Raw genomic sequence first — 144,179 nt, forward strand, 5'->3', positions numbered from 1 at the left:
TCCATATGAAATTAGTTCAAGCTTTGTTCCATCCCCTTCCAATATAAATGAGAAATCCAATTCGGATGTGGAAATAAATTGTGATGAAGAAGTTTCACAAAGCTTGGAAAATATTTCTGATCAAATACAAGAAGACAATAGCAACAATTTTGGAGAAAGAGCCACCTTGAAATCTGAAAGCTACTTTGAGGTAAATTCAGAAAATCAAATTGGAAATCAGCAAATGCAAACAACTGTACAAATTTCTGAATCTTTCCATGATGAACAAATACCGAAATCAGAGCAGCAAAGCAATCTTCTTCAAAAGAGCATGAGCACACAAAGGAATGATCTGGAATCTGAAATTTGCAATGATCAAGCCTTCATTCCTGTTCATAATCATAATTCTCTTTTTAGTTCACAAGTTGGAATTCAAAATTACTCAAATTCCATAATTCTGGCCAATCCTTGTGAAAGAGAAATTATTTCAAAACGATCCTAATTGTGCTGTAACATTAGTTGTACAAATAATGATTTCATTTTATTTTTGTTTCCTCACTTATTTTGTATAAAATCAGATTTATTTTCAGATTTTATTTTTCAGATTTTTGATACATTACACTGGCATATTGAGCACTTTACTATCAAACATTCAATTGATGCATTGCCCTGTTGGAAAATTGAAATTTTATATTGTAATCAAGAGTATCAAAAGCTATTTCAATTTCAATCAATGCTAATGTTTTATCAAAAGCTTATATCTTCTCAAAGGCAATATCAAGAAGAGAATGTATTTTTAGAAATCTGACAACAATCTAATTTAATTAATAATTATTTATTTCATTTGAAAGATTTCCATCCATTTTTCATTAATTCATTTGAAAAATATTTGGAAACTTTTCCTTCATGGAAGATTGTTAATAGCTTAACATTTACACATAACACTAAAAGTTTCTTCGAGGCCTTTGAATATAAAAGCTCATATCCACAATCTCGCATGTTATCTCTTCCTTTGAACATTTCCCAATCCTTAATAGAAATCCATCCAGATTTCTATGATCCAATTGGTATTCAATTAGAAAGGAAATTTCAAGAGAAAGAGATTTTTATTAAATTGCTAACAATAACTGCGCATTCTACTTACAGATTTAATTTTTTTAGTTCAATAAGATTTCTATTTTTATTACTAACATTTAAACTGTACACATACGCAGGAATAAAAATGAGAGAATGGTTACACTGGAAATATGACTATACCTAGTTATTTCATGTATATGGTTAGAATAGGAGTAGAATTAATTTAGTTAGTTTGTTTTATGTAGTTAATTTATTTTTAATAGTTCTGAAGATTAAAAATAAAGGAAGCAATTAGCCCTTCTCATATCATATACATGTTCAAGGAAATATTTGCCTCTCATCAGAAAATTTCTAATTCTTCCTTCCCATTTTTTAAATCAAAATCTCTTGCAGCAATAACTCTACCCATGAATACATCTCTGCCTATTTCGAATAATGTATTGATAGAATATGCACCTGGCACACATCTAAATCTGTGTTGATATTTTTCACAATTAGTGGCTTTATCCCATTCGGTCCTTTAGTTTATTATCTGATGTTGTAAAACGCATCATATTTATTTACTAAAGGCATTATTGAACAGTCACTATAACAATACAGATTTTTCTCAAGATTAATTCGGAATGAGCAGAGGTAATAAATTGTTGTTTCAATTCAAAAGGGAAGACTATTTTCATATTTAATTCCAGTAAATTTCAGATTTTCTGAACATGAATATACAGATTTTATTTAGGCTAATTGCACACTCTGATTTAGAATAAATAATAAGATGATGTTGAACGAAGTCAGAATTTTGATAAATCCAAGGAAAGATTTGAAGATTTGTGAGGTAAGATCTGCAGAAAATTTCCTTCCAGGTACGCATTTACAAGTTCATTCTCATCTATTATTACTTTCTATTTTTCTTAGTTTATTTTTTATTCTTGTTCTGTTTTAATTGCAGGTTTTCATTTGTTTTCAAAAAATTGAAGTAAGCAGCAAACCCATTTCAAATTTGCAACAGGTTCAGGGAAATTTTATTTTGTGATTCATTAGAATTTGAACATTTTTAACTTTGTTTTCAACCATCAGAAAACCCAATTGAAATTTCAAGCAATATCATAACATTCAACTTGATTTTCGTATTGCTAATGCTTCAGTGAAAATGTTTGCAATATTCTCAGCCCGCTCATCTTCGTCAATCACATCATCCACTTCACTACCATTTGTAGCAAAATATTTCATTGGAAGTAGCTTTTAACATTTTTTGATAACAAATTGTTTAATAAAAGATCTCCGATGTATTACCTCGATCATATGTCATATCGCATTTCGCATATCAGAGGTTTGCAGTTGAAGTATATTTCTATTATCGTGAATTGCCTTTACCGATATTGCGATGACCACATAATTCCGGATCTGATATGAAATTCAAATCAAGTTTATAAAATATCGCGTCCATCAATCACAATAAAAGTAGAGGCTTAATTTTAAAGGGCCGATGTTTCGGATCCGATATGTTACTAAATTTTCATCATAAAATTATCGGATCCACTCTTCATCGCATATCGGTGCATCGAGAATTGTTACTTCATGTGCTTAAGATCGCTGATCGCCAATTAGACATGTCATCCATCGCATCACCAATATCGCAATCGCTTCATCGCATTTATATTTATGCTCACATCACATCTCCGACTTTGCGATGTGCGATGTGCAATGTGGGAAGCACAATGCAAATATGCCCTGATCCCCAATATAACATTTCTTCAATGATGCGATCACTCCATTTCATCGCACATCTTCTCATTGCATGCTTTCACGTTGGCAATTTTCCATTGCAACCTCCGATGTGATAGCTTCCAATGCATGCCTCTAAGCCATTAACATTTAATCAATATATGGCATAGCAACAAAGGTGAAGTCTTGCAAATTAAACTTAAAGCATGGTGAAGAAACATGTGATGTGAATCATCCGATACGGTGATGTGTTATTTTAAAAGCAAGCTTGGGTAACCACTATGGTAAGAAAGTTGTTAATGACAAATTTGTAGCATATTCAAATCATTTTGATTTCTCATATATTTTAATTTTAAATATATAATTCCATAATTAAAAAAGAAATTCAAGACCTCTCTATCTTTACATTTAAGTTTTATTATTTTGGATTTGGTCTTGATTCTGGACAATTTATAAAATCATGGAATTTATATGAAACTTATAATATTTTGAGAAACAGTCATTACTGCAAATTTTCATTCTCATTTCTGATGCATTTGTTTTCCTTTGAATAATAAGCATTCCATTTTTATTTTATTGCTTGCTTTAGTTTAGATAAAATAAATAATGATTTTAGGTTATAGGATTTTGGTTAGTTTGACTTCTTCAACTTTTTAATATTAATTAAAATAAGAAGTCAGCTAGTTTGGAGAAACTGATACCTTTCAGGTAAGATCAAAAGCAATTATCCAATGGTAAGATTCATGTACCCACTTTCATTAATTTCCATTTTGTTAGTTTAGTTTCAGTTTTGTTTTTCTGATATATAAATCTGTTTTGCAGCTCTTCATAAAAGCTTCCAATCCTCCGCCAGATCATATTTTTGAAGTCCATACTCTTCTCCTGGCTTAATTTCAAGAAGCAGCAATAATCCTCATTAAAACAACTACACCAGGAAGTTTCAGAACCTTTAGCTTGTTTCTCTAAGCATTCTTTTTATTAGAAAATGATTAAGTTGATGCTTTGAAACAAAAAGATTGATATCAAACAAAAAGTTTTCATTGTGGCTGAATTTTATCGTCACTGCTATCCAAAAAGCCTAAAACACTTACAACCCTGCAAGGTATGATTTTTCTAAAATCTCGACATAAGAAGGATTGATTACACGATTATTTTCTTTCTTCATATTGTTGAGACCTTGGTATAAACATTCTTGTTTGAGTTTATCTTGCGAGACTTGGATTTTCCTTTCACTTTTCAATTTTATCATTTTTGTTTGCTGATTTCTTTTCTCATTTTAGCATAAGAATTCTTTTTCCTTTGGTTTTCAGTTTTGAGTTTGGTGACTTTGCCATGACTTATATGGAAGGCCTTTTTGTTACCTAACTATGGTTGGCATACACAAAGAAAAAATTGTTAATAGTCACCTATTAGCTTTTTCTTTAAAATCTCTTAGCAAAATTTGATTTTCTTATTATAAAAGTAGACATTAATTAAGGAAGAGATTACCAATTTAGAAAAATTGGCAAAGTATCATAAAATCTGGAGAAATTTCTTTTTCGTCAAAATTGTGATCATTTTGAGATTTCAATATTTTATTAAGATCTTTCAAAATTCTATTATCAGTCAAGAAAAGTTATTTTTAACAAAGTAAAGACACTTTACAGCAAAGCACCTTTAACTCTGAAATTGTCATTCTTAACTCTTAAGGAGTCAATGATTCTCCCTGTCCCAAAAAGTCTTATTTTTCTAGAGTGTGATCCAGAAATATATTTAAACTTAAAAGATAAGAGGTCTCATCATGAGCCTACTTACCATGATCATAGGGGAAAAATAGGCTGACATTACCAACACTGCTAAACATATCAGGGTAATGACTTATGATTGCAAACAATTATAAGACAAGGGGTCTCATGACGAGCCAACTTGTTCAATCCAATTATAACCAGTGAATGGCATTGTCAACTATCTGGCTACCAAACCAGGACAATGGCTTTTAAGAATTTTAAAAAAAAAAAAAAAAAAAGAAGAAGAAGAAGAAGAAAGAAAGAAACATATATAAATGGATTTATCTCTAGGTCAATAATTCTTGAAGAGATGGGATTCTGAATCATTGAGGATTAAAAGGTAACCTTGTCGAGACTATAGATGTTTGCTGGCAGCAGTGGCTCTACCTGTGACAAATGAGTATATTTTAAAAGCTAAGTTGCAAAGTGACCTCTGCTTTATCTCTACAACTAATTAAAGACTAATATAGAGTTTTGAAATATTTTGATTTATGAGAAATTTTAAGAAAAATTACAGTTAGATGATTCTTGCTTTTATGCAGATTAATGAACCTAGTCAAGCATGTCAAGGATAATTCTCTCTTCTTTAATTATTTTTACTTTAATTTTAGGAAAATCTTATTCATATCAAATAGAGATAACTAGTTCTTCTCCCGTGTGTTGCCATTGTTGTGGTAAAAACACAACCCCCCATTATTGATGTCTTCACTTCAATATAATGGGGACCCTTTCTATAAATTTTTTTGGCTAAGCACCTTTTAAGATTTTTATTTTATTTGATTATCCTATGTAATTGTTAATTTTTCATTTTTTTTGGATTCTTGTTTTGATTGCTTTGTTAAAATCAATTTTTTATAAGCTTCCCATTGACACTTGTTTCGCCTCATTTGGTCAACTGGTTTGAAAATGGTACTCCTTTGAAGTCCCATCATTTATCTAGTCTGGGTTAAAAATGTTATTTTTATTATTTTTATTTATTTTCGGAGTGGCTGTAGTTTAGAAAACTTCATAACTAAACTAAACATCATTAAAAAAACAAAAAAAAAAGCTGATACTTGATATTAAATTTTAAGATTAATTAAATTAATTGTTATAATAAATATAATTAATTTAATTAAAATTTAATATATATATAATAAAAAAAAATTATACGATTGCTACATCGCATCGCAGATTTCAATCGCAACATTATTAACGAAACTCAATAATCCCATTTTTACGATCTTCCGATTTGCGAGAGTTCAAAAGATATTAACCCAAGTCTTCAAAAACCATGTAATTTGTTTTTCTTTGAAATTTCATTCACGTAGGAATAAATATGATAGTAGTTAGTTAGAGTTTAAAGGAATAAATATGATAGTAGTTAGTTAGAGTTTAAAATAAAATAAGTTTTGATATTTAATAATTAATTTCAAATTAACTAATATATAATTTAATTGATTTAATTAAAATAAAATAAATTATTATTTAGATTAAGTCAAATTAATAAGTAGTTTATTAATTAATTAAGTTTAATTTATAATTAATAATTAAATTAGAGTTAATTAGAATTCTAAGTTAGGATTAGATTTTTAATTAAAGTTTGGATTTTATAGCCCCCAAGACCCAGAACACGAAAACACTTATTAAAAAAAAAAAAAAAACGTTTCTCGCAGAAAATAAATTTCTCACAAACTTTCTTCTTGCAAAGTCTTATTGCAAATTCTTAGAAGTCTTAACATTTGAAAACTCAAAATGCGATATGCGATAAGGCCAAATGCGACGGGTACAAAAAATTTAATACAAAGTTTTTCACCCCTTATGCCTCCCACACCTCCACCTCACTCACCCTCATGTCACCCTCACCTCACACTCCACTTTCCATATCCCTCCATAATCTCACGTGGATAAATTAATGGGTTTGGGTTGATTCCAATGGTTTGTTTTATTGATTTTGGATTTGGATTGATTTCAATGGTTTGTTAATTAATTTTAATATTTTAGTATTATAATAATTATAATATTAATTATAATTAATATTATAATTAAAATATAATTAATTCTAGTTAATTCAAATCAGTAAGTTGGTCAGCTCACATACTTGACATCTCAACCATAACCTTATTTATCACTGTTGGCTCTCTCTTTTGTAAATCAAGTCCTGATGATGAGTCTTGGTCTAGACTCGAAACGTCGACAAAGCAAAGATGAAAACTGTGGAATATCCGAGTGAAAATACTAAAAAACCTAATCACAAAAATCTACAATCCAATATTAATTATAATTTTAATATAGTTTTAATTATAATATTAATTATATTTAAATTAACTTCTTCAATTCATTTATATATTCATTTAATTTTGTAACTTAATTAGATGATAATTAATTAGGATTAATTGTATATATTAGTTAGTTAATAATTAATTTAGAATTAATTATTAGATAATTAGAATCTAATTTAGGATTAAATTTCTAATTAAAAATTCTGATTTTTAGCCCAGCAACAGAATTTCCAGATTTAGGCCAGATTTGACTCATCAACTTTGGAAGCTCATAGAGTGAGTTGTACTTGGCCAAATGAGGCCCAAGACGGCTCATTGGAAAGATAAAATCAAGGAGAGCATTTCTGAGGAGGTTTCTTTAATAGATTTGGTCATTAATTGGATCAAAAATCATGCAGAAGATCAAGCTCCGAATTTCTAAAACAAAATCAATTCTCTAAGTTATTTTCTGCATTTTCATTTAACTTAAGCCTCTTCTAATTGCATATTTGCTCATCAATAATATCCTTGGCCAATCAAACCATCCCAGGCATCAACAAAGAGTTTATATTTTATTTTCAATTATTTAAATAGAATTTGATTGGATTTGTTTTAAATGCCAGAAATGGTATTTTGATTTTATTGTTACATTTTAATTCATTTTGATTTCTTTTTGCAGGAAAACAGTAGAAGATATATGGAGAAAAAGATCTCAATCAATGAGAATGCTCCAGAAATTAAAGATGGGAATTTGGAGCAAATAAAATTGGATTGGGTAGATTTCTCTTCAAGAAACTTTCATCTCAAGAATTCCTTTGCAAAAAATTATAAATAGCAGATTGCAGAATGGAACAAGGGCTGCTCTCCTCTATAATTCTGGAATTCTAAAAGCACTTTTGTAATAGGGATTTAGAGTTGTAGGTGGGAAGAGTGGAATCTCAGATCTAGAGATTATTGAGGTTTTTCTTTTACATCCCGAGTTATGTATAATGAACAGAGTTTGCACTATTGTAGCTTTGCTTTTGAAAGCAGAAGCCTAGGCATTGTAAAGGACTATTAGGGATCAGAGCTGGAGAAATGGATTTAATAAACTGATATTTCGAATACTATTGTTTTAAATGCTGGTTTCATTTTATGATAACAGGAATGATGTCAATTTGCTTACATATTTGTGCACTTTTGTCAGTATGGGTAATTTGCTTCTATTTTATGTTGTTATTTATCTCTGCTCTTATGGGCCGAACTCTGATTTCTGAGTAACTATTTACTCACAAATCTATCTTTTAATATTGGATGAATAGATAGTGATATGTTGTGAACTTCTTCCGCATATTATTGTTTAATTATTCAAGTTACTGATTAAATGATCAATACCATTTTGTGAACTACTTCTTGAGTGTTGTTGATTGATTATTTTAGTTAAAGGGTCTCAATAGGATGTGTTTGGTATCCATAATGTCAGTTAATTGAACTACTTCATTAACTTGATATTCATTATAAACGACACATTTCAATCTCAATATTTTAAATACCTGCTCTTGGTTAGGTTAGATCTATATCTGCCTAATTGAGATAGGATTAGGATAGTTTCTTTTGCTTGCATCTTAGAACAAGTTTGCATTTAGAGTAAATTTTACATTCTTTTAAGTCCTCTTCCCAAAGAGGCAAACTTTAGTAGTGGATTGGCTGAGCCCTAAATCAGCTTAAGGATCACTTTCTTGCCTGATCAGCAAGAAGGACGATCTGATGTCTCTTTTCCATTGGTGAATGAAAGTCATATTTTAAAGCCATTGGAGATTGAGAGAAGGTAATTGGACCTAGTTGAACCAGTCGGAACCACCATTCCAAACGGAAAAGGAGCTGCTAACCAAGGTCCGGACCGGGTGGTCTCCCCCATGTTGTTGCAGTGATTTTCAAGGCTTCAACACCTATGTACATGAAAATGAATTTATAAAGCTGAGCATGGGAAAGCCCGCCTCAAATAGATCATGAAAATATTATGAAGATAATGTATTGTATTGTATCTTATTACAGGTCACTTTCGAGTTCGAAAAACCTCGGATCCTCATAATAAAGCATTTCACTCGACATCAAAAGATTTATGACCTCATGCTTTAGGGGGCAACTGTTATAGACATATTTGGGCACTGCAACCCCAATCATATATGTCCATAAACCAAGGGCTTCTAAGTCCCTAAAAGTGTTGTTTCATACCCTAAATGAGCAAGGTTAGCTGATTACATCATCTCCTAGAAGTTCTCCATGAAAAACTACTCAAAACTGGTCAAAGCAGGACCATACAGATTGCCCAGTGCTAAGGGTGTGATGCATCTCACCTGCCACATGCAAAAAGTGCAATGCATACTGGAAAGCCCTTCTGTAGGGTGCGACGAGCGAGAGTAGACAAATGGCACAAGCAATTTTCTAGGTGGAGACCCTAAGAATATTCTAGAAGCTACTCATTTGACACTTGCCTCTCTGAATTCGCCCAAGGATGAGTAAGAGATCATGAAATCTCCAAGTGGAACCAAGAACTATCAGAGAGATGTCACTAATCAAAATCCCGGAAGCTAACTCACCCCCTTGCAAACATCTATATATGGATCCCTCATCCCAGAGATCCAAAGGCTGGAATTTTGTAATTTGCAAGGAAGTGCTATTGGTTTCTCTTTGAAGACATTGTTGGGTGATCTTGCTTTGAATGAATTGAAGAGGGCTTTCATGCTGGGAGGATGGTGCTGGGTCAGACCAAGTGGTTGTAATCCTCTCTTCTATTACTTCTATTAATAAATCTATTTGAGTTTTCCTCCATATTCTTGTATATCTCTGAATATTGTGTTGATATATGCATTTGTATGGTTAATATATATCTGATCCTATGTTGTTTACGGTGATAGATCTCTATGCTTTGATGGTATTATGCTGCTTTGACTCTACAGGTGCTCTTTGAAGCAGGACAAGTAAGGAAGGAGTGGTGAGATTTTGTCAAAGGGGAAAGGAAACAAGCAAGGAGCCAAGCGAAAGACTGAGGTTGGTACTCTCTACTTCTTTCTCATCTATTTCTCATAAAGGAAAACACAAGTGACTCTAGTTTGTTTGTTTCTAAGATAGCTACCCATATTAGTGGGACTAGTAGTTCTGAATAGACACTAGTTTTCCCGATAATAGAGGGGCATAAGTGTTGGAGGCACTGGTGCCCCCCTACGGATAGCCATAACTTTGCTGAGTATATGGCGAATGATGTGAAATAGTTCCAACAATACAGTAAGTGGTGTGAGATTCCCCCAGTGCATTTTCACGACCAGGCCGAGGGAGGTCTAGTATAATGGTATAGACATAACCAGATTGAGCATAAATCAAGTCATATCTCAGAGCAGTCTGGAGAGCCTCTTCCTCTGTTTGAGGAAAGTGAGACTCAATATTTTTGGCAATGGGAAATTAAAGGCTCCTAAGGAACCAATTGAGGTAGACACAGTCTTCGAAGGGCGGGGCATGACATGTGTGCTGGTTGTTGAGATGGCTATTATTCATATGTGCCAGGCTACTTACGAGTAGCCCGTGATGCTTGTAACATGCAAACGCTCAAAGAGATATGCTCTGAGATGAGAGGGGGAAGACTGGGGAAAGTAACCAACAATGAGGAATCTTTGTAGACTCATAGTGAAACACTAGCGGGAGGAGTGGTAGACTACTTATCAGACATCAACAAGATAATGGACACAAGGGAGGTCATTGATGCTGGCTCGTAGTATGTCAACTGATCAATGGTGATGATCTTCCCTTCATGGGGGGAGCACATCTTGAGGAAAACCATAGATGTAATGGATGACATGGCATAAGTGTAACTACGACCAAAGAGAATATTGTAATCGAGAGGGGCATAAATAACTCAATGTCTACATGGGAAGACTTGCCCATAAGAGTCACTGGACAATTATGATACATGCCAAGAGGCTGGGAGGAGTGACCATCCCAAGCACGTAAAGTGATGGTGGATGGGGATAGTTTAGGTGACTTAATTTGTTTCCAAATGGGAACGGACATCACATAGGTGGATGCACCTTTGTCAATAATGCATCAGGAGATGATTGAATTACAGAATTAGACTAGTATCTGGAAAGAAATGGATGAAGGTAATGGGGGATGTTCTGATGTATACCCTGGAAAGACAATCAAATAATCGTCGGAAGGATCTACTATGCCCAAAGCAGTTATTAGAGCTTTCTTTTGAGATGGGAATGACTAGAGGACTTCTAGCATCGACATGGTAGTGGGGGATTGCACAAAGTCATCTACTATACTGTATGTATGGGCAGCTCAGTTAGAAGTTGCGTTATGGCGTAAAGGTCCCTTTGGGATCTTGGGAATTGCCTCACTTTAGGTTGAGGGATATATAACTGACCATTTGTTGTCGTAAGAGTCTCGATAGATGCTTTGGTTTTGGACACAGTGGCGGACGAAGTCGATGGCTTGTCATATTGATGCGACCAAGTTTTCAAGTTGATGTCGGAGGTATTGACCTCATCAGAACTCATCATGAGGATCTGGTAGTCACCAGGACCAGAAGGTTAGGGGGGATGGGTTGCTTGACCTGGCTGAGGTTGAGCAACATAATATCCTTGCTGGGGGAAAGGATTTGTAAGCACTACCGGTTGAGATGGCGCAAGATTCTGATGTAATTACTGGATGGGTGGTTGACCTCTAGAAGCTGCTTGAGCTTCCCACATTTGGTGCATCTGGGATAAGAGAGGACACTCATGTGTATAATGGCCATGTACACCACAACATGCACAAGGCTTGTTCATACAAATAGCCTTTTTCTGCTTGGGCTGACTGCCCTGTTGCTGGTTGTTGGTGTTAGGCTAGTTCCCCTGGGGTTCACTAGGTTGGTTACCTTGATTACCCTGATTACCTTTGTTATCCTTCCCCTTATTATTTTTCTTCGAACTTTTGGGATTTGTTGCACTTTGTTGTGAGAAAACTTGACCTTGAGGGGGCAGTGGCTGCTGGGGCTAAGGATGCATGGGAGGCTGTAGCACTAATATTTGAGGGGCTGGAGCTTTCAAATGTGCATAGGGTTAAGATGGTGGAGGGGAAACAGTTTGGTAGATAGGTTGTGCATTGGCTGGCTCTAAAAACATGTTGCTAGCAGGAGGGGCATAAGTGTTGGAGGAACTGGTGCCCCCCTACGGATAGCCATAACTTTGTTGAGTATATGGCGAAGGATGTGAAATAACTCTAATGATACTGTCAGTAGTGTGAGATTCCCCTAGTGCATTAGCACCACCAGGACGAGGGAGGTCTGGTATAATGATATAGACATAACCAGATTGAGCATAAATCAAGTCATATATCAGAGTAGTCTGGAGAGCCTCTTCTTCTGTTTGAGGAAAGTGAGACACGATATCTTTGGCAATGGGTGATAAAAGGATCGTAAGAAACCAATCGAGGTAGACACAGTCTTCGAAGGGTGGGGCACGATATGTGTGCTGGCTGTTGAGATGGATGTTATTAAGATGTACCAGACTACTTGCAAGCAGCCCGTGATGGTTGTAACATGCAAACACTCAAAGAGATATGCTCTGAGATGAGAGGGGGAGGACCAGGGAAAGTACCCAAAAATGAGGAATCTTTGTAGACTCCTGGTGAAACACTGGTGGGAGGAGTGGCAGACTGCTTATCGGACATCGGAGAGATAATGGACTTAGGGGAGGTCATCGATGCTGACTTGTAGTATGTCATCTGATCGATGGTGATGATCTTCCCTTGATGGGGGAAGCACATCTTGCGGAAAACCACAAATGTAATGACTGGCATGGCATAAGTGTAACTATGACCCAAGAGAATATTGTAATCGAGAGGGGCATCAATAACACCAATGTCTACATGGAAAATATTTCCCATAAGAGTCACTAGACAATTACAATACATGCCAAGAGGCTAGGAGGAGTGACCATCCCAAGCATGGAATCTGATGGTGGATGGGGATATTTCAGGTGACTTAAGTTGTTTCCAAATGGAAGCAGACATCACATAAGTGGATGCACCTTCATCAATAATGCATCGGGAGATGATGCCATTATAGACTAAGAATGGTATATGGAAAGAAACAAATGAAGGTAATGGGGGATGTTCTGATGTATCAACTGGGAAGAAAATCAAATGATCGTTGGAAGGATCTACTGTGCCCAAAGTAGTTAGTAGAGCTTTCTTTTGAGATGGGCACGAATGGAGGACTTCCAGTATCGACATGGTAGTGGGGGATTGTGTCAAGTTGTCTACTATACTGTATGTATGGGCAACTTGGTTGGAAGTCACGTTATGGCATAATGGTCCCTTTGGTATCTTGGGAATTGCCTCAACTTTAGGTTGAGGGATATGTAACAAACGATTTGGTGTCATAAGAGGCTCAATAGATGCTTTGGTTTTTGACTTAGTGGCGGACGAAGTCAATGGCTTTTCATATTGATGTGACCGAGTTTGCAAGTTGATGTCGAAGGTACTGACCTCATCAGAATTCATCTGAGGATTTGGTAGTCACCAAGACCAGAAGTTTGGGGGGAATGGGCTGCTTGACCTGGCTAAGGTTGAGCAGCAAAAAATCCTTGCCGGGGGAAGGGATTTGTAAGCACTGCCAGTTGAGATGGTACATGATTCTGATGTAATTGCTGGATGGACGGTTGACCTCTAGAAGCTGCTTGACCTTCCCACATTTGGCGCATATAGGGTAAGAGAGGACACTCATGTGTATAATGGCCATTTACACCACACCATGCACAAGGCTTGTCCAGACGAATTGCCTTGTTTTGCTTGGGCTGACTGCCCTGTTGCTGGTCGTTGGTGTTAGGCTGGTTCCCCTAAGGTTCACTAGGTTGGTTACCTTGATTACCCTGGTTACCTTTGTTATCCTTATCCTTATTCTTTTTCTTCAAACTTTGGGGATTGGTCGCACTTTTTTGTGCAAAAACTTGACCCTGAGGGGGTGGTTGTTGCTGGGGATGAGGATTCATGGGAGGGTGCAACGCTAATATTTGAGGGGCTGGAGCACTCGAACTTGCATAGGGATAATATGGTGGAGGGGTAACGGTTTGGTAGACAAGTTGTGCATTGGTTGGCCTTGAAAACATGTTGCTAGAATTAGGGGCATAAGTGTTGGAGGAACTGGTGCCCCCTGCAGATAGCCATAAATTTACTGAGTATATGGCGAAGGATCTGAAATAGGTCCAACGATACTGTCAGCGGCGTGAGATTCGCTTGGTGCATTAGGACCACCAGGACAAGGGAGGTCTGGTATAATGGTATAGACATAACCAGATTGAGCATAAATCAAGTCATATCTTAGAGCAGTCTCGAGAGCCTCTTCCTCTGTTTGAGGAAAGTGAGATACGATATCTTTGGCAATGGGCAATAAAAGGCTCCCAAGAAACCAATTGAGGTAGACACGGTCTTCGAAGGGCAGGGCATGCCATGTGTTCCTCCTTCTACACCATTATTGAACATGATCGGAAAGATGAGTGGCAGAGGACTGACGAAATGTGGTTAAGATCTCCGTACCAGTGTCGTATCAGAGAGGTATCTAGAAATATGAGAGGAATGCTTTAGCTAGAGTCACGAAAATGGAATGAGAGGTGGTGGGCTAGTCTACATACCACTTTGCAACATCTCCAATGAGAATGTATTGGAACAACTGAAGACGAATGGAGTCATCGGTGATGGAATTGGATGAACACTACACATGGAAGGAGTGGATGTGATTGGTGGGGTCCTCTCCAGAATTACCCTTAAACTTTGGGATGTGGGAGGTGAGCTTAGTCGGCATAGCTGGCCAACCAGCATCGTGATGTATAGGGTCATTTATCAACTAGCTAAAATATAGGAGACTTAACCCATTCATGAAAGGTAGTAGAGGAGCTGCTGGAGTGGTTTCGAAAATGGTTCTGCTAGATGTGACTACCGGGGTAGCATTGGAGCCAACACCAGGTTGGGTTCCTACACCAGCAATGGGTCTAGACATGGTGATGGTATGCGGTGAAGGAGGCTCAGAATCAGATGAGGAATCAAATGAACCAGAAGAGGAGTCGATATGGGGACTCGGGGGACTATGAACTTGAACCCTATGGGGAGGAGTAATATGCCCAAGCGGAAACTGGGGATGAAGGCCTAAGAGTCTCTACAATAAACGCCCTGGTGGCACAATGGTTATAAGACACAAGTGACATGGAAATGGTGAAGGAAGATCAGCAAGATGTTTTTGTCTCTGAGTGGGGAGATAAATTAATTAAGTTAAGTCTTGGATTGACAGTGTAAACTGAGCACCCTTCACTTAAGGTGTGCTTGTGTGTTTATTAATTAAGCCTTGATCGTGTTTGAAAAAAGAAAAAATATTGCTGAAATAAACTGAAATTAAAAATAGAAAATGATCAGTAAATCAATTAACTAAACCCCACCCAAATTGGGCTTGCAAACAATGTGCTAGTTGGTAACAAAATCAACTGAAAACACATTACAAGGGCCAATAGATCTAAGTGTCAGTGTGACTGGGATCAAATGACACGATGCTGCTGGAAAGTGGTGCAGCAACAACAAAAAACCAGGGGAGAAAATTGCTGCAAAAAGATAGGGAGATGGGTGTGAAACCTAGGGAAAATAGTGGTACCCTAAGGTGAATGACCAAACAAGGTTTAAAATGAAACTTTGGATGGAAACAACCTATCTTTGAAGATCTAAAACAAGAAGGTAGAGATATGGAAAATATGGTTGAAAGCGCTGCAGAAACTCAGACTTCTTACTCAACTAAACGCCTCCTATAAAGGTGGAAGCATACTAGAAGCCCTAAGGGGCTAAATTAAGCTTCAATGAGAAAAATAGAGTAGATCAAGGCCTAAGAAGGATAGGAAAGTGGTCAACCAACCCAACAGACAACTCTCGATAAAACCCAGAAACAAATCTGAAAAAATTCCCAGAAACCCTAAAAATTGCAGGTACTGACCTGATTCTTAGGAGATGACACTTTTTGGGCTAGAAGGTGTGCTTTGAACCTCCATATCACAATTTTGGGGGGAAAAATGTGATTTATTCTCGATTCCTGTTGGGCAAGTCTCGAAATTTTTTTTGTCTCTGTCGCAGCTAGTTCTTGTGACCTGCGGAAAAGACCAGAGAACTTACAGAAGTTAGAATTTTGACTAATATAGGATTAGAATGCTAGTAAACAACATTAAGAGACTGAAAAAAGAAGAAACCCTAAGCTGAAAACTGAAGTTCACCCAGGATTTTGGATCAAAAGTAAAAACCCAGTGGAGTCAACAATTTTTATAGTGTTTTCTTCTCATATGCGTATGAAAAGAAATCACCTAAGACTGTGGATGACAAACAATATTAACAATATAAATGGTTGCTAAACATTGTAGATCTACAAAAAATGATAGAAACAAAACCTACCAAAGCCCTGATCTATGCCATGATCATAGTTAAACAACAAAATGAAATAGTAATAAATTTGGGTAACTCTAATAATCCAATGGAAACCAGATATATAAAGAATATATTTTATTAAACAACACCTGTGAAGGGAACAAATAAATGTTACCAGTACCCCTCTATGGGATGGGTTCATGGCTATCCTCAAATCTCTTCAGCTTTTATAGAGTCTCTCTCCTCTATAATGTGTAAACCCAACAAATAAATTTTTTGAGCTCAATGAGAACTCAAATGGAAAAGAAAATGGTGAGCGACAATGATAATAATCAAAGCTGCAACAGTGAGTGTAACAATAAAAATAATCGAAAGTGAATAATGAATGGAAATCAATTCTATTTATAACAAAATATTAGGTTATCCTTGAATAATGAGCAATAAAAAAATATTATTAACCCCATTTGTTGGCTTAGTGGGTCCTGACCCAGGTTCGGAGTTAGTTTTGCCAAACAAATCCCTACACTACTGGCCATTTTGGCATCAACCCACGAAACACGGACTGAAGTCTCACCCGAAGCAGTATGGGGGGATGCTAGAACCAAGTTTCCACACCGAGAGATTAGTTTAATGTCATTTTATTCCCTAAGCCTACCTTCACGCAGATCAATAAGCCCCTTGGGCTTATCAATATAACTTCCCTTAATCAGATTCAATACCTCCATGATCATTCACGATTGTCTTTTGCGGACCCTAAACATGTGAACAACCACTTACACGCCTCTGTTATTACCCTTAATCCCGTATTTACCTAGATCAACTTAGTTGTTCGATAACTTTAACATGCAACAAGATACTCTTCACGTAAACAATTATTGTTACTTGCATCCATATAACAGTATAAACCATGTAAAATCACGCATCAATACAGTGTTAATTCATAAACCCATCATTCATCATAACATAATAGCACATTCATTCATAACATAAGGAAATATATAAACATGGGAATTGCTGGAATAATCTCTTTATTAATACTTTAGTTCCGCTTACAGACTCAAGACTTCCCTGCGCACTCAGCTGCAGGGGTCCGTGCACTTAGATGCGAACTCTACTCTAGGCCTCTACGCACACAGTTGCAGAGCCTCTCTTCTACTATAAGACTTCTTCATTCTTTCTTCTATTGGCCCATTACATTCATCTTCATCATTGATATCTACTTTCTTAGACTCTCTAAGACTCTCCTTTTTATACAATCCCATGGTCTGTAGACCATGGGTGGATCTACAAAAGACGACATAACTTACATAAAAGAAGGTTAAAACCCTTTATGACACTTTACTATCTACACACTCCGCAACCACAACTTGCGGAGACTTTACATTCTTTACAACAAAACTTGGGCTTTTCCCCAAAATTGACCCTAGGGGACCCTGTCCCAATAGGCCCCCAACATAAATATCGTGACTCACCCTAGAGTCACTTTACTGGAGTGGAGATCTTACTACAGAGACCTCCCAACTTACTAGTGCCACTGCTACCTTAGCCGCACTCTGCGTGGCTGCCTGTTTGATCTGCTCCAACAGTTGCTCTATTGCTGGTCCTACACTGTCTTCCTTGATCTTCTGCTACGTTCTCTGTAGGCTTGCCAAATTCTCCTCAATGGTGGTGGAGATAACATAGGCCTCATCTAGCCAAGGCCCCAATTTGGCCTTGAGGACCACTTCTTTCCTTTGCACTGCCTCCACCTGTTTGAGCAATTTTTTTGCCTCATTCAGCTTGGCCAACTGCTATGCTCTAGCGAGGGTGCGCCCCGTCACTCTTGCTTCATTATACCGCTGCTACAATTCACGGGCTTCTATGTTTAACCTCTGTATATTAGGATCCTCGTGTAGTGCCGTGACTACTCCCATGGATTTCTCGAAAGCTGCAGTGCAATCCACCACTGCGACATCCACTTCTGCGACTCCATCCTTCACAGTGGCTTTGCGCTATTCTCTAACCTCTAGTGAAGTTGAAGCCTGTGAATTCAACTCTAGCTCTGTAATTTTCAGGTTTAGTTCAAACTGAACCTTGGCCACTTCCATCTTTGCATCATGCACACCTGCAACTAACTTCCCGATCTTTGCCTCCACCAGCGCTTCCTCCAGGATATGCAGTTCAAGGGTTGTTCTTCATGCCTCGGCCAGCGCAGCTGTGGTTTATTCGTTTTGCACCTGAAATTTCTTCCATGCTTCCAGTGCTGCAGATTTCTCCACAAACATATGTTTGTTGTTGACTTTGTACTCGCTGATCATGCTCAACGTGCACTGCTCCTAGGCCTTAACTTCTGCTATCACACTTGCTTGCAGTGTGTGAAGGAACTCACTAGGGAGCGCGGCCAGGTTGAGGACAATATTCTTCAAGGAGTTGACAATAGCCTTGTCAACGGCCGCCTCCACGCTCAAAGCTCCATCAGGCAGCGTGACTGCTTGAGAGATCCATTGAGCGAACCATCTCTGCTGCTTGAGTGGTCCCCGGTGCCAAACTGGTTGATGCAACGATGCTCTGTCCTGTAGCTACCTGGAGTCTAGTCATTTGGATCTACCCCTCACGCAGACTTGCCTGGATGGTGATCATTGCCTGCTTTTACTGCTGCTCAAAATGCTACGGAAATTTTGTTGTTGTATCCCATACCTTATCTCCAATATCATCCAAATCACCCTCTGTTAAGGTAATTGGATCTAGCGACGACTTGGTGGCTTTCGACTTCTTTCGCTGTCCTTCCTTTTCCTTCTCCCTGTACCACTTCACTCGGAAGGGAGTTCTCTCTTGCTGATCTCTGCTACCCTACTCTGGCTGATCTTCTTCCTCTGTTTGGGGCGAAGGAGACTTTTGACTTCTTTCAGAGCCGCACTCTTCCTGCTCTTCCTGTTCTTTCGTAATGTGGTCCGCTTCTATGCGGGCCTTCTCCTTAGCCTCTTTCTTCCTCTTTTCAGCTAACTGATGAACCTTCTACTTGGCCACTTCATTTTTCTATTTCTCTACGGACTTGCTAGTCCTGACATCCACATCCGATGCAAAATGCCACTTTGTTGGATAATGCTTGATGACCTCTGCAATAGCGTAATCTGTAGCCAGGTAGGGTAAGTCAAACCATTTCTACTTGGGGTCCTTTCGTGCCCGGATGTAAACATGGTGGAATTCCACTTTTAACTTCGTGTATCCCAAGAGTTGCTCAAACACGGTTGGTGACAACCACGACTTCTGGTTGATGGCCATGCGAATGCTTGCCTCCATCAGTACCCAAAATAATTTTCTCTCTGTGACCCGTGCAACATATTTTGTGGCCCAGAGAGATGCGAACTTTGCTACTTCTGGTAAATCCTTCTCCACAGGAGAAAATTGGCTGTCCTTCGGTAAATCCCACGAAACCAGCACAATTGAGAGAAACAACCATGAATAGTGAAAGGTCTTACTATCGTTCTGTGCCTCTTTGTAGTTCGCGAGGAACTCACTACACAGGGAGCGCACTCATTTGAACTGTATTCCCTCCATGTACTAAGCTACCAATGAAAACATAGGTGCTGGCACCTCGTCCGTGTGGCACTTTCACATGACTTTGATAGCCAGAATTTGGGTGGAAATCTTGACCGCGGGGTCAGTGATGCTGGTAATTGAATACCCGCCCAACTTTTTGACAAGTTTAAACTTGTCCTTCATCTTCTCAGTGAGGTCACGCTCGCTCGTCTTTCCTCCAGATGCCTTGGGAAAATTCAATCCTAAATGGGGTAATAATGTGATCCGATGGATCAACATATCAGTGTGATAGGGATTGGCTCATTCAGCGATAAGAACATGTCATGCACCAGGCAACAACTGCTTAATGACAATCAAGTTTATATTTGAGTGATGATAGTGCGACACCCATAACAGGTTCAACAACCCTGACTTGTTGACTCCGTGAATCCATTCCACCGGCTCCAAGGCGATGACACCAGAATCCTTGTAGAAAACCCTCTGCATGAAGGTGTCAGTAGAAAGGTGGGGAACTACTCATGGTCTACCAAATCCCAGTCTTCGAGCTTCAAGTGCGGGACCCACGCCAAGCGTGAACCTTCAAAGGTGATGTTCTCCGGCATCAAGGGTGTGTTGAGGGAGAACTGTCTGGCATTTGGGTCCTTCGAGATCTTCACCTTGCCCTTGCGTAGAGAGATATACTCTAATAGCTTAGAAATAGGGTCAACCCCCTCAATTTCAATATCTTCTGTGCCCTCCTCTGCCTCCAGATCTACCACCTTCCCCTTCTCCTTCATAATCATATGTTCCTTTCTCTAAGCCTGTGTAGCTACATACTTTCTTGATGACTCACGCACTGACATCGACTTCTTTTGTTTCTCCTTCTTTAGCTTGGGGACCTCTTGTTAATGTAGACTTTGGCCTAGGTGACCTTGGCACCTTAGGCACTGTTGCTGGAACCTCCATACTCACAACCTCTGGAGCAGCTCCCTCAGAGGATATAGTCTCTCCAGTGGTTGCAGTTTCTGTGGGACCTGGTCCTAACATGATGTCGCAGATAATATTTCTGTCTAACTCGGGATACTGATCAAACATGGGGCTTGCGAGCAAATCCTCAAAGAACTCATAGTTCATGCACAATAGACAACACAACTCAGGAATTCTCAAAATGCAAAGTGTTTGTCGCTCGATGACCACACGTATTTAATAGGCAAATTCAAATTCAAATTTGACCGTTCCCCCCAAAATACATCCATAAATGCTATATTGGCGACATATTTCCAAATATTTCACTCTTAAATTCAACTTTAAATGCCTTAAATTCTGGCCGCCTACTCCCTTAACCGTCTCCTGGTAGTCAAATCATGAACAATGATGGTAACGGTCACTTTCTGGCTGTGCTACGTGGTCTCCCCCCATAGCACAACTCCCTTCACGCTTCTTCTAGTACTGTGACCCTCATGTTTCGCATAGAGCCCCCGTCGCGCAACTCTACACACCGGGCAGTGTAGTTTATAGTCCCATGCCTCCTTGCAGCTGCTTGAAGTGCTAATACTGTGCTACCATTATGCAGTCATTGGGTCGGATCCTCAATGTATGGATTCAATCAGTTTCCATTTACTTTTCACGGAAATGGATCTCCATTCAATTTCACGAGCTGAACTGCTCCACCATCGGTAATCTCTTTGATGACATATGACCCCAACTAGTGCATATGAAAATTTCCTGGAAACTTATCAAACATATTGTCATATAATAAAACTAAATCATTTACCTTGAAGGTGCACAGTTTGATGTGGCGATTGTGCCATGCCTTTTTCATTCCTTCTGAACTTGCTGATGGAATCTAGCCAAAAGTCTATCTTCCTCGAGCTCTTCTATCTACACAAGCCATTCTTCTAAGGCTCTGTGGTCCACCATCCCTGTAAATGCCGCTATGCGTAGACTAGGCATGATATACTCCATAGGCATCACGACCTCTATGCCATAGACAAACCTAAAAGGCGTCTGACCAGTAAGCTTTTTACAAGTAGTTCTACAAGCCCACAACACAGCTGGTACATGCACATCCCAATTATTCCTCTGCGTATTACAAACCTTTTTCAACACATTCTCCAATATCTTATTAAATGCCTCAACTGTCCCATTTTCTTGATGATGATATGGCATACTCTTCTGGTGATAAACCTGGAATTCGTCTGTTAGCTCACTAATTGTTTCATTGAGGAAATGCATACGACGATCACTCATCAAAATCTTTGGGCTACAAAACCTGATCAACACATATTCAAATAAGAAATTTTCTGTTGTTGCCCTTGTATAGTACTTCATGGGATGTGCCTCTGCCCATCAGGTCAAATACTCGGTCACGGTGATGATATACCCCGCACCCATCTTCTTCCTTAGAGGCTGAATTGGTCCTACAAAATCAATTGTCCATTTCTCGAATGGCTGCAATGATACCTATGGATTCAAAGGTATCTCATCCCTCCATGATGGCCTGTTGGTTCTCTGACATGCATCACATGCCCTACAATATGCTTTGGAATCCCTATGCAATGTTGGCCACCATAACCCAGTGCGTAAAATCTTCTGCACTGTTTCTTTCCTTGCATAATGGCCTCCTGCATCTCCTCCATGAGCTTCAGCAAGGATACTGTTTCGTTCAAAATTAGGCACATAACATCGCAGTATTTTGTCTGATCCCATCTTATACAAATGGCTTGCTATAATAGAAAAGTCTATTGTGTGCACCACTAATTCCTTCTTCTGTTGACTAGTGTATCATTCTGGAGTCGTTCCTATAACCAGGAAGTGGATAATGTCTACAAAATGATTTTCAGCTACACGCACCACAAAGAGCTGTGCGTCAGAAACCCTTCTTCTAAATTGATAGGCTCCTCTCCTGTTTCAATGCGCAATAGATGATCTGGCCCTGCATTCAATCGCTTTGACTTCACAATTACTTTGAAATCGTACCCTTGAAACAACAACAACCATCTACATATTTCCCCCCCAACATAGGCTTGTTGACTAGGTACTTTAATGCAGAATGGTCTGTATACATCTTAAAGTGTCTACCTAGTAGGTAATGTCTGAACTTCTGGAGCGTGTACACCATAGCCAATCCTTCGCGCTCTGTCGTTGAATAATTATTTTCAGCCTTAGACAACTTCCTACTCGCAAATTCTATAGGGTGATCTAATTCCCCTTCACCGACCTATGTCAGCAATGCTCCCAACGCAATATGTGAAGCATCCACATGCACATGAAATTCCTTCTTCCAATCCAGGAAGACTAGGATCGGCGCGATGACCATTTTTCCTTCAATACTCCAAAATCCGTTGACATTCGTCATCCCAACAGAATGTAGCATTCTTCTTTAGTAGCTTTTCCATCGGCGCGGTAATCTGGGCATAACTCTTGATGAAATTCTGATAGTATCCAGTATGACCCAGTGCTGCGCGTATCTATTTAACACTTCTTGGCACCTCCAAATTAATTATAACCATGATATTATATGTGTCCACCATTAATCCTTGTCTACACTCTACATGACCCAACAAGATTCTAAAAGGGATGTAAAACAAACATTTCTTGAAGTTTAGCGCGATCTGATACCTTCAGTACGTGTCTAACATCAAGTGCAAACTAGCTACATGGCACATTACCAGTCCAAACATTGTCCAATCATCAACGTATACCTCCAAAAATTTGTGAATGAACTCTTTGAATTCTGCAATGACTACACTCGAGAAGATTGCTGACACAATCTTAAGTCCAAAAGGCATTACCATATATTGAAAGAATCCCCATTCAGTCACGAAGGTAGTCTTACACCTGTCTTCTGGCGCGATCTTTATTAGATGGTATCTAGAGAATCCATTAGTGAAGGAATAGGCCTCCTGCCCGCCAGCGTTATCCAATACTTCATCTGTGAACAAAGTTGGAAAAGGATCATGAATGCAAGCATCATTCAGCTTCCTGAGATCTACGCAAATCTTGATTTCACCCTTTTGCTTCTTTTCCTGAACTACCATTGGACTCACCCAATCAGATTCATCCACTGGTTCAATAATACCTGCTGCCAACATCTTTTCCAACTCCAAGCGCACCTTTTCCTTGTACTTAGGATTAAGGCGATATGGCCTTTAATTAACAGGATTTGTGTCTCGTTTCAAAGTTATTTTCATCTCTCCTAAATCACCTATGATACCTTTTAAGTCCAAAAACTTTGTGGGAAAAAAATACTAATATTCGCGGAGCAAATCAGCGACCTTTTCCACTGTGGCATCATCCCAGTAGTCCTCAATATTCACAAACTTCAGCTCTGCTTCTGTGCGAATATTCACCTGTCTAGTCTTTAGTGGCGTGGTGATATATGGATTCTCTATTTGTGGTCCCTCAACATCGCGCTGGCCCTCTGCCTCTGGGATGTTAATGTTCCTAGGATCCTCATCTTCTTCTTCAATAGTCACATTGTAGCACTCCAGTGCATGGCGCAGCTGGGTGGTCCAATCTGGTTGAATCAAATCCAAGGGATCCTGCAGTATTCTGAAGATCGCTTCCTTGAACTCCTGCAACACTTCATTGATGCATTCGAATCCATCCTCAAAGATGAATGTCATAAAAGAATCCCTGTCTCAAAACATCCCACTCTTCAGTGCCATGGCGAAGCTCTATTTCCAAGTACCAATTCATTGGTATTACATCCAAAGTATGACAAAATACATGTACCCACTCAGGTTGTGGCTCTGCTCCATAAACATTAGTCCATTTAGCTAAATGATTGCGTGGATCACTCCTTCCATCATATTTATCTCTTAGTCGCACTTTTAGGCAACCAAACTACAACCTCATCATTCTTCTGTAGTCACACCATCCATCAAAACTTTTTTGTGCATACCCCACCATCTTGCGGGTGTAGCGCGCAGTGCCAAATCCAAGGCTTGGAAGCGATGCTTCTCTGGTACTTCCCTTTCAAATGCATCCAAAAATTTATCTACGTCAGTTAGATTATCATAATAAGGCAAACTCCTTACCTCTAATGATACACAGTGTAGCGATTTAGTCATCATGTTACAACGCAATGTAGATACTTCATGCAACCTATTCTACCGGTGCTCTAGCTCTTCATCTAAATCTGATGTAAAAGAACTTTGGCGGTCCTATGTGATGCATCCATCTGCTGTCGGATTCACCCAATCTTTGTCTCACGTTGTTATTTTGTAGATCTGGTCCAAATCATCGTCACTTTCGTAATCGCGGACTGACTCAGTATAATGCGGTCCTTCTACAGGGTCCAAAGGTACTACTACACGGAGCGATTTCCTCTCAAATGACATTATTTGCTTCTTCAAATTGATCATCCTATTCATGTCAATAGCCTAATCGATCCCAAGGAGCATGGGGTATGGATTGCTATCATCCACAATCTCTATCACTTCAAAATCGGCCAATGTGATCATGCCTTCAATGTCTACTGTCACTCTCTGCAATCTTCCCATGGGGATAATCTTTTGTTGACTTTCCATCCTCATTTGAATCAGAGACCACTACAGTGCATGTCTCCCCATTCTTTCCCATGTCTGTTTAGGCAAAACATTCGCATCCAACCCAAGATCTAGAATAACTTGGTCCATTTCATATTCACCTATTTGCGCAGTGAGCCTCATCTCATGCCCAGTTCTTGCCTTATGCTTACCAAATTTTTCTGACTATGCGAGGTCATTCAGGAGCATTTTCTTTACCGACACATTTATTTATCAACTCCTGTAATCCTTTCACGACCTTGCTATCACATAGAAGCTTCATATGGGTCTCTAAGCACGTAGTAAGCATGGAGGGGTCCATTTCTTCAAACAACTAATCCTAACTTCTTGAGGTGAAGGCCTCAGCGAAGCTTTTCTTCACTTCCATGAATGTTCCTTTCGAGTGTTGCAAATCAAACCCGACCTCTTTTTTTGAAGCCTTGCGGACCCACTCGCCTTCTGTAGGTTGCTTTCCTTTCTCTTTTCCAGTCGTCATTCCACTTCTTATCATGATATTCAAATTAGGATCCTCTTTACGGGGTTCAAACCTCATCATCATCTGCAGGTTCTGGGTAGGCTACTGAGACTACACCCTCTTCTCCTGTATTTTAGCTATTAATACAAGGTAGTCTTCTATTGCATGGTCAAAATGAGTACAGTATCAGCACGACAGGTGTGTAAGGATCGTACACTTTCGTGTGTAGTGTCCTAGCACTCCACAATTGTAGCAAATAAATTTCCTTCGACCTCTCGCAGGTCCTCCTCTACCTCGGTCTTGTCCACGCCCCTGATATCCTCTGCACGCTCCCCCAGCACCTTGATCCAAAGGCTGAGTTTTTTTTTCCATTCAATACATGGGAATTATTTCCATCATTAGCTCATAGCTACGACAATTACGCTTATCGTGGTCCACCGATTTACAAAAGTTGCAGAAGAGATGTTGTGGTGTTTGCACAAATTTCTGTAGTAAGTGACAATTGCCTGTTACATTTTTTCCAGCTACTTGAAAAATAGCACACCACAGTGTGGACCCTGTACTCGACCCTTCTTGAGCTTCTGGCCTTAGAGGCATCAACCCTACTCCTGCAACATAATTCACGAAGATAGGGCAGTGATATTTATCATGCCCCTGACTCTTACATTTCAGACACCAAACTTCTTCATGCACCTCTGGCTGAGCTGCTCTATCTTTCTTTAGACTTTGGAACTCTAGGCAAAGATTCTGCAACTCCGCATGAATCTGTTGAACTCCCAAAGCAACATCTTGAATCGGTGTCTCATGCAATCTCATCGCAATCTCTAGGGCTTCCGCCTGGGTCCCAATCTTTTGCTGTGATAAAGCAACCCTTAGGTGAGGCAAGAGTGAAGCTACAAACCATTCATGGTGTTGTCCATCCGTAAGATTCATGTTAGCTTCACGGATCTGGCATTTCAATCTTTGATCCAGTTCCTAGGGTGTTTCGCCAGGCCTCATCATGATTTCCTTGAATCCAACGACTGATTGCGATTTAGATTTGGGCCTATTGAATTCCTTATTCAACGCAGTTTGAATGTCTACTAACGGAGCCATCAGGTTATCGGTATAATACTTAATGTACCATGTTAGCACACAATCTTATAGAGCAGTAACCAATGTTGCTTTCTTCATCTAATCATCTTTAATATTTTGGGTTGTCCACACGGCCTTTGTAATGAACCAGAACTGGCTTGGGTCCTCATTTCCCAAGCCCTTGAAAATGGGAAATTTTACTGTATTCGCCATATTGAATGGTGGTGGAGGTGGCGGCGGTGTGGGCGAAGGTGTATGATGTGGAGGTGAAGATGGAGGTGGTGTGGACGGATGGGGTATTCGCGAATTGGACAACACTCTGCGGTGAAGCCTGTGCTACTCCTTCGTCGTCACTCAAAGGAGGCTCAATCCTCCTATGACATGATCAAGCTAGTGATCAACAATGCGAGTGATCTTATCTTCAGAGGCTTCCAATCTCCACACTAACTCTAGGGTCCACTGTTCTTTTGTTAGGTGCAAATTTCTGTTTTCTTGTGTCGCGAATTCGTGAATATTTCTATCTAACCACTCCTCAATTTCCTTCTTAGTTGGATTCCAGTGATGCGACATCACACATCTCATTATGTAGATCCTGATCCCAACAACAGAACCATTTGTTGGCTTAGTGGGTCTTGACCTAGGTTCAAAGTTAGTTTTGCTAAACAAATCCCTACACTATTGGCCCTTTCGGCATCAACCCATGGAGCACAGACTAAAGTCTCACTCAAAGTAGTATGGGGGGATGCTGGAACCAAGTTTCTGCACCCAAAGATTAGTGTAATGTCATTTTATGCCCTAAACATGCCTTCACGCAGATCGATAAGCCCCTAAGGATTATTGATATAACTTCCCTTAATTAGATTCTATACCTCCGTAATTGTTCACGACTGTCTTTCACAGACCCTAAACAGGTGAATCAACCACTTACATGCCTCTATGATTACCCTTAATCCAATATTTACCCAGATCGGCCTAGGTGTTCAATAAGTTTAACATGCAATAAGATACTCCTCGTGTAAATGGTTATTATTACTTGCATCCATATAACAATATAAATCATGTAAAATCGCGCATAAATATAGTATTAATTCATAAAACCATCATTCATCATAACATAATAGCACATTCATTCATAACAGAAGGAAATAGATAAACACAGGAATTGCTGGAATAATCTCTTTATTAATACTTCAGTTCTGCTTACAGACTCAAGATTTCCCTGCGCACTCAGCTGCAAGGGTCCGCGCACTCAACTGTGGACTCTACTTTAGGCCTCTGCGCACACAGCTGCAGAGCCTCTCTTCTACTCCAAGAATTCTTCTCTCTTTCTTCTACTGACTCATTACATTCATCTTCATCATTGATATCTACTTTCTTAGACTCTCAAAGATTCTCCTTTTTATACAATCCCAGGGTCCGCGAACCATGGGTGGATCTACAAAAGCCGACATAACTTATATAAAAGAAGGGTAAAACCCTTTATGACACTTTACTATCTACGCACTCCATGACCACAACTTGCAGAGACTTTACATTCTTTACAACAAAACTTGGGCTTTTTGCCCCAAAACTTGGGCTTTTGCCCCAAAATTGACCTTGTCCCAACAAATAAAAATTTATAGAGTCCCTCTCCTCTATAATGTGTAAACCCAACAAATAAAATTTTTGATCTCAATGAGAACTCAAATGGAAAATAAAATGGTGAGTGACAGTGATAATAATTAGAGCTGCAACAATGAGTGCAACAATAAAAATAATCAAACATGAATAATGAATGGAAAACCCTCCTATTTATAACAAAATATATGGTTATCCTCGAATAATGAGAAATAATAAAATATTATTAACCCCATTCTATAAATAACCATTTGGAATATTTTATTATATTTGGTTAGAGGGAAAAAGTATTTAAACTTTTATTTATAAATAATAAATAAATAAATGATTTGTTTATCATCTCAAGAAATATGGTTAAGGAATAATGAACAAATAATGATTTATTTAATTATTCCTAAGGGATTTAGTCAAACTTGAAAATGAATAATACTTAATTATTCATAGAGAAAATAAGATAATTAATAATTTATCTGTTTATTTTTCATAACTGGGTCAAATATGACAAGGAATATTAATTAAACAATGGTTTAATTAATTATTCCTAGAAGATAATTAAATAAATAGTGATTTATTTAATTATTCTTCATGGGTTTAATTATAATTTTCTTAACAAATGTGGTTTATTAAGTAATTTCTCACTGTGAAAGCAATTTTACTATGGTAAAATTGGCTTTACATGGTGTACTTCGATCCATCTAGTAAATTAAGGCTAGATGATCAATTTTTTGTGATAATAGAAGGACATGATTGAGGTAGTGTTGGAAGATAACAAGCTTAAGGAATTCATAGAAAAAGATATTCTTAAGCCTCCAACGGATCAATATCTGGCAAAGTGGAATGTGTTGCAAAAGCAAGAAGGATTATCCTAGAATGAGTTCGAGATCATATTGTCTCAAACCTCCACGGTAAGGAGACTCCATATGTGATGTGGAAGGCATTGACAAACCTGCATCAAAACAACAGTGGCCATAGGAAGCTGGCACTGAAGGACAAGCTCAGAAAAATTAAGATGGAGAAGGGAGACACATACTAAAGTAATTGACCAAGTTCACCTAATGTCAGGATGAGTTTGGAAGTGTCAATGTTACAATTTCTAAAGACGATATGGTCAACCTAGTATTTCTAGGCCTTCCTAAGAGCTAGCACATCTACCAGGACACAGTTAATGGGAGGGAGAAGCATCCAGAGTGGGAGTGTTTGTGGTATGACTAGGTGTAAGAAGAGATTTAGTGGAACACGAGAGATGGATCCTCATCCAAGCATGATGAAGAGGAGAACTGTGGCTTATATGGAAAGGCGAAGAAAGGGAAAGGGAAGTCATCTGATTCCAAATTAGATTCTAGCTAGGGCGGTAAGAAGGACATGTTGAAGACTAATTGTTTTCATTTTCATGAGCTGGGACACTATGCCATGAAGTGTCTGCAGAAGAAGGCTTACAAGAAGCCCTCAATAGGAGTAGTAGGTGAAGCTCTTGCTGCATAGTTCGAGCTGGATTTCACCCTCATCGCTTACATGATGACATCAGTGATTGGTAGTATGTGGTATCTGGATAGTGCAACCTCATTACATATGACCGACAATAAATAATTCTTCAGTGACTTGGAGGAGAAGGATCTCTAGATGCACATAAAAATGGGAGATGATGGGAGGTATAACGCGACCAAAATCAACATTGTTACCTTTTAGAGGGAGTCTGGTTCTCCTCTCACATTAAAAGATGTCATGTATGTTCTGGGTTTGAAGAATAATTTGGTTTTAGTTTCCATGTTGGAGGACCATGACTACGATGTGATATTTAGAAAGGGAAAGGATTTCCTTCGTCACATAGCCTTAGGACAAGTGAAGCAGATCAGGGTTCAAGTGAAGAACCTCTACAAATTGGATGTAGAAGATTGTGTTTCTTTGAGCACAAAAGTAGAGAAGGTGTAGAGTCGAGACATCAGTGAGTTGTGGCATAGAATATTGGGTCACTTGCACCATGGAGCTTTGAAGATCATGCAACAAATTTCTACAAGAATTCCCAAGGGTATACTAGAATAGGGAGACACATGAAAAGGGTGTACATTCGGGAAGTACACCACATCTACCTTTCTTGATAAGGATAGTCGAGTGTAAGTAATCCTTGAAAGAGTTCATTCAGATGTGTGTGGACCATTCTCGAAAATCTCCATGGCCAAACACAAGTACTATGTAATATTTGTAGATGATTTTTCTCAAAGTGCTGGACTTTCTTCATGCATAAGAGAGATCAGACGCTTGCTAAATTTTGTGAATTTAAAGCACTTGTTGAGAAAGATACTGATAGGAAAGTTAAATATCTCAGGAGCGATAATGGTGGAGAATATGTGTCGAATGAATTCAAGAAATTCTATGCATCAAAAGGCATTCGACGGGAGTTAATAGCACCCCATAACCCACAACAGAATGGGGTGGCTGAAAGGAAGAAAACAAGTATTGTGGGAGCTACATGGGCAATGTTACATGATTAGGGCCTACCGTTACAGTTGTGAGCTAAAGCATGCAACATAGTTGTATATGTGTAGAACAAGAGTCCTCATCAAATTCTCAGGATGATTACACAAGAAGAAGTTTTTTCAAGTAAGAAACCAGATGTGGCACACTTTAAGATCTTTGGTTCATCAGTCTACTATCATATTACCAAGGATACAAGGAAAAATATAGAACCAACAACGAAGTTGGGCATATTTGTGGGGTACATTGATACACCTCACAACTATCGGGTGTACCTGCCATCTCATAGGATGACAGTGGTTCATAGAGATGTGAAGCTCGATGAAGATAATTCCATGAGATGTTTACTTAAGAGGGAGCTTCAGTTGCATGGAGAAGAGGAGATTTTAGCTCCAAAGGAAAAACCTCAGGATGATGTGGAGAAGCCACATGTAGTGGAGCAGAGAGTGGAAGCACCCACTCATGCAGATATTTCCAGAGATGGAAGGAAGCACACTAGAGAGGCTGAAAGATTGACGCATGATTTTAGAGAAAATGTGAGAGCACCCACATCACGGCATAGGCAGAGGAGGAGGTCACTAGATCAGTACATTGGCTACATGTCTCTAATGAGTGAGAGTGTAGAGATTGAGCCATCCTCATTCAAGGAAGTAGTGCAGAAACCAGTATGGGTTGATGCCATGGTTGAGGAGTATGACTCCATTATCAGAAACAATGTTTGGGAAGTGGTCCCAATACTAGTAGACAAGTCAGTGGTGAGTTCTAGATGGATTTACAAGGTAATGCAAGTAAAAAATGGGAGTGTGGAGAAAAAAAAGGCTAGACTTGTGGCCAGAGGGTTCTCTTAGTTGGAGGGAATTGATTACGAGGAGACCTTTTCTCCAATAGCAAGGAAATAGTCAATCATATCTATTCTAGCACTTTCAGCACAGATTGGATGGAAGATACATCAGATAGATGTGAATACGACATTCCTCAACGGTGTGATTGAGGAAGAGGTGTATATTAAGTAGCCAAAAGTATTTGAGACATTAAACAGGGAGTTGCATGTGTGCAGACTCAAGCAAGCACTGTATGGATTGAAAGAAGCACCTCGTGCTTGGTACATCAGGTTTGACAACTACTTCACCAGATTGGGCTTCACCAAAAGTGAAGAAAATGCAAACCTTTACCATATTGTGGTTGAAGGTAAATTGTTGATTATAGTATTATATGTCAATGATTTGATTCTAACAGGTGACGAGAAGCTGGTAAAATATTGAAAAGAGGATCTTGCAAGAGAATTTGAGGTGAACGACCTCGGGCTCATGCATTATTTCCTATGGAAGTATGGCAAAGAGATGAGGAATTGTTTTTTCTCTTAGGGGAAGCATGCCAACAAGATATTAAAGAAGTTCCACATGGAGAGAAGAAAACCCATGGAGACTCCTATAGCAGGAAATTGGAGGAAGGAAGATGCTACTTCAGTTGAAGTAATGGAGGTTACTATTTACAGGTAGCATGTGGGTTCACTTATGTATTTTGTGAACACAAGACCAAACATATGTTTTGAAGTTAACCAAATTAGTCAAGCCATGGTTGAGCCAACCAAACTCTATTAGAAGGTAGCTAAACATGTGCTGAGATACCTTAGAGGCACCACTCAGTTTGGTCTTTGGTGCAGGTGGACAGAGGGAGTGAAGCTTCAAGGTTCCACAAATGCAGATTGGGTAGGGAGTCCATCTGACAGAAAGATCACATCAGGGGGAATCTTCAGTATTGGGTCAGCAACATTTTCTTGGTAGAATAAGAAGTAGAGATCAGTTACACTCAGTTTGGCTAAAGTAGAGTTCATGGCTGCTAGTCAAGAAACTTGTGTAGCTATTTGGGTGAGGAAGATCCTTGTTGGGTTATTTGGTTAGCAGATAGATCCTATAATGATTTACAGTGATAATCAGAGTTGTATCAAACTCTCTAAGAATAAAATTTTTCATGATCAATCCAAGCATATTGACATCTGGGATCACCATCTACGATATTGTGTGCAGAGGAGAATAATGTTGCTGGAATACATTCTTACATAGGAACATGATACATATATTTTGAAAAATCCATTTTCAAGCTGCAACTCCAAGTTTCATGAAGGTAGGATTGGGGCAAGAGATAATCCCTTTCTTGTTGAGAGGGAGTGTTGAAAATGCAACAAGGAAATCCTAATTTAATTTTGTCCTTGAATTAAATTTGGAATAAAATTGTAATTCCACATCTCATGACAACTTTTTTTAGTTAACTAAGTTAATTTGACTTAGTTGGCTCAGTTTATTCGAGTTGAGGGTGTAACTAGAGTCATGTAGAGTGTATCCTACATTATAGGATCCTTAGTTGAGTTTATTTTTAGTTGTAATTAATTAATTTAGTCTCACCAAGTTAAAGTCAGTTAAACTAGTTCCAACTGTTGGAGGAACTAGTGGGAGGTCTAGTAGTGTAGTGCTTGTCACACGGAATGAGTCGATCTTGCGGACAAGATAGACCTTCCTAGAATCTAAAGAAGACCTAATGACAAGCAAACCAATCACACACTGTCTTTCTCTAAATATGCTTTTATAAACAAAGGCAAACAAGTGTTTTAGGGCCTACCTTAGGTCCAACGCAAGTTTGTGGAAGCCTTCGCTCCTTCGATCCAAATGAGCTCCCTTGTTGCAAATCTGCAAACACAAACAAGCAAACAAATTAAATAGCACCTGAAAAGCCAATATCATAAAACATATTTAACATGAAAGTCAATGAATTCATGAAACAAATAACATGAGACAATTTGTTGAGAAAAATGAGTTTGATTGTATTAATTCAAAAGAAGAAGAACTTTACAACCCATGCCTTGACGCTGTACAAGCTCCTCCCAGGGTCTAGCAAGAAGTCTCCTCTACTTTGACAAGTTTCACTCTCTTCCCAATGAAGCCAAAAAGGTATGTGATCTCTCCTCTTAAGCTCAAATAGGAAGACTTAATTTCACCAGCATTTACCCTAAAAAATATTCAGCTTCTAACCTCCCTAGCAACCAGCCCAATGACTGAATTTATAGTGCAATGGAGGGAAGTTACTAGGTCCTCCTTCAAAGGGATAAAGCCCTCCTTCCAAGGGATAGCCCCTCTCATCAAGGGATTAGCTCCTTCTCTTTTGGGATGCATGAACCACCTAAGAGCGCCTAATCCATGTCAAAATTCCTTCTAGAATCATCTAGAATTAACCCAAAGTGAGTTTTTTAGAATAAACTTGCACCTTTTTGACTTTCAAAGGGGTCCGCACCCACACCTTTAGGGACAGAGCGGGCAGGTGCGCAGTTTTTGTAAACAGAAGGTGCAGGACCGCAGGCAATAGTGAGAGAAAGTGCGGAACCAGAGTTTTATTGATTTTCAATGTCTTTCCCTCAATTTCAAAGCCTGACTTGAAGAGTTGAGGCTTGAGACTTGCTTAGGAGGATAGTACAAGTGATGATAGACCCATACTGACTGCAAATAATCATGGTGACGATATTTTTGTGTAACATATTTCCCCCTAAAGTGCGAAGTGTGTAGTAGATGAGGATTTCATTTATCATTTAGGAAGAGTGAAGTACTTTATCATTTCGAGGATCATCTTGTGGAGAGCTCGGTTGGAACCTGTAAAAACATTCAATGCAAGATACATATATGAGATCATATCATCACTGAGGTAGGCATTCCCATACTTAGATCAAAACTGACTTAGAAAACTAACTACTGCTCTGATACAGGAATGATCTTGTAATACATCACAAGTATAGACTCATGTGGACACAGTATGGACGCAGCCATCTGTTTATGAATAGTCCATTATATAATGAATACAAAATTCCTCTCAGCCTGGATTGTGGAAACTAGATCCAGGGTCTTCATTTCTACTTCCCGAAACAGTACGATTCTATCCATGCGAATGAATTTGTTGATGTCGAACATGGTAGAAACCACTTGATTACTAGTCAATGATGTAAACTGTTAACAAGTGTGAGAGAAACCACCAGTGATGTCAATGGCTCTCAAAGTACCTAGTACAATCCATGAGATGTGAATAAATGTGTTGATGTCAAACATGTCACGGAATCCTTTGATTGAAGGTCTATGATGAAACCTGTCATCAAAGGTGAGAAACCTACCATTGAGGCATGCAGATCCCAAGGTACTGACAATTTCTAGATCATCTTTCTAGATAATGAGCTGAAGTCGATAGAAAGCGATCCGTCGCAGGAAAGCCCACAACACGAAATCATAGATCAAGTTGAAGAAATTTAGTTGCAAGGACTGACTCAGGGATGGTCAAGATGGATGACAGATATTTTTCAGATGAATGGCTTATTAGCAGTGACCTCTTGAACACATAACGACACGACAGATGGCTTGGTGACAATTGACCCAAAGTTAATACCCAGAAACCGGCTGAAGACTTTCAATTTTGGTTTGATCAACTGTTAGGCAAAGGATTTCCCAACCCAGGTGAATAAAAGTGTCGTGTTCAAGAGTGGTTACAAAGTATGACAAACAGGCTCATTTTTCTCTCTTTTCCCCCACCATTTCTGGCAAGTACCTCTTTATTTTTGACAAGCTTTGAGGAAGATAACATTTTCTTGATTATAAGCTCATCCTTTGGATGAGTCCAACTTGGTTTAAATTCGAACCCTAGGAAGGAGTGGTTCGTTCCTGTTTGTAATTGAACAGGTCCTTTACTGTGAAATTTTAACGAGTCCAGTATAGGGGAAACTCGGCGTTTTTCAATTTTCGAGAGTCTGAAAAAACTTAAGAAGACTCCAGGGTTGACCTTTTTCATAAATTTGTGTCTCCCAAGCCTGAAAAAGTATAAAATAATACTTGAGAGAACCGCTTGATCTTTTACGACCAAGGATTACTTTTCGTAATTAGTGCCCTTGATCCGAAAAAGTAAAAAAAAGCGATTAACGACACGTCGTTTTATAACCAATATCGGATTTGAAATGACAAAAATCTGGCAATCTTTTCATGTTTTTACGGTCAGAAAAGAGCTGTAAGTGGACCGTCTTTTAATTCCGCTTTAACGAGTTTAAAAGAAAACTCGGCGATCTTTTCATGTTTTAGGAGTTAGAAAAGAGCTTAAAGGTGACTCTAAATGTTTTTTTTTCGAAAATGATAGATTTCGCCTGAATAATCCGTTATCCTGAAAAAAAAGAAAACATTACTCATACCTGTTTGAAATGGATAAAAATGTTGCAAAAATACCTTTCCAAAGTGAAACATAAACAAATTTGCAATTTATTTACTCAAAAAACTTATAAAAAAGGGCCTTCATCAATTCATTTTTACCGTTTGAGTTTTGGGTGAGAAAATAGTGCTTTTGTTCAGAAAACTTCCCGTGAAGATTGCGGAAAATCCAACCATTGGAATCAAACGCCGTCTTCTCCAGGTAATCCACATCATCCTACTCTTCATTTTTAACCATTTCATTTCTTGTTTTAGGCTTTCATTTCATTTTTTGGAGGGTTTTTAGGCTTAAAACCCACGCGCCGGGGCCCGCAGGTGTACCACTGCTGGCCCGCAGCCCCCGACTTTTTCTCGATTGGGAAAAAGTCAGGGGTCTGCACCTTCCATGTAGAAAAGGTGCGGACCCACACACTGTGTCTAACCAGGAGGGTGCGGTCCCTGCCTCAAGGGTTTTTAATCCAAAATTTCTCAAAATTGGCCCAAACAAAATAATTTCTAGCATCCTAATTTATCTTTTTACTTGATGCAGAGAGTACATCATGCTAGATTGGCGTGAACGAGAGCATGAGGACGTGGATGCTGCCGCATGGAATCATAAAGCTTTGCTTGATGCTTTAAAGGTGTGCAGCTTGTACAAATTCTGGGCCATTCCTGGCATGAGGGCTCAGGTGGATTTCTTACAGTGGTTGGTTGACAAATGGAGCATACAGGACCAGTGCTTCTTCATTGGTGGCCACCAGCTCGAAATCGAGCCGACAGACATATATTTCTTGACTGGTTTGCCTAAGATAGGCGAAGACTTGACTCTATTCGGGGCTAGGCCAGGTGGCCAGTCTGTCGATAGCCTCCGGCTAGAGTTCTGCAACAGCTAGGCTAGAGACAAAGGGATAGACATAAAAACCATATCCCTTCTTGAACTCATGGTGATCGCGTTTACTGTCACCAGACTTTGCGGGAGTGCCGCATTACATGTTGCCACCGGATCCCAGATGTGTATGGCAGTTGATTGCTTTCGAGGCACCATCTTCAACTGGTGCGATGCTGTGTTGGCCAATGTGAAAGGCCAACTAACCAGGGCCAAGAACGGACAACTAAAGACCTTCGGTTATGGGGCTTTGGTTGTGAGTTTTGGACTAGAGAGGGTTCACATGTTGATCCCGCAGTACCTTATTGTTGGAGCTGGGCTTCCTCGAGAGCCCAAACTGATGCGATGGGTCGCAGTTATGGCCCGTCATCTGGACGAGAGGACAGAGGTTGCTCGATTCAAACCTGAGTATTTCCAATGGTTGGAAAACCAATTTTTTTCTATTCAGGACTTCCCTTACACTGGGATAGATTTTCGTGGTGACCTAGACATGGCTCTTCCACCAGGAGAGCAGTGGGATGACTCAGGTAAAATCATTTTTCCTATTTTAATTTTTTTATTATTTTTCTATCGTCCAAAACTGATAGCAAAAGTTTCAAATGTAGATGTGGGTCCGCAACGACCAGCTGCTCTCTAGCCTTATGAGAGGAAACAACCAGTTGTAGCCACGTCAGCCCCACAGGACGAATCAACAGAGGTTTTGGCCGAGTTGGAGGGTCATCTCGAGCGCTTGACAGGAGATATTCTGGAGACCACTATAGATGACATTCCTCGTTGACTGCAACGCTATGTGATTGGGGTCCCAGGACCTTTTAGGAGGTTCCTTTGCAAGGTGGCTCGTGTAGTGGTTTCTTATCGAGATCATCACCAGTGATAGGATGATCGCCTATTGTGGGCACATATGACATTTTTGTTTTTTGTACTTATCATTTTTGCCGATCATAAGGTGTTTTTCAACCTATGATTGAGGACGATGTATTTTTTGACACACTCCTATATATATCACTATTACCGGCTTATCTTGTAAATCATGTTATGGAATGGTTTTAAATTTACATGTATGATTATTGCAAATGTCTACTTAACATTCGAGAAGCAATTGCATCTGCTAATGTATTTAAAGATCTTGGAATATGCTGATATTCAATATAATCAAATTCACGTTCCAAGAGACGCACTCTCAAAAATAATCTTAATAACACTGGATTTCTAATGGCATACACTCTATTAAGTTGTAATACAATGAGTTCAGAATCTAACCTCACTATCAAACTCCGAATCCCAAATGAAATAGATTCAGATAATAACTCAATCACTGCACTATACTCGGCAATGTTGTTCGTTGTTTGACCGAGGCTTACCCCATGCATAGATACTAACTCGTCAGAGGGCGAATAGATAACCCAAGCTGCGGAAGAAATGTTCCGTGTATTACGACAAGCACCATCAGCGAAACCAATGTATGTTTGGAGAGGCATCGACATCTGCAATATCAAGAGTAAAACCAAGATAAGCAGGAATAATGACGAAAAAACACTCTCTAAGCTAAGCACACTGTTTAAACTAAAACACACCAGCTAGAAAGAAGAGCTATCCTAACTAAAAATCTCCACACCCATTCTTTAAGCATAATACCTCTTCAGGTAAAGACCATTTCTGGGTTTACCCAAAGAGTCCCTGTCAAAGTCTACCAATTCATAGGCCCCTTTTGCTAGCTTTCGCTTGACAACATAGGGACCATGCCACATAGGAACGAATTTTCCAGCACCTAATTTATCATTAGCTTGATCATAAACTAAGACTAGATCTCCTTCCGAAAAAATTTGAGGGGTCACATTTCGATCATACTGAGCTTTCATACGTTTTGCGTGAGTCTCGATTGCCAATGCAGCATCATGTCAATTCTCATCTAATTGAGCCAAGTATAACAAAGGCTTTTCCTCTTCGGAAGTGGCTGGAAGTAACTCCATGGCCATTTGCAGTGACGGGATTTCGCATTCAATGGGTAACACAACTTCCAGACCATAGACTAGTTGGAAAGGAGTGAACCCTGTTGATGTTTTTACTGAAGTTCGGTACACCCAAAGTGCTGAAAATAGCATGTTATGCCAATTCGACCGATGAATCCCAATGATTCGTCGGATCATGATGACTAAAACTTTGTTGATGGATTCAACCAGACCATTAGCTTGTGGATAATAAGGGGTTGAACTATCGTGACGCAAACCAAGCTGGCCTGTAAGTTCGGTCATCATAACTCGAAAATGACGCCCATGATCAGTGATTATCGCTTGTGGGACACCAAACCTAGCAATTATATGATTGAACACGAAAATTGCAGCTGTCTTGCCGTCTGCCTCAAATGTAGGCATCGCCTCGGCCCACTTGGTAAAATAATCTACCGCAAGGATGATATACGCATGCCCCCCGGCCGAGTGAGGGTTACATGTAATAAAATCGATACCCCATTTGGCAAAAGGACCAATGGAAATTATAGGGTGGAGAGGAGCAGGTGGAGCGCGCATCTTTCGATCAAAAATTTGGCAGTTGTGGCATTTTCGGACCGCGGTAATACAATCTTTAAACAAAGACGGCCAGAAGTAGCCAGCGCGCAATATCTTTTGGGTTGTGGCATACCCAGACATATGACCGCCACATGCTCCAGAGTGACAGTCATTTAGAACCCTTTCAGCTTCTTCGTGAGTTAAGCAACGTCGAAAAACAGAGTCCGCCCCACGGCGATAAAGAGTATCTCCAATAATCCTGAATTGTTGGGACTGGAATCATATTTTCCGACGTTCTGACCTTGAAATTTCTGGCCGAAAGGATTGGGTCTGGAGATAAACGATGATATCCCCATACCATGGATCTAAAGTGCTGATTAGAAACAAGGATTCGTCCGCAATGGGCTCCTCCGCCACAGTTTCCGTGTCAGCACGCGGGAAGTCACACATTAACTCCGCAAAAACTAAAGATTTCTTAGACTTAGATTTCTCAAATTCCAAGTTGAACTCCTGCAGGATAACAATCCATTTAGAGTACTTTCCCCCTAGCAATTTCTTGGTCAAAATGTAGATCATAGGGTTGCAATCTGAAATTACTGTAGTTTTACGTAGTAAAATGTAGTGACAAAAACGTTGGACAACTTGAACAGCTACCAATGCCAATTTCTCCACATGTGAGTATTTTAACTCAGTTGGATTTAAAGTTCGACTAAGGTAATATATCACATGTTCAGTTCCGAATTCATCTTCCTGAACTAAGACCATTCCAATGGTGGAATGAGAGGTGGCGAGATACAAGAAGTAATCCTGGTTGTAGTTGGGAGGATGCAATAACGGTGCATGGGTCAATGTGTGTTTGAGTGCATCAAAAGATTTCTGAGCTATCTCATCCCAATAGAATGGAGTATTCTGTTTCAACAACCGGGTAAAACCCTTTGTAACCTCGGCGTAGTTAGGAATGAATCGTCGTAAAAAGTTTGCTTTCCCTTGCAAACTTTGGAGTTGGCGAAGACTCGAAGGAGGAGGCAATTTGACAATAGCTTCGACCTTCGAGGGATCGACGCGAATGCCGGATTTCGAAACTACAAACCCCAGAAACCGACCCGTTTCTATACAGAAAACACATTTGTGTGGATTCAACCGAATCCGATAATGCCTACACCTCATAAAGATTGCTCGTAAATGGATGAGGTGATTAGCTCGATGTAATGAATGAGCAGGCAAGTCATCGAGATAGGGTTGCACAATGTGCTTGATGTCATGAAACGCATAAGACATAGCCCTTTGAAAAGTTTCTCCCACATTCTTGAGCCCAAAAGGTAATTTGCAATAAGCAAATGTCCCCCATGGACAAATGAAAGCCGTTTTTGGTTGATCGGCAGGTAGAATATTGATTTGATTGTATTCGGAAAAACCATCCATGAAGGAGAATATTTCGCTGCCGACACAATCATCAATGATTTGATCAATATAGGGAGTTGGGTAATTGTCCTTTGGACAGGCTCGATTGATGTCCCTATAATCGATACATATTCTTATTATTCCCTGCTTTTTGTTAACCGGAACAATATTCGATACCCAATCCGTTAACGGGATCGGATAAATGAAACCTGCTTTGAGTAATTTTTCAACTTCTGCTTTAATTGCAGCAGCTTTTCTTGGGTGAATCTGACGCAAACGTTGCCGGACGGGTTTAGCGTCCGGGTAAGTCTTTATTTCATGAACAACAATCGCGGGATCAATTCCTAGCATTTCCTCATAGGACCAGGCAAACACGTCGCAGAATTCTTGAAATAGGGCCTTATATATTTGAATTTCGTCATCTGTACAAGAGGCACCTATATGAATGTTCTAAACAATTCCAGGCTTAACCGAAATGTCAATAGGAATAGTTTGAGAGATGTTTCCCAAATTTAACTCGGAATCAGGATGTTTCATTGGATTCTGAGGTTCCTTGACATATTCAGTCGTAAAAATTGATGAAAAATCATTTTCAAAACGATCATTCTCGGGTAAAAACGAAGATCTGTGATGGAGATCTTCCCATGGTAAATCATCTACACATAGGATTTCATGAATTTTCTCATCAGAGTGAACAAGTTCAGAAAGCGTGATTGAATCCGAGCTTGATGTGAAAAGTGATTCTTCACGGACCACATTCATTAAGTCAATTTCGGTTGAAGATGGGTCGGTAAATGATTGCATGGTCTCATATGCAATTTCATATGGACTCAAAGGCATGACATCACCAAATGAGTCTATCTCAGATTCAGAAGGAATGATCCAAGGATCATCATAAACAATGGTGTCTGACGTAATCATATGAATGGTTGCAAATGAAGACGATGCGTTGATCGGAGGAAAAGGAAAAGTTCCCAGTAAACCGACATCTTTAACTAGTCCTACTCCAACATCCTTATACGGGATAGTCATTTTACCGACATGCTGAATACTTTCAGAAGAGGCTGGGTCGGATGAAAAGTAAGCCAGCTGGTCTATTGTTACGATCTTTCCATTATGAGGAAACTTTATAACCCGAAAGACCGATGAAACGACCGTTGTCATAGCATAAGACCAACTTCGACCCAAGAGAAGGTTGTAATCTAGAGGGGCATCAACTACCTCCACATCTAGATTAACGGTCTTTCCTTCAACCCCTACAGGAAAATCCAGTAGAATGCCAAAAGGATGAAACCCACGGCCATCAAAGGCTTTTAGAATCGTCGGGGATTGATTTAGCAAAGGAGAACCAAACGATCTCCAACACTGTATCGACATAATACACGTTGAGGCTCCCTCATCAATCACAGTTCGATGAATAGGCCTGTTTTTGACTATCACTACAATCTGGAAAGCCATTTGATGAGGTAAGCACGGTGTACTATTTTCTAGATAAAAAATTATTAGGTTCGAGTCCTGAACGTCAACAGATTCTATAGCCGACAAAAGTAATTTACGCTGTGCTAGACATGATTGCAGCACTTCCAAAGTCGACATTGCTGAGGGTGAAATAGCTAAATCCTCAACAATGTTACAGTTCTGGGCCGCTTTCGCATGTGGATTGAAAGCTGACTTTCGAAGTATACCCTTGGCGGGTGGTTTGATTACCAAGTCTGGATTAGGTTTCTCGATCTGTAGTGGATCGTAACCGGGAGCTGAGGTTGATGGATTAGAATGAGAAGATTCTGCTTCTTTACCATCAACAGGACTTTTACTACCATAATCATGTGATCGAGTCGCAATCCTAACATGGGACATCATCAGGATGGGTTCTTCATTGGCACTCGAGGAAGAACCTATCATCTTACTGTCTTGAGTTGGAAAAGGATCCTTCAAAACAGCAGGCGTTTGGGAACCTTTGACAATCTTTGAAACCTCTGCACGATGAGGGTAGTCTCTTGTAAAATGTTCATCATCACAAATGAGACAAGGATAGCGAGGTTTGCGTTTTTCATCATTGGATTCCGATTTTTCAGGTTTCTCCTTTGAATTTTTGTCCGTTTTATTCTTCTTCTTTCCTTTCTTCTTCCCACCGGATTTTGATTTGGCTGTAGATGACTCTACAACGTGAATATCGGCGGAAATCTCCGCAGAAGAATCTCCTGTCGGGGAATCAGGCAAGGTTATGATAGGAGAAGAATTCTTGGAAGACTTCTTCTTACTTTTAGTGTTAACCATACCAATCATACCATCGGTGGCATGAGATCCCGAAGGAGCTGCAGCGATTTGATTTTGCTTGGGAAGATCGGGGATTTTCTCGTGTAACGTACCTGACTGAGTATAGACCAAGTCAAGGTACTGTGCTTGAGCAATTACTTGCTCCTCAGTAACAACTCCGGCTTTAGCTACATCTTCAGTGATCTTTGGCAACAAAGATTTTACAAACCACTCAGCCAAGATCTAATCCGGAATAAAAACCTTCACTAAACGCCGTCGACGTCTCCACTCATGAATATGATCTGAAATGTAAGTGGACGTCGATTGCTTTAACGAAGTTAGTAATTCCGTGCCATTGTCATATCTGACTGGCAACTGAAAATGAGTTAAAAACGAGGTAGCTAATTGACTAAAATTATAAAAAGTGCCTCGCGATAACTCAATGTACCACTTGGCTACAAGACCAATTAGAGTGTGCTGGAAAAGTCTTAGGCGGATTGAATCATCTGAAATGGAGTTAGACGCACACCAGAGGTGATAAGTCATCACATGGTTCGACGGGTCCTCTCCTGATTTTCCTTCGAACTTAGGAATATCACTAGGCAACTTATTCGGCATTGGCGGCCAAAACGGAAGATAATTAATGGGATCGTTCGTTAGGCGCGACAAGTCAATCAAATCCAAAGTTGCGATAAACAGTAACTAACGATTAGGGTCCCTAAAAATCTGGGTCATGAGACCAGCCCCAGGAGGAGGATATCCAGGATAACTAGGAATAGGAATTGTATTTGGGATATTGTATCCTCCCCGAAAACCAGGATTAACGGGACCGTACTAGGGTTGCTGAGGTTGTTGATAAGTGTACCTAGGGTACGGTTGATACTGATAGACTGGCTGCTGCACAGCAGGACCGAGTTGGTACTGTCCCTGGTACGGTTGATAAGTAAATTGTGGTTGACTTGTGACAACTGTACTTGAACCAGGTTGTCCTACAGGCATCTGAACCAAAGTTTGAATCGTAGATCCAGACGGTGGTAAAGATGTCTGAGGAGTAGATACAGGAACAGTAGAAACCGGAGCTGTCGATACTCCAGAAGTAGGTGGGGTAGATTGAATAGATGTTGCGGCAGTTGCAGCAGTCGTTTGAGGCGGAGTACGAGGCGTACTAGGCCCAGGCTTAGAAACTACCGAAGGTACAGAAGTTTGAATATTAGACTAGACTGGTTGCTGGGGTGTACCAGAAACTAAGGGTTGTCCAGTTTGAGATGACAACTGTACATTTGGCTGCAACACCTGTTGAGTTTGCGATGGATCCCACACTAAATTCATTCCGGGGTACGGACCCATAACAGGTTGAGAATATTGAGGACCATAACTAGGTTGAGGGTAGGATTGATAATTCAAAGGTACATTTCTCGTTCCTTGAACATATGATTGACCGGAGGGTGGTTGGAAACCTTGGTTCGAGTAGTGACCTTGGGGTTGATACCCTTGAGGCACGTACTGATACTGGGGTTGACCTTGAGGTATAAATTGATACTGGGGTTGACCTTGGGGTACATATTGAGTTTGGAGTTGACCTTGAGGAACGTACTGTCCCATAGGTATGTACTGTCCTTGAGGTTGCCCCCTAGATGCAAATTGGGTACCTTGAGGTTGCCCCCCAGGCGATAATTGAGGCTGCCCCCCAGGTGGCAACTGGCCACCTTGAGGTTGAGGATTGGGAATAGAACCTGACATCATGAGAATATCTTCTACGCTCAACGGTTTAGTACCATTACTTCCAGTTAATAACCCTTGTTCAATGGGTTGAGGAGATGCTCTCGAAAAAGTACCAGAAAGTGACTAATACCAAGAGGGAACAGAAGGACCGTCGTACAAAAAGGATTCAGGCGATTGCGTAAACATGGACGACTATCTTGACATATTTAATGGAGGATAGTAACCTCTAGGTGTTGGGTGATAAGGAACACGAGGTGGTGAAAAACTTAACCGTTGGTTTTCTAAGAAATTAGTCAAAGAAAGATACCAAGTACTGCTCCTAGGTGGACTGTAAAAAATTGATTCACACTCCCTTAGCTCAATAACAGATTGATTTTCAGGGATAGGGATGCCTACTTCTTCTTCCGGAGTAGCAAGTTCTTCGATAGCTATAAGTCCAGAAGGAAGATCTTGGGTGATTACTCTTTCTACCCTAGGTGAACCAGGACCACTAGAAGCTGGAGAAGCAAACCCCGATGTCGGAGTAGCATCAAATTCACTTTCAGGTTCAGATATTTCAGGTTCCTCACCTATATCACTAGTAGATGAAAAGCTACCAGTAACTTCGGAAACAGACACTGATTGTGGATTATATTCTACTACTAAAGCTTGAAAATCAGGATGTACTACCAAAGAAGACTCTCCTTCTTCAGGTGACCCAACTCTACTATCTTTAGGAGTTACGAGGACTTTTAAACCTTCAAGTTGGCTCGGTGAAAACTTAGGAGGTTGGCCCCGAAGTCTACGGGACTTCCTCGGTAATTCAGCCACGGTTAAAAACTTTTAACTACTTCACACACAAACAAAGTAAAATCTCAATGAAAACCACCTAAAGCCTCTAAAGAACCAAACAAATTTGAATCACACGCCTAAAGAATCTAGGAGATAAAACACACAAACAGTAACTTTCCGTACTGAAAACACTAGTTGGTGATGAAATCCAACGTCGCAGGGTTCAATACAGAAATGGCGGTTGGAACAGTTACCCCGACAACCTGCTTAATGAATAGACTGGCACAAGTTCCTCCACTTAATCGTCTCGAGTGAAGAGAACCCCCCAGAAAATCCAAGTGAGTCTAGCCGACGTCTGCTCCAGGTACAGTGGGATCTTCCCACCACTATCACCTCAAGAAGAATCCTAAAGAATATGGCCACTAAGGTTACCAACTGAAACAAATATACTTGGGGGAACAGTCTACGATCCGATACGCATGCAAGGGCAGAGTAGCAAGCTCAATCCCCTTGAAGGCTCCTTGACATAATCCAAGGTTTACCAACAAGTGACCCCAGGCTCCTTGACAATGGTTAATCCGAGGTTTACCATTTTTAATACGGGAATATCTGGCGTCGTTCCCAATGAGGAAGGATTGATTCCCACACTGGTTCGGACATGATCTCGTGCTTCTCCTTTAAGAGGAGCTTTCCCAGAGCATAAATGCAACAATTGTATTTCTTCCCTACCACAAGATACAGCTACTTGTTTGTTTTTACTATCTTGGAGAGTTAATTACTCTCCTACTCCAAGACACTAGCCTAAGCTAAGTTGGTGTATTAGAGCCCTAGAAATAAAAATGTTGCTAGATGAATTTTACTTTAAGCGTTATTTTTTATTGGTTTTTGTTTAAGTCAAAAGCTGCGGAGATGAAATTCGTGGTATGAAGACTCGACTCAAAATCACTAAAAATGCACCTAAGATGATTTAAACAATCTTTTCTCTTCGATGAACTTCTAGCTAAGAAAGAGTTTTAGAATGCAAATACTTTGTAAACACAAATCCTTCTTGACAAAAAAATTAAAAGAAGAGCTTTTGTCCTTTCCAATGCACGCAAAACGAGACAACTAGTTATTTCACAAAAATTTCCCTTTTTCGTTTCAAAGCACTCAACCACTACAAAAAACAAACTTTTTCCAAAAGAGATTTTTTTTATTTTTATAAAACACTTAAAACTATGGAAATGACTAACTTTGAGATCTATAAATTATAAAAACCTATTTGAAGTCAAAGCCTACAAGATGTCTTTTTTAAGGATGTTTTACTTATCTAGATGTAAGCTAAGGACCAATTTATGCAGAATCACAAATCAGTCAAAAACAAACAATTTTGTTTTCTTTTAAAAAATGAAAATCCAAACTTTTAAACACAAGCTTTTCGAAGTTTTGTAAAGAGAAAACACAAAGCAGATTCCTCAACAAGGGTAGATTTCATAAATGGTCAGACTCATAAGAAGGTTGGTAGACACCAAGGTTATCTGAGGTCCCTACAGCTTTTAAGCTAAGAGCTACTACAAGCCAAAACGAAAAACAAACCCAACAAGCAAAACTCCTAGGAATTTCACCTAAAACCCTAGCACCAATGAAATCAACCTGAGGAAATCTTCTGACAGGTTATATGCAGGTTTGGGCAGTGGATAATAAATTCTAAACAAAAACTAAGCTAACTAACAGAGGAAATCTTAGGTTTTTCAAAATTTTGACAGGGTCCGCAGGCCCACAGTTAACATAGGTGTGGTACCGCTCTGTGCTAAAAGCAAAGGTGCGGATAGGTACGCACTGTGTCAAAAGGCTAGGGTGAGATCCTCTCCCAAAGCTATGAAAAACGAAAAATGACCCTGGATCTACAAACTCTACCCAATTCCACACACAACAGGCCAAAAACAGAAACAAAAACATAGTTTCTCAGGTCAAAGTAAAAACAAGGAAAAAATCAAGTCCCCAGTGGAGTCGCCATTTTGTCACACGGAATGAGTCGATCTTGCGGACAAGATAGACATTCCTAGAATCTAAATAAGACCTAATGACAAGAAAACCAATCACACACTATCTTTCTCTAAATATGCTTTTATAAACAAAGGCAAACAAGTGTTTTAGGGCCTACCTTAGGTCCAACGCAAGTTTGTGGAAGCCTTCGCTCCTTCGATCCAAATGAGCTCCCTTGTTGCGAATATGCAAACACAAACAAGAAAACAAATTAAATAGCACCTGAAAAGCCAATATCATAAAGCATATTTAACATTAAAGTCAAGGAATTCATGAAACAAATAACATGAGACAATTTGTTGAGAAAAATGAGTTTGATTGTATTAATTCAAAAGAAGAAGAACTTTACAACCTGTGCCTTGACGCTGTACAAGCTCCTCCCAGGGTCCAGCAAGAAGTCTCCTCTACTTTGACAAGTTTCACTCTCTTCCCAATGAAGCCAAAAAGGTATGTGATCTCTCCTCTTAAGCTCAAATAGGAAGACTTAATTTCACCAGCATTTACCCTAAAAAATATTCAGCTTCTAACCTCCCTAGCAACCAGCCCAATGCCTGAATTTATAGTGCAATGGAGGGAAGTTACTAGGTCCTCCTTCAAAGGGATAAAGCCCTCCTTCAAAGGGATAGCTCCTCTCATCAAGGGATTAGCTCCTTCTCTTTTGGGATGCATGAACCACCTAAGAGCGACCAATCCACGTCAAAATTCCTTCTAGAATCATCTAGAATTAACCCAAAGTGAGTTTTTTAGAATAAACTTGTGCCTTTTTGACTTTCACAAGGGTCCGCACCCACACCTTTAGGGACAGAGCGGGCAGGTGCGCAGTTTTTGTAAATAGAAGGTGCGGGACCGCAGGCAATAGTGAGAGAAAGTGTGGAACCAGAGTTTTATTGATTTTCAATGTCTTTCCCTCAATTTCAAAGCCTGACTTGAAGAGCTGAGGCCTGAGACTTGCTTAGGAGGACAGTACAAGTGATGATAGACCCATACTGACTACAAATAATCATGGTGACGATATTTTTGTGTAACAGTGCTGCTTGCATTAGAGTGTGGTGTTGCCTGTAGTGATCACTAGTAAACTGAAGATTCACTCATAATTAACTCATGCATCTTAGATATGAGAAAGACCCAGTTGAGATTGGAGTTCAGGGACAATGTACTATAAGTTGTATAATCATCCGAATTGTATAGGTGGTGCATGCAATGAGATGAAGGCCCACTACAACAAAATAGGCAATTTGCGCCAAACTTAGTGCCATATTTTAGTGATTTTTTTTTTCCAATTGGGATGAAAACCTTGGTGCTAGATCTGATCTATTGTACAATATTTAAAGTGTCCTTTTTTGTGCCAGATTTTGCATCATTTTTAGCATTAGATTTTGCTTCCAGTTTTGCGCCATATTTTGTGTTTAATTTTTCACCACTTTTTGTATCTAGTTTTGCATCTTGTTTAATGACAAGTTTTCCTTCCAATTTTACACCATGATTTACATCTATTTTTACGACAAGTTTTACTTCTAGTTTTGTGCCAAATTTTGCATATGTTTTTGTGTCATTTTCTGCTTCCAGTTTTATGTCATTCTTTGCTTCTAGATTTGCGTCGTCATTTGCATCAAGTTTTACACCATCTTTTGCATTCGATTTAGCACCATTTTTTGCATCCATTTTGTGATAGTTTTTTCATCTAGTCTTACACCAAATTTTTCTTCTAATTTTGTATGTATTTTTGCATATGGTTTTGCGCCAGTTTTTGCACCATTTTTTTCATCCAATTTTGCACCATATATTGAATATGATTTAGCACCAAATTTTGCATTTTTTTGTCCATTTTTCATCTTGTTTTGCACCACTTTTTGCAAACACTTTTGCATTTGATTTGTCTCCCTTTTTTGCATCCAATTTTGCATCATTCGAACACCATTTCTTGCATCCAATTTTGCATTCAAAAATTTCACCTATATTTTCATCCTATGTTGAGCCATGTGTTGAGTCCACCTTTGCATCCCATTTTGTGCCTAATGTTACGTTCAATTTTGAGTCATTTTTTAGGTATACTTTTGAATTTGTTTTTGCACCAACTTTTGCATTGCATTTTTCACCTCATTTTTCATCCAACATTACATCTCAATTTGCATCCAATTTTGAGCCATTTTTATGCCCATTTTTGCACCATTTTTTTGTGTCTACTTATGTGTGAAATTTTGCATATTTGGTGTCTAATTTTGCATCGTTTTTTCATTCAAATTCGCATAATTTTTTCTACCTCATTTTGAGTCCACATTATGAATCATTTTGCATCTAGGTTTGAGTCTAAATTTGCATCTAGTTATGCATTATTTTTAGCATCCAATATGGCATATTTGGTTTCACTATTTTCTTATCCCCATTTTGAATCTTGTTTTGTGTCTTTTCTTACATCCTTTTTTGTGCCGAATTTTTCATCCCAATTTTACACCATTCTTTGCATCCTCATTTGGCATCTAAATTTTCATCCTTTTTTCTTATTTTTAGCACCCAATTTGGAATCCTATTTTGCATCCTATTTTATGTCTAGTTGTTTGTCATTTTTTGCATCTAGTGTGGTGTCCATTTTTCGTCCTTATTTGTGGCATGTTTGGTTACCTTCTTTGTGTAGTGTTACACCTTTTTTTACTTCTAGTTTAAAACCATTTTTTTGTCATTGTTTGCATCTTTAACATCCAATTTTACTTGCAATTTTGCATTCATGGTTACACCACATTTACATCTAAAAAATAGATGGCTTCTTTTTTAGAGTGTATTTTTCTTTCCATTTATGAATCTCCTTATGGGTTCATTTTACTAATTTCAATTACATAGTGAAATATATTACAGTTTCTAAATATTATTAAAGAAAATATAACAATTGAAATTGATAACCTAGTGTTTGTAAAGAAATTTAAGGGAAATTGACAACATCCATCCAAAAAATAGCAGTATCATCATATATAATAATTCTCCATCAAAAAATCATTAACAATTTTCAATATACATATATGACTATCAAATCAATACCTATCATGGATATCATTATTCCAAGGTAAATTCACAACATCCATCCAAAAATATTAATATCATCGTACATAATGATTCTCCATAAAAAAATGTTGACAATTTTCAACACATATATAAAGTAAAAAGATAATACTAATAATATCATCATCATCTTTAATTGAATCATCTAAAATTCAAATGTGTGATTACCAAATCAAAATCTTTCATGAATATCATTATTCTAAGGTAAATTCACAACATCCATCCAAAGATAGTAATATCATCACACCTACTAATTCTCCATCAAAATAATGTTGATAATTTTCAATATATACATAAAGTAACAAGATAATAATGATAATATCATCACCATATTTAATCAAATCAACTAAAATTCAATGTATGATAACCAAATCAAAATGTTTCCTGGATATTATTATTCTAAGGTAAATGCACACATCCATTTAAAAATATGAATTTCCAAGATCATCAAGATATCACTAACCATCATCATCCTGACCATCCTCATCAGTTTCATCCACATCATCATCACCAAAGCTATCACTGTCATCATCATCACTAAATCTATCACCATCCTCATCATGGTGGTCTCTTATATATGATATATGTTCAACATAGTCTAGATCATCATCATCTCCGAGGTCATTACCTATAGCATTCTTGAAAAAATAGAAAAAATTATTACATGTTAGTATTAATTCCATAACACAATGCATATTTTGGTTACAATGCTAACCATAAAATGAGGTAGGATATAATAACATATAATATTTCTAAAAAATAAAATGAAAATTTGGTTTAAGATATATTGGAAATCCAATTAATATTAGGCTTCTAATTCACATTAAGTAGTAGAAGCATTTTTTAATACATATGAAGTAGGTACCCAAATTTTCTTCATATTCTATTATGAATATTTATTATAATGTCCATGCACCATTAGTAAATTAAAAGTTACTGGAAGATTTACTTCAAATTACAATTGTTATTCGAAAGTGCATAATCTTCTTAATCACAAATTATGAACATTCTGCACAATGGAACCACGACAAGAATTCATCACCATGCTTCAGGTTATCATTACTAGGTTAAGAATAAATATAAGAAAAATCATGCCATTAGTAATTTGAAAGTCAAGCAATCAGCCTAAACTTATACAATAAATTGGTAACTAATTCAAGTTATCATTAGTATTAGCTAGCTTACACGATACAACAGATTACATGATACAATAGTATCAACCTAGAAAATGTTGGAAGATGTGGTGGTGAAAGAGCGGTGTTTGCGACATTCCAGAGTGGATGTGGGTGTTGATGATGACCATATCAAACAAATATGACAAATATTTATTTATTGTTGTAATGTATGTTTTTTTTATATTTTCTACATGTAAGTATTAAGGGAGGGTGTTGGAAGTAATGCTTCCATGTCATATGTGGTTGGCATCATGAGTCCCAAGCTGTCAATCTAGAAGTATCTAGTTTCCTATGTGTGAGTTTTAATAGCTATCTATATATGTCATTGTCAGTGATCTACATACTATAAGCATGTAACCCTTGAGATCAATAAAATATAAGGTGGTGTGATTTGTGTTGTGAAAATAATGTCTGGCTCTCTTTCATATTTCTAACAGAAAAGTTGTAATATATTCAAAAAAAGATGTCCATGGAAATGCAGGTCACCAACAATGCAATAGGAAAACACTATATTAAATATATCACCATTTTAAATGTTATACCATGCCAGTAGATCATAATTGCAGAGTACACAACTGTTTAAAAATGGTTTGTCAATATTATCATAGCTCCATCACAGAGATATCAAAAGACAACATAAAAAATTATTAAATATCTTGTATTGTACCTGTAACATAATTGTACTGATGACTAACTTACAGTCTCTTTCACTAAACTCAATGTGAACGTCCCATTGTGAAGGCATTTTGCTTCACTGGATTCTCCCTTAGTCCTATTTTTTTCAACATTACCTTAAACTAAGTCCTTACATGGCCTCATTGGAACTTAAAAACTGTGTGCCCGTGGAATGATGAAACTATGTTTTAAATTGAAAAGTTTAATATATACTCAGAAATATTTGTGGAATTCTAATTCTATCCACACATTATGGCACCTACTTTTCTTAGCACATATTCGGTAGGAATATATAATTCCATTAAATAAATTGTGATGAAAAGGGATATTAGAATCTAACTTTAGGCTTTGGATTAGTTTGAATCATGAGGTGTTCTGTTCTGCAAAGCCCTGGACAACATTTCGTGAGGTGTTCTGTGAAGCCTGAATACTTTGGAAGTGCACCTCTAACTACTCGTGTTCATTGATGGAGTCTAGTTTGAACCATGAGGTGTTCTGCGAAGTGTGGATCCATTCATACAATTACCTATTCATACATAAATGCAGCTATACAGATACATATGCACAATGGACTGATTGTCTTTGTGTATGATGGCCCTTCAGTACTCCCTGCTCTTCGACCCATCCATCCGGGTGGGAAAGAAATAATAGCTACCCATATTCAAGTTGGAAAGGAAAGAAGCAATGAGAGGAGCCGATGGCACCATGCAAACCCAATCTCTTACATTACAATTCCCAAATTTATAATAAATACCATTCTAAAATGAAAAGAGGTAAAAAGTAAGTTTCTCTAAATACTATTTTTTATTTAGTAAAAAATAAAAAGAAAAACGACATTCACTATGAAAAGAGAAAAATAAGTTTTTCTAAATGCCATTTTTTATTTAGAAAAAAAAAAACATTTTTTATTTAGTAAAAAATAAAAAGAAAAATGACCTTCACTATGAAAAGAGATAAAAAGTAAGTTTCTCTAAATAACATTTTTTATTTAGAAAAAAAGAAAAAGGAAAGTGACCTTCACTTAAATGGATGGTTGATCAAATTTAGAAAAAGGGACTATGAAAAGAGATAAAAAGTAAGTTTCTCTAAATAGCATTTTTTATTTAGAAAAAAAGAAAAAGGAAAGTGACCTTCACTTAAATGGATGGTTGATCAAATTTAGAAAAAGGGACTATGAAAAGAGATAAAAAGTAAGTTTCTCTAAATACCATTTTTTATTTAGCAAAAAAAGAAGGAAAACGACCTTCACTTAAATGGATGGTTGATCAAATTTAGAAAAAAGGGAAAATGGATAGAATGTTTCAACAAATTAAAAGCAATAAGTAATTTCTTAACAAGGTTTTATGTTTAATCGAATTTGTAAGATTTATGATTACTTTTTAAAGATATATATTATAATGAATTTTTTGTTTTTATTATAAATTTGGTATAAATTAACATATTTTTAATTTTTATTATGAATATATTATCATAATAATATTTTACAACTATAGTCCTGGGGCATCTCAATAGGTTAATTCGAGAAATGTGAAATAGTTGAAACTTGAAAGACCCAATTTGTTTCCCTGATAAACTATAACTTCGATGTTTATGAGAAAATCAAATTGTAACTTAGCCTACTAGGTTCATCTGGGATACAAAAATAAAAAAATATATATTTTACAACTATAACTTCGATGTTTATGAATCAATCAAATCGTAACTTAACAAACTAGGTTCATCTGGGATACAAAAATAAAAATAATATATTTTACAACTATTTTACAACTATAACTCCGATGTTTATGAGAATAGCAAATTGTAACTTAGTATAAAGTGAATTTTATGAAACATGAAATATTTTCTATACAATAAATATAATATTACCTTTTTTTATATGGTCAAAATGGACAAAATCTTCCCATGGTATTTATCGTGGTATTTGAGATATTAAGGATAATGTAAAATATGAAAATCACTAACTTTGTCTAAAACCTATATGGTTTATTGATTATAAACTAGCAATTGCACCATATGTTGCAAAGGAAATGCTGTAAGGCATAAATTGGAGAAGAATCGTGACATATAAAAATCCATATAAATTGGAGAAGAATCGTGACATATAAAAATCCATTATGCAAGTGCATAATTTGTCATTAATTTGGTCTCTTAGATCTGATGACCCAGATCACTACAAATGTTAATCCATTATGAAACTGCATAATTTTTCATTAATTTGGTCTCTTAGATCTGATGATCCAAATCACTACAGACGTTGGGAGCTCTAGAGGTTGTATCAACCTGTTTCCCATTTTTAAACTGCTAGACCGCTCGATCTGCCTCCCTCCATCAGATGGTTGTTGGATGATTGATAAGCCATAACAGTCAAATGTTGAAGATATAAACTTGAAAAAAACATAAAATGCACAAGAATATTGATTCCCAAAACATATGTATCTTATGTTTATGAGAAAATGCCTTTTATAAGATTTTACTTATCAAATCTAATTAGTTTTGACAAAGTTGGCTTTAAATAAGAAATACTATAAACCGAAATTGGATTGAATGAATGCAATCCAATTTATAAACAAAGGAGGATGCCCTGTGCTGCTTCTTGTGCTGTTGATTGGAGACAGCTGGAGGAAGAGAGTTGGGAAGCTTGTATGGTGAACCACTGATAACCATAACAACCGGATTATAGTTGTGCTGTAGGGCATGAAAATAAGAATTGCACTGTTTATTTTTGGTGTAGTGAACAAAAAGGGCTTGTAATAGGTCGCAATTTATTACTTAGGTCTGAACATTTGGTCTTTGTCCTTGAGTGATTTATAGCAAGTCTAGGGGGGTGTTAAGATGCAAGACAATTTCTAAAAAAAGAAGGATGTTTTGTGTTGCTTCTTGTGTTGTTGATGGGAGAGAGATGGGAAGCATGTAAGGGTCAACCACTCATAACAACATAATTATAAATGTGATGCAAATTTAGATTTGGAAAGATAGTCATCATATTGTTCATGAATTAATATTATTTCATTGAGCTTATTTATCTTTCTCTTCTAGCTTTGAATGACATTTTGTTTACTAATTTTTATCTTCAATCATTTGAATTTATGTTTTACAATGTTTCCTTTGCAACATCTTGTGCAATTTATAATAGGCTATTGTTCATGAATTAATATTATTTTATTTAGCTTATTTATCTTTCTCTTCTAGCTTTAAATGACATTTTTGTTACTATTTTTTATCTTCAGTCATTTTTATATGGCACGATTCTTTTGGAATTTATGCTTTACAGTGTTTCCTTTGCAACATCTTGTGCAATTTATAATATGTTAATGTTCATGAATTAATATTAATTTATTTAGCTTATTTATCTTTCTCTTCTAGATTTGAATGACATTTTGTTCAATAATTTTTATCTTCAGCAATTTATAATATGCTATTGTTCATGAATTAATATTATTTTATTTAGCTTATTTATCTTTCTCTTCTAGCTTTGAATGACATTTTGTTTACTAATTTTTATCTTCAATCATTTTTTATATAGCACAATTCTTCTCGGAAGAATTTATGCTTTACAATGTTTCCTTTGCAACATCTTGTGCAATTTATAATATGCTAGTGGTGTAGATTGTGCTTCAATTTGTGAGGGTAGACCTTGCTATAATCCAAATACCATTCATGCCCATGCTTCATATGCAATGAATAGTTAATAGTAATTAAATTAAAATTCTAAAATTCTAATTTTGAAATTAACATACTTATAGACATAACAAGCTCTTAAAATCAACATACTTATAAACATAACAAACTCTTAAGCATGTCAAATCAATTTCAAGATATATAAATTAATATATTCTATTTTGAAAATAGTTTTTGAAAAAATTAAATTATTTTTTTTAAATAAATATTTTGAAAATAAAATATATTATAAATTTATTTTAAGATTTGGAATATGTCTTAAAACTATTTTTATTTAAATCCATTTTTGTTGGGAAATATGATTAAAGCCTTAAAAGCATCTAACAGATAAAATCTAAAATCCAAACACCTGTCCTAACCAGTAATTTCAAATGATATAATTCTTGCATATTTTATGTGAATCAACCTTACGAATATTGTTAAAAAATTTACATGTGAAATTGATCGATAGTTTTACTATGTTAAATTTTTCACTTCGTATAAATAAAACACATTTTAACTTTTTTTATATTTATAGAAGGATTCATACACTTATAGTTCTTAATCTTGAATTCATGTGGTTCTGAGAGTTCCCATTTATAAACATTCTCCAATAATATTTTGAATGTTTTTATAAAATATAATGTGAATATATATATATATATATATATATATATATATATATATATATATATATATATATTATTGCAAAGAGATATTTGGATCACAATTCTAAGTCCATACCAAGAGATATTTCAGGGAGATATGCGAGAAGCAAGTATTTTTCCTCTAAGAATTTGAGTTCTTTTAATTTTAATCTCCACAAAGTAAAGCTACTCAGCAGGGATATTCACAAAATGTGCTCTTCTGAGTGATTCACCCACCTAATCTTTAATCTCCTCCTTTCAACTCATATGCCCATTAGATAATATTGACACATTGTTCATTATTGATTCGAAACATGGTGTGCCTCTTGGTTCACCAAACAAGTCTCTCGTCATTTCCTGCAACTCAGCAGTGCCTCCAGACAATCGTGACTGATGCCGAGATGACGAAAACAATACATTCTTTAAACTTGTCTTCTCAAACATTTCGAATACTCCATTGAACCCAAATTTAACAGAACCCCAAATCAGAATTACCTGTACTCTCATGGACCCAAAATTAGAAAATTCCAAAAATAGAACCAAATTATATGCATGGCTCATCCAAGGAGAGTCAAGATGGTTGCACAACAAATTAGGAGGGAGCTAGTAGATATGCTTTTGAGGGACAAGGTATTACAACAGGCCATTCTTCCAGAGACTGCACTTGGAGCAGACAAGTACTTATCTTCACTAACAAAAATCAGTGATGTTGAAGTGTCATTTTGTCAAAAAGGTACATTTCTATTCTGTAATGTTCTCAATCTTTTCTTTCCAACGTTCTGCATAATCTGAACTAAATTCTTTTCAGAATTATAGTTTGATGTCAAACAACTCTCCATTGAATAATATGTGACTTGAGATTATTGATTAAGGCTATGCATAGCCTGTACCATATGTTGATGCTTCTTGATGGCATTTCAGGTAAACTAGAGAAAGCATTGTTGAGGGATTCATTGGATATTTTTGAAGCCAATTTTGAGATTTTTGCACTGGTAGCTTCTTGTCCAGGAGAACCCAAATTGTGGCCAGCAAGAGTTTCACTTGCCTTCTCTAGCACAAACTGCAAGGGAAATAAATTGTAAGAGAGACGTGTGTGAGTTTGAGAGAGTGTGACGGGAGGAGGCGAGAGAGCTAGGGTTCAGCGCAGGAAGAAACAGGAGGAGTGAGCTAAGAACAATGGAGGTGCCAGGAGGAGGGAGTTCTACTCCCTCCTACAGCAATGTTGTATTGAATAAAAGCAGAGAAATGAGTTTGAACGGATTTAGGAGACCCTGGGAGGCTGGGAAAAAAATGTAGACTCAAAAGAACCGGAAAGAAGCAAAGCTGATGTTTAGGAAGAAACTCACGGGAAGGTTAGAAGGGAGAAGATACTAGTGGAAAACAGTCAGAAAAAAGGGTACAACTCGATAGAGGGACCCTATAAACCCAAGACTGCCACCAAACCTTGGGTGGTTTTGAATGATCCTGCACTATAGGAGCACAGAGATCACACGACGGCTTATGCTATTATCTGTAATTTCATGGACATATGGCCCACAGAGAAGAATCTATATACTTGGATCATAAACAACTGGAAACTAAAGGGGGATATAACTCTGCATCTAGGGTCTAGGGGTTTCTTCACAGTGGTTTTCAATAGCCTAGAGGACAAAGATAGAGTTTTCGAAGGAGGACCTTATTTCTATGCTGTTGCAGGACTCTATATGCGACCTTGGGTAATGAACTTTGTCTCAGAGCGGGAAACATTCACATCGGTCCCAGTATGGATAAGACTTTACTCCCTACCTCTAGATTATTGGCTGCTTGAATCCTTGAAAGCTATAGGAAATAAATTAGGACATTTTCTAAAAATTTCAGAGGCAACTCTGCGAGGGAAATATACTTCCTTCGCACGAATATGTGTGGAAATGGATCTATCGGGAGCACTCCCGGATGAAGTGGTCTTAGAAGTTTATGATGAGGAATGGGTACAGGCGGTGGACTATGAACATGTCCCTTTTAGATGCCAAAAATGTCATGAACATGGACACCTTTTCAGAGATTTCCCACAAAACAAGTGGGAGGATAATCTGAGGACCAACATACACAAAGATCCCGAAGGATTCACCAAGATAGGAGGCAGAGGGAAAGGAGGAGGAAGAAGGTATCAGAAAAAATAGAGTGATAACAAACTAGCAAGTCGCAATAGTTTTGAAATTTTAGAAGAAGAAGGGGGGAACAATGGAAAAGGTGTTACTCTGGACAATCATCCTAAAGAGACAGAAAAGGAGGACAACATGGAAATAATACAGGAAAACAACAAACAACAAGAAACCATACCAAACAACATGGAACAAAGCAGGGATCAAGAGATGACCCCTAGTGAAGTTGGGACTGAGGACCAAGAACTACATGAGATTCTTGAGAGGGAGAATCTTGATCTGGAGAAATTCTTAAACTAGGGAACCAACAAAGGGATAGATTCCCTACCACAAGAGGAGTTTGACAGAGTACAACAACTTTTCCTCTGGAGATCTCAGACAAAAACCTCAGGAAACAAAAGAAGTCATGAAAGCCAGGACCAGGGAGGGGTCAAATCAATGGAGGAAATATCAGGACACTCAGCCAAAAACCTAGGCAGAAAAAGAGGCAGAAAGATACAAAATGAACTGCTCATAGAGTGTGGAAAGATCATGATCCACTCAGGTAAGATGAAAGGGCTCACGAGTTACTCATTCAAAAACCCATCATCATGAAGCTCACAACATGGAATATTAGGGGTCTAGGAAGTAAAAGGAAATAGAGGAATCTCAACAATAGAATAAAAGAAGAAAACCTAGATGTGGTGTTCATACAGGAAACAAAATGTTCAATAGACAAAGTCTGGAAGATACATAGAAAATGGCTTAGTAAGTATGAATACCTAGAAGTAAAAGCTAATAATACAGCAGGAGGGATTCTTACTCTCTGGAATCCCCAGAAATTGGACATTTTGGATGCGGAAGCATCTAGGAACTATCTATCAATGGTTATCAAACCTTTGGGTGACAAGGATATCTATATGGTTACTAATGTCTATGGTCCTCAAAATCCTGAAGATAAACTCAAGCTTCTCACCTCACTGGAGGAGCTTAGGCAGAGACACCCAGCAATACCCTGGATTCTGGGTGGAGATTTCAACATGATCAAATCTCTTACAGAAAAAAGGAGGAACTAGACTAATGGGCAAGGAATCTATTGCCTTCCAGAACTTCCTCATCAATTTGAAGCTAGTGGACTTAGAAACAACAAATGGGACCTTCACTTGGAACAATAAGAGGGGAGGAGCTTCACAGGTTGCTTCAAAACTAGATAGATTCCTCATCTCGAAGAACCTCTTCCTCTCGGGGCCTAGCTTGAATGCTTTTATCCTACCTTTTGGAGGGTCAGACCACTGGCCAATTCATCTAGAAGATTCTTTTATTGGCACTCCAAGAAACAGACCCTTCAGGTTTGAAAATGTTTGGCTTACTCACCCTAATTTCATATCCAACATTGATAAGTGATGGAAGGAAGATTTACCGGTTCAAGGCACGAAAATGTTATTTCTGCAATAGAGACTCAAGCACATCAAGGTCAAACTCAAAGATTGGAACAAAAGTGAGTTTGGAAATATTTTTAAAGACAAAAGAGAAGTGGAACAAAAGCTTCAGAATATTAAACAAACCCTTATCAAGGAAGGCTTCACCGAGGATAGGAAATTGCAAACAGACTCTCTACAACAGGAATGGGACACCAGATGTTAGCAAGAGGAAATCTTCTGGAAGCAAAAATAAAGAGTTCAATGGCTTAAGGAAGGAGAAAGAAACACAAGGTTTAATCTACCATGGAACATCAGGCTCATAATTGGATCAAAAAGCTCATAGATCCACTAGGGAGAGATCTCAACGCACACAAGGATATGGAGTTTGTTTTGGTACAACATTTTCAAAAAAAAGCAGAGGAGACTGTCTTAAACAGATTGCTAGATATAAAAAATTTATGAAGCATATTCCGAAACTGGTGACCAGGGAAGATAAATTCAATCTCAACAAACCAGTGTCAGAAGAAGAGGTAAAACAAGTAATAAATGAGATGCACAATGGGAAAGCACCTGGACCGGATGGTTTTAACGTCGACTTCTTCAAGGCAAGCTGGGAAATAGTCAAAAAGGACATTCTGGAAGTGGTAGAGGACTCAAGGATTTCAAAAACAATCCTAAAAGCACTAAATAATTGCTTCATTGCCCTCATTCATAAAGAGGATAAAGAAATGACTCCAGATCAGTTCAGACCCATAGCCCTTTGTAATGTGATATACAAAATCATCTCCAAAGTTATTGCAAACAGACTCAAGCCCCTCCTACCAACTCTTGTTTCGGAGGAGCAAACTAGTTATGTGGAAGGAAGGAAAATACTTAACAACATCATTCAAGCACATGAAATAGTCCACTTTCTCAAGAATAATAAGCAAGTAGGGATGATCATTCAATTGGACCTAGCGAATGCTTATGACAAATTGAGTTGGTTATATATCAAAGAAGTTCTGATAGCATATGGCTTTGACCAGAATTAGATAAGATGGGTTATGGCTTTGGTAACTTCAGATAGCTTTTCCATCCTTCTCAACGGCTCTCCCTCCAAATCCTTTCAGCCCTCGAGAGGCCTCAGGTAGGGAGATCCGCTTTCACCATTTCTATTTATTCTTATGATGGAAGGATTAGGCAAAGCAATCACTTCTGCCAAAAGGCAGGGCACAATCCAGGGTCTCAAGCTCACCCAAGAAGGGGGCTTGTTAACTCATCAACAATTTGTAGATGACACTATGTTATAGGGCATACCAATGGTCAAAGAAGCCAAAGCCTACAAACAAATCCTGCAGGATTTTGCTTTGGCGGCTGGTACAAAGGTAAGTCTCTCAAAATCTAAAGTTTATTTTTTCAATACAAATATTGCAATTCAGAGAAACCTCTCTAGAATTCTCAGATTTCAGAGAGACCAACTCCCCTCCAAATATCTGGGAATACCTCTCATTGATAAACCTCAGAGCAAGGAGGTTTGGGAAACTTTTCTCAATAAACTAAAGGACAAAATTTGCAAGTGGACAAGTAGATCTTTAAATTTTGCTGGCAGGCTCGTTCTCACAAAGGTGGTCCTACAGTCTCTTCCAATATATATGTTTTTGGCACTTCCTATCCCTGGTGGAGTTGCCCATCAAATCAGGAACATGAAAAGAGACTTTCTATGTGGAAAAGGGGAGGAAAAAAAGAAATGGGCACTGGTAGCTTGGGACAAACTTTGCATGCCCAAACCTCATGGGGGTCTTGGTCTCCATGACCTGGAAACTCTTAAAAAAGTTTTGGGGGCCAAAATTTGGTGGAGATGGCTGAAGGAATCTAGCAACCCATGGGCCAAGCTCTGGAAGGAGAAATATGCAAAGGACTGGAGGGAATGGGACTTGATCAGAATGACAGGGCATATCAGGGGCTCCCACATTTGGAATAATGCTTGGGAGAACAGAGCTTTAGTTCAGAAACACAGCTTCTGGGAGATTGGGAATGGAAACTTTGCCTGGTTTTGGGAGGATAACTGGCAGCAGGAACCCAACTTAAGTAGAGAAGGACTGGACATTCTCAGAGAGGAAACTATCAACAAAGGACTAAAAAAGGTCAGCGACTTTTGGGATAAAACAAGAAATAGTGACAAGTGGAGAACTTGGAAAGTACCAATCAATAGTGAAGAGTCTCCTTTGAAGACCTAGGCAGAAGCTCTTGCTAAAATCCTGGAAAAAAGGGAAATTTTGATCTTGACATCCACAGATCAACTTAGATGGGGAAGAAGCAGTGAGGGCAATTTCAATCTCAAAGAAGCCAAAGAAGTGGTCACCAGTTACAATTTTTCAAACCCAGATAATACTTGGAAGGACCTATGGAAGCACCCTCACTGGATGAAAATAAAACTTTTTATGTGGATGGTTCATCATAACAAGATTTTGACTTGGGAAAATCTTAGAAAGAAAGGTTTTATGGGACCATCCAAATGCCAACTATGTGGTATCCAAGAAGAAATGAGGGATCACCTTCTCAGCCTCTACACATTCACCTCTACCCTATGGAACTCGGTTGCCTGTATCTTTAGACAAACCGACAAAGATGAAAACGACATCTCCAAAACCTTAATGAATTGGAGGAAAAAATTTTCAGAGAATGAAACTGTCAACATAGCTTGGACTTTGATTCTAGGCTTTCTAATCTGGAATGTCTGGAAAGAACGCAATAATAGAATTTTCAAGGACAAATCCAGCCCGCCCCAAATCATAATAAATCAGCTCCTCAGGCAACTCAAAGAGACTATTAATACCTTTCAGAAGCAACCTCCTGAGAATCCTCCTTCTCATCAGGACACTCGAATTCTTCTTCTTTTGGGCCTACAGAAGATGGTCCCCCAGGGCTCAATCTAGATTGCATCACACGCTACTATGAGACAGGACTTCTGGCACACCCCCCCCCCCCTGGTTACTTAAAATTAAATACAGACGGAGCCTCGAAAGGTAACCCAGGGGAGGCAGGGTATGGAGGTGCCATTCGATAGTCATCTTCCATAGCAATTTAGGGAATGCTACCAACAACATGGTGGAACTAATGGCCATAGAGTAGGGCTTAGAGATTCTGAGAAATCTCAACATGAAGAACTCCATAATAGAAGCTGATTCTGAATTAACAATCAATTCTATAAAAAAAATAGCTAATGGCTTAGATCCTGAGAAAATATCGCACCACTGGAGACTTTTGCAGGTTTATCAGCGTATTCAATCACATCTGAGAATCCTGAGAACCCTGAGTTTTGTTCATGTGTGAAGAAATGCCAACAGATTAGTGGACCGGCTAGAAAATGAAGGGGTGCTCTGTAAGAATGACTACAATTTTTACAAGTGGGAACTTATGCCTGCAGGGAATTTGCGAGAGGAATGCCACAGTCTAGCTCGCGCTGACAATGAGCTTTATCTCAAGTTGATGGAGAAGCAACAATCAGGCAATGAAGAGGATGGCGGACCAGGGTTCATCTAGCTTTTGCTCCCGTTCGCGACGTGATGGAAGCTCTCTTTTGGATGGCAGGCGGCGAAGCACAAGTGGTTTTCATTCACAAAGGTATTAGAGGTCAAGCGGTTTTGTGGTTTATCAGACACATCCAAGCCCTCAAGTGGTTTTTCATGGTTTGCCTCCGATGCCATTCTTCTATCACCACGTGGCAGTGGGCAAAAAGAGAAAACCACCCATATCGCACGGGTTATCCTCGTGCTTCTTCTCCGTGCGATATTCTCCTCAGCCGTCGGATTAGGGGAGGGAAGATCAACGACTTTAGTACATCGAGCTAGTTCGAGGAGTTATCCTTCGTGCTTTTCGGGTTCTTCGTGTTGGCTCCTGGATGATGGATCTCTTAGTTGCATGGGTTTTAACCCCTTGGGTGAACCCGAAAAATTCCTTGCTTTGAGTTTATTCTTCTTTAGTTTACGGGGGTTTGATTATTTTGTAGGTTTTTTTATGAGGAAATGAAGCCCGATGTTTATGGTTTGGTGGTCCCCAGTTGTGCCCGTTGACTTTGTCCGGGTCTTGTAACATAGTTTTGTAAATTTTTTAAGCCTTTGAATGAGAAAAGAAAAAACACTCTTGCCTTAGCAAAAAAAAAAGAGTTTGGGAGTGTGACAATGACGATGAAGATAGAGAGATACATACCAAGGTATTGTTAGGCATTTTGTAATACCATCCATTAACAAATGCTAGGAATATAGCCTGGGCTTCCATGAAAAAAATAAGCTTGGCGTTCATTCCCATCCATTCAAGGAGCAAAAATGGTCTCCTTAAACCCCAAATATCAATCTGAAAAATCAAAAAAATCAACAAAAACTGTAAGGGAGAAATGCAGTGTCATTGCAAAATTTATCAATGGATTAGAAAAAAAATTGGATATTCATTTCAATAGATTTATTTTGCAATGGGGATTCATCTACACTTCAGGTTTATCAAATAGGGCTTATATATCTCCTATTTAAAAATATACCTTGCCTGTTAGTTATCCATCCTAACAGTCATATGAAGTTATTCAGAAGAATTCTAGAACACATCCATCTTAACATTGAAATTGTTGCATCAAGGAATTTGATACCGTTAACCACATCATAGATCATGGATTAATATGGATTTGAGTAATTATATTGAATTATTCACTGCTAGATACATGTCATCTTAGTATTGCCACGGGTGCTGAGAAATACTAGAAGATAAAAGGCCGAGAAAACAAGCCCTACTGCTCCTGCTGTGAGGATGCATATCTACCACACATAATTGGCAACATTAGGAGAAGAAAACACTGGATAAATTATTAATACCCTTAAAAGGCCCATGACAATATAGTCTCATAAATTGGGAGTTAACCTGACTGATGAGCAGAGTCACAGACAAGCATTTAATATAAAATAAAAATATACGTTTCAACCCTCCCAATGCATATGTCAAGATTCAATTGATTAATATTTTGAATGTTTTTATAAATATAATGTGAATAAATATATATATATATATATATATATATATATATATATATATATATATATATATATATATATATATATATATATATATATATATATATATATAGATATATATATATTCATATTGCAAAGAGAACTTTCGAACACAATTCTAAGTCCATACCAAAAGGTAAAGAGATATTTCAGGGAGAGATCTGAGAAGTAAGTATTGTTCCTCTAAGAATTTGAATGGGTTTAAGCTCCATTGCCAATAGTAACACATTTTATAAACCTCGAACAAATCGTTGTAGCAAAAAATAACACATTTTATAAACCTCGAACAACTCATTGTAGCAAAAAATTACAAAACTCTAGACCATAAAACCTTTGAATTCTGACCCTCCTTCCTTCTAAACAGGGTAAACTCTCATATCTATCTCAATGGCAGGAAAGTTGAAAGATTTTCTCAATAGTTAGAGGCCTTAATCATGAATATAGAAAAAAAAAATTCAGGTTTCAATCAGAAAGAAACAAATACCACCTTGCTTGTACAACTTGGTGACAACAAATAAGAATTCACTTACGTATAATTCTTTATTAGCTAGAATCTTGAGCAGAAGCATAAGCACCTGCAACAATATTCAAGGAGCTGCTTTACAATATATGTAGATGAGGGTAATTCCCCCTTTTTCTGCTATGGTGGAGAGCTAGGCTCTTATTATCTCTAACAGCTCGACATACTTTTCTAGAGAATGCAAGACCAACTTTTCATTCCAAGCAAAAGGCATGCTGTAGGATACCATAGATGTGATATCCTCTATAAAACTTTTGATGTGGACATACACTGATAAGAGCTTTTCCATTGGAAGTGGTCCAATTTTGAAGCTTCTTAGTGCAAATGTCAACGTCCATAGAGATGAAGGTTCACTCTTTGATCCCCTAAGGTCAAGCTCTTGAGTCAAGATATTATTTAGAACCTTCCTTATTTCAATGACCACATGGGATTTGTACTCCACGTCCTTCTTAATATCATCTAGGTACTTTATAACCTACGTGTGGATACAATTAAGATCCATGTAGACTTGCAGTTGCTCCCTGATTTTTGGTGCATCATTGGTAATATAGCCCGATGTTTAGTACTCTTGTTAACTAATGCATGGTAACCACATTAGCTAGTGATTTCCCTACAAACCACATCTTATATGCATGATAAATGATTCATAACAAGTTCAACAATGTTTGAAGCTTATATGCCTTGAACATGTAATCATGTACAATTCTTAAATAAATTTTCTGTATTATTTTATATTTTCTACATTGAAAAAAATTATCCTTTATTGACCCATTTTCCCCTGTTTTTACAACAAGGTCACTATACCTGATACATTCCTATCATAAAGGTATATCATCACCATACAATGAACGCAAAGAAAAATGCAGACACCCTGAGCCAGTCACAAGAACATATGGGGCAGCGCTGGGACAGAAATGGCGCTTGCATTTTTCTGTCTATGGAAAATAGCAAACTAGTAAATATAGCCCTGCTAGATTCCAACTAAACAAGCAATCATCCAAAATCAGCAGAGATATTTTGGTTGAGTCAAGAACATGGCTCATATAGTCTGGAAGAAAGAAACGTATCGACATATTGTGCTTTAAACACATGCATAAGCCATGTCTCTAAAACATTTTCTATGGGCTTGAATTCAGATTCCTTGATCCATCTCTCAACAACTATGTTTCCATTGGCATCTACTTGCAAAATTGCCAATATATCATCCTCTAGGCTCTCAATAATCTCTGTCATTACACTCACAATCATCAAAATTATCATAGCCTACTTAGAAATTCCTGTCAGAAGATCCTTCTTACTAATATCGATGACCATTGACTCCACCATCCTTGTATGGAAGTTTGTCAGGCTTGGGCTCCAGGACATCCACTACTCTCTGGCTTGAGTCCTTTTTATTGGGTAATATCCCCTTCCTTATCAAGCCAGATATCTTCTTTCTCAACCTCAGAAGAGGATGTTGCTCCACTACTTGATCATTTTGGTATCCCTCTTTGAGCACCACTATTAAGGTAGAACATTTTAGAGAATAATAAAATATTCCCAGATACCACATGAAAATCTTCGTAAACCTCTCAGGGAAACTCATCTCCTCACATAAATAATTTATCTTGTTTATTTGAAGTTTCTTATGAATAGTAAGGCTCAACAACTTGTACCTTCAAAACTATGGTCTGCTGCTCTCTTCACAGGGTTGCTTCTCAGTTCGTTCCGTTGGTCTCTTCGCAACGTTGCGTCTTCATGAATTGATGATCTATTTCACTTATTATTCAATCCAACCTCCCAAGTTAAATTTCTTTAATTATTATTAACTATTAATTGAATATTAAACTATTAACTATTAACTAATTATTAATCTGATGGTTGACTATATTTCAATCGTCTAACATTAAATCTAAAGGTGCAGAATAGTGCAAGGTGGCATTTAAGGAAGTCTTTTTCAAAGGGGAACGCCTTACAGTGTAATTATTTTATTTCATAATTATTAGATGTAGATTTATTATGGCTAAATAATAATATTAAGATGCATTAAATTAAATTTATTATTATTATAATAAAAGATAGATTTTAGATTTTATGTACTATATATATGATTATACAAAAAATTGCACTAGCACTAGTAGAGGCTTGATGCTTGGGTGCCCATTCCTAGTGGCTCAATTTTCAGTAAAGGGTTATGATATTAATGATACTTCCTATGTGTAAATTAGTAAAATTTTCGTTGTAAGATAAGAAACGTCTCCTGCTTGATACTCTGGTCACTATTGCTAAGTTCCAACATGTAGTGTCTATGGAGAATATTCTTGAAGAAGAGAAAATCCAAAACGAATTTATAACCATTAATGGTGATCTAAAAGATGAAGATGATTAACTTCCTCTAAAACTTATATGGTTTTGTGATTATAAATTATTTCCATTTCATAATTATTATATGTAGATTTATTATAACTAAATAATAATATTAAGATACATTAAATTAAATTTATTATTATTACCATTTTATATTAAAAGATAGGTCTAGATTTTATGTTCTATATATCATTATACAAAAAATTAAATTAGTACTAGCTGAGGCTTGATGCTTGGGTGCACATTCCTATTGGCTCAATTTTTAGTTTTGGAACCATCATCTTAATGATATTGCTTATGTGTAAATTAGTAAACTTTTGGTTGTGGGATTATAAAAGTCTCCCACTTGATACTCTCGTCATTAAGAATAGAGAAAATCCAAAATAATTTTATAACATGTACTCTTAATATTAAAATCAATATAGGCTAGCATGTCCTCCCTATTCTATCCTACTCATAGAAATAAGCCTCTCCCTAATTGAGTGCAAGATCATGGTTAAATAATTGATGTACAAGAAAAAAATAAATAATGTGTACGACAATGGGCTCCCCAATAGTGGATTCAACTCCAACTATAACCATTAGCAACTTAAACAAATATTTCATCAAGATTCCAAGTCTTGGATAAATAATTGTGCTACAATAATGTGTTAGAAAACATGATGAGATTCAATAATATATCATCTTTGTGACATAAGAGGATTGAAGACAAAAGGTAAAAAAAATTTCTCCTAGAATGGGCTATGTAGACCCATATTAGAAATCAATTTCAAAGCATCTATTAAAATACTAACCTTACTAACCTCCTAATTCATGGAAACCTTGGAAATCTTGAAACACCTTTTTTACTAGCTTTTGAGTAAAGTAATAAAAATTTAAGGGAATCAAAATAATATTTACATTTTTAAGATCCAATAGACTTATTCTGCTTCTATTTCAATAGATATTAATCATTATCATCACCTATATCTATGTGTGTGTGAGAGAGATATATTGAAATATTTTATTTTTAATAGACAATCAATTTTTTTGTCATTAATATTTTGTATAGTCTATATTTCTACTTCATGTTAAGCACTATATATATATATATATATATATATATATATATATATATATATATATGTGTGGAAAAACCATTGTTGGGGGTTCTCATGGAATTTAATTTCTGACTTATCACCACTACTATATTTGTTTCTCAAAAATTGGGTGGGCTACAAATAATTTTGTTGAACTATTTGCTCTAAAAGAGCTTCATCATATTGTATCACATATATGGAGACTAAAAAATTATAATATATTAGATGAATGGAGATGCTAGAATGTGAAACCACTCTTCTTCCCGTTTATCAAAAAATCATTCAAAAGCTACACAATTTCACTCATATTACCTTCACTCATATTTATATGACCTGAAATAAAAATCCATATGACTTTTCCAAAGATGGATTAGAGGTGTACTTAGGAGTGATGGGCCTCTAAATTAGACATAAATTAAGGTCCATGCCTCTAAATTAAACATAAATTAAGGCCTATGACCATCCTTCAACACATTAATCCTCTCTTTTTGCATTAAATAATATATTTTTAACTTTAATATATTCATTAGGAAGGTTTATGAATAGTTGCATATTTGTGCCTAATATTGTTTATTTTGTGGAATATTATGAAAATATTGGGAAGATTATGAAGATTTGGAGGAGGAGATAATTTAGGGACTTTCTCCATACTACAGGAGGATCACTATTAAATAATAAATCAACAAGATATTATGGAATTATGGCACAGATTGTGGAACTCCAATGATTGAGAAAATCTAGGAATGTGTTCCCTGTCATTTAATGCAGATTCCTAGTATTGGGAACCAGATCCACTAATCAAGGGATTTTGGTGGGAAAGATTCCTCCATTCATGGAGAATGATTCCTAATCATTTTGTATAAGTACCAAGTCGAATTTTCCTCTAGGGAGAGATTTTTCATTAGTTTTCTTGTGGAGAGAACTCATATTTCTGCAGCTCCATTGTATTTTCTTGCAGGGATGTAATTGTATTGATGAAAATAATGAAGATTGGTGTCATGTTTAGCTTCTAAATCTTGTTCTCCTCCATAGATCTCTGAGTTTCCTTGGGCTTGGCCATCTCAGGAGCCTTAGAGTCCTTTTTTATCATTTTCTTTCCTTCTTTTCACTTCTTATTGTTGAAAAATGGAAACAAGAAATTGCTAAAAATAGAAGTGCTAAAAATAGCAGTTTGGGCATCAGTGCTGGATTGGGCAATAGGGAATGAAAAATGGAAGTGCTAAAAATAGAAGTTCTATTTTTAGTAGTTCAAGTTGGATTCCTATTTTTAGACAGTCCCTGGTCTAAAATAGGAAGTAAAATTCGAATTTGGTCTTACCAGCAGTTCAAATATTAATTTATTAATTCTCCATGAGTTAATTAGTTAAGAAAAATCAAACTTGAAGTCTTTGTGAGAACATGCAATAATTTCTCCACGGATTGGGGAATGTGTCCTTGATTTGCTCAACTGATTGAGGAATTAAGGATGAGTTCTATACTGAGAGGATCAGTTGACTTAGTTTAACTTAGTCAAGTTAAGTTAGATTAATTTAACAAGTTGTTAAATTAATGAGATTCAGTTTGTTGATGCTTGCATGCATGTGAAAACTGGTATTTTCAGATAACTGAGTATTCACTCATGGATAACTGATGCATGACAGTTCAAACGGAGACCCAGTTGAGATCAGATGAGGGACAATGTACTATTAGATGCTAGGATCTTCCTTGTGAATATTCCTTGCATGTAGGAGGAACTTGAGTCCTCAAGGATTGCGTAGTTGGACCTGAGGTTGACAGCAAGTATGATTGGGGCCAATTCCCACATGTTATGTAATTGGACCCCAATCAAAATTGCGCAAGGAAATAGGGGATTGGAGGACTTGTGGCCTATATATTGAGGCCTAGGTAGTCTATGATCCACATCATCAAAGTACAGAGAGAGCAAGATAGCTTTTGAGCTGATTCTTTTTGTCTATTGTTGAGGATTTTCACTTGATTGATAATACAGAGATGGGGTTTTAGGCTGGTGCTTTCCCTAGGTTATATCTTGTGTTATGGTTGATTATTTCTGTTATTTATATCTGTTTATGCTTGATGTTGCTCATGAATTGGATTATGCTTCCGCTTAATGTTTTGTAGAAGTAAATCAAGTATTATGCTTTAGTACATTGCATATATCAGTTTGATCTACAGGTGAAAATTCTACATGGTATCAGAGCATAGGTGATCAAGGAAGAACAATATACAATCAAGAGAAATTTGAAGTTTATTATTCGAGATATAGATCTCAAGTTCTTATCACATCTATTTGATCGATGGCGTTCTATGGTTTGAGGCTTGAGTATGCTCTTGATGGCAGCTCAAACTACATAGCTTAGAAGGATCACATGGAGGCAGTGTTGGAAGATAATGGCCTTAAGGACTTCATTGATCAAGAAGTCTAGAAGCCGACTAATGCTACTCAACTGGCGGAATGGAAGAAATGTGTGGCTAGAGCTACGATAATCCTCTTGGAGGGAGTTCAAGATCACATTGTCTCGAGCCTCCATGGGATGGAGACTCCATTTTCGATGTGGAAAACATTGAAAGATCTTTATCAAAATATCAGTGATTAGAGGAAGCTGGCACTGAAGGATAAACTTCAAAAGATCAAGTGTGAAAGTGGAGACATGATCTCTGTGTATCTAAACAAGCTCACCTCATGCAAGGATGAGCTTACAAGTGTAGCGGTCATGACATCTGATGATGACATGGTGAGTCTAGCACTCCTTGGCCTTCCTAAGAGCTAGCACAGCAACCAGGACTCGGTTAATGGAAGGGAGAAACTACCAGATTGGGAACGACTATGGTTGGATTTGATGCAGGAGGAGATCAGACGGAGCACCAGAGACGGTTCTTCATCCATGGAGGATGAAGAGAACTGTGCCTTAGCGAGTAAGGCGAAGAAGGGGAAGGAAAAGGTTTCTCTTTCTGAATCTAGTTCTTCCCATGGTGGGAAGAAGGTTGAAAAATTGAAAGTGCGATGCTTTTGTTGTCATGAGTTGGGCCATTTTGTTACAAATTGTCCACTGAGGAAATCTAAGAAGGGGGAAGGATCTCAAGGTGAGGCACTTGCTTCACATTTCGAGTTGTATTTCACACTCTTCACATGCATGGTTTCATCCATGGTGGGAAGTGGTTGGTTTCTTGACAGTGGAGCTTCTTTTTACATGATCGGTGACAAGAGTTTGTTTAGTACTTTGGAGGAGAAAGATCTCCAGATACTCATAGCGATGGGTAATGATGAAAAGTATAGTGTCTCAAGTGTAGGCATGGTTTTTTTCCAGAGGGAGCATGGAGCTCGCCTTACCTTGACTGATGTCAAGTATGTACCAGGACTGAAGAGAAACTTGGTGTCGATCACGATGCTGGAAGATAGAGGTTATGATGTAGTCTTCAGTAAGGGAAAGGTTTTCCTTAGACACATCATCACTTGACAGGTGAAGAATATTGGTTCACAGGTCAAGAACCTGTATGCTCTTGAGGTTCAAGATGCATGCAAAGCCTTAAGCAGCAAGGCAACTGATGGAGACTTGGTGGTTGAGAGGGAAAGTATATTACCTCTCAACATGCAGCGCCAGAAGAAGTCTCAGACAATTGTGGAGGAGCCCTGATTGGTGCAGCAGCTTTAGGAGGTTGTGGAGCAGCCAAAATAGGGGAAGCTGAGTGGAGATCAAGTAGAGACATCTACTTATGTAGAGACCTCCAGTAGGGGAGAAATTCGAGCTAGGTGGGCAGAGGGATCACATGCAACGGTACCTCCGGGTAGGAGGTGGGGCGATGTAGAGTGATCGTCCCAAGGAGGAGGGGTAGGATCCTTGAGGTACCCAACCTCTTGGATGAGACCTTGCTACGGGAGCCTAGATGTGGAGTAACAAGAACTGATTGATTGGGTAGAGAAAAATGTGGATGGAGCAGCAGAGAGAGCTACAGTGCAGGGAATCCCAGGACATCACAGAGCATGCAAGTTGCAGTAATGCGAGAGGCACAAGTGTGTTGCACAGTGCGGGGTAGCACAGAGAATGGTGCAACGGTGCGAGATGCATGGAGATGTTGCAGTAATGCAAAGGTCAGAGAGGGAGCACTTGTTAGCAGCTGGTAGAGCTTTAGCATCAGAGTATGTTTCTAGCCCAACAAAGAGGTCAGTTGGGAGTTTTTTTTGTTTCGAGAGTTGCTGGAGCAACCACACTTGGTAGATGTGTTGCATGCAGAACATTCTAGAGGTACAGGATTGGGTTTGAGAGGAACTTGGAAGCCTTTCTTGTTGAGAGGGAGTGTTGAAAAATGGCAACAAGAAATTGCTAAAAATATAAGTGCTAAAAATAACATTGCTAAAAATAGCAAAGTGCTAAAAATAGAAGTTCTATTTTTAGCAGTTCAAGTTGGATTCCTATTTTTAGACAGTCCCTGGCCTAAAATAGGAAGTAAAATTCGAATTTGGTCTTACCAGCAGTTTGAATATTAATTAATTAATTCTCCATGAGTTAATTAGTTAGACCAGCAGTTTGAATATTAATTAATTAATTCTCCATGAGTTAATTAGTTAAGGAAAATCAAACTTGAAATCTTTGTGAGAACATGCAATAATTTCTCCATTGATTGGGGAATGTGTCCTTGATTTGCTCCCCTTATTGAGGGATTAAGGATGAGTTCTATATTGAGAGGATCAGTTGACTTAGTTTAACTTAGTCAAGTTCAGTTAGATTAATTTAACAAGTTGTTAAATTAATGAGATTCAGTTTGTTGATGCTTGGATGCATGTGAAAACTGGTATTTTTAGATAACTGAGTATTCACTCATGGATAACTGATGCATGGCAGTTTAGACAGAGACCAATTGAGATCAGATGAGGGATAGTGTACTATCAGATGCTAGGATATTCCTTGTGAATATTCCTTGCATGCAGGAGGAACTTGAGTCCTCAAGGATTGCGTAGTTGGACCTGAGGTTGACAGCAAGTATGATTGGGGCCAATTCCCACATGTTATGTAATTGGACCCCAATCAAAATTGCACAAGGAAATAGGGTATTGGAGGACTTGTGGCCTATATATTGAGGCCTAGGTAGTATATGATCTACATCATCAGAGTACAGAGACAGCAGGATAGCTTTTGAGCTGATTCTTTTTGTATGTTGTTGAGGATTTCCACTTGATTGATAATACAAAGATGGGGTTTTAGGCTGGTGCTTTCCCCAGGTTATATCTTGTGTTATGGTTGATTATTTCTCTTACTCAGTTATATCTGTTTATGCTTGATGTTTCTCATGAATTCGATTATGCTTCCACTTAATGTTTTGTAGAAGTAGATCAAGTATTATGCTTTAGTACATTGCATATATCAATTTGATCTACAGGTGAAAATTCTACACTTATTCACATGCATCTCTTGTTTTTATTTATTTCCATTTTTGCATTTAGTATTAATGATTTCTTGTTGTAGGATTAGGTTAAATGGTTGATGTAAGTTCTTCTGCAGGATCACAAGGACCATTTCATCCTTGGAAAAGCTTTGGAAGGTCATAGTAATCATTGAGCTACTTGGATTATGTTTCTTATTCCCAAATCTAGATTTCTGGAACTCCTTTGTGGCAAAGAACAATAAATTTTTTCTACTTTTTAGAGCATGCTAACGAGTTTCAATCGAGATACTTGGATTATCTTTCTTATTCCCAAATCTAGATTTCTGGAACTCCTTTGTGGCAAAGAACAATAATTTTTTTCTACTTTTTAGAGCATGCTAACTAGTTTCAATTGAGTTGGTTCCACTTTCATTAGATCACAAAAACATTCTAGTTCATAACAAAAATTACCCCATTGCATTTGCACTTGATTAGGTTAGGAATTTTATAGATTTACTAGCTCACTAGTTGTCAAATTTCTAGATTTTCGACTAGTAATTTTATGCTATTTTTTAGCATGGTTTAACAACGGTATTTTTGAGTGATTCCACTTGGAATGGGGACATAAGACATCCTAGTCAATAAAAAAATTTGTCCCATCCAATTTGGATTTGATTTGCTTAGTCAATTTATGAATTATAATTTCGTATAGTAAATCTGTAACATCTTGTAGTAAAGTAGGGGATCCTGTAGGAGAACTAGGGGATCTTGTAGGAGAACTAGTACATCCTGTAGGAAATCTTGTAACGGCCTGTTTTGAGCCTGAATTGAGAAAAATCATCATTGAATTTGGGATTAGGCCCCTAATTGACCTCTAAGCCATCAAAATCATTGTACCCCTCTTCCTCCACACTTGTCTCCCCTGCCAAAGATCAAGGAAAGATTAACATTTTCATTTATAAAGAAAAAAGATTAAAAAATGAGTTCTTTTATATTTACACATGCACACAATAGTTAATACTCTTTAGATCAGATTTCATGCTTAGATTAGTTAAAACATCACATGTGACAAATAGGGTTAAAATAGGGTTCTTTTGCAAGCAAAGTGTGTTAATAAGTAGATAGAGGATTTCATGTTACTTTACAAGCATTTTTAAATTCAGTCTTTCATTCCTGCAAATAGGCAACATTTCTTTTCTCTCATGACAGCAAAGGAAGGACACATTGTATGTTGTACATATAGTGCCGATACCTCTTAAGTTTGTATGAACCCCGGGTTGATAATTAAAGTTGGTAGCCTTGGGAGTTGCAACATTCTTGTTGCAATACTGAGGCTTATCAAAGAGTATGGGAAATCTCAGTAACTAAAGAAGACCAAGTCACACAACATATTCTGGACATATGGGACTAGCCGAAGGGGAGATTCTTCTTCTTCTATTATGTGTCCATATAATATTATCTTTTACTCATCTATTTTATGACTTTTACTATGCTTATAATGCATATATCTAATGCATATTTATTTGTATGATGAAAATATGAAACACATGATGATTTACAGTGGTGGAACACATAGGGAGGACATAGTAGTCCTCATATTTCTTTAACTAGGAAGCAATAAGTAATTTCTTAATGAGGCTTTATGTTTAATCAAATTTGTAAGATTTTATAATTAGTTTATATATATATATATATATATATATATATATATATATATATATATATATATATATATATATATATATATATAGATATATATATAGATATATATATATATATATATATATATATATATATATATATATATATATATATATATATATATATATATATATATTATAATAATTTTGTGTTGCTTTTATTATATATTTGGTATACGTTAATGTATTTTTAATTTTTATTATGAATAATTTTTCTTTGGAAGGGTGTTTATCATTATAATTAACATTTTAATTGTGAGAATTGAACACATGGAGGAGAAAAATAAACCTTCTACCTAATCAATTATTTTGATTATAAATCTTTATTCAAAATTATATAAAGTTAATGTTTAATCTTCTATAACAATTCATAATCAAGGATATTATATATTTTACTAAGTAAAGAGAGATCCATGAAAAAATGTTTTTCATGAAACATAAAAATATAATATTATTAATTTTTAAAATAATAATAATAATTTATTTTAAGAGTATATTGCTTGTAGGATAAAGAACATATTTTCAAAGAGTTAAGGTGTATATACTGGGCTTCTTACAGAGACGAGATTTTCTTCCTCAGATAGACTGTAGCAGCATTTAACAGATATGCCTTAGCCAAAGGCTTAAGGGATCTGTAGGCTACCTGGCATGCATGCAGGCTGAGTCTCGAAAATCCACAGACTTACAGACTTATTGAATACCTATATGATTTGGCCACTTTAGGTTCACACTAGCGTTAGGCACTAATGCGCAAGCTTCTCAAATCACCTAAAGACTTGAGCTCTTCTCGTGATGCAAGCAGTTCCGACAGAATGTCAGCAGATGCAGAGCAAGAGAGAAACTCGAATTAGAACTCTCAGACCTCTAGACTCTCAAACTCTCAATTCTTGAATGCGAATGGGTATCACCTTGATGCCTATCTTGCATTTATAGAAAAACAAGGGGGACAAACATCTGTGACAAGTTAGAGTCGTGACTCAAAAGTAAGACACTGATCAAATCTAAACAGATCACTGAAAGCTGGATTCGGGCGTGGGAGGACTGTCCCATGTTATCTCGTCCCTTCTCCTTTTATGGATAGCCAGAGGCATGTGGGGACCGAATCCAGGATGAAGAAAAAGACTTAAAGTAAAATTAAGAATCACAACATGTGATCTTAATCATTGTACTAAAGATTGCACAGTGGAAGTTCATGCTTGAGTGAACCCACGGAAGCTCGAAAAGACAAAAGAAAGCAGAGATATGCAAATATTATTTTGTACAAAAGATTACAAAGTGGAGATTCCTGAACAAGGGAACCCACGAAAGCTTGTCCAACACCAAAGTCGGTTGGAAAGACGACACCATTACATTGTGTAATAATCAATCTGAGGGTATGTGTAATGCTGGTACTAGAATCTTTCAATCAGATAGTTGTTGAAGTACTGGACCCTTACTTCTTTTTCTGATTCCCATGTCTGTGAGCTGTGGCTGTCAGGTGGCTCCATGAAATTGATATTTAAAAAAGGATTGGACATGATGTCAACTTGATTATGGAAATCTTCATAATTGGTACTAGAAGATATTGGCCTTGCTTTGTAATGATTCGTTACGAACCATCGTATGTGACCACATCGCCTTGCTCCTTGCAAAAATGAGAGATCCTCTATATCAACAATATTTTCAACATATTTGTATAATATACCATTCATATGGGCCCTTGGTTCACTAAAACCAGGAATCTTTAGCATGTGCAGTGAATAAGGTTTTATAACCAAAGCTGAGAGTTCATATATTCGCCACCATTCAATGAACCAATATGGCATAGGGTCTTCTTGTTCCAATGCTCCAACTATCATACCTTCAAATAGAAATGAAAACTGCATAGAGTAGAACAAATTAGCTAAACAACTTTGAAGATTCATTGCGAGAAAAAGGCTTATTTTTTACGATCAGGATCCAAATTAGCACGATTTAAGTGATTATTAAATCGCCTGAAAGTAATGTGACAACTTGTAATCCTGTCATCATCTTCATCATCTCTCTCAAGAACATATAAAATGCTACCAATATGTTCTAGGTACTCTAGAGCCTCAACTCCTCATTCATTTCATTTTGCATAGTTTTTGTCCAGAGGTATGGAATATCTTCTCTATAACTGATCTCTTTGCGAGGGTACAATTCCTCATCCAAATCTACTAGTGCTTGCTCAAGGCTATATGCAATCCATCCATTAGGGGTTTCAATTTCTACTGTGCTTTCATATCTTCTTATAAAATTACATCTTAAGGCGAGGATGGAATGTTCTGATAAGAATTCTCTGCTTAACATATCTGCGAAACTATTCTTATCTCCTGGAACAAATTCTATATCAAAGGAATATTGGCTTAATTCCATGATCCATCTGACCATTGCTGCGTCTTCAAATTGGCATTTTTAGATTGCATATTTCAAAGCTTGACAGTCTATTCTTACTATGAATTTTGTGTATATAACAAAATCTTTGAATTTTGCTATTCCAAGGCAAACTGCTCTTAGTTCCTTTTTCAAGTTGGACCAATTTAACTAGTTCTTGGCCCATAGTCTAGAGGCATACTGACATACCTCTATCTCTTTCTTTCCGCCAGATTTTCTTGGCACAAAACGGCTCCCCAACCAGCTTGGCTAGCATCTGTCATGATTATCTTTTTCCATTCTTCTCTTATTGGAGACAAAGGCTGGATGCTTTTTACTCTCTCCTTTATTCTTCTTACTGCTTGGGTGCAGTTTTCATCCCATGGGATTGGGGTCTTCTGGAGCCTTTTATTTAATAATTTCCTGTCTTGGGCACAATGACTCAAAAATTTTGAAATGTAATTAAGACTCCCAAGAAATCTCTGTAACTGATTTTTATCAGTTATTTCATCTGGGAAATGGTCCACAAAATTGAGGCTTCTTTGAATTACAGTATATGAACCATATTGGATATTATATCCCAGAAAATCTATCATTGTCTTGAAGAGTTTCATCTTTGATGCAGATAATACAATTCCCATTTCTTTGACTCTCTTCAAGAAAATCTTCAAATGTTTGATATGATCTGGTATATTATCAGAGTGTATTAACAGATCATCAATGTATTTCTTCAAAAATTCATCCATACCTTCAAATGTCTCATCCATGATTCTTTGAAATGCTGAAGGTGCGTTGATAAGACCAAATGGCATGATGTTCCACTCATAGTGCCCTTGTGGAACTGAGAAAGCTGTTTTCCACTTATCAGCTTCTTTTATACCAACCTGCCAAAAACCTGACTTTAAATCAAATTTAGAGAAAATCTTGGATTTTGATATTTGGGCCAGAATTGTGGATGGTTTTGGCAGAGGATAAGCATCATAGTCGAGAATGTTGTTTAGAGGTTTATAATTGACCACCAGTCTGGGCTTACCTCTAGCAATCTCTGCATGCTTATTTACATAAAATGCAAAGCAAGCAATAGGGCTCTTGCTTTTTCTTATTAATCCTTTCTTCAGAAGATCTTTGATTTCTTCTTTGCACATTTTCATTTGTTCTTCATTCATTGGAACTGCTTTGGATCTTCTGAGTTTACCACTGAAATCTGCTTTTAATGGGAGTTCAACTTCATGTTTGTGAATGTGCCAGAATGCATTAGGATCATCTGAACAACATTCTTTAAACTTAGCAGTGAGATCTGCTATTTCCCTAGCATACTTCCCATTATCTAGAAGTTCATTTGTCTTTAGAGATTCTTTCTTTATCTCCATTTTAGCCAATAGACCTTCTAATCTTTCTATCCTTCTTAGTCTATTTGGTGCATTTGAATTGATGAAAGGAAAGAATATCTCTCTGTTATTCAAGCTGACAAAATATCCATACCTTTGAGTAGCAGTGTCAAGCTTGGCTCCATGCTTGTTGAAGTTTTGGAAGAATGGGGTTCCCAAATACATGGCACAATCCATACCAGGAACTATTGGGCATACTACTCTTACTCCAACGTCTTTAGTCAGAAATACTTCAATTTCTGCTTCTGTCTTTGTTTCTATATCACCACTGGCTGTGGTGACTCTGGGACATGCAGTGGGCCATCGCAAATGTGTACTTACCACTATGTCGCATACAATGTTTAATCTTGAACAAATATCCATTAAAACTTTCCAATCTTCATACTGGTTCCCAATCTTTACTCTCATCTTGATGCAATACATGACATCCCGATTCACAATATTGCATCCAAGTGATATCCTGTCATCCTCATTTTCTTCTTCTGGTGGTTCTTGCTTATGCATCTGTTCAGAAATAGGATTGACAACATAAGTCCAGTTTTCTGTTTTTCCTGAAAGAGGAGGATTTTTTGATGTAGAAGCTTCTTGAGATCCCATCATTTTGACTGATAGATCTCTGTGATTTTCAATGCATAATCTCTTATTTTCTTTCACAGTCTTCCTTAGCTCTTTTATAGCTTGATGGATAGTGGGAAGGGTCTATGGAAGATATTCTCCAAAATATTCATTTTTGAATTATCTTGTTAATGCTTCTATTGAAACTAATGTTGTAGGGGGAACATTCCCTTTATGTGGTTGATTCTTTGGACTTGCGGGTACTTGCTTGAGATGGTCCATTAATAAAGTCTTATACATATCTTTTAGCTGCGGATCTGTTGTAGCCATCATCTGTGTGAAGAGATTCCTACTGGTCTCTTCATAGTCTGTCTTCATCATCCTTACTGCATTACAGTTACAGACATCAGGGTCACTGCATTCACAATATTTGCATTCAGTGCAGTGAGGATATCTACATATTTCTTCTTCAGATGATGAAGAGTAATTTGCATAATTCAAATCATTTTCTGAATCAGATTCAGAACTGATTAGCTCATCACAATTGCTTGGAAGATCAAAGAAGTTGACCTTTCCTTTCTTGTTTCTATATGTAATCTTCTTCTTAGAAGATTCCTTTTTCTTCTCAGGACACTTATTTGTTGTGTGCCCTTTCTTATTACAGTTGTAGCAGATTATTTTTTTTTTTTTTCGCGAATATTTCAGTATGTTTGTATGGCTTCTTTTTGAAATGTCTCTTGGGTTTGCTCTTGGAAGGTTGGGAATTCTTCTTGGAATGGTACTTGTGCCTTCTCTTTTGCCCCTCAGAATTGCCAGCTTTCCCAAGGTGCCATTGCTTGCAGAGCTACTGATAACCATGAGGTTTCCTTGGATTTGTGGCAGCACGAGCAATTTTCATTTGTGAACAAAGCTCAACAATTACAACTTTGACTGCTTGTCTGATTACTCCAAATTTGTAATCTCCTACTTTGCCTGGAAGCTTATTTACAATTGCTGAAGATACCCATTGTGGAAGAGAGGCAACAAAAATCTCTTTCCATTTTGGCTCAAGAATCAAGTCAGAAGACAAAGTATGGAGTCTGTGAAGAAACTCATTAAAATATTCATCAAAATGTTGCATATTATGCAACTTCATAGCAAGCAGTGTTATGGTTGTGATCTCATTTGTGATCTGAGGAAAACCTACGAAATTTACTGTGATTCCATAAAGTAGTTGTCCTATCATATTATTTATAGGAAGATGGGTAACATGATCCATGTATGTGGTTCCATCTTCATTCAGCATAACTGACTGTTCCCAAGAAGGAAGAAGGTTTGGTTCTTTCAGTGTTTCAGCTCTTAACCATGCATCTAGAGTACCTTCAAATCCTCCAATTATTCTTCTACAGGCATTAATAGGGCCAATGTCATCTGCAAGATATGTTCTGTAACATACTAACATTGAATGTAGGACTGACATTACCTCTGCCTCAGTACAATTATCAATATTCCACGAATATGTGGAATTTGTAGACCAATCTTTATGATACTCAGATTTCATTAATTCATGTTCGTCTAGGGCTGGCTCCCAAGTAGTGTTTCGCTTGGATCTAGAAGTAGTGGCATTGATCTGATTTTCTGAATCTTCTTCAGGTTCTGTTATGCCAAATTGTTCTTTATCTTTTGCAGAAAATTTGCTGATACAAGCTTCAAGATCCTCAAGTTCTGGAGTTATTTCAATCTTGTGAAGGCTTGTATCTACATCATCCTTATCATGAGAGGATTCACCAAATATGAATTCAGAAGTACTTCCTTTAAAATCATCAGATTTTTCTTCAGGAGGTTTTTCTGGAAAATAAGGAATTTTGCTAAAAACACTAGGATTAGCAAACAAAGAATAAGGATGTGTAGAAGTAGGCGGTGGAAATTTTATGGAGCTAGGAGCTTTGATCAGACTTTCCACTGAAGGAGTTATAGAGTATGGGACTGATGTTTTAGGTTCAGAAAACAGAGTAGTTGATTTGTAAGCCTCAACACTAGGCTTCTTTTTCAACGCTTCTACTTCGGTAGACACAACTCATACTTGATGTTTGACTATATCAAGGATTTTTCTTACCTTCATGATTTCCTTTCCATGAGCTACTCCTGCTTCATGGATCTTCTTATCTGTTTGGATTGAGAGTCTGTCCAAACTCTGAGCAATGGTTTGATCATTTTCGGCCAGAGTTTTTACACTATCATTTAGACAGACCGTATTATAGTCCTATTTCTGTAGAACTCTGTTTAACATTGCTTTCATCTCAGAGCAAGCAACTTCTACATAATCAAATCTGTTTCTTATAAACTTTTCCAAACTGGATATGGCTAGGTTTGTCCAGTTGGTTGCTGCAATTGCTTCTTTTGCAGACAAAGAAGGATCATCAGGATGTGAAGGAAGAAGTTTATATAATTTTCCATCCTGTTGTCGGATCAAAATTTTTTTCCACGGTGGGAATTCTGTATCAGTTTCTTGAATAGATCCATCAAGAAGTTCCCACTTATGCTTCCCTGGAGTTCCTGATCTAATCATATTAACATGAAACTGGGAGCATACAGACTTTATTAATTCTTCTCCTTTTGCTCTAACTGCAATCAAATGTTTTGGCAGATTAGGCTTTGAAAGCATATTTTGAATTTTAGGAGAGAATTCAGGAGTACGGAGAGGAGAAGGAATGATGACACGATTCTCCTCTAATTTCTTTTCTACATATTGTTCAGGTTCTTTGATTCTTTTCTGCTTAGCTTCATTCCTGAACTGTTTTATTAGAGATTCCTCTACTTGACTTGCAGAGGGATAATACCATTCATAGAATGATATCAAGAGGTCTTGGGTTTTCATGTATTCTTTCCATCTCTCATTGTTTTGCTGATTGAAAGCCTTTCTATCCTTTTTCTCTAGAAGGAGCATTTCTTGCATATAAAGATGTTCCTTCTCATGAGTGAAAATATCCCAATTAAACATTTTCTTTTTCCAGACATCATCTGGATTATAAGGTCCTATTCCCTTGAAGATCTTCAAAAAGGCAATTATTTCTTCATCTGAGGGAATTTCTCTTGAACTGGGAATTTTATCAATAGGATTTCTTCGGTAAGCTAGGATAGCAAATTCATGTACAAAACCCAAAGCTCTAGAAGATGTAGGATTGACAGAATTTACAAGGAGGTCTTCTTGAACATTAAAGAAGGACACTTTTTTATAACTCTGTTCAGAAGAGTCTTCAGAAGGGGGAACAAATTTGATCATATTTACACGGTGGTTACTAGATGATTCTCCATGGGGAGTAGGAGGATCAGATGAGAATTGACAGAATGTTTTTGAGCAGTGTGGATGATCACAGACTGAGCTGAAAGGCTGAGATGGGCCTGGCTGTGAGAAAAGTCTTTTGATTGATTCATACACTGCTTGGTCAATTACAAACTGTTGTGGAGTTGGGGCTTGAGCAGGATGTAATTGATTGACAGAGACTGTTGTAGGAACTGTGGTGACAGAGGGTCCACCACGCTGAGTTGTGTTTACTCTGGGAAATCGTGTGATAACTTTCCCATCTTTCTCTGTGATAATAGATTGGGCGGCAGCAACATATTTTCGTGTCGGTTTTCCCCAATTGGTAACCCAATCATCTGGAGGACAAAGATCTCTACGGGAAACATATACAGGAGCTACTAGATTACATGCAGATTCATACTATACAATAGTTACCCTGCCAGAGTCTTTGTCAAGAGAATGTAAAACTGCAAGAATAGTAGTATTATAGAAACAGACACAAGTAATATAAAATATTGTCAAATTTTTTGCTTTTGCATGAAAGTTTTCATAACCTTGTGTCTGAACACCTAAGGTTAGACATTTTAGAATATGTGGGTCGTCAAGAGCAACAGAAAAATCAGGAAAGACATTATATTGAATCGGACCATCAGAGAGACTGGTCTCGATTCCTCCTATCAAGGCTTGTGTGAAAGTTGTCCATCGATTTTCAAATAGGGCTGAGAAGACAAAGTCATTTTGACCTTTTTTGTTCAAAGCATTCAAACCTACTCTTACCATCCCGAGATGGGCGTACTGGTATCCCGACTTTAGGGCTGCTTGGATATGGCACTGTTCAAGTAGCGGGATTGTCATCATGACATTCAGACTTAATTCAGTCTTGACAGATTTTTCTTTTATTTTTATCTGACTAAGTGCTCTAAAATTAAAAGGAGTAAGACCCCTATATACATCAGAAGGTGAAACTGGGGGAAGTTTCCAATTAACAGAAGGATTGTCTTCTTCTTTATTTAAACATGCTTCATTTCCAGAGGATTCTTCAGAACGACATAAATCATCTAATCCTGACCTTAATTCTTGTTCATTTTGCAAAGCATCAAAATACTTAGAACCAAATCTTCCCATTGAACCAGAGGAACTTTCAGAGTCCATTTCTTAGAAAGATAAATACCCGATGAGATTTTGCAGAATAATACCAGGAAGAGATTGTGGCTTCCTTTTGCAGGCTAAATTGCGGTTTCCTCAACTTGAATTCTCAGTCGAACGTCTTCAACACCCTCCAAACGCCACCACGGCAACACGGGCTACAAACGCTATTCACGACTTCAACAAATTCATGATCCACTCAGACAATAACTTGGCTCTGATACATACATACATGGATCCTGTAAAATGGTCCCAAGTTATTGTCTCAGTGGATTTTGCTAGTGCTATATTGTCTAAATGGATCGTGAATTTGTTGAAGTTATGAATAGTGTTTTTAGCCCGTGTTTCCATGGTGGCGTTTGGAGGGTGTTGAAGATGTTCGAATGAGAATTCAAGTTGAGGAGACCACAATTTAGCCTGCAAAAGTAAGCTGCAATCTCTTCCTAGTATTATTCTGCAAAATCTCATCGGGTATTTATCTTTCTTTATAAGAAATGGACTCTGAAAGTTCCTCTGGTTCAATGGGAAGATTTGGTTCTAACTCCTTTTAATTTTAGAGCACTTAGTCAGATAAAAATAAAAGAAAAATTTGTCAAGACTGAATTAAGTCTGAATGTCATGATGACAATCCCGCTACCTGAACAACGCCACATCCAAGCAGCCCTAAAGTCGGGATAACAGTATGCCCATCTTAGGATGGTAAGAGTAGGTCTGAATGCTTTGCACAGAAAAGGTTAGAAAACCTTTGTCTTCTCAGCCTTGTTTGATTATCGATGGACAACTTTCACACTAGCCTTGATAGGAGGAATTGAGACCAGTCTCTCTAATGGTTCGACTCAATATAATGTCTTTCCTGATTTTTTTGTTGCTCTTGACGACTCGCATATTCTAAAATGTCTAACCTTAGGTGTTCAGGCACAAGGTTATGAAAACTTCCATGCAAAAGAAAAAAATCTGACAATATTCTATATTACTTGTGTCTCTTTCTATAATACTACTATTCCTGCAGTTTTACATTCTCCTGAAAAAGACTTTAGTAGAGTAACCCTTGTACAGTATGACTTTGCATGTAATCCAGTAACTCTCGTATATGTTTCCCGTAGAGATATTTTTCCTCCAGATGACCGGGTTACCAATTGGGGAAACCCGACACATAAATCTGTTGTTGCCACCCAGTCTATTATCACAGAGAAAGATGGGAAGGTTATCACATGATTTCCTAGAATAAACACAGCTCAGCATGGTGGACCCTCTGTCACCACAGTTCCTACGACAGTCTCTGTCAATCAATTACATCCTACTCAAGCCCCAGCTCCACAACAGTTTGTAATTGACCAAGCAGTGTATGAATCGATCAAAATACTTTTCTCACAGCCAGGCCCATCTCAGCCTTTCAGCTCAGTCTATGATCATCCACACTACTCAAAGACTTTCTGTCAATTCTCATCTGATCCTCCTACTCCCCATGGAGAATCATCTAGTAACCACCGTGTAAATATGATCAAATTTGTTCCCCCTTCTGAAGACTCTTCTGAACAGAGTTATAAAAAAGTGTCCTTCTTTAATGTTCAAGAATACCTCCTTGTAAATTCTATCAATCCTACATCTTCTAGAGCTTTGGGTTTTGTACATGAGTCTGCTATCCCAGCCTACCGAAGAAATCCTATTGATAAAATTCCCAGTTCAATAGAAATTCCCTCAGATGAAGAAATAATTGCCTTTTTGAAGATCTTCAAGGGAATTGGACCTTATAATCCAGATGATGTCTGGAAAAAGAAAATGTTTAATTGGGATATTTTCACTCATGAGAAGGAACATCTTTATATGCAAGAAATGCTCCTTCTAGAGAAAAAGGATAGAAAGGCTTTCAATCAGCAAAACAATGAGAGATGGAAAGAATACATGAAAGCCCAAGACCTCTGGATATCATTCTATGAATGGTATTATCCCTCTGCAAGTCAAGTAGAGGAATCTCTAATAAAACAGTTCAGGAATGAAGCTAAGCAGAAAAAAATCAAAGAACCTGAACAATATGTAGAAAAGAAAATAGAGGAGAATCATGTCATCATTCCTTCTCATCTCCGCATTCCTGAATTCTCTCCTAAAATTCATAATACACTTTTAATGCCTAATCTGCCAAAACATTTGATTGCAGTTAGAGAAAAAAGGAGAAGAATTAATAAAGTCTGTATGCTCCCAGTTTCATGTTAATATGATCAGATAAGGAATTCCAGGGAAGCATAAGTGGGAACTTCTTGATGGATCTATTCAAGAAACTGATACAGAATTCCCACCATGGAAAAATTTTGTGATTCGGCAACAGGATGGAAAATTATATAAACTTCTTCCTTCACATCCTGATGATCCTGATTTGTCAGCAAAAGAAGAAATTGCAACAACTAACTAGACAAACCTAGCCATATCTAGTTTGGAAAAGTTTGTAAGAAACAGATTCGATTATGTAGAAGTTGCTTGCTCTGAGATGAAAGCCATGTTAAACAGAGTTCTACAGAAACAAGACTATAATACAGTCTGTCTAAATGATAGTGTAAAAACTCTGGCTGAAAATGATCAAACTATTGCCCAGAGTTTGGACAGACTCTCAATCCAAATAGATAAGAAGATCCATGAAGCAGTAGTAGCTCATGGAAAGGAAATCATCAAGGTAAGAAAAAGCCTTGATATAGTCAAACATCAAGTATGGGTTGTGTCTACCAAAGTAGAAGCATTGCAAAAGAAGCCTAGTGATGAGGTTTACAAATCAACTACTCTGTTTTTTGAACCTAAAACATCAGTCCCATACTCTATAACTCCTTCAGTGGAAAGTTTGATCAAAGCTCCTAGCTCCATAAACTTTCCACCGCCTACTTCTACACATCCTTATTCTTTGTTTGCTAATCCTAGTGTTTTTAGCAAAGTTCCTTATTTGCCAGAAAAACCTCCTGAAGAAAAATCTGATGATTTTAAAGGAAGTGTTTCTGAATTCATATTTGGTGAATCCTCTCATGACAAGGATGATGTAGATACAAGTCTTCATAAGATTGAAATAACTCCAGAACTTGAGGATCTTGAAGCTTGTATTAGTAATTTTTCTGCACAAGATAAAGAACAATTTGGCATAACAGAACCTGAAGAAGATCCAGAAAATCAGATCAATGCCACTTCTTCCAGATCCAAGTGGAACACTACTTGGGATCCAGCCCCAGACCGCCGTGATTTAATGAAATCTGAGTATCATAAAGATTGGTCTGCAAATTCCACATATTCGTGGAATATTGATAACTGTACTGAAGCAGAGGTAATGTCAGTCCTACATTCAATGTTAGTATGCTACAGAACATATCTTGCAGATGACATTGGCCCTATTAATGCATGTAGAAGAATAATTGGAGGATTTGAAGGTACTCTGGATGCATGGTTAAGAGCTGAAACACTGAAAGAACCAAACCTTCTTCCTTCTTGGGAACAGTCAGTTATGCTGAATGAAGATGGAACCACATACATGGATCCTGTTACCCATCTTCCTGTAAATAATATGATAGGAAAACTACTTTATGGAATCACAGTAAATTTTGTTGGTTTTCCTCAGATCACAAATGAGATCACAACCATAACACTGCTTGCTATGAAGTTGCATAATATGCAACATTTTGATGAATATTTTAATGAGTTTCTTCACAGACTCCATACTTTTTCTTCTGACTTGATTCTTGAGCCAAAATGGAAAGAGATATTTGTTGCCTCTCTTCCACAATGGGTATCTTTGGAAATTGTAAACAAGATTCTAGGCAAAGTAGGAGATTATAAATTTGGAGTAATCAGACAAGCAGTCAAAGCTGTAATTGTTGAGCTTTGTTCACAAATGAAAATTGCTCGTGCTGCTACAAATCCAAGGAAACCTCATGGTTATCAGCAGCTCTGCAAGCAATGGCACCTTGGGAAAGCTGGAAATTCTGAGGGGCAAAAGAGAAGGCACAAGTACCATTCCAAGAAGAATTCCCAGCCTTCCAAGAGCAAACCCAAGAGACATTTCAAAAAGAAACCATACAAACATACTGAAATGTTCTCGAAAGAAAAAGAAATAATCTGCTACAACTGCAATAAGAAAGGGCACACAACAAATAAGTGTCCTGAGAAGAAAAAGGAATCTTCTAAGAAGAAGATTACATATAGAAACAAGAAAGGAAAGGTCAACTTCTTTGATCTTCCAAGCAGTTGTGATGAGCTAATCAGTTCTGAATCTGAGTCAGAAAATGATTTGAATTATGCAGATTATTCTTCATCATCTGAAGAAGAATTATGTAGAGATCCTCACTGCACTGAATGCAGAGATTGTGAATGCAGTGACCCTGATGTCTGCAACTGTAATGCAGTAAGGATGATGAAGACAGACTATGAAGAGACTAGCAGGAATCTCTTCACACAGATGATGGCTGCAATAGATCCGCAGCTAAAAGATATGTATAATACTTTATTAATGGACCATCTCAAGCAAGTACCCGCAAGTTCAAAGAATTAGCCGCATAAAGGGTATGTTCCCCCTGAAACATTATTTTCAGTAGAAGCATTAACAAGATAATTCAAAAATGAATATTTTGGAGAAGATCTTCCATTGACCCTTCCCGTTATCCATTAAGCTATAAAAGAGCTAAGGAAGACTGTGAAAGAAAATAAGAGATTATGCATTGAAAATCACAAATATCTATCAGTCAAAATGATGGGATCTCAAGAAGCTTCTACATCAAAAAATCCTCCTCTTTCAGGAAAAACAGAAAACTGGACTTATGTTGTTAATCCTATTTCTGAACAGATGCATAAGCAAGAGCCACCAGAAGAAGAAAAAGAGGATGACAGGATATCACTTGGATGCAATATTGTGAATCGGGATGTCATGTATTGCATCAAGATGAGAGTAAAGATTGGGAACCAGTACGAAGATTGGAAAGTTTTAATGGATACTGGTTCAAGATTAAACATTGTAAGTGATACAGTGGTAAGTGCACATTTGCGACGACCCACTGCATGTCCCAGAGTCACCACAGCCAGTGGTGATATAGAAACCAAGACAGAAGCAGAAATTGAAGTATTTCTGACTAAAGACGTTGGAGTAAGAGTGGTATGCCCAATAGTTCCTGGTATGGATTGTGCCATGTATTTGGGAACCTCATTCTTCCAAAACTTCAACAAGCATGGAGCCAAGCTTGACACTGCTACTCAAAGGTATGGATATTTTGTCAGCTTGAATAACAGAGAGATATTCTTTCCTTTCATCAATTCAAATGCACCAAATAGACTAAGAAGGATAGAGAGATTAGAAGGTCTATTGGCTAAAATGGAGATGAAGAAAGAATCTCTAAAGACAAATGAACTTCTAGATAATGGGAAGTATGCCAGGGAATTAGCAGATCTCACTACTAAGTTTAAATAATGTTGTTCAGATGATCCTAATGCATTCTGGCACATTCACAAACATGAAGTTGAACTCCCATTAAAAGAAGATTTCAGTGGTAAACTCAGGAGATCCAAAGCAGTTCCGATGAATGAAGAACAAATGGCGATGTGCAAGGAAGAAATCAAAGATCTTTTGAAGAAAGGATTAATTAGAAAAAGCAAGAGCCCTATAGCTTGCTTTGCATTTTATGTAAATAAGCATGCAGAGATAGCTAGAGGTAAGCCCAGACTGGTGGTCAATTATAAACCTATAAATAGCATTCTCGACTATGATGCTTATCCTCTGCCAAAACCATCCACAATTCTAGCCCAGATATCAAAATCCAAGATTTTCTCTAAATTTGATTTAAAGTCAGTTTTTGGCAGGTTGGTATAAAAGAAGCTGATAAGTGGAAAATAGCTTTCTCAGTTCCACAAGGGCACTATGAGTGGAACATCATGCCATTTGGTCTTATCAATGCACCTTCAGCATTTCAAAGAATAATGGATGAGACATTTGAAGGTATGGATGGATTCTTGAAAAAATACATCGATGATCTGTTAATACACTCTAATAATATACCAGATCATATCAAACATTTGAAGATTTTCCTAAAGAGAGTCAAAGAAATGGGAATTGTATTATCTGCATCAAAGATGAAACTCTTCAAGACTATGATAGATTTTCTGGGATATAATATCCAATATGGTTCATATACTGTAATTCAAAGAAGCCTCAATTTTGTGGACCATTTTCCAGACGAAATCACTGATAAGAATCAGTTGCAGAGATTTCTTGGGAGTCTTAATTACATCTCAAAATTTTTGAGTCATTGCGCCCAAGACTAGAAATTATTAAATAAAAGGCTCCAGAAGACCCCAATCCCATGGGATGAAAACTGTACCCAAGCAACAAGAAGAATAAAGGAGAGAGTAAAAAGCATCCGACCTTTGTCTCCAATAAGAGAGGAATGGAAAAAGATAATCATGACAGATGCCAGCCAAGCTGGATGGGGAGCAGTTTTGTGCCAGGAAAATCCAGGAAAATCTGGTGGAAAGAAAGAGATAGAGGTATGTCAGTATGCCTCTGGACTATGGGCCAAGAACCAGTTAAATTGGTCCAGCTTGAAAAAGGAATTAAGAGCAGTTTGCCTTGGAATAGAAAAATTCAAAGATTTTGTTATATACACAAAATTCACGGTAAGAACAGATTGTCAGGCTTTGAAATATGCTATCCACAAATGTCAATTTGAAGATGCAGCAATGGTCAGATGGATCATGGAATTAAGCCAATATTCCTTTGATATAGAATTTGTTCCAGGAGATAAGAATAGTTTCACAGATATGTTAAGTAGAGAATTCTTATCAGAACATTCCATCCTCGCCTTAAGATGTAATTTTATAAGAAGATATGAAAGCACAGTAGAAATTGAAACCCCTAGTGGATGGATTGCATATAGCCTTGAGCAAGCACTAGTAGATTTGGATGAGGAATGGTACCCTCTCAAAGAGATAAGATATAGAGAAGATATTCTATGCCTCTGGACAGAAACTATGCAAAATGAAATGAATGAGGAAGCAGTTGAGGCTCTAGAGTACCTAGAACATATTAGTAGAATTTTATACGTTCTTGAGAGAGATGATGAAGATGATGACAGGATTACAAGTTGTCACATTACTTTCAGGCGACTTAATAATCACCTAAATCGTGCTAATTTTGATCTTGATCGTAAAAAATAAACCTTTTTCTCAGCAATGAATCTTCAAAACTGTTCAGCTAATCTGTTCTACTCTGTGCAGTTTTCATTTCTATTTGAAGGTATGACAGTTGGAGCATTGGAACAAGAAGACCCTACGCCAGATTGGTTCATTGAATGGTGGCGAATATATGGACTCTCAGCTTTGGTTATAAAACCATATTCACTGCACATGCTAAAGATTCCTGGTTTTAGTGAACCAAGGGCCCATATGAATGGTATATTATACAAATCTATTGAAAATATTGTTGATATAGAGGATCTCTCATTTTTGCAAGGATCAAGGCTATGTGGTCACATACGATGGTTCGTAACAAATCATTACAAAGCAAGGCCAATATCTTCCAGTACTAACTATGAAGATTTCCATAATCAAGTTGACATCACATCCAATCCTTTTTTAAATATCAATTTCATGGAGCCACCTAATAGCCACAGCTCACGGACATGGGAATCAGAAAAAGAAGTAAGGGTCCAGTACTTCAATAACTATCTGATTGAATGATTCCAGTACTAGCATTACACATACCCTTAGATTGATTATTACACAATGTAATGGTGTCGTCTTTCCAACCGAATTTGGTGTTAGACAAGCTTTCATGGGTTCCCTTGTTCAGGAATCTCCACTTTGTAATATGTTGTACAAAATAAGATTTGCATATCTTTGCTTTTTTTGTCTTTTCGAGCTTTCGTGTGTTCAATCAATCATGAACTTCCATTGTGTAATCTTTAGTACAATGATTAAGATCACATGTTGTGATTCTTAATTTTACTTTAAGTCTTTTTCTTCGTCCTGGATTCGGTCCCCACATGCCTCTGGCTATCCGTAAAAGGAGAAGGGACGAGATAACATGGGACAGTCTTCCCATGCCCGAATCCAGCTTTCAGTGATCTGTTTAGATTTGATCAACGTCTTACTTCTGAGTCATGACTCTAACTTGTCACGGATGTTTGTTCCCCTTGTTGTTCTATAAATACAAGATAGGCATCAAGGTAAGTCCCATTCGCATTCAGGAATTAAGAGTTTGAGAGTCTAGAGGTATGAGAGTTCTAATTCGAGTTTCTCTCCTGCTCTACATCTGCGGACATTCTGTCTGAACTGCTTGCATCACGAGAAGAGCTCAAGTCTTTAGGTGATTTGAGAAGCCTGCGCATTAGTGCCTGACGCTAGTGTGAACCTAAAGTGGCCAAATCATATAGGTATTCAATAAGTCTGTAAGTCTATGGATTTTCAAGACTCAGCCTGCATGCATGCCAGGTAGCCTACAGATCCCTTAAGCCTTTGGCTAAGGCATATCTTTTAAATGTTGCTGTAGTCTATCTGAGGAAGAAAATCTCGTCTCTGTAAGAAGCCCATGTCTAAAATTCTGATTCAAATTAATAAGAAAGAGATTTCTGCATTACCCATGTGTTGATCATGTAAATGGAATTCTGTATCAGTTTATTGAATAGATCCATCAAGAAGTTCCCACTTATGCTTCCTGGAATTCCTGATCTGATCATATTAACATGAAACTGGGAGCATACAGACTTTATTAATTCTTCTCCTTTTTCTCTAACTGCAATCAAATGTTTTGGCAGATTAGGCTTTGAAAGCATATTATGAATTTTAGGAGAGAATTCAGGAGTGTGGAGAGGAGAAGGAATGATGACACGATTCTTCTCTATTTTCTTTTCTACATATTGTTCAGGTTCTTTGATTCTTTTTTGCTTAGCTTCATTCCTGAACTGTTTTATTAGAGATTCCTCTACTTGACTTGCAGAGGGATAATACCATTCATAGAATGATATCCAGAGGTCTTGGGCTTTCATGTATTCTTTCCATCTCTCATTGTTTTGCTGATTGAAAGCCTTTATATCCTTTTTCTATAGAAGGAGCATTTCTTGCATATAAAGATGTTCCTTCTCATGAGTGAAAATATCCTAATTAAACATTTTCTTTTTCCAGACATCATCTGGATTATAAGGTCCAATTCCCTTGAAGATCTTCAAAAAGACAATTATTTCTTCATTTGAGGGAATTTCTATTGAACTGGGAATTTTATCAATAGGATTTCTTCGGTAGGCTGGGATAGCAAACTCATGTAAAAAACCCAAAGCTCTAGCAGATGTAGGATTGACAGAATTTACAAGGAGGTCTTCTTGAACATTAAAGAAGGACATTTTTTTATAACTCAGTTCAGAAGAGTATTAAGAAGGGGGGAACAAATTTGATATTATTTACACGGTGGTTACTAGATGATTCTCCATGGGGAGTAGGAGGATCATATAAGAATTGGCAGAAAGGCTTTGAGCAGTGTGGATGATCACAGACTAAGATGAAAGGTTGAGATGGGTCTGGCTGTGAGAAAAGTATTTTGATTGATTCATATATTGCTTGGTCAATTACAAACTGTTGTGGAGCTAGGGCTTGAGCAAGATGTAATTGATTGACAAAGAATGTCATAGGAATTGTGATGACAGAGGGTCCACCACGCTGAGTTGTGTTTACTCTGGGAAATCGTGTGATAACCTTCCCATCTTTCTCTGTGATAATAGACTGGGCGACAACAACAGATTTACGTGTCGGTTTTCCCCAATTGGTAACCCAGTCATCTGGAAGACAAAGATCTCTACGGGAAACATATATGGGAGCTACTGGATTACATGCAGAGTCATACTGTACAAGGGTTACTCTGCCAGAGTCTTTGTCAGGAGAATGTAAAACTGCAGGAATAGTAGTATTATAGAAGCAGACACAAGTAATATAAAATATTGTCAAATTTTTTTCTTTTGCATGGAAGTTTTCATAACCTTGTGTCTGAACACCTAAGGTTAGACATTTTAGAATATGCAGGTCATCAAGAGCAATAGAAAAATCAGGAAAGACATCATATTGAATCAGATCATCAGAGAGACTAGTCTCGATTCCTCCTATCAAGGCTTGTGTGAAAGTTGTCCATCGATTATCAAACAGGGCTGAAAAGAAAAAGGCTTTCTGACCTTTTCTGTGCAAAGCATTTAGTCCTACTCTCACCATCCCGAGATGGGCATACTGGTATCTCGACTTTAGGGCTGTTTGGATATGTTCAAGTAGCGGGATTGTCATCATGACATTCAGACTTAATTCAGTCTTGACAGATTTTTCTTTTATTTTTATCTGACTAAGTGCTCTAAAATTAAAAGGAGTAAGACCCTTATATACATCAAAAGGTGAAACTGTGGGAGCTTTCCAATTAACAGAAGGATTGTCCTATTCTTTATTTAAACATGCTTCATTTCCAGAGGATTCTTCAGAATGACATAAATCATCTAATCCTGACCTTAATTCTTGTTCATTTTTCAAAGCATCAAAATACTTAGAACCAAATCTTCCCATTGAACCAGAGGAACTTGCAAAGTCCATTCTTATAAAGAAAGATAAATACCCAATAAGATTTTGCAGAATAATAACAGGAAGAGATTGCGGCTTCCTTTTGCAGGCTAAATTGCAGCTTCCTCAACTTGAATTCTCAGTCGAACGTCTTCAACACCCTCCAAATGCCACCATGGCAACACGGGCTACAAACGCTATTCACGACTTCAACAAATTCACGATCCACTCAGACAATATAGCACTAGAAAAATCCACTCAGACAATAACTTGGCTCTGATACCATTTTACAGGATCAACACATGGGTATGCGGAAATCTCTTTCTTTATTAATTTGAATCAGAATTTTACACATGGGCTTCTTATAGAGACGAGATTTTCTTCCTTAGATAGACTACAACGGCATTTAATAGATATGCCTTAGTGTTGTGCTCCACAACAAGCCCCCATTTCATACCAAGTTTTATTCACAAAACTATAATATGAAATGGGTCCCTTTTTATTTTTAATTGGTATCAACTTTGTATCATTCAAAAAAGGTCCAAAAACAAAATGAAGACATTACAAAAAACCTTTTTGACAAACCAAAAATGATTAATCTTTTATCATTGCGATAAAGCAATCGCAAGATCGCATATCGCAATGACAAAGGAGGCATAAGTTAAAGGCCCATTTGGTTTTCTCCGACGCGATAACATGCAGTAGGCTATCGGATATCGGAAATCATAAGTTCTCATAACTAAAGTGCTTTCGCTCCAACGCGATGTGATAAAGTCACGTTCGCCCCGATGTGATGCGATATCGCTATCGGCGATCGGGGATATGCCATGCATGCTTTTTAAAATTCCCCAGTCAATAATCCCGATGCGATGCGATATCGCTATCGGCGATCGGGGATATGCCATGCATGCTTTTAAAGTGCCCCAGTCAATAATCCCGATGTGATGCGATATCGCTATCGGCGATCAGGGATTCCAAAAGGTGTCAATATAAAGATTTAAGTTTTCCTCGATGCCCGATTGTGATAAAACCAAAAGCACAAACTTCAAAAAAATGTTAAAGCAGGGATATTACGATTAATTCGTATTAAAGGCCTTATCTTTCAAACAGTGATTCACCTGTGCTCAACTGCCAAAACATCCAAGGCACGCTTAAACAAATCATTCGGCCGATAAGCGATATGATGGGCATTTAAAGGATTGGCAGGTTTTAACGGCCATTTAATGAAATAGTAAATTTCAAAAATCTTCTCATAGATTGTATCCGTGGCCACTTTAAGTTAATCCTTCATCGTGCATTGATCAATATATATCACTCGTATTTGGTTTTCACTACCAATTCTCTGTGTTACGCTTATTTCCACTACTGTGCAGAATTCTTTCGAAGTAATAGACTCAAGCAGAATGGGGAAGAAGTCTAAGAAAACCGCAATCGCTTCCGCTGCACCAGCCACAGGACAAGCCGTCGCTGATCCAACAACTAAAAAGAAAGGATTGATATCTGATACTACATGTTCAGGACTCGGCAAGACCACTTGGATGTTGGAAATAATGCTGAGAGGGGGGGTGAATCAGTATTATCAAATTCTTTTCAATATATCTTCCTTATTTATACTTTGAATAATTCTTCAAATTTGATCATTACTTTGTATGTCAGTATCATAAAATAATGAGCAGGAACAAGAAAAGCAAATAGTCACACAAAAGAACACCAGATATAAGGTGGAAACCCAATGTGGGTGAAAACCACTGCTGCAATATGTCTCTATCTTCTTTTAATAAGAAACTCCTTTTACAATGATTTTGTACTGGTGCAGTCCTTTACCAGTATGCAGGCTACAACTTGCAGAGAGCTACAACTCTCTCTCTCGTTTTCCAGTCTCTCCTGGAAGGGAGCTACAACCCCCTCCTTCTTTTCTTTCAAGGACCACTTTTCATTAATTTTCAGACTGGATCCAAGAACATCAAAAACCCATCAACTACACTTGCATCATCAATCTCTGATTTCACCAAAGCCAACCCGCATACAGATCTACAAATATTTCCTCATAACTTTGCATTTGTTCCATACATCAGACATACCCAGATCATAACATGTGTACAATAAAACATGCATCAATAATTCAGACCCAGATTATTAGATTTATAGATCAAGCGTGTGCCACATATCACAGATCAAAATCATATAGAGATACCACTATTCCAGCCTTAAGATTTTGACCCATCAATAGAACTTATCCTTCTCCTTACGCTCAGGTTCCTTCTTCATTCAGATCCAGATCTGCACCATAACCCAATCACCATATTCCAGATCTAGCACTTTATCAGATATTCAATAATTCAGAAGATTCTTTGCCAAATGATCTCCTTCCTCTTTTATAGTGTTAGTCCTTTCTCAATACCACGGTCCAAAACCATAGGATCAAAAAAACTGTTGGACTAATACCATGAACCAACCATGAAAGTGCGTGAGATCAACACTTTTGGATGCAATACCACGGACCAAAACCATAGGATCCAAAGCTGTCCGACTAATACCATGAACCAACCATGAAAGTGCGTGAGATCAACACTTTTGGATGCAATACCACGGACCAAAACCATAGGATCAAAAACTGTTGGACTAATACCATGAACCAACCATGAAAGTGTGTGAACTTTTCTCTTGCATGAAAGTGCGTAAAATTTTCTCTACATGAAATAAACTTTTCTCTGCATAAAAGTGCGTGAACATTTCTCTACATGAAATAAACTCTTCTCTGCATAAAAGTGCGTGAACTTTTCTCTACATGAAATAAAATTTTCTCTGCATAAAATGCGTGAACTTTTCTCTACATGGAATAAAATTTTCTCTGCATAAAAGTGCGTGAACTTTTCTCTACATGGAATAAACTTTTCTCTGCATAAAAGTGCGTGAACTTTTCTCTACATGAAGGAAAATTTGTTGCACTATAATTTATCAAATAAATTTGCTGCACTATAATTTATCATTTGTGTGATTTGCCATCAAGGACAACACTTGTCTCATAATGCCAACAATCTCCCCCTTTGGACTTGTCATACTGAGAATTTTCATCTGATATCTCTTCCGTAGATTCATCTAGATATACATAAGTGAGTTGATCTTCTATGAGTTGTTTGCCATCAAGTACAACACATGCATCATAATGCCAACAATCTCCCCCTTTGGACTTGATGGCAACAATACCAAATCACTCTCCCCCTTTGACATCAAGGGCAAAGGGCGAGCCAAGATATTCTCTTTCCTAGAAAGGCATTCCGCTGTTCATACTCCCCCTGAGTACCTATTGAAATCTCTGAATGAGCTCCCCCTTTGTATATGCCAAGGTGTACCAATCTGTTCATGCTACATGCTGAAAGCTCTGCTCTTTCTGAAATGTGCTATTCATGCTCCCCCTGACTGTAGGAAAGATCTGCAAAAGATGTTCTTCAAGAAGAACCAAGACTTATACATCATGAAAGAGATAGAGACGTGTTGCAGCAATATTCAGACCAACATCCATGATCTCCTTCTGTACTTCCTCCATAATGCCAACAATGCATGATATGTTCCCCCTGAACCTGTGCCATTCGATCTTCGACCAATGTACGCATATACTTCAGATGAACCTTGCGTTCAACCAACAATCAGAAGAGATTCAACAACAAGATGATACATCAACAACCCCCAGCTTTTTCCTGAGGTATTCAAAGGTCTCCCTAGGCAATGGTTCAGTGAGTATATCAGCAACCTGTTCCTTAGAAGGAACATACTCCAACTTGACCTTTTGTTCAAGCACTTGTTCCCGGAGAAAGTGATACTTGATTGGTATGTGCTTGGTTTTTGAGTGCATGAATGGGTTCTTTGAAATTCTGATTGCACTTGTATTATCACATAAGATGGAGATAGGTGGTGTACAAGTGATTTGAAAATCCTGCAGGGTCTGCATCATCCAAAGGAGTTGAGTGCAGCAAGATGCAGCAGCAACATATTATGCTTCAGCTATAGACAAGGCAATCGAACTCTGTTTCTTGTTGAACCAAGATACTAATCTGGAACCCATAAGGAATGCACCACCACTTGTGCTCTTCCTGTCATCCATGCTTCCAACCCAATCTGCATCAGTATAAGCATGAAGTGTGAGATCTGTATCTCTAGGATACCATAAGCCATAATTTTGAGTCCCTTGAAGATATTTGAAGATTCTCTTTACTGCCTGAAGATGAGTTTCCTTTGGATTTTCCTGAAATCTTCCAACTATTCCCACTACATGCATGATGTCTGGTCGGGTACCTGTCAAATAAAGTAGACTTCTAATCATAGATCTGTAGGTTGGTTGATGTACTGCTGCTGATTCATCATTTTCACTGAGGCTACATCCTGTGACCATGGGTGTACATACTGGTTTTGCATCTTCCATGCCATATTTCTTCAAAATCTGCTTGAGATACTTGGTTTGAGACAAGAAGATCCCTCCTTCCTTTTGTTGGATTTGCAGGCCAAGAAAATATGTCAATTCTCCAAGCAAGGACATTTCGAATTCTTTCTGCATCACCAAGGCAAAGCTTTGACTCATAGATTCTTCATTGCTGCCAAAGATAATGTCATCTACATACACAACAAGTATTAGCAATTTGTCATTTTCACTTTTTATATAAAGATTGCTATCTGGTGATCCTTTTGAAAAACCTTGTTGATGAAGATATTTGTCCAAACGATAGTACCAAGCCCTTGGAGCTTGTTTAAGACCATAGAGAGCCTTTTTCAGTCTGCATACAAGATTTGGATCATTTCCAAGAATGAACCCATCTGGCTGCTCAATGTATACTTCTTCTTCTAAGTCTCCATTCAGAAAGGCTGATTTCACGTCCATTTGAAATACTTTGAACTTTTGAAAGCTTGAGAGAGCAAGGAACATTCAGATGGCCTCAAGTCTTGCAACAGGAGCAAAAGTTTCCTCAAAATCTATTCCTTCTTACTGTGCATACCCTTTACAAACAAGTCTTGCCTTGTTTCTAATTGCTTCCCCATTTTCATTCAACTTATTTTTGAAGACCCATTTTGTCCCTATAACATTCTTATCCTTTGGTCTAGGAACCAACTCCCAAGTGTTGTTCTTTTCGATCTGCTCAAGTTCTTCATCCATTGCTTTGAACCAACATTCATATTTCCATGCCTCTTTTACATTTTGTGGTTCAGTGGAGGAGAGTAATGACAAATAGCTTGAAGCTTCTGCAATTGTTCTTCTTGTTTGTACACCTGCTTCTTTTTGCCCCAAAATCTGAGATTCTGGATGATTCTTCTGAACGTACCGGGATGGAGTCTTCTCTTCTATTCTTATCTGTTCCTCTGGTGCTCCTTGAGGTTCTTCTTCTTCATTATTCTGTCTTTGAGGGTAGTCTTCATCTTCTTCGATATTTTCATGATTTACTTGCCTAGGAATGTATCGCTTTTCATCAACCACTACATCAATGCTGTCAACAATTCTTCCAAGTCTTTTATTGTAGCACTTATATGCTTTGCTGTGTGGAGAATAACCAAGAAGAATGCTTTCATCTTCTCTAGGTTCAAGTTTGCCAAGTTGCTCATCAGTATTCTTAATATAGCATTTGCTCCCAAAGATTTTGAAGTGATTTACCGAAGGACTCTCACCATACCAGAGCTCATGAGGAGTTTGAGTGCTGTTCACTCGGACATTTGTTTTGTTGAGAATAACAACCGCAGCATATGCGGCTTCACCCCAGAAAGTTGTGGGAGTTCCAAACTCATCCAACATAGCACGAGCCATTTTTTGGACTGTTCTGTTCATCCTTTCCACCACTCCATTTTGCTGAGGAGTTCTAGCTGTAGAGAATTCTCTTCTTATCCCATGTTCTTCACAGAAATCGAAAAATTCATTTGAGGTAAACTCCCCACCTCTGTCAGACCCGAGGCACTTAATTTTGTAACCTGATTCATTATCAACCAAGGCTTTGAAGGATTTGAATTTCTCGAATGCTTCGTCTTTGTGCTTCATAATTCCTAACCAAACAAACCTGGAGAAATCGTCAATGAATAATATCAAGTATTCTTCTCCTCGAGGTGTCCTTTTCCTAAATGGACCACATACATCTGTATGGACTAGCTCAAGAGGCATGCTAGCTGATCCTTCCTTCTCTGGAAAGTTAGTTCTGGTTTGCTTTCCAAACTGACATGATTTGCATATGGTGTTGTTTGGAATTTTGATATCTGGAAGACCACAAACTGCCTGATATTTGCATGCTTTCCTTATTTGTGAAAAGCTTAGATGCCCCAACCTCCGGTGCCATAACCAGTGTTCATCATCCTTGCTCAAATAGCATTGTTGTTGTCCTTCTTCAAATATGTATAGATTATTTGGAGTTCTTCTACCTTTGATCACTGTTTCACCTGTATCAAGATCACGAACACGACATCCGTTTGATCTAAATATCACCTCGGTTCCTTGATCACACATCTGGCTGACACTTAGAAGATTATGCTTCAATCCATCAACATACAAAACATTTCCATCTTTGACCTTTTCCTTTAACTGAGCAGTGCCTTTTCCTTTTATAGCTGCAGGAGTATCATTTCCAAAAGAAACTTTCTTTCCCTTTTCTAAAGCAGAGTATGATTCAAGTTTTTCTTTATCACCTGTCATATGTTTCAAACATCCACTGTCAATGTACCATAGATTTTCTTGTCCTTCTGCATAAAATGCTATCCCACATCTTTCTGTTTGTGGTTCCTTTATTCTCCATGTTCTGGTGCTTGAGGCTTGTTCCTTTGTCTGCTGAAACCTGCTCCTGCATTCAGAATCTTCATGACCAAAGTTATTGCAAATAGAACATTCAACTTCGTTTTCAAGAGCCGAAAAGTTGTTATAGGTTCTTTTTGTAATCCCGATCATACTTCTTTGTTTTTGAGCTTCTCTAGTCATGATTGTTTTATATGCAACACATTGAGTTGCTTTGTGATCGAAGTTATGGCAAGAGAAACGTTGCCCATTGAAGAAACTTCTGCAATTATCAAATCTACCAGCCAAATGATTGTAATTTCTATTGTCATCCTTTCTTGAAGCAAATTGAGAAGATTTTACCTGTGGCTGGTTGTAGCTTTTGTTCATCCTTAAGACAGATTGCCCCTGGTTTACCTGATAGTCTTTGTTCGTTCTTGATGTAATTCGTCCCTGCTTTACCTGGTGATCTCCATTGTGCTTTTGCTCATTCCTTCTTGCTGCATCAAGATAACTCTTTGAGGTGGATTCTTGAGACGTTTCTCCATTATACCCCAGACCTGTCTTGTTTAGCGGAGAACGTTGTACATTGATGATCTCATCCAGAGTTTTAGATCCTTTGACAAACTTAAGATTAATAGCCTTTGTTTTCTCAATTTCTTTTCTAAGGTCAACAATTTCACCTTCTAACTTTTCAAGATATTTTTCTTTTTCATCAATTTGAAATTGTAGAGTATCAATGATCATATTCTTTTCTTCTATACATGTCTTAAGTCTAGAAATCTCTTCATAAAAACTATCCACATCTATAGCATCCATGTAATCATCATCTTCAAATGCCATTAAAAGTTTATGGTCATTACCTCGTTCATCTTCATCACTATTTGATAGACCATCACTATCTTCATGAGTGTAGTAGCTTTTCTTATTTGCATTCTGTTTCTTGTTCCATCTAGCAGGTTCCTTTCCTTTGTCAATCTTATCCTTATGAGGACATTTGGCAGCATAATGACCTACTCTTCCACAAGCAAAACATTTAAAAGGTAGCTTACCTCTGAACCTTCCAGTACCCCGTTGAAGATTTCTGACAAAATTTGATTCTTCTTCTTCTTCTAGCACGTGACTTGATTCATAGTAGTCTCCTTTGCCTGAAGCCTTAAAAGCAGCTTCTCTCCTGTCTGATGGACCTCCTTTTCTCATTTCATAAGCAGTTAGAATTTTGTGTAGCTGAGACATAGTAAGAGTTCGTAGATTTTCCTTTTCTTCTATTGCAGATACTTTAGATTCAAACTTGGGGGACAATGATCTTAGGACTTTTTCAACCACAACAGCCTCTTTTATTTCTTCACCCAAGTTTTTCATACAATTAACAATCTCATCTACCCGAAGGAAATAGTTAGCCACACTTTCATCATTATGCATTCTGAGATTCTCATACTGAATCTTGAGGGTTTGAAGTTTTTCACGTTTTACCTGTTCATCTCCTTCGTAGCTCAAAACAATCTTGTCCCATATTTCTTTTGCGGATTTATATTGCATAACCTTCATGAATTCAGATTGAGATAGACATCCTAGAAGAGTATTAACTGCCTTTGCATTTGTTTCATATTTCTTCTTCTCAGCTGAATCTGTAGGAGTAGCTGATGGAAAAGTATACCCTGTTTCTATAATGTCCCATACTTCTGTACCCAAAGATTGAAGATAGGCAGTAACTCTTACCTTCCAATATACGAAGTTTGTCCCATCAAAAATCGGTGGCCTGATTGATGCTTCCCTCTTGTAGTTGCTCATGATGTTAGATCTTCCTTCAAGCGATCAAGCTTCTTCAGAAGGACCTGCTCTGATACCAATTGTTGGAAATAATACTTAGAGGGGGGGTGAATCAGTATTATCAAATTCTTTTCAATATATCTTCCTTATTTTTACTTTGAATAATTCTTCAAATTTGATCATTACTTTGTATGTCAGTGTCATAAAATAATGAGCAGGAACAAGAAAAGCAAATAGTCACACAAAAGAACACCAGATATAAGGTGGAAACCCAATGTGGGTGAAAACCACCTGCTGCAATATGTCTCTATCTTATTTTAATAAGAAACTCCTTTTACAATGATTTTGTACTGGTGCAGTCCTTTACTAGTACACATGCTACAACCTGTAGAGAGCTACAACTCTCTCTCTTGTTTTCCAGTCTCTCTTGGAAGGGAGCTACAACCCCCTAGTTCTTTTCTTTCAAGGACCACTTTTCATTAATTTTCAGACTGGATCCAAGAACATCAAAAACCCATCAACTACACTTGCATCATCAATCTCTGATTTCACCAAAGCCAACCCGCATACAGATCTGCAAATATTTCCTTATAACTTTGCATTTGTTCCATACATCAGACATACCCAGATCATAACATGTGTACAATAAAACATGCATCAATAATTCAGACCCAGATTATTAGATTTATAGATCAAGCGTGTGCCACATATCACAGATCAAAATCATATAGAGATACCACTATTCCAGCCTTAAGATTTTGACCCATCAATAGAACTTATCCTTCTCCTTACGCTCAGGTTCCTTCTTCATTCAGATCTAGATCTGCACCATAACCCAATCACCATATTCCAGATCTAGCACTTTATCAGATATTCAATAATTCAGAAGATGCTTTGCCAAATGATCTCCTTCCTCTTTTATAGCCTTAGTCCTTTCTCAATACCACGGTCCAAAACCATAGGATCAAAAAAACTGTTGGACTAATACCATGAACCAACCATGAAAGTGCGTGATATCAACACTCTTGGATGCAATACCACGGACCAAAACCATAGGATCAAAAACTATCCGACTAATACCATGAACCAACCATGAAAGTGCGTGAGATCAATACTTTTGGATGCAATACCATGGACCAAAACCATAGGATCAAAAACTGTCGGACTAATACCATGAACCAACCATGAAAGTGTGTGAACTTTTCTCTTGCATGAAAGTGTGTAAACTTTTCTCTACATGAAATAAACTTTTCTCTGCATAAAAGTGCGTGAACATTTCTCTACATGAAATAAACTCTTCTCTGCATAAAAGTGCGTGAACTTTTCTCTACATGAAATAAACTTTTCTCTGCATAAAAGTGCGTGAACTTTTCTCTACATGGAATAAACTTTTCTCTGCATAAAAGTACGTGAACTTTTCTCTACATGGAATAAACTTTTCTCTGCATAAAAGTGCGTGAAATTTTCTCTACATGAAGGAAACTTTGTTGCACTATAATTTATCAAATAAATTTGCTGCACTATAATTTATCATTTGTGTGATTTGCCATCAAGGACAACACTTGTCTCATAATGCCAACAATCTCCCCCTTTGGACTTGTCATACTGAGAATTTTCGTCTAATATCTCTTCCGTAGATTCATCTAGATATATATAAGTGAGTTGATCTTCTATGAGTTGTTTGCCATCAAATACAACACATGCATCATAATGCCAACATTGGAAAAGTACCTATAATTTGATCGAGGCCGAAGAACCAAAGGTGATGACAGTACAAGCTACATTGGGTTCCAATTGAAAATCTGATGGTATTTTAAAAGACTTGGCCAACTCTTTCCTTCATCGGATAGCGGCTCAGGAACAAATTCTCCCATATACGGATGTAGTGAGGTGGGCAATTGAGGAAATCCCAATCACAGACAGAACCTTCTGCACCAGAGATGGGAGAGTCTTCGGTTCATTCAAGGCTAATGATTTGAGGCAAATGTATCATTTGCCTGAGCCAGAGAAAAAGTACAACAAGGCATTTCTGGAGAAATTTCGAAAAATCCAGCGAAACACAAGCATGAAACTTCCGGTAAGTACTCTGTTGATTCTCTATGTTCTCCGTATTGTTATGCTAGGATAATGATGTGTAGATTATGGGGGTTGCACGATTCTGCTAATTTCACTATAGAAATGGTTCCCTTGATGGAAGCGGCGTGTAACAGTGAAATAATGGATTGGGCACTTATATTGTCAGATAAGCTAGCGACAGCAGTTCTTAATTTTAGAACTAAAACTTCCGTCTCCGAAAGGCTTATTCCCCCATTCTACTACAGTGCTTATATACTAGATACCCTGTGTTTTAACTCTGAATTTCCCGTGCTCGGCTAGAGGTGGACTGCACAAGACCCCACGCCTATTCACATATACCATCAAAAATTGTGAAAGACTTCCTATAAGCACCATTTATACCAAGTCTGCAACGACTTCATGTTACCCATTCATTACTCTATTTTTAATAGACCTCCTCCCAAAATTTCTTACCAAGCAGGGATTGATTTGACATCAATAGGAAGATGGTTTAGAGAGGAGAAATTTACTTATATAAGAATTTTTGGCAGCCAAGCCGAACCTCATGTCCTTCCTTTGTACATACCTGATAAACTGCTGGCAAGAGAGATAGCCTATCAGATTATTGTCGAAGGAGTTACACAAACTCTGAAGAAAAATAAGAAGCAGGTCTAGCCCTCTTTTCCTCTGAGATGTGGTGTCTACACTTTGCATGATTTCAAACATGCGGAAAAAGAAGCTACGAAGATGAAGTCATTAACTCTAGTGACTCTCCCTAACAGGCGATTTGATCCCAACAAAGTTGCCTATAATGCACTTGAACAGGCCAAATTGTCAAAGTTTGATCATATAGAAGATAAGTTTGATGACCTGTTCTCCTTAGTTGAATCAATGTATCAAGTTAGATTGCTGGCCATAATGGAATACAAAGATGAAGGGTTAGTTGAATTCAACAGACTTAGAGAACAGAGGTTGCAAACTCTGCCTCTAGATCTGTTAGCGACAACCCCAGCAACAGGACCAAGCGAGCCTGAACAACAACATCCTAAGGAACCTCCAGTTATAACAGAAGAACAGGAGAAAGTGTAAGAGGAAACCTAGACTAAAGAGCAGGAACAGAGAAATATAGAGGTAAATGTAGACACTCAAATTGATCCTAAATTCCTCCAGGAATGGCAGCAATTTGATTCAATCATCAGTAGTCTTGAATGCTCAAGGGACACCGAAAATTCAAAAGCGGCAGATACATAGGAGACCACTTCAAAACAGGTTCCAAGTGGAACCAGCGGCCTACCCAGTTCGAAGGAAGTAGAAATAATCCCAAAGGATCCCTCCTATAGCCCAAGACACAAAGCTGTGGTAAAACGACAAAGGAAGAGGAGAAGGACTGATCAACCTTCCCTATTCCCAGAACAAACGGTCACGGGCAATGTGGTTTGGAAGGAGGAATTTGACCCCTCTGATGACCTAACAAAACTATCACAATATGTTGGAGCCTATTCGGCAACAACAATAGATAAGGCATCAGAGGTGAGTCTCTTATTAAAAACAAAAGACCAGGAGATCTTTTTATTGCAGGCACAACTAACAGAAGCAGAGCAGAAGGCAGAGTAGGCAGAATGGAAATTGTTGACACAAAAACAAATAAATAATCAATTAACTCAACAATTGCAGGAAGAGAAACAGAGAATTGATCACAGCACAGTCCAGAAGCAAAAAGAGTTGTCTGAGGCATTGGCACAAGTGAGACTAGCGAATGCGCAAATACTGAAATTAAAATATGAGCAGATTGCTCAACTATCAGCCCAGCTAGAGAAGACAAAGGATCTTCCACAGATCGCCGAATTCAAATCGGAAGCATTACAGATAAATAAGGCATTAATAACACAGATCAAGATTTTATGCCAACAAATCGCCCAGGCGGAACCATTATGCGATTTAACGACATCAATAAGTAAGCAATCAGAAAAAGCTAGAACAGACTTGGATCAAGCTGATGAAACATTAACTGAGTTTCTTGAGTGGCAAGATACTGATTAGGGACAGGCGGCAAATTTACCAAGGATTTTAGAATCACACAAAGAAATATTATTTACAGAATGACAGTCTCAGTTGATGAAAGCAGAGAGGGAAATTTCAAGATGCAAATCAACCACAAGTAATTTGGTTGAATTGGTTAATAATACTCTCTACTTGTCTAACATGATTTCCCAATGCACTCCAGGTAAATTGACAGCAGCAAAAACATTGGAGCAATCATGTTATCCAGATCTAGAGAAAAATGGGAGATTAATCGCTGGAATTAACAGTTTAACATGGGACGCCTATTGGTTCTTCTTGGTAAAACCGCACAGTCAAAGAGCCGCCCTCAAATGCCTTACAGATGCAATCGGGTATATTATTCCCGATATTCAGGATGCCACCTATGCCGCCCAGCTCAACTCCCGCCTCAACAGACCGCCCGAAGTGGAGCCAATGCTTGCGATAAGTCAGCTCAGGTTCAAAGGCAAACAGCCTACATGATGATTCATGCCGTCGACTGCCAGATTGCTGAGAAGGAGATATTCAAGATTGTTTGATACCAATTAAGTAGGATTTCAGTTTCATAGATAGTTAGTTTAATTTAGTATTTATAGACCCTTTCATTGTTTTGGAAAGGGTCGTAAAGTTTGTACTTGACTTAAAAGCCTGAAGTTGCACTACTTTACTTCAGGCATATTCGTTTATAAAACTGGACCAATTATTCTAATTTTGGCAAGGAAGCTTTTATGCAAATGTGCACTACTGTCTTTGTTTGAAAGTATTTCTGCGTTGAAAGAAGAATCTCAAGTAGTGATTGATATCGGGAGTGACTAGCAGCTCATATGGTACTATTATCTATGTCTGAATTCATTCCTTTTATATGAATTGTCATTTGATCGCCTGTGCTATTATCGAATATATGTATGTATTTTAACAACATTTCTTTATTTCCTCCACTATTGGATGTTTATGGTAATGCTTTTCTTTTGATCATATATGTATTGATGATATAAATGATAAGTGTAGCAATATTGCGTTAATCACTTTGTTTAACTATTTAAGCAAAGTAATCCTTGAATGAATAAATGTCCATGTTTATTAGATGGAGTCATCTATATGCATGTCAATAAACATAGATCATCAAGTGCTATACTTCAAAGTACAATAGTTCCCGAGATTAGTAGTAGTTATTTTATTTTGCTGATAGATTAAGTTATTCGCCTATCATTAGATTAGACAATCAATCATTCATCCATCCCGTTTATTCATTTATGGGAAACTGGTCCCATTATCCCCAGTCGGAGCCACCATTCCAAATGGAAAAGGAGCTGTATTAAGGTCCGGACTGGGTGGTTATCCCCCAATGTTGATACAACGATTTTCGGGGCATCAACATTTCTGGCGCTAGAAGGAGGGCCTCAACTGTGAATGGCAACCAAACCCAAATCTACAAACCATTCTAAGAGTAATTCTCCCTCTGTATCACCTCGTACTTCCCAATTGCATGCTGGTTCTCTAGTATCCAAACAAGAAGAAGAGGAATCAACTACCACTGCTCAAACCCATCATACTTCAGAACAATTAAGTCTTGAATCCCCTGAAGTCCAGTCTCTTATCCATAAACTTCAGAGCTTTTCGATATCACCACAGAAATCTGAAGTATCTCAAAGCAGTGCGACTTCGCAGTTCAATTTACCTCACCCTCTCACCAGACTTCAGAGTGGAAAGCTCGGTATTGAACCTACTGAGTTCCCTTTACCCAAAAGGAAAAAGGCAAAGAAAAACACTGAAGGATCTGACAGTGAAGAATTTTCATCCACATCCTCCATCTCACCTTCCCCCGTGCGAAGTCAACCATCCACTCCCTCATCACACATTGTTGTTCATCAGGGATTAGCAACTGCAATATCCCAAAGTACGCAATCCTTAATATTAACTCCTTCCCAAACTTTTGTAATTTCAACAGTAATATCATCCACTACTGCGGTTACAATGGAAGATCCATGGACCAGGCCTGGTGCAGTCAATATGCCTGCTCCATTGCATGCATTACCTGATGCACCTGAAAAATGGCTACCCAAGTTTAATCCAGATGATGGAACACAAGCTGAGGAACATATTAATAACTTCATGTTGGCAATTAATTTGAAGGGAGTAACAGAGAAAGATGTTGTCCTTAGGCTTTTCCCTTATACTTTGCAAGGATCAGCAGGATCCTGGTATTTTTCTTTACCTTCTGGTTCAATTACCAGTTGGACAACTTGCCAAGAACAGTTTCTTACTAAGTATGGTGATATTAGGTCTTTGGCTACACTAATAAATGATCTCTCCAATCTTAGGATAGAGCATAGGGAACCAATTAAAGAATTTAATGCGTGATTCAATAAACTCTTGAACAAAATCCCAACGGCCTCTAAACCAAGTGAGAAAATCCAAAGCGAGTGGTATATAACTACCCTACCTGCCAATATAGCTATTTTTGTAGACAGGGCTGGAAAACCAACTTTAGCCGAAAACATGAAAGAAGCACTTGCTGTGGAGAAACGTATTAATGCTCTAGAAAAGAAAGCTGCTCTTGAAGATAAAAAAGGCAAAATTTTTTCTTTTAAAGATGATTCAAAGAAGAAAACCCCTAAAGATTCATATGACATGGAGGGTATACAAAAAGTCCTCAAAACTATGTCAAATGAAATGGTTGAAATCAAAAAACAGGTAGCTGAAACCTCAACCAAAAGAAACTTTAGGAATTACAAGAAAACTGAATCAAAACCACTGAATGTTATATCTAATGCAGATTCAGATCTCGAAGAAGGAGAAGAAGAAACAGCTACATCAACTGATGAAGAAGAGGAAGTTGTTGAATGTCATGGAATGTGGGATTTTATATTGCCTAACTCCGATACAGAAAACGAAGAAGAAGCATTTCCTGTCACTACCAGGAATAAAGGTACCTCCGAACCTGTTCAGACAACTTCGAAGAAAAGAAGTGCAGGTGCTGCTACAACAAAAGAAAAGGTACCCCCAAAGAAGCCACGTGTAACAATCCAACAAAACCAACCTTCAACCCAAACAATCCCATCAACATCTAAGACATTGGTAGTGTCTATTCAATGGATTACAATATTGTTGATGACGTGAAAAAGACCAAGGCAAACATTACCATGTTTGAACTTAGTAAATTGAAACATCAGCAAAAATTGCTTCTCAAAGAATTAAATGTTGTTCCTACTTCACCCCTTCCCAGTGCTAAAGCTGCAAACGATATAGGTCAACCACCTTCTGGTATGATCGAAGCTATTGATGCAGTCCTAATAGGAGATAGATCAAATTCTCATACTCCACCTTTCATTCTAACCTATGAGATCTACAATAGAAACCTGCACAACTGTTTGATTGACTCATGGGCATCTTCTAACATAATGCCAGCTTCGGTTTGTTCCAAACTAAACATTGAACCCCAGAAGTCTGCTATTCATATTGTGCAGTTGGACAGGACTAAAGTACAGGTTTTGGGAGAAATTAATTCCGTAACTATCAGGCTATCTGCTGATCCTAGAATAGTACAAAGAATTGATATTTTGATTGCCGATATACCTGAATTTTATGGTTTGATCTTGAGTAGGGATTGGTCTGAAAAACTACATGGGTATATTTCTACCAATTGGTCACATATGTGGCTTCCCTATAAGGGTAAGCCAAATCAAATAAAAATCGATCGGGAAAAGCATATGACCCATACAGTTACTGAATTTGAATAAGAAAACCAACCAATAGCATTTAATAATAACATTTTGGGGAATTATTCATCAGAGTCATTCTTTAGCAACTTTGCTACCCAACCATCTCCTTTCTCAGTAAACCATTCTACATCTCAGATTGAAAATTATTCAAAAACAGATAGGTCAAGATGTTTTAATGATACCGAGGAAACTGTAAATAAAATTGTTAATACTTCTTTATTTTGGTCATTATATTTCAATGGGTCCAAATCTTGTGAGGGCTCAGGAGCAGGATGTATTCTGATTAGCCCACAAGGAGAAAAAACAATGTTGTCCTGTAGGTTAGAGTTTGAATGCATGAATAATACAGCAGAATACGAAGCCTTAGTCAAAGGACTATATAAAGCTATTGGCCTCAAGGTCCAATATTTGAAAGTGTTTGGAGATTCTGAAATTATTATCAAACAGGTAAGGAATACAATTCATTGTCTTTCCACCCATCTCAAACATTATCAATCATTGGTACAGGAACTCACCTCCCACTTTTCGGCATTCAATATTTCTTCCATTCCCAGGTTGCAAAATTCGGCAACCGACCTGCTAGCCAATGTTGCTTCCAAGCTCCTACCTTCCGAAGACTATAGCCCAGATAGATTTTCAGTAGAATTACTTTTTAGGCCATCAATTCCTGACAATGTCACTAATTGGAGAGTATTCAACCACGATGAAGACATTTTACATTTTTTAACTTCCGAAAAGTCCTATGATGACCAAATCATTGAGGAAAACGAGCATGACCTTTAAATGAGAGGTAAACCTGAGGAGAATTCAATCCCTAAGCCTGTGCTGAAGCTTGAAGATCTTTATGCTATTAAAGACAGGTTTAAACCTGTGACCAATACAAAGCTCCAAAATTCTACCTTAAGGTTTGAATTGATAAACCTTGACACTGAGAAAACTCCTCAAAACATTAACTTAGGATTAGGACTTTCCGTGGAAGAGAAGGAATCATTTATTAGACTGTTATGAAAAAATAAACAGGTTTTTGCTTGGAAATATGACGATTTAAAGACATATGATACATCCATCATCCAGCATACCATTCCTATTCTTCCCGAACAGAAACCAATTTAGCAGAAGTTGAGAAAAATACATCCGAAATTAGAGAGTCAAATAAAATCTGAACTTAATAAACTCTTGAAAGCTAAGATTATTTTTCCCATTCGGCACTCAAACCGGGTCTCCAATATGGTGCTAGTCAGAAAGAAAAATGGCGACATTAGGAATTGTATAGATTTCAGAAATTTGAACAAGGCGAGCTTAAAAGATAATTTCCCATTACCTACTATGGAGTAGATACTCCAATCAGTAGCTGGCTCTGAGTTAATGTCCTTTCTAGACGGTTTTTCAAGATATAACCAAGTCTTGGTCCATCCTAATGACCAACTTAAAACCACATTCAGAACAAAATGGGGAACATATGCGTATCAGAAAATGCCTTTCGGACTTATTAATGCAGGAGCCACATTCCAAAGAGCGATGGATATAGCTTTTAAAGGATTGATTAACAAAACAATAGTCGTCTACTTAGACGATATTACTGTATTTTCAAAAGAGAAGTCCAATCATTTGTATGATTTAAATCAAATTTTTCAACGCTGCAAAAGGTATGGTATTTCACTTAATCCTAAAAAATCTTTCTTTGCTCTTGACCAAGGAAAGCTCTTAGGCTTTATTGTTTCTAAAGATGGCATTTATATTTATCCCAATAGGATCAAAGAAATCTCTGAAATCCCTTTCCCTCATAATAAAAAATCCATGCAGTCATTTTTAGGCCAAATCAATTTTGTCAAAAGATTTGTTCCAGACTTTTCTCAAATTATTTTGCCACTTCAAACTATGATTAAGAAAAATTCAGTCTTTAAGTGGGGATCAACAGAAAAGGAAGCGTTTGATTTAATCAAACAATCAATAATTAATGCCCCTGCCTTAAATACCCCTAATTTTTCTAATCATTTCACATTGTATACTATCGCATCTGATTTGTCTTATGCAACAGTACTCACACAGATTAATGATCACAATTCGGAAGCACCCATTTCATTCTATAGTTCAAATCTTCAGGGTGCTGAATTGAATTACTCCGAGGTAGAAAAACAAGCCTTTGCTGTATATAAAGCTGTCAAACATTACAGACCCTTCCTTTTAAAAGCCCATACAAAAGTTATAGTTCATTTCCCTACAGTAAGGCAACTATTAATCCAAAGAGAACTATGTGAAAAAAGGGCAAACTGGGTTACAACACTTCAAGAATATGATTTAGAAATTAAACCAGCAAAGATTGTTAGAGGCCAAGGTTTTTGCAGGTTATTGGCAGGAACATCCAACATTCCGGAATCTGGTGATACAGATCAAACAGAAGAAATCAACCAGATAAGTATTGTTGATTCTGAATCACAATATGCTGACTTAATTTTTTATTTGAAAAATGGATATGCACCTCCTAACCTGTCTTACAAAAACAAAAGGGCTATTAGATTAAAAGCAAAAAATTTCACAATTATTGATGATGTGCTTTTTAGGCAAAATTATGATTCAATCTTATTAAGATGCCTAGAAAAACCTGAAGCACAAAAGGTCTTGCAGGAATTACATGATGGACCAGCAGGAGGACATTTTGGAGCTAATACAACAGGCCACAAAATCATTCGTGCTGGATATTATTGGCCCACTCTGTTTAGAGATGCTCATGAATATGTAAGGAAATGCCGAAACTGTCAAACTTCTAATGGAAGACAAAGAAAACCAACTTTCCCTTTGCAACCAGTCAACATTGAACAACCACTTGAGCAATGGGGATTGGATATCATTGGGGAAATTACTCCACATTCTTCCAAACAACATAAGTATATCCTTACCGCCACCGATTATTTTACTAAATGGGTCGAAGCAATTCCTTTGAAGACAACAAATTCTGAGGTAATCATTGAATTCATAGATCAATTCATCATTACCAGGTTTGGTGTCCCAAATGCTCTTGTTTTTGATAATGCATCTTACTTCTCAGGCAATTCTATGTTTGATTTCGCTATTAAAAGAGGACTTAAATTAAAATATTCTGCTAATTACTATCCCCAGGGTAATGGTTTAGCAGAGTCTACAAATAAAAATATGATTAAAATTATTAAGCGAACCATCGAACAGAATCATAAAAAATGGCACAAATCCTTAATATTTGCACTATGGGCTGATAGGATAACGCAAAAGGCTTCCATAGGTTCTTCTCCGTTCAACCTTGTGTATGGAAAAGAAGCAGTGCCACCAACAAATCTTGTCCTTCCTTCTCTAGCCCTAGTGCAGTTTATTGAGGAAAGCCCTTCTTCTTCTATTCAACTTAGACATGACCAAATTTTAAAATTAGAAGAAGAAAGAGAAAAAGCCAAGGTTATTCATGCAAAAAATCAGCAAATCATCAAGTCATCCTTTGATTCAGTCTCATCCGGTTCAAAACAATTTCAAGTCGGTGATTTAGTTCTGAAATGGGACAAAGCCCATGAGGACAAGGGAAAACACACCAAGTTCCAGAAGATGTGGCTTGGGCCATTTCAGATCCGTGAGAAGATAGGCCATTCGATCTTCATATTACAAGATTTATCAGGTTTGAGAGATTCTCTCCCTGTTAATGGCCTCATCTTAAAGAAATTCTTCAATTGAGAAGGTAACCCCTTCTCCCTTTTTTAGAATTTTGTAGTTTGTAGGATCATTAGAAAATAAAGTTGTGAGATATCTTCCATTGACCTTTGCTGTACATGAAAGTTGCTCAAAACAAGTAGGGTTGATATTTACTTTTAAAATAATAGAAGGCTTTAACAAAAGGGATAATATCTGGGAAATTAGGTGAAATTGCATTCTGAAACAACACTCCATGTTTGTGAACGCTTCTCAAAGTTTAGAAATATTGTAAATCATTTTATGTTTTCAAATTGGTCATAAAAAGGTTATCAATATCAAAATAGAAACTAATCCAATTTCAGCATCCTTAACTCTTACCTTGTCATCCATTTACTCTTAAGGAGAAAATTGTCCATCCCACTCACCAAAGCTTATGATTATTCAGAGTATAATTCTAAAATATTTGATATAAAAGATAAGAGGTATTATTACAAGCCTGCTTACCATGATCATAGGGAAACAATTTAACTGACATTACCAATACTGCATACCAAAACAGGGTAATGGCTTAGAATTATAAGACAAGGGGTCTCATCACGAGCCAGCTTGTTCGGTTAAATTACTACCAATGAATGGCATTGTCACTAAGCTGGTCACCAAACCAGGACAATGGCTTTTTATCTTACAAAATAGCAGAAAAGTGGAAAAGAAATGCAAACTATGAAAAGCATGTTTTGAATTCATTCTGTTAATCATACTCTAAAATGAGCAGGACAATGGACAATAGCATGGTTAAAAAGGTATCCCTGTCGAAACTATGAACGTTTGATGGCAGCAGAGGCTCTACCTATGACAAAGGAGTCAATTCTAAAATCTGATTTGGAAAGGTTTTCTGTTTTATCACTATCAACCAATGAAGGCCAATTTAAAACTTAGAATGTATCTAATTTTAAAACAAGAGAGGAAATTAGCAAAGATAGTTTCATTTTATTTGGAATGCATATACACCTAGTTATATTAGAATTTTCCCCTTTGATGAGAACTCTATTTTGAAAAAGTTTAAGTATTTCCATACTTTTCAGAGATAACTGTTTCTTCCAGCGAATCGCCAATTGTTGTGCTCTACAACAACCCCCCATTTCATACCAAGTTTTATTCACAAAACTATAATATGAAATGGGTCCCTTTTTATTTTTAATTGGTATCAACTTTGTATCATTCAAAAAAGGTCCGAAAACAAAATGAAAACATTACAAAAAACCTTTTTGACAAACCAATAATATAAATGATTAATCTTTTATCATTGCGATAAAGCAATCGCAAGATCGCATATCGCAATGACAAAGGAGGCATAACTTAAAGGCCCATTTGGTTTTCTCCGACGCGATAACATGCAGTAGGCTATCGGATATCGGCAATCATAAGTTCCCATAACTAAAGTGCCTTTCGCTCCGACGCGATGCGATAAAGTCCCGTTCGCCCCGATGCGATGCGATATCGCTATCGGCGATCGGGGATATACCATGCATGCTTTTTAAAGTGCCCCAGTCAATAATCCTGATGCGATGCGATATCGCTATCGGCGATCGGGGATATACCATGCATGCTTTTTAAAGTGCCCCAGTCAATAATCCCGATGCGATGCGATATCGCTATCGGCGATCGGGGATTCCAAAAGGTGTCAATATAAAGATTTAAGTTTTCCCCGATGCCCGATTGTGATAAAGCCAAAAGCGCAAACTTCAAAAAAAATGTTAAAGCAGGGATATTACGATTAATTCGTATTAGAGGCCTTATCTTTCAAATAGTGATTCACCTGCGCTCAACCGCCCAAACATCCAAGGCACACTTAAACAAGTCATTCGGCCGATAAGCGATATAATGGGCATTTAAAGGATTGGCAGGTTTTAACGGCCATTTAATGAAATAGTAAATTTCAAAAATCTTCTGATAGATTGTATCCGCGGCCACTTTAAGTTAATCCTTCATCGTGCATTGATCAATATATCTCACTCGTATTTGGTTTTCACTACCAATTCTCTGTGTTACACTTATTTCCACTACTGTGCAGAATTCTTTCGAAGTAATAGACTCAAGCAGAATGGGGAAGAAGTCTAAGAAAACCGCAATCGCTTCCGCTGCACCAGCCACTAGACAAGTCGTCGTAGATCCAGCAACTAAAAAGAAAGGATTGATATCTAATACTACATGTTCAGGACTCGGCAAGACCACTTGGCAAAGTACCTATAATTTGATCGAGGCCGAAGAACCAAAGGTGAGATGTGGTTCCTACACTTTGCATGATTTCAAACATGCAGAAAAATAAGCTACGAAGATGAAGTCATTAACTCTAGCGACTCTCCCTAACAGGCGATTTGATCCCAACAAAGTCGCCTATAATGCACTTGAACAGGCCAAATTGACAAAGTGTGATCATATAGAAGATAAGTTTGATGACCTGTTCTCCTCAGCTGAATCAATGTATCAAGTTAGATTGCTGGCCATAATGGAATACAAAGATGAAGGGTTAGTTGAATTCAATAGACTTAGAGAACAGAGGTTGCAAACTTTGCCTCTAGATCTGTTAGCGACAACCCCAGCAACAGGACCAAGCGAGCCTGAACAGCAACATCCTAAGGAACCTCCAGTTATAACAGAAGAACAGGAGGAAGTGCAAGAGGAAACCCGGACTAAAGAGCAGGAACATAGCAATATAGAGGTAAATGTAGACACTCAAATTGATCCCAAATTGCTCCAGGAATGGCAGCAATTTGATTCAATTATCAGTAGTCTTGAATGCTCAAAGGACACCGAATCTTCAAAAGTGGCAGATACACAGGAGACCACTTCAAAACAGGTTCCAAGTGGAACCATCGGCCTACCCAGTTCGAAGGAAGTAGAAATAATCCCAAAGGATCCCTCCTATCAAATTATTTTGCAGATAGAGGAAATTCCTCCCTTGGATGTCTTCTATAGCCCAAGACACAACGCTGTGGTAAAACGACAGAGGAAGAGGAGAAGGACTGATCAACCTTCCCTATTCCCAGAACAAACGGTCACGGGAAATGTGGTTTGGAAGGAGGAATTTGACCCCTCTGATGACCTAACAAAACTATCACAATATGCTGGAGCCTATTCGGCAGCAACAATAGATAAGGCATCAGAGGTGAGTCTCTTATTAAAAACAAAAGACGAGGAGATCTTTTTATTGCAAGCACAACTAACAGAAGCACAGCAGAAGGTAGAGCAGGTAGAACGACAATTGTTGACACAACAACAAATAAATAATCAATTAACTCAACAATTGCAGGAAGAGAAATAGAGAATTGATCACAGCGCAGTCCAGAAGCAAAAAGAGTTGTCTGAGGCATTGGCACAACTGAGAATAGCGAATGAGCAAATGCTGAAATTAAAAGATGAGCAGATTGCTCAGCTATCAGCCCATCTAGAGAAGACAAAGGATCTTCCACAGATAGCCGAATTCAAATCGGAAGCATTACAGATAAATAAGGCATTAATAACACAGATCAAGCTTTTATGCCAACAAATCTCCCAGGCGGAACCATTATGCGATTTAACGACATCAATAAGTAAACAATTAGAAAAAGCTAGAACAGACTTGGATCAAGTTGATGAAACATTAACTGAGTTTCTTGAGTGGCAAGATACTGATTAGGGACAGGCGGAAAATTTACCAAGGATTTTAGAATCACACAAAGAAATATTATTTACAGAATGGCAGTCTCAGTTGATGAAAGCAGAGAGGGCAATTTCAAGATGCAAATCAACCACAAGTAATTTGGTTGAATTGGTTAATAATACTCTCTACTTGTCTAACATGATTTCCCAATGCACTCCAGGTAAATTGACAACAACAAAAACATTGGAGCAATCATGTTATCCAGATCTAGAGAAAAATGGGAGATTAATCGCTGGAATTAACAGTTTAACATGGGACGCCTATTGGTTCTTCTTGGTAAAAACGCACAGTCAAAGGGCCGCCCTCAAATTCCTTACAGACGCAATCGGGTATATTATTCCCGATATTCAGGATGCCACCTATGCCGCCCAGCTCAACTCCCGCCTCAACAGACCGCCCGAAGTGGAGCCAATGCTTGCGATAAGTCAGCTCAGGTTCAAAGGCAAACAACCTACATGATGATTCATGCCGCCGACTGCCAGATTGCTGAGAAGGAGATATTCAAGATTGTTTGATACCAATTAAGTAGGATTTCAGTTTCATAGATAGTTAGTTTAATTTAGTATTTATAGACCCTTTCATTGTTTTGGAAAGGGTCGTAAAGTTTTGTACTTGACTTAAAAGACTGAAGTTGCACTACTGTACTTCAGGCATATTCTTTTATAAAACTGGACCAATTATTCTAATTTTGGCAAGGAAGCTTTTATGCAAATGTGCACTACTGTCTTTGTTTGAAAGTATTTCTACGTTGAAAGAAGAATCTCAAATAGCGATTGATATCGGGAGTGACTAGCAGCTCATATGGTACTATTATCTATGTCTGAATTCATTCCTTTTATATGAATTGTCATTTGATCGCCTTTGCTATTATCGAATATATGTATGTGTTTTAACAACATTTCTTTATTTCCTCCACTATTGGATGTTTATGGTAATGCTTTTCTTTTGATCATATATGTATTGATGATATAAATGATAAGTGTAGCAATATTGCGTTAATCACTTTGTTTAACTATTTAAGCAAAGTAATCCTTGAATGAATAAATGTCCATGTTTATTAGATGGAGTCATCTATATGCCTGTCAATAAACATAGATCATCAAGCGCTATACTTCAAAGTACAATAGTTCCTGGGATTAGTAGTAGTTCTTTTATTTTGCTGAGAGATTAAGTTATTCGCCTATCATTAGATTAGACAATCAATCATTCATCCATCCCGTTTATTCATTTCTAGGAAACTGGTCCCATTATCCCAGTCGGAGCCACCATTCCAAATGGAAAAGGAGCTGTATTAAGGTCCGGACTGGGTGGTTATCCCCCAATGTTGATACAACGATTTTCGGGGCATCAACACTTGGCCAAAGGCTTAAGGGATCTGTAGGCTACCTGGCATGCATGCAGGCTGAGTCTCGAAAATACACAGACTTACAGACTTATTGAATACCTATATGATTTGGCCACTTTAGGTTCACACTAGCGTCAGGCACTAATGCACAGGCTTCTCAAATCACCTAAATACTTGAGCTCTTCTCGTGATGCAAGCAGTTCAGACAGAATGTCTGCAGATGCAGAGCAGGAGAGAAACTCGACTTAGAACTCTAAGACCTCTAGACTCTCAAACTCTCAATTCCCGAATGCGAATGGATCTTACCTTGATGCCTATCTTGTATTTATAGAACAACAAGGGGGACAAACATCCGTGACAATTTAGAGTCGTGACTCAAAAGTAAGACGCTAATCAAATATAAACAGATCACTGAAAGCTGGATTCGGGCATGGGAGGACTATCCCATGTTATCTCGTCCCTTCTCCTTTTACGGATAGTCTGAGGCATGTGGGGACCGAATCAAAGATGAAGAAAAAGACTTAAAGTAAAATTAAGAATCACAACATGTGATCTTAATCATTGTAATAAAGATTACACATTGGAAGTTCATGATTGAGTGAACCCACGGAAGCTCGAAAAGACAAAAAAAAAGCAGAGATATGCAAATCTTATTTTGTACAAAAGATTACAAAGTGGAGATTCATGAACAAGGGAACCCACGAAAGCTTGTCCAACACCAAAGTTGGTTGGAAAGACGACACGATTACATTGTGTAATAATCAATCTGAGGGTGTGTGTAATACTGGTACTGGAATCTTTCAATTAGATAGTTGTTGAAGTACTGGACCCTTCTTTTTTTGATTCCCATGTCTCTGAGCTGTGGCTGTCAGGTGGCTCCATGAAATTGATATTTAAAAAAGGATTGGATGCGATGTCAACTTGATTATGGAAATCTTCATAATTGGTACTGGAAGATATTGGCCTTGCTTTGTAATGATTTTTTATGAACCATCGTATGTGACCACATCGCCTTGCTCCTTGCAAAAATGAGAGATCCTCTATATCAACAATATTTTCAACAGATTTGTATAATATACCATTCATATGGGCCCTTGGTTCACTAAAACCAGGAATATTTGGCATGTGCAGTGAATAAGGTTTTATAACCAAAGCTGAGAGTACATATATTCGCCACCATTCAATGAAAAAATCTGGCGTAGGGTCTTCTTGTTCCAATGCTCCAACTATCATACCTTCAAATAGAAATGAAAACTGTATAGAGTAGAACAGATTAGCCAAGCAGTTTTGAAGATTCATTGCTTAGAAAAAGGCTTCTTTTTAATGATCAGGATCAAAATTAGCACGATTTAGGTGATTATTAAATCACCTGAAAGTAATGTGACAACTTCTAATCCTGTCATCATCTTGATCATCTCTCCCAAGAACATATAAAATGCTACCAATCTGTTCTAGGTACTCTAGAGCCTCAATTGCTTCCTCATTCATTTCATTTTGCATAGTTTTTGTCCAGAGGTATGGAATATCTTCTCTATATCTGATCTCTTTGAGAGGGTACCATTCCTCATCCAAATCTACTAGTGCTTGCTCAAGGCTATATGCAATCCATCCACTAGGGGTTTCAATTTATATTGTGCTTTCATGTCTTCTTATAAAATTACATCTTAAGGCGAGGATGGAATGTTCTGATAAGAATTTTCTACTTAACATATCTGCGAAACTATTCTTATCTCCTGGAACAAACTCTATATCAAAGGAATATTGGCTTAATTCCATGATCCATCTGACCGTCGTTGTGTCTTCAAATTGACATTTGTGGATTGCATATTTCAAAGCCTAACAGTCTGTTCTTACTGTGAATTTTATGTATATAACAAAATCTTTGAATTTTGCTATTCCAAGGAAAACTGCTCTTAATTCCTTTTTCAAGATGGACCAATTTAACTGGTTCTTGGCCCATAGTCCAGAGGCATAGTGACATACCTCTATCTCTTTCTTTCTGCCAGATTTTCCTGGCACAAAACTACTCCCCATCTAGCTTGGCTGGCATTTGTCATGATTTTCTTTTTCCGTTCCTCTGTTATTGGAGACAAAGGTTGGATGCTTTTTTCTCTCTCCTTTATTCTTCGTAGTGCTTGGGTGTGGTTTTCATCCCATGGGATTGGGGTCTTCTGGGCCTTTTATTTAATAATTTCCTGTCTTGGGCACAATGACTCAAAAATTTTGAGATGTAATTAAGACTCCCAATAAATATTTGCAACTGATTCTTATCAGTGATTTCGTCTAGAAAATGGTCCACAAAATTGAGGCTTCTTTGAATTAAAGTATATGAACCATATTGGATATTATATCCTAGAAAATCTATCATAGTCTTGAAGAGTTTCATCTTTGATGCAGATAATACAATTCCCATTTCTTTGACTCTCTTCAAGAAAATCTTCAAATGTTTGATATGATCTGGTATATTATCAGAGTGTATTAACAGATCATCAATGTATTTTTTCAAAAATTCATCCATACCTTCAAATGTCTCATCCATGATTCTTTGAAATGCTGAAGGTGCATTGATAAGACCAAATGGCATGATGTTCCACTCATAGTGCCCTTGTGGAACTGAGAAAGTTGTTTTCCACTTATCAACTTCTTTTATACCAACCTGCCAAAAACCTGACTTTAAATCAAATTTAGAGAAAATCTTGGATTTTGATATTTGGGCCAGAATTGTGGATGGTTTTGGTAGAGGATAAGCATCATGGTCGATAATGTTGTTTAGAGGTTTATAATTGACCACCAGTCTGGGCTTACATCTAGCTATCTCTACATGCTTATTTACATAAAATGAAAAGCAAGCTATAGGGCTCTTGCTTTTTCTAATTAATCCTTTCTTCAGAAGATCTTTGATTTCTTCCTTACACATCGCCATTTGTTCTTCATTCATCGGAACTGCTTTGGATCTCCTGAGTTTACCATTGAAATATGCTTTTAATGGGAGTTCAAATTCATGTTTATGAATGTGCCAGAATGCATTAGGATCATCTAAATAACATTCTTTAAACTTAGCAGTGAGATCTGCTAATTCCCTAGCATACTTCCCATTATCTAGAAGTTCATTCATCTTTAGAGATTCTTTCTTCATCTCCAGTTTAGCCAATAGACCTTCTAATCTCTCTATCCTTCTTAGTCTATTTGGTGCATTTGAGTTGATGAAAGCAAAGAATATTTCTCTGTTATTCAAGCTGAAAAAATATCCATACCTTTGAGTAGCAGTGTCAAGCTTGGCTCCATGCTTGTTGAAGTTTTGGAAGAATCGGGTTCCTAAATACATGGCACAATCCATACCAGGAACTATTGGGCATACCACTCTTACTCCAACTTCTTTAGTCAGAAATACCTCAATTTCTGCTTCTGTCTTGGTTTCTATATCACCACTGGCTGTGGTGACTCTGGGACATGCAGTGGGCCATCGCAAATGTGTACCTACCACTGTGTCGCTTACAATGTTTAATCTTGAACCAGTATCCATTAAAACTTTCCAATCTTCGTACTGGTTCCCAATTTTACTCTCATCTTGATGCAATACATGACATCCTGATTCACAATATTGCATCCAAGAGATATCATGTCATCCTAATTTTCTTCTTTTGGTGGTTCTTGCTTATGAATATGTTCAGAAATAGGATTGACAACATAAGTGCAGTTTTCTATTTTTCCTAAAAGAAGGGGATTTTTTTATGTAGAAGCTCCTTGAGATCCCATCATTTTGACTGATAGATATCTGTGATTTTCAATGCATAATCTCTTATTTTCTTTCACAGTCTTCCTTAGTTCTTTTATAGCTTGATGGATAGCGGGAAGGGTCTGTGGAAGATCTTCTCCAAAATCTTCATTTTTGAATTGTCTTGTTAATGCTTCTACTGAAAATAATGTTGCAGGGGGAACATACCCTTTATGCGGTTGGTTCTTTGAACTTGTGGGTACTTGCTTGAGATGATCCATTAATAAAGTCTTATACATATCTTTTAGCTACGGATCTGTTGCAGCCATCATCTGTGTGAAGAGATTCCTGCTGGTCTCTTCATAGTCTGTCTTCATCATCCTTATTGCATTACAGTTACAGACATCAGGGTCACTACATTCACAATCTCTGCATTCAGTGCAGTGAGGATCTCTACATATTTCTTCTTCAGATGATGAAGAGTAATCTACATAATTCAAATCATTTTCTGAATCAGATTCAGAACTGATTAGCTCATCACAACTTCTTGGAAGATCAAAGAAGTTGACCTTTCCTTTCTTGTTCCTATATGTAATCTTCTTCTTAGAAGATTCCTTTTTCTTCTCAGGACACTTATTTGCTGTGTGCCCTTTAATGTATGTTATTCATGTGTAAAATTAACTATTTGCATATTTAAATAAAAATATAATTAATTAGAGGTATATAAAATTAAATAACACAATTTATTAAAATATTATTTTTTAAACAAAGTTTTCTATACAATCTTGATATGGTCAAAATGGTATTTACCATGTATTTGGGATCTTAAGGATCATGTAAAATATGAAGATGACTAACTTTGTCTAAAATCTATATGGTTTATTGACCAACATAGATCCATCTTCACATTTCTTCACTTGCAAACTTCTTTAGGATGTAAAATATCATATGTAATTTTTCATTATTTAAATTGTATTTTTGAATGCTATATAGAGTATATATATGACCAAATAAAAGTTATAACCATATTTTTTTTCATGATATATTAATATTTTTTTTAAACGATATATAATATATACATAATTCACATTAAAATAGTTTGCTTAACATGTACATCGATACATTTTATCAACACGAATTAAAATGTTTTTTTTTATTATTATTAATATATTTTTAAGTATACGAAAATATTTTATCGATAACCCACATTGAATATTTTTATATACAACGTTAAAATAATTTATTTTAACAATTTTTTTTCTATATATACATATGTATGAAGTTGATATGGACATAAATTAGTTAACATAGATTTTCAAATAGTTTATTTAAATCTCTTGTTGAAATATTTTTGAAAAGTATAAGGTTTAAACATCTTACTCACAACATTTTTCTACTTCTAATTACTTTACATCATATTTTTTTTTTATTATAGCCGACATTATTTTTCCATTTGGCGTATAATTTATTTATTTTAATTTTAAAAGGGACTGACCCATAAACTTACACATCCCCTCATACTGGGTTGTAGAATGTGCTTCTCGGCTCAATTAGAAATTATTTTCATTTCATAATTATTATATGTAGATTTATTATGGATGAATAATAATATTAAGATACAGTAAATTAAATTTATTATTATTACCATTTTATATTAAAAGATAGAGTTTAGATTTTATGTTCTATATATATGATTATACAAAAAATTGCATTAGTACTAGCAAAGGCTTGATGCTTGGGTGCATCTATTATAGGTGCTTTGTTGAAGGGTTCTCTCAATTAAGTGCACCTCTGGATGATTTGACAAAAAGGGGGGCATTCAGGGGGATAGAAGCAACTAATCACGCATTCAACAAACTCAATGAAATAATGAGCTCGTGCCCAATACAAGCCCTTCCTAATTTCAACCAACCATTTGTATTAGAGTGTGATGCATCCAGAGAAGGAATATGAGTCGTCCTAATGCAAAAAGGTCATATGATCGCATTCAAAAGTCGGAAGCTAGAATATATAGAAAGCATTTACTCCATATATGACAAACAAATGTTGGCCATCATGCATGCATTGGAAAAGTTTATACAATATCTGGTAGGCAACAAATTCGTAATCATGACTGACCACGAGAGCCTGCGACATTTTTTGGGGAAAATGACCTAAATGATCATCAACAAAAATGGGTAAGTAAAATTCAAGCCTATGATTTCAATATTGAATATGTGAAAGGAAAAAAGAACGTGGTAGTTTATGCTCTTTATAAGAAGCCATCATCTTGTACCCACATGAAGCTCACAGAAGATTGGAAGGCACATTTATCCATTGAATACACTAAGAACCAGTTTGCTTGAACACTTTTCAACATAATTATCTAGGATGAAAAGTACAAAATAGTGGATGACATAATATACTATAAAGACATAATATATTTGGTTCCTGAATCTACACTTAAGGAAACAATTATGAAGGTTAAGCATAATATTCCTTCAGCAAGACAATAGGGGTTCTTTAAGACACACTGATAGATCCAAGGGTGATTCTCATGGAAGGGACTTAAGCAAGACATGATGAGGTATGTTAGATAATTCCTTACATGTCAACAAAATAAGGTTGAGGATACAAATTCCACAGGACTTCTCCAACCTCTTCCCATTCTAGAACATAAATGGGAAAGCATATCAATGGATTTCATTATAGGATTACCCAAGGCCCAGGGGAAGGATTGTATATACATTGTGGTAGAATGTTTGACTAAATTCACACATTTCTTTGCGATATCAGCAAACTACTCGGCCAAGCAAGTGTGTAAAACTCTTCTTCCGAGAAGTTTTCAGGATACATGGGTTGCTGAAGAATGTAGTCAGCGATCGAGATAGTAGATTCATGGGTGAATTTTGGCAGGAACTCTTAAGACTCGTTGGGACTAAATTGACCCCTAGCATCAGCTATCACCCACAAACATATGGCCAAATAGAAATTGTGAACAAATGGATTAAAGGATATCTACACAACTATGTGATAGGTTAGAAAAAGGCATAGGTCAAGTGGTTGTACCTCAGGGAGCATTGATACAAAACCACCTAACACCTATCCATTAGAATGACACCTTTCAAGGCTCTATATGGGTATGATGCACATTCCTTTATTGACAAGATCTTCGAAGACAACGGGGCACCTCTTGCCAAAGATTGGATTCATGAGAGTCAAGACATCCTAAAGATACTTAAGGAGAATATTTAGGTAGCTCAAAATCGACGAAATATGTATGCAGATCAACATCGGATGGAGCAAAATTTTGAGGTAGGGGATCTTGTTTTCTTGCGATTGCAAACTTACCGTTAATCTACACTCAAGAAGAGCGTGGAAGAAAAGTTAAAACCCATATTTTATGGACCTTAAAAAGTTATGAGGAGAGTGGGTGAAGTAGCATATGAATTTGAGCTACCAAGTGATAGCATAATCCATAATGTATTTCATGTATCATGCCTCAAGAAGGTTGTAGGCCAGTAGGTCATCACTTTTGTTGAATTGCCACCATTAGATGAAGAAGGAATGTTGGAATTGGTTCCCGAAACAATCATGGTTGTTCAATTACAGGGAAGAGTTTCTAGGATACCTTATCAAATGTAAGAATTTTCTAGAAGAGGATGCAATGTGGGAAGGAGAACGAATTTTGCAGCACTTGAATATACAATTGCTTGAGGGAAAGCAACTTTGGGCAAGGGGGACTATAATGTCCTCAAAAAATTAATGACCAAGGGGAATTAGTAGCCTATTTGTCCTTGTAGGCTATAGTCCATTAAATAGGGGATAAAAACCCAAAACTTGCATTGTTTGGTGAGTTTTGGGTAAGTTGGGTCAAAAAACCCAAAGTTGGGGCTTTGAGTGTGACACACTCAACCACTTAAGGAAGTGAGACCCCACATAGAAGTCTATAAGTTAAGGAGGCTCAGATTCAATTGGGGCATCAATTCATTCTATTTTGATAAATAGCTCTGAGGTTTTTATTTTTAAGACCCAATTTTCTCTTGCATATTTCTATGGTGAAAGATTCCACCCTAGATTAATTTCAAGGGTAGTCTTTATAATTGAGTTCTACAATCATTAGGTAGTTGTCGGCCTGGATTATTATAGTGAGCTGAACTGGTTGAAATTATTAGTGTTGCATATTATAGTAGGTAGTACAAAGCTAGTTGAATTGAATTTATTCCTGTGGATTGGATAGTGGAAACTTGGTTGAAATTTTAAAAATTTAATCTCATGTATTGAAGTTATATGGCTTTGATACCATTTGTCATGAGGCTAAATTTTTTGTTGTACTTAAGAATCTTGCAACGCTAAAGAATATTGGTCATTCCATAACACTTGGATGAAATTATCACTTGGGAATGACCATCAACTGCTCATATGACATGAAATACACCTAGATAACATATCCTAACAAAACCTAAGCTATGAACCTTCAATTGTGTCGAATATCAAAGTGCTTGGTTCACCATAGATGACATTGCATCATCACCACCCAATCATGGGAAATTTATTGTCACCTACATAAAGCCAAGCATAGTTTAAAAACCAACTACTTAATGTAGATAATGTTATCATTAATATAAGCCAACATGAAATAGTCAATGAATATCATATCCCTCCTTCATCGGGTTTTCACATATACTCCATGCATTTGTCAAATGTTGCCTTGCTAGGGACAAAACATGTAGTCTATCACATTGGTAAATCACATTGTCCTCCATTGAAGCCCTTTATGCAACACCTCATCAATGGTTGGTAAATCACATTTTCCTCCATTGACGCCCTTTATGCAACACCTCATCAATGGTTGGTAAATTGCATTGTCCTCCATTGAATCCCTTTATGCAACACCTCATCAATGGTTGGTAAATCACATTGTCCTCCATTGAATCCCTTTGTCCTCATGTTCACCTAGTTTATAAGAGATCCCAAGGCCAAAGATAAGCCTTTAAGGCTCCACAAGGGTGAAGTTTACACTATTCAATAGTTCAGAATGCCTATTACTTTTTCTTTGTTATGAAATGTGCCAAAAGAATGTATCTTACCACCATGTTGAGAATATGCATGCATGTACTATATAAATGTCTTTAAAATCTCATAGTTGACTGGATTGTGTTTACCTACATTAGAAGGTAAAAAAATCAAAGCGATGATCAATATTGGTTTGGATACCACCAGTACATAATTTGGACACCACCATTTCGTATGTGATAATTATGGAAGGAAATGTCCCATAAGTACACAGTCCAAGAATGTGAAGGTTTGAATTAAGGGGAAGATGGTTAGTTGGGTTGAACTACTTATTTATCAACTCTTGCAACTATCATCTTGAGTTTAGTTTCATTTCTAGTGAGAAATTCAAGTAGGTAGTGAATAACATTAATACAATTTGTTAAAGAAAACCTTCATAAAAATGAGTATATTGTGGTTGGAAGTTTATCTTATGCCTAAAAGAGTGCAATACTAATTTATTCATAACTTTTGATTATCCCACAAGAGAATACAATGTCCTTACTCACATTTCAACAAATATCTGTTGAGAATTTTAAAATATGTACCTAGAATAAATTCCAATGAAGTAACCATGATTTACATAGGCAAGGATTTGACACTAGAACATACTTCATGCATTTCCTCCCAACCATTGACAATTTTCTATCGAGTTGCCGCCCCTGAGCTTGTGAAGGTTGTCCCAATGACTTGCTGTCAATGGTATCATGGATTCTAGAGGTCAATCCTACCTCTACCCTCTTTTATGACATAAGGAACTTGCTTAGGGATTCTAGAAATCTAACAAATATCCACCCTTCTAGCATAGATAAATTATTCAGGGGGTTCCAAAGGTCTAGCCGACATCCACCCTTTTTGCATAATTTTTTTTCTCATGGATTATGTTAGAGTCAGTCTGTTCAGCCCTCCATCAGAGATCAAAACCTCTTTTGTTGCATTTCATTTTAGGTGTCTCATTCAGCTTGATCATCTACATTCCATTAGGAGCATCGATCTTCTGATGGAAGGGTCTTATCTCCATACTTCCCTCATGTCATGTACCTGTTGGTTCATGTCTGATCATCAAAGTTCATCAAATCAATTTTACAGCCATTATGGATGGTCTTTTGGTCAACCAAGAGTCATTTCAGTCATTAGGTCTAGGGTTTCAAAAATTTTGTCTTCAAAGTGTCCAATAATGCTAGCAGGCACATGAGGATGTCCCTAATAAGTTTTCATTCCAAAATTTTCATTATCAATAATGCTTGAGAATGATTCTTCTTCAAAACTCTGTTTTGAAGAAGAAATCGTTAAATTTATTTTTTGTAATAAATATGTAATTTTAAAGTTTTTTCAAGTTCTACAGTTCTTCAGTGTAGCCCTGGTCATCCTTTGCCGAAATCCAAGGCCATCATCCTTGCAAAAAATTGCCAAGAGTTTCATCATTTCAATCAAAAATCAAAGTTCATGCCATAAGAGATATGTTTGTGTTTCAATAATCCAATTACATGCCAAAAACATCAGTGAAACAAAGAAAAATCATGGAGGAAGCAAAAGTCAGTGTGAAAAGCCGAAACTGTGGTGAAGCCAGCCTACGCGGCGCATTGGGAGGTAGTCGCGGCGCACTGGGAGGTTGCGACGCATAGAGCCGCCATTCACAGTGTTAAATTGAATGTGCACGGCGCATACAGCTTGCACGGCACACAGGTCCGACAAGCAAAAATTTCATCACTGCTTCCAAAAATTTCAAACCAACTCAGTTTTCCTCGTGCCAAGTAAGTTTGTAAGGCTATGAATTGCTATTAGCTTGTGTTTGGTGTTGTTTGGAGGGAAGAATATGAAATTTTAAAAGTTGAAAACATAAACCCTCTCATTTTGATAAAAAATGCCTCTTAGGGTTTGAATTTGAGTGTTAAAATTTGACGTTGGTGCCAAGTATTTCAAATCTCATTCCTTTCCTGTGGTTCCTTTTCCCTTCACTGTCATATTATCATTTTTCAATCCCTTATTCCCTAACATCCCAAATCACTTATTCCTAAGTTCTATTATCCCTATTCCTAAACCCTACCATTTCCTATCACTCTCCTTCTCTCATTTCACTTATAAAATCCTCAAGTCCCCAAGCAGTCAAGTGACTGTCTTCACATTTTAAATCTCACTTGACAAACTCCATCATTCTCACCGCCCATTTTTTCCCACAGTCCCTCATTTGACTTTGACACATTTGGCAAAATAAAATAAAGCACCAAACTCTTCATTTTCGCCTTAGGCGACATAGATGAAGAAGGCATCGAGGAGGCGTGAAAAGACATGATCTTGGCCGAAGCTTCTTTGGCTGAGCATGATACTTGATGATGGACCTTCAGTCCAAATTTCAACAAATTTGGAGAAAATTTTGTCAATTTTGAAAATTTTGGTCTAAAACAGGTTTTTCCGCCCAACGCGTAGCGCCACTTGGCGCGCGCTTATAATTGGCAGCTCTGCAAGAGGAAAACTTTACATTTTTGGATTTTTCATCAAAATTTATGCATGCTCATGGATTAACTAAGGATTTCATCAAGTTTTGGGTTGCCTAAAGGGTCAAAAACACCCTAAAAATCACCTTTCTGCCACCTTTTGCACCCACAAGAAGCAATGTTGGGAGATTGGATTTTTGGAGGGGCAAATGGACACCAAATCCAGAAATTCCACTTGGGTTGGAAAGTAGATGGGTAGGGATTTCCAATGAGCTATCCTGAACACAATTTGGACTTCGGGAAGTGCCTCAAAATCAGCTCTAAATTTTCACTACGCATACAGATGTTGGGCGTGGTGCATAGAGGAATTTGGCTTATTTTTCACTCCACAGCTCAGAATTTCGCCAGTTTTGACTAGTTTCAATTTTTCATGTAACTTTTGACTTGTCTTGATGTAAATTCATGACTTTGATGTAATTTTGGCACATTGATACTCATCTATGTAGATTCATTCACTAAAAGGTGAAAAGATAGTGAATGAATCAGTTTCCTTTTATTTAGAGGCAAGTGGTTTCAGTTGCCTATTTTTCAGTTCCTTGTTTATATATGGTTGAAACAGCTCCTAGAATGATGAGCTCGACCCCTAGAGGCATGGAAAGGAGTTAGGCTTGTCTATATCATGTATTTTCTCAATCATTTTCAGGGTTGGACTCTTGAGAAAGCCTTGAGCTTCATTGTATATTCATATCAATATTTTGGCTAAGGAATTGAGACCAGGATTTGTAGCACTCTTTGGGATTCATGTGGCAATTTGTCTTGGTACAGTGCTTTTCTTTGTAATTGTGAATTTTGTTTATGTATGCCATCATCTATCTTATTTCTTCTTAACTAAACAAACAAGAGTGTAAGTAGAATTCATTGAAAGTGCAATGCTCTACTTGAGGTTTGCTTTAGTTGTTTGATGTTTTCAGCTGTTTGAGGAGGATTCATGATTTCCCCTGCCCTCTTCAACACCTCACCTGTCTTTTCCCTCCATCTCATTAAAATTTGAGTGCAAAAACGATTGCCTACCTTGCCCCATCAAGATCTCTACAGAACTGAGCCTCAATCCCCGCACCCCAAAATCTGCCTTTCCCTTGATTCCAACAAAACCCCAAAAAAATCACATCAAATCCTTGTACTTCATACCTAGCCTAAAATTAGTTTTATTTCAGTCATCTCAAGCCCCATCGATTATATTTTGCTGAGATTGACCTGGAGAGAGCCCTCTCCTGTCCTCGTAGGGCTAGCTACGAGGCTGAGCATGGTTTGATGTTGGCCCTGGATCCTACCTTTTCAGCCTGAGGTAAATCTAGGCCCTAACAGATTACAAAGGTCGAACCCACCTCCACCCTTCCTTCTAGCTTAAGGAAATGTTCATAGATTCCAGAGGTCTCACCTACCTCAACCCTCACTAATTCCAAGGACTCCAAAGATGAATCTCCACCCCAAGGTTATTATTACAATAACTACACCCAATGCAGAGATTCCATAATATATTGTAGTCTTCAACATTCCAACAAGGAGAATTTTTTTAGATAATAAAAGGGCCAATACTTACCAGTCAATGGGAGATTTCAAGGTAACAATTTAGTTAACATTATACACTAAATCACCCTACTCAGGATTTTGAAAACTATAAACTAGATCTAATATCATTTTCTCAAGTGCTTCACACCAGCATAATAGGAAGGGAGTACAGTTTTAAGGTTTCTATACTTCATCAATGGGTTAGAGACTGCTCCAGAGGGTGACTCTAAGCATTTAAAAAAGGATTCAATAGTTAAACTTGTAACTGACCTTACCGTATTAGGTGCAAGATATCCATTCACCTATATTTGACCAATTCCACATAATTTTGATGAGCAATCCAGAATAAGGTTAAGCATTACCTTGAGGAATCCGCTCTATTGTCTAGTGTCGTGATGCCTATGATTTCAATCTTCTACTACCAGACTCCTAGTTCTTTCTTTCCTTTTTCCAAACCCTCCCTTCCTCCTTGCTCTCCCTATTCACTTACCCTTTTCTTCCTTTTACCTCCTCCCCCCTTTTCCAGCCTGATTCTTCTCCTTATCCCTTTATTCAATAACTACCAAAGGTTAGTTAGGGCCCTTCACTAACTGACATTCAATGTAAAATGAATTGGATAAGGTCTAGCGGTTTACATTACGGGCGAGCTTCATAATTGAATGGGAATCCAAAAATATGTTAATTAGCAACATTCTGAGATATGTATTTCGATGACTGGGAGCTTCATAGTCTATGATAAATTCATATGTGAAAGACTTTGTCCCCCTACTTTTATTTCTCTTTCAGATCATATAATTAGAATAAAAATTATATTCAACTTAAGGCTTCAGTTTATCATGTCGAAGGCTTTGTGGGTCTTGGGATGTTATCTATTGTTTTAACAATGAAACCTTCAAAATACCATGAATCTTTGGAAAAGTATAATAAATAAGGGAGGGGGAACACCTACATGGTTGGAATAACCAACTTCATCATGGTTTTCAAAACATGCAAACAATTTATAAATTCTTATCATTAATATATTAATTAACATCAACATATATAAATAAAGGTTGTGAAGGTGACCAATATTTACACCACTGTAATTTAATCATGGAAAAATTTACAATGATTATGCAAGTTTAAGGTCGTCAGGACACCACTTACACTATCAATGATTGGGAAAACCAACACATCAACTACATATGTCACAACTAAGGTTACTATCTATACAAGTATACAATGAACAAAGTATAATATCTATGCACTTGAGAATGACTTGGGTCATTACAAATTATTACAATTATCATAAGAGACTAAGGCATTCTATGGAAGAATGTGTTACATACCAAAGAGTGAAGCACTTAAAATAAGAATAGTCACTTCAAAGGGGTCTTATTCCCCCTAAAATGCCCAGTTGGGAATCTTTTGTAATTGATTCCCTCAGCATCCATATTCATCTAGTTAGCCTTGACAACCCTCCAATTCTTCAACTACCTACTTCTCTTTCTTAATCTAGCTGGAAATTCGAGAGCTTGTTTCATTTTTGAATTTATAAAGAAGGTAGTATAATTTGATGTCAATGTTACCACAAGAGCTCGACAATATGATGGAGTTACATGCTCTCAGTCGGGCTAAATCTACAGTAAACCAACAAGATCCCACTTGTATACCAAAAGGAAACCAAGACCACTATCCTTTTAGCTCATTAAAAAGATATTAGATACTTCTTGCAGGACCTCCCATGGAAGGTTATTTCCCCTATTCTTTCCACAATAGAAAATTTGTCTAGCTAACATCTCTATTATGAATTTGTTGTGAATTTGTCCGACCTCACGTGACTCTTTAGTAAGGGAAATATACATAGCCCGAAGAGTTTATACACCTATATTCAATACAATTGAGTCATCTTAGGTCAACCATGTTGTTACTACCCCTCGAACTCCTTTCTAGGCTGAGCAACTTTTCCCCTCTCCCTCCGAAACCATACCTATAACCGGTATATCCATTGCCTTATGATCATTTCATCTTTGACCCTCTTAAGGCACCAATTTGTAACACCCTCCTCCCACATTTACCCAAGTTAACCGATCTTCTGGGGTAAACATGTGACAAGAGGCTATTACAATCTGATTCAACTCCCCATGTACAGTTAAGGAAGTGGAATCAATGAAACACATACAACTTGACTTTATACACCTACAACAGAACCCCCAAGATCCATCCATCCTATCTAGGTGACTAGCCCCTGAGACAAATTGACATTTTGCTGCATTATAGCCTTAGTCGTTCCCTTGACATGGGCATGCATGCATTTAGGGCCCTCCGGTCGCTCTCACAGTATGGGCATGCAAGCAATTGGGGTTTTTTTAGCTAGTTCTAAGCCCGCGATCCCGGATTCTGTGCCACTTTTTCAGGGCCAAGACTTAGGCCACTGCCCAAAACTCCATGAAACTTCCAGGAATGAAAATTAACATCAAAACAATGATACAAATGTAAATACTTGAATAATGACTTGGATGGAACCCAACTAGCCATGATAGGCATTTCCTCAAACATGTCACAAATATGCATTCTACAGGTCATAACCACATATATGAGCATAGTGGTCTCATACTTATTTGAGAATCACTAAGAAGCATTGATGCGTTATCACATTAGCTACATTATCATCTATTAGGTCATCTATTGACTGTACATTCATTTACAAATCAAAACATGATGAGAGCCATATATCATCACTGTCATAAAACATGCTCATAACCAACATATAACCAACAAAAATAACAAGGATACATCAACCATAAATACCTCATATGAAACAATACATTTTCTCATAAAATACTAAGGAAAGGAACTCTTATTAATGAATTCAAAATCCAACCCAGTATGAGACTACCACGTTCGACTCGATTACAGACGTGGATGCAAAAGTAGATGCAAAATGAGATGAAAAACTTGACGTAAAAGTGGATGCAAAAACATACAGTACAATATTCAATGCAAACTTGAACACAAAATAGGATGTAAATGTGGATGCAAAAATGGAAGCAAATGTGGGTTGCAAAGGTAGAATAAAGATATGGCACAAATTTTGGCGCAACAAAAGTGGATGTAATAACAGACTCAGAAAAAGATGCAAACTTGGATACAAAATAATTTGCAATACGGAATGTAAAAGAGGATGAAAACATGGGTGCAACAAGTGAAACAAAATTGGATGCAAAAAATGGATGCAATAGAAGTAGATGCAAAAGTAGATACAAAACGAGACACAAAACCCAATGCATAAACTAGACACAAAAGTGGATGCAAAAAAGGTTGCAATATTTGATGCAAATATTGGATACAAAAGAGGATGAGAACATGGTTGCAAAATTGGAAGTAAATTTGGGTACAAAATTAAGTGCAAAACATGGCACAAATTGTGGAGCAACAAAAGTGGATGTAAACATGGGTGCAATAGTGGATGCAAATTTTGATGCAAAAGTGGATGCAACAAAAGTCGATGCAAAAGTAGATGCAAAACGAGACACAAAACCCGATGCAAATCTTGACGCAAAAGTGGATACAAAAAGGGATGCAAAAATAGATGTAAAATTCGATGAAAACCTAAACATAAATGAGGATGCAAACATGGGTGCAAAATTAGAAGCAAAAGTGGGTGCAATGAGAGGTGCCAAACTAGGTGCAAATTGTGGCACAACAAAATTGGATGCAATAGTGGGCACAATAATAGATGCAAAAGAGGTTGTAAATATGGATGCAAAACAAGATGAAAAAGAATATGTAACAAAAGTGGATGAAAAAGTAGATGCAAAACTAGACACAAACCTCGATGCAAAACTTGGTACAAAGGGGATGCAAAAAATGATGCAAAAATGGATGCAAAAAAATATTTAAAAAAGGATGCAAAAGATAATGAAAAAGTTGATGCAAGTGAAGGCACAAAAATTGGATTTAATCGAGGATGAAAAAGTAGGTGAAACAAAATTAGGTGCCAAACTTGATGCAAAACCTAGAACAAAACTTGGTGCAAAGGATGACACAAAACTTGGCATAAAACTTGGTGCAAAACTTATTGCAATACTTGGTGTAATAATTGGTGCAAAAATCGGTACAAATTGTACATCAATTTTTGCACCGTATTTGATAACTGGATGCAAATAACACCAAAAATGGGCTTTAGACACAAAAAAGGAAGCAAAAAGGGATACTAGACACAGGTTTTTGTTGTAGTGGCCTATGAGGATTGAATAATTCATATTGAGGAATTTCCATAATTAATAGGGGGTTAATTCCTTGAGGAACAACACAAGGAAATAGGGACTTGGGCAAGCAAAAAATTGGTTAAGTATTGTTCCGGGCTTGTCTAGGAAGTTGTGAGACAAATAGAGATAGTGCAAAGGTTGCTTGGGTTTGCGCAAAGCATTGTAATCTTGTCATATTTAATTTCCTGACTAATGAAATATAAAAACAACAAGGGTTTTTAGTTGTGGCTTTCTCGAGGAAATCATTGTGTAATGTGTTTATTGAATTATTTCTCTTGTATGCTTCGTGATCGTTTAATTGTTTCGCTGGTCAGTAGAGTAGATTCAAGTCTACTGTTTTAGCATATTACAATTAGCAGTTTGAATCCACAAGGAATTTATACATATTCATGTCTCCAATAGGTCTAGAAGATCTCTACCAAGATGTTACTACTATGGGAAATGGTTAATGAAAGATGTACTCAACTACAAGGAGTATGAATTGTTGTGAAATAACTAGAGAAATGGCCCAGGGAATATTCATAGGCTCCATGGGAGGTCCCTAGGATTAGTGAGGAAGAACGAAGATATGACTCCATCGCTATCAACAAGGCATTGTAGATTCAAGAAAAGATGGAAAATGACATCTTTAAGTATGTATCTCAAGACCAATAGAATTATTCCTTAGCTAAGAGGTTAATCAAGATGAACATGTTGCTATCTATTGGGGCCCAGGGAGAAGCTAGGCGAAATGAAGAATTTGACAAGGCTTGAGAATGATATTTTGGTGTCTTTACCAACAAACTCATCAAAGATAATTTCAAACAACACTTTTTGGAACCCTCCAAGAAGTAAAAAATTGTGAATTCGTTCATGGTCTCATTGAAGAAAGATGCATATGTTTTTGGAAATACTGAGAGGGGGTTGAATAATTATTTATCTTAAATTAATTAAATTTTAATATTTAGAGCATTAAATTCATATTAACATTAGATCAAACATAACTCAACATCACATCACATGAACAGTAAAAAAGACCATTCAACAATGCATGACATTAAGACAGTACACAAGATATTTTTAGGTAGAAACCCTTATAGGAGAAAACCACTGAATGCTTCTTAATATTAGTGTTCAAAATATTACATCAATTAGGAAGCTCCAACTTCCAACTTTATAAGTTCTAATTGAAATGATGCTCCAACACCCTGTTTACCATCTCCAACTAGAAGGACATTCCAACGCCCTGGAATTTAGGCTCCAACCTTAAGGATACTTCAACACCTTTCTTATTAGCTCCGGCTGGAAGGATGCTCCCATTATTTATTTTATAGGCTCAAACCTGAGGGAAGCTCCAACTCCCTGATTTACCAACTCCGACTGGAAGGATGCTCTAATGCCTTAAGCATGCCCCAACATTCCCTAATAGCATCTTGCCACCTTGAAGTGTTCTCAAGCTATGACCTGAAGGAGGTTCCAATCTCCTACCTTACATCACCATGCCACCCTTGTTTCAATAAGCGGACCATGTTTCACAATTTTTAGACTGGATACACTTGTGCTCGATATTAATTCAAAATATTTTGTAATACAATATCAATAGAAAACCCTAACAACTTACATCGATATCCAAGTCACTCCTCATCTCTGCAATGGTCATTATCATACATATTAGCCAAGTAATCTTCATTTTTAACAATTCCCTCACATATGCATCAACCTATACGTAAAACCTTAACATAGTCTTAATGTCTTTTCTCAATTCACATCAGCTTGTCAAACCCTATCATCATATGACAAACTCTCTCATCCTCAATACATCAACCATACCAACTTATGAATATCAACAATGATCTCAATAAAATTTCTCACATTACATATGCCACTTTCAGAAAAAATTTCTCAAGGATCAACCTTGGAACTTCTGGTCATATGTTGAAAGAAACTCTAATTGCCCAAACTAGCATCATTAGCCATTGCACTATAATTTGTATCCCAGTCTCAAAGTAGCAATATTATGTTCATAAAAACAAGCCTTATGGAAACCCTAACTAGCAAAAAAATGTTATCAACAAGACCTTCTTTGGATATAAACACTGTAAACCATAATACCATTATCCCATCAAATGACTGCATCAACACTTTTTTCTATCATGGAACTTTGCTACTTCAACATTGACAATGTCAACAACCTCACTGCTTATGTTCGATCATTCAATGTAGTCCTTCTTGAGACAATAGGAAACCATAGTTATGATTCAATGATGTCTTCAACTCATTGATGCAAAGTAGATGAACTTTAATATTATCACTACTTTTATATACTAATGTCTCTACCCTCTACTAAAGATAAGAACCCCTTACAATTTTTGATGACTGAAAATGATGCAAATTCATATATATATTGAAGTTTCTGATGTCACAAGTCTATACTTAATGATTATATGCCTCCTTTAAACACTTTTAATAACAATTTTGTACCCTTCTCATCAAGGCTACTTCTGTCATCTATCAAGACACCTTTGTTCACTATTGTTGACTGTAACATGATTAGAATACAATAAGTTCAGGACTGCTACTATCAATGCATCCTTCCACAAGTCTTTCTAGGACTGATACTGAGGGTGAATACCATGATTTAACATTTAGTGCATGCACTGATAACTGATGTAATACATACTGAGAAATTCCCTTGCCCTTACGTCAAATGTTAATGCACTTTTCAACTATGATTCTTCCCTCAATAATTTATAGTGACAGAGTCCCAATGCACACTTTAATAACTAGAAAACCCCTTCATAACTTGGAATGTCTTCAACTGATCACGTTAAGAAATTTCTCAATATCACAAGTTAAGGATAAATAGATCACTGGATGCTCTTCCATAGTCCTTAATTTTACCATTGCAGTATTCAGTCTTAAGGTTTGAATCTAGGACAAAGGTGTTGAAACTTGCTTTAGATTTACGGCCAATTATCCCTTGGAGAAGGCCAAGTAGAGATCAACAATGTATAGGGCCGAAAATTCTCCAATAGTTTCCTTTGACTTGTGTTGCGAAGAATCTCAAGGAACTGATATAGGAATGTGATTGATGGAGGTCCAAGTAGGTCTCATAATTGCTAATACATGAGCCACCAAAAGATGCCCTAAGAGGGCTGAGTCAATCTAATCAAGGGTAATGTTTTGCACATAATTTTAGCCTTAAATTACACCACAAATTAATTCCCCTGGAGGGCCAAATTGGAATATAACTTTAGGCCACAGGTCAGTGCTCAAAACAATGCACTTTGGAGGGCCAAAACAAGTATAATTTTGAGCTTATACCATAGACCTTATAGGGATGAAACAAGCACAAAGCATAAGCCTTAGAATCAACGTGAAATTCCTTAGAGAAATTTCATAAAGAAGCCTTAGGGAGGTCAAATGAGAATCCCAACAAGGAGCTAATTTTACCCACAACGAGTAGCCCATAACCCTAGGAAAAAACAAAAATATGTGCCAAAAACCAACTCAAATAACCTCATACTAGTCCATAAAACAACCACAAATTTTGGCCTTCCTTAGGGTATTCAAGGCTCTCCTAGTTGCAAAGTTATTTCACAGAAATATTATCCCTTAATTCGTTGCTCAAATGAGAGAAAAAGTTCTCCTATATATAGAGGTTGAGGTGCCTTTTAGAGGGGTAGGCCAACCTAAGTTTTAGGGGAAATTTAAATTCAAACTTGTGCATTTTGAAGGTCGACTTGTGAAACTAGGAGGAAACCCTTATGATTTTAAAATTTCCCTTATAGGCTAACTTTGAGTTCAAACTTTATAAGGATCCAAAACCTCATAACCAATGATAATATCCGACCATAAAATATTTAAATTAAATTTTCAGTGAAGGCCTGCCGCATCATCTTCTTTTGGGGACATTGACCACAACAAAATGGATTTAACTTTATTAAATGAATACATTTCAAATTGTGTGGAATCTCATCGCATGACCCATAATGTTAGAATTGACATGTCAAGAAGAATCAATATATGATGATCTTGAGCCTACACAAGTTGATTTTCTTACCCAAAGTCATTATGAATTATGGGGCATCAAGGGCTTCCCATGGATTCTTGTTTATTAGAATTTCCAAATAATGTAATCCATGACATATGTTAAGAGTGTTTAAGAACCTATGTTGGCATCAATGACAACACCATTCAATAACCTCCCCCTTTGTCATTGATGTTAACACACATACTCCCTATGTGAATATTGCTCCCCCTGACTCCATGCCTCTGAAATTACTTTCCTGATTTCTCTTCCCCTTTGACATCAATGGAAAAGGGTTACTCCCCTTAAAGAAATATCTTCTTCTTTGTTCTTGTGAAGTGATTTTCTCCCCCTAACCTTCTTTTCTTGAATAACCTTAGATCGGTCCATAAAACAACCACAAATTTTGACCTTCCTTAGGATTTAAGTATTCTTCCGTAGTGCATTATATTAGATATCATTTTTTGGGATCAACTGCATCAAGAAATTCATTCATCTATGACCATTTACATGAGAGATAGTCGTAACTGACTATTTTCTCATGATTTTTTGAATAGTCCACTTAGCACTCATTGCATCGGGTGATGCTCACAGGGGTGAAGAAGTGGGATTGAAACTAGTGAAATGAATCACATAGCGTCAATCATCACTTCCGAGGCTTGCACCCGATAAACGGGACTTCTCGTGAGGTCACCCAGCCTAAATCGCCTCTGGCCCAAGTATGCTTAACTGTGGAGTTTTCCCCACAATCAAGCCCACTTAGGATATTAAAGACTCTCCTTAGGATATTAAAGACTCTCTTGAACATAGAGTTATCACATAAATATTATCCTTTAATTCATTGCTCAAATAAGAGAAAATGGCCTCCAATATATAGAGGCCGAGGTTCCTTCGGAGGGGTAGACCGACCTAAGTTTTAGGGGGAAATTTATATTCAAATTTGTGCATTTTGGAGGCTAACTTGTGCAATTAGGAGGGAACCCGTTTAAATTTAAAATCTCCCTTGTAGGTTAACTTTGAGTTCGGATTTGATAAGGAGCCAAACCACATAACCACTGATAATATCTTGACCATAAAATATTTAAATTAAATTTTCAATTAAGGCCTGCCACATCATCTCCTTTCGGGGACATTGACCACAACAAGGAGGCTTTGACCTTTTGAAAGATATAACTTTAAAATCATGTGGAATCTTGTTGTGTGCAACATACCGTTAGAATCAACATGTTGAGGAGAATCAATTTATAATGATATTGAGACCAAACAAGCTGATTTTCTTACCCAAATTCCTTATCAATTGCAGGGCATCAAGAGCTTCACAGGGCTTCTTGTCTATTGGAATTTCCAATTGATCTAATCCATGACGTATAGTAAGAGCATTCAAGAACCGATGTTGGCGTCAATGATAACACCATTGAGCATAAGCTCTCTTGTAGCACACATCATAATACCATGTCATCATGGAAGAGTTGTTACCCAATATGATTAAATATTATTTTATCCTATAATGAGATTTGGGTGGCTTATCTTCATGAAGTTTTGGGGGTCCCAATAGAGGATCCAATCACATTGTATCACTTGTTACTTTTGGTTTCTCTTTACAAGTTATTTTCCTAAATCATATCTAAAAATAATGAGAATCCAAAGATATTAGAACTATCAAGGTGAAGCCCAAAAATCCCTATGGGCAATTACTAATGTGTCTATAAATGCTGCAAAACTCCCAGTGATAGGGACTTTTGGATCTTTAGTAAAAATTTTCAGATTTTGAAAGACATGATCTAGGAAGCTATTGAATTTTGTATCTATCGATAAATAATATTATGAAGATTGAGAATGTCACTTTAGGAACTGTGACTCAACATGCATTGTCAGTTTCTTCAGACTAATCTCAAGTAGTTTCCTTTATGTGTGTATTTTGTGAGATTTATTACTATAGCTAACAAACTATTCTATGAACTAGATAATTCTTTTTGACATCATTACTTTTCTTTATTTTCACTTTCTTCAAAGAACATTGATTAGATCAAAGACTTACTATTCATAATTTTCTCTCATAATTTAAATAGTCTAGTGCTAGCAAATCAACTAATTGTTTTCTTGATTATTGTCATGTTTAGTAGCTCATCTCTTCTATCCATATCTATCTTTCAGATTTAGTTTGTTTATAGTAGTTTCATTTTTGCAACAATATAGTTGTAGTTTAGTTTTTAACACTATTTGTTATGACGATCCTTCAATATATCTAAATGGAGGCTTTTGTGAGTAGAATTATTCAAAGATGTGTCTTCCACTTTCATCACATAAATCTTTTAAATTTCTGATTCATTTTGAACTAGCTAATGTGGTTCATCTTCATGACGATTAGATGAAGAGAATTTGATCCACTAGGGGGAATAAAAAAAGGGTATAATTGCTACAAGCTCAAAGATTAGGTCAAAGGTCATAAAA

Source organism: Pinus tabuliformis, chromosome Q, assembly GCF_031772625.1.
Source record: "Pinus tabuliformis cultivar Carrire ecotype Pingquan chromosome Q, CPIR1, whole genome shotgun sequence".
Classification (NCBI taxonomy): Eukaryota; Viridiplantae; Streptophyta; class Pinopsida; order Pinales; family Pinaceae; genus Pinus; species Pinus tabuliformis.